The 144179-nt window shown below is 37.3% G+C and overlaps 4 protein-coding genes across 8 annotated transcripts; 1 reads left to right on the top strand and 3 right to left on the bottom strand.

Annotated features, from left to right (window-relative positions):
- Positions 1–19407: 19407 nt before the first annotated feature.
- On the top strand, positions 19408–28096 carry LOC121382324. Of its 2 annotated transcripts, none has more exons than XM_041511906.1 (6): positions 19408–19574; positions 21876–22016; positions 23656–23845; positions 24578–24669; positions 25668–25778; positions 27503–28096. In XM_041511906.1, exons 1-6 carry the CDS (start codon positions 19437–19439, stop codon positions 27707–27709), a joined length of 879 nt encoding a protein of 292 aa, XP_041367840.1. In that variant the 5' UTR covers positions 19408–19436; the 3' UTR covers positions 27710–28096. The 2 variants fall into 2 exon arrangements, with proteins under 2 accessions (XP_041367840.1, XP_041367839.1); XM_041511905.1 differs by lacking the exon at positions 27503–28096 and adding an exon at positions 26941–27321.
- An 11410-nt stretch (positions 28097–39506) lies between these two features.
- On the bottom strand, positions 39507–64910 carry LOC121381206. 4 transcript variants are annotated; one of them, XM_041510401.1, is made up of 9 exons: positions 64838–64860; positions 62507–62696; positions 59240–59346; positions 55702–55875; positions 50111–50290; positions 48562–48751; positions 46738–46829; positions 42262–42372; positions 39507–41443 (listed from the first exon to the last, which is right to left on the bottom strand). In XM_041510401.1, exons 1-9 carry the CDS (start codon positions 64838–64840, stop codon positions 41132–41134), a joined length of 1359 nt encoding a protein of 452 aa, XP_041366335.1. In that variant the 5' UTR covers positions 64841–64860; the 3' UTR covers positions 39507–41131. The 4 variants fall into 4 exon arrangements, with proteins under 4 accessions (XP_041366335.1, XP_041366336.1, XP_041366337.1 ...); XM_041510402.1 differs by lacking the exon at positions 64838–64860 and adding an exon at positions 64364–64492; XM_041510403.1 differs by lacking the exon at positions 64838–64860 and adding an exon at positions 64198–64352.
- A 2860-nt stretch (positions 64911–67770) lies between these two features.
- LOC121382016 (ADP-ribosylation factor 6-like) lies at positions 67771–78844 on the bottom strand. The gene is made up of 5 exons (XM_041511481.1): positions 78721–78844; positions 72063–72172; positions 71704–71807; positions 70364–70562; positions 67771–69751 (listed from the first exon to the last, which is right to left on the bottom strand). Exons 2-5 carry the CDS (start codon positions 72142–72144, stop codon positions 69609–69611), a joined length of 528 nt encoding a protein of 175 aa, XP_041367415.1. The 5' UTR covers positions 72145–72172; positions 78721–78844; the 3' UTR covers positions 67771–69608.
- An 8679-nt stretch (positions 78845–87523) lies between these two features.
- On the bottom strand, positions 87524–106966 carry LOC121381041 (ADP-ribosylation factor 6). Its single transcript, XM_041510121.1, has 5 exons — positions 106781–106966; positions 96024–96133; positions 95684–95787; positions 92592–92790; positions 87524–92032 (listed from the first exon to the last, which is right to left on the bottom strand). The coding sequence occupies exons 2-5, from the start codon at positions 96103–96105 to the stop codon at positions 91890–91892; spliced, it is 528 nt and encodes a 175-aa protein (XP_041366055.1). The 5' UTR covers positions 96106–96133; positions 106781–106966; the 3' UTR covers positions 87524–91889.
- Between the last annotated feature and the right edge of the window lie 37213 nt (positions 106967–144179).

Raw genomic sequence — 144179 nt, forward strand, 5'->3', positions numbered from 1 at the left:
TAGTTCTACAAACTTTTTCACCATCCCTTACAGGTGATGTTAGTATATCCAATCAAATTGCTTCATTTAAACCATGTGATCATGCACACAATAATTACCAGGCAACATATTTTCGAAGCTATCTTAGCGCTACGATACTGTAAAACTGTCATAAGCTATGACGTCACAACGACGCATTCAATACCCTACGACAGATTTGCGGTGTTGTAACGTTCAGATAGCTTTGAAAATCCGAGCCCAGTCATGTACACAAAAAGCCATATCAGCATTTAAAATAAACACTTATAAATTTGTCATCGTAAGTGAATATCTGGTCAATCAAGCAAAATGTACCTCAGTGATTGTCTAAATATTTATAATGCTGTTTCATTTAGAGCAATCAAAAACAATTGTCCTTGCACTTTCATAATAAAAGAAACCACTTACATGTATTTGAACAAGTGAAACATTGCTTATTTCTATGGATGTTGAAAACCATTATTGTATGCTAAAAATCAGTATTGGCGGCACATGTACTTTTAAAGGGACATTCCTGAGTTTGTTGCATTGTAAGATGTTTCCGACTAATACAATATTTCTACGATTAAACTTACATATTAAATACATTTTCTGGTTTAGAATATCAGTGTCTGTATATTCAATGTGTTTCTGATCATCTTAATATTTGTAAGAAGCCCAAACTGGATTTTGTCTTCAGATAATTCTGTACGTACGAAAAACATATATTTTTGGAAGTAAAATGAAATTTAACCTAGTACAAATATTAGAACAATCGGAAACACGTTTAATATACAGCCACTAATATTTTATACAGAAAAATATATTTGATATGTAATTACAATCATTAAAAAGTCTTTGTTAGTCGATAACATCTTAAAAAGTGTAGCAAACTCAGGAATGTCCCTTTAATATTAAAAAAAGTGACTATCTACATGTATGTTAAAGTGATGCCATTCCCATTTGTTTTCGTCTCTTGGCAGGGTAGATTAACAATTATTTAACACAGAATTTGGCATTTTTAATAACCCCTCCCCCATGTAATATTTTTGTAACACCAAGATCATATTTCCTCTCTTAAATTATATAATACTGGACTATACCCCACCCACGTTTCATGACATTATGATGGAATTTGACTAATGTTATTAGATTTTATGGTAACCATTGTATTTATGTTCCTTTCTTTGGTAATAAAAACTAGATCGAAAATAATTTGCTGAACAACATTATTTTTTTCATGACATCCTTTTATGTCATCTTGAAAGGAATTGTCCATAAACCAATTAATACATTAAATTAGTTTTTGCTAAAAACCAATTAATACCGGTACATTAAATTAGTTTCCACTAAAAAACAATTAATACATTAAATTAGTTTTTGCTAAAAACAATTAATACATTAAATTAGTTTTAGCTAAAAACCAATTATGGTAATACATTAAATTAGTTTTTGCTAAAAACCAATTAATACATTAAATTAGTTTTCGCTAAATCTCTTTTGAATAGTCTACATTGGTTTTGCAAGCACGTCAGTTAAAAACGCAAAGACAGTACCACAAAGACAAAAATCAACATTGATTTTTGTTGCAAGTTTTAAGTATTATTGATCTACATGTACTTGGGTTCATGTATTAAGTTAAGTATTTTTAGAAGACACAAACATGCATGTTGGTCTTGCTAAAGGGTAAATTTTATATAAAATACAGTGAAACCTCTCTAAACTGGACACACTGGTCAGAATGGACTGGGGAAAATAAATATTTTAAAAAAGGGGGGAAAAAAGAAGAGGTATTTGGTTTAGAGAGGTTCTGTTCTGTACAGATTATTAAAAAGGGATTGTTAAGAATGTCCGGTATTGAAGGAATTCCAGTTTACAGAGGGTCCCGTTTTGAGAGGTTTCACTGTACACATGTCATGGTGCCTGGAAATGTAGTCTTAGAGGAAACCTGTAACATTTCTCTAAGGGATTTTTCATGTGCACTTTTCCACATACAAGACAGCACATACCAAGTACTTTTTTACACCAGTTGTTGGGCACTGGTTGGGATGGGTCAAACAGTGAGTTTCAGTTCTGTGACCCGGCCATGCTCCGGAGTTGAGCACTCTACCCAGCCTTGCCTCTCAGAATGAAAAATCTGCGTAACACATTATATCCATGTCAATGATGCTTGAAATTTTGTGCGAACAAAAAACCCAAAAGGTTATGCAAACATGCGAATGAAACAACCGTTCTTACAGTTTTTAGATGCCTGTCTACCGACTGAGCTACATCCCATGCCTTGTACCGGCCTCGGTGGCATCGTGGTTAGGCCATCTACAGGCTGGTAGGTACTGGGTTCGGATCCCAGTTGAGGCATGGGATTTTTAATCCAGATACCGACTCCAAACCCTGAGTGAGTGCTCCGTAAGGCTCAATGGGTAGGTGTAAACCACTTGCACCGACCAGTGATCCCTAAATGGTTCAACAAAGGCCATGGTTTGTGCTATCCTAGCTGCCTGTGGGAAGCGCAAATAAAAGATCCCTTGCTGCTAATCAAAAAGAGTAGCCTATGTAGTGGCGACAGCGGGTTTCCTCTCAAAATCTGTGTGGTCCTTAACCATATGTCTGATGCCATATAACCGTAAATAAAATGTGTTGAGTGCGTCGTTAAATAAAACATTTCTTTCTTTCTCATGCCTTGTATACATATACAGTAGTACTGTATATTAGTACAGGTGTTGACATCAGTAAGTTTATTAAAGATGGGAGTGTTTGGGGAGGAGGAAATGTTGCTTAATATACAGTGAAACCCCTCTAAACCATTCAAAATGGTAATGTTTTATATGACAATTGTAGTCCACTTTAAACATGTTTTTCTCCCATCTTACACCCTGCTATTTTTTATTGGACAAAAACATTAATTTGATGGATCCTGCAGTGAACATATATTAATGAAAATATTTATTTTAGGTTGACATTTGCTGGGGTGCTCATTTATAAGCTACGGGCATTTTTTTTAAAGTTTGCATTATTACTTGCAGGGCCGTAGCTAGGATTTTTTGTTTGGGGGGGGGGGGGGGGGGGGGAGACTGTTAATAGTTAATAGTGTAAAACTCCTTAAACAGTTAAGAAGAGAACTTTCTTTAAGTTTCTATAATGCCTTCCGGATCAGTTGCCCCCCCCTCCCCCAGCTACGGCCCTGACCTGGTATTATTTAAATACATTTACATTGGGTCGCCCTTATGTTATTACGCATTATGCATTACGCTAATGTTGAATGGTTCTTCTTTTTTTTTATCTCTGTGACTGTTTAACAATACATAATGCAAAATCTTGCGTTTTTAATACCCCTGTCCCTCGTGTAACGTTTTGTGACCGTGAGACCATCCCCACTCCTACAAATATGTTACATAACATTTGTCAACATTCCCTGCCCTCATAAAGTCAATACTTTACTTTCTGTGTCCATTCGGACTAAGCAAATAGCATATTGGATGTGTTGTGCACAATAGATCCCAAATATATGTTAACCAAATGGATGAATTAAAACATAAAGTTGTATTCTTCTACCAAAAATGTATTATATCGGACAATGTAGGCATGTTATTAAAAACTACAGACTATCGAAACAGGATACATCTAATTTGCATATCCAGGTCAGACTTGTTTGTCACGTGAATCGTAATCAATCGGGAAATCGAAATGTCAGTTTTAAATATACAATTAACTAAATTTGTAAATGAAACACTTAGCGTACCCTCCTCCCAAGCAGAACTGTATTCTGCCAATATAGCACATCGACACACAGTACCCAGTCATGCATAACAACAAAAGGTTGACGCCATTGTTAGGCATTGTGGAATCGACACCAAATTAAAAGACAAAAGAATTGCTCACTGAGTGGGATATGAAGGGGATTATGAGTTCCTATAGTGACCACGATAGAGCAACTTTGGGAATCTTAAATGGGAAACTGGAAATTGGAAAAAAGTTTGGTATTGGATTGGGAAGTTATGTTAGGGGGGCCAAAATGTATGGCAGAATATACCCTGACAGTACATACATTTATACAGTCACTGGCCTTGATTAATGGTGTAGTGGTCACGGTTGGTAGGTTCTGGGTTCACATCCCAGTACCGGCTCCTACCTAGAGTAAGTTTTAACAACTCATAGAGTAGGTGTAAGACCACTACACTGACTTCTTTCTCACTAACCACTAACAACTAACCATTAACAACTAACAACTAACCATTAACAACTAACAACTAACCACTAACCAACCACTAACAACTAACCATTAACAACTAACAACTAACCATTAACAACTAACCACTAACTAACCACTAACAACTAACCATTAAACAACTAACCATTAACAACTAACCACTAACCACTAACAACTAACCACTAACAACTAACCATTAACCCACTGTTCTGGCCAGATCGACAGTCCAAATAGCCGAGGTATGTGAGTGTGCCCAGGAAAGCATGCTTAAACCTTAATTAGATATAAGCACAGAAACAAGCAAATTGGTGTGTTTGTGCTCAAAACTCATTTATTTTCATGATCAAAGTTTACTTCGTGTAATATGCCATTAGTATTCCTCTGCAAATTAATTTAATAACTGATTAACAAACAACAAACAAGCAAATTGTACTTCTTTTTCTTTTCTGTTTTTTTTAAACTCATTTTTCATGATCAGTCTAATTCTAGTCTAATTAATGCCATTAGTTAGTATTCGTGTGTAAATTAATGTAATAACCCATACGTCTTGGTTTAGAAAGCTAGTTAATTGAAAGAAATATCTTTGATCTATTTCTGTGGAATAGTATTGTATGCATGACCTTCACGTTGATGTACGGGTAATTATGTAATTGGTATTGGAAAAACTCGTAAATCAATCATTGACACTACCTCGGACTTACACGTGAAGTAATAAGTTTTGTTTCCATGGTTGCACACATCTGCTTTATTGTATCAAAATGTGTGGGTTCTTTCTATTATTATTTTTTATTAAATTTCTGGGTTTTTTATAAATATCAAAATATAATTATAGTAAATACTATTCAATGATTGTCACTACATCGGACTTACAAGTGAAGTAATAAGTTTTGTTTTCATGGTTGCACACATCTGCTTTATTGTATCAAAATGTGTGGGTTCTTTCCATTAATATTTTTTAATTAAATTTCTGTTTTTTTATAAATATCAAAATATGATTATAGTAAATACTATTCAATGATTGTCACTACATCAGACTTACACATGAAGTAATAAGTTTTGTTTCCATGGTTGCACACATCTACTTTATTGTATCAAAATGTGTGGGTTCTTTTCATTATTTTTTATAATTTATTTTTATTTTTTATAAATATCAAAATATATTTATAGAAAATACTGTTCAAAGATATTTGTGAAACAGTTACTATGATTAGACATATTTGAATTGTCTCTAACACCTTTCTGATCACAGTGGTGTACAGGTTAAGTCATAAGACATAAGGCTGGTATGTACTGGGTTCGCAGCCCAGTACCGGCTTCCACCTAGGTGTAAGGGTGGGATGTAGCCCAGTGGGAAAATGCTCGCTTGATGCACGGTCGGTCTGGGATCGATCCCCATCAGTGGACCTATTGGGCTATTTCTCGCTCTAGCCAGTGCACCACGACTGGTATATCAACGGCCATGGTATGTTCTACCCTGTCTGTGGGATGGTGGGACGTAGCCCAGTGGGAAAACGCTCACTTGATGCGCGGTCAGTCTGGGATTGATCCCCATCAGTGGACCTATTGGGCTATTTCTCGCTCTAGCCAGTGCACCACGACTGGTATATCAACGGCCATGGTATGTTCTACCCTGTCTGTGGGATGGTGGGACGTAGCCCAGTGGGAAAACGCTCACTTGATGCACGGTCGGTCTGGGATCGATCCCCATCAGTGGACCTATTGGGCTATTTCTCGCTCTAGCCAGTGCACCACGACTGGTATATCAACGGCCATGGTATGTTCTACCCTGTCTGTGGGATGGTGGGACGTAGCCCAGTGGGAAAACGCTCACTTGATGCGCGGTCAGTCTGGGATTGATCCCCATCAGTGGACCTATTGGGCTATTTCTCCCTCTAGCCAGTGCACCACGACTGGTATATCAAAGGCCATGGTATGTTCTACCCTGTCTGTGGGATGGTGCATATAAAAGATCCCTTACTACTAATGAAAAAATGTAGCGAGTTTCATCTCTATATGACTGTCGAAATGACGATATATTTGACATTCAATAGCCGATGGTTAACAAATCAATATGCTAGTGGTGTCGTTAAACAAAACAGACTTCATCTAGGTGTAAGGCCACTACACTGACATGTCTCTTTCTCACTAACCACTAACACCTAACCACTAACCCACTGTCCTCGGATAGCTGAGGTGTGTGCCCAGGACAACGTGCTAGAATCTTAATTGGATAGAGACTCGAAAATATTCATGTAAAAGAATGAATTATCAACTGATATATTTCCACTGTCCTGGACAGACAGCTCAGATAGCTAAGGTGTGTGTGCCCAGGACAGCATGCTTGAACCTTAATTGGATATAAGCAAGGAAATAAGTTGAAATGAAATGCCAGATATATTTTAAAGTGTGATTTTGCCCGAGAGCAGTATATATATATATATATATATATATATATATATATATATATATATCCATATAGCAATGGTGTTACATACTGTACATATAATTCAATGATAACTTAAGCTTCATGCAGTGCATATTGCAGATTAATTACTGGTATCACACTGATCGAATGGAGTGTGGGTGGAGTGGGCTGGGGCTGTGTGTTGTGGCTGACCAGTAATTTAATGTGTCACTGAACACTAGCTTTTATCTTCATCACATAAGCTTCAACTATAAACAGTAATGTCACAGTCAGTGCATTAGCATCGATCTAACAGACTCATATCCATTGTTGTTTTGATGTCTTGCACAAGTCCGGATAACAACTGTATACTGTATACTTACCTTATACCGGTGTCACAGGAAATCCCCCCCCCACCCCAAAAATCTTAACCTGGGGAGGGGGTATATATCCTAGGTATAGCTGTTACACATGTGAACGCTTGCCATTTTTAACCAAAAGTGTTTCAGCTAAACCAGTATAGTTAAACCAGTTTAATTTTGTTGGTGTGAACACAGCTTTTAACTAGATTTTAACATGCCATGACACATTTCCTGTTCTAAGTCTCTTCATGACATCTATACCTTCCTAACCGTTTGTGTCTACTGATATTAAATAAGTTTGGTAAAAAAAATAATCTCCAAATATGTATTAAATAAATATGTATTAAATAACTAGTATAAAAATATGTATTAAACAACTAGATAAATAAATACATATATTTATTATCCACGTGGTTCAACATAACCGAGTTAATAATATTAATACGAAGCACACATGTAATAACAAGTTTAATGACGTAATTTTGGGAAGCGACGTCATAGCTCAGATTGTGCATGTGAAATATGACGTCATTTCGTCGTCTTCTAGTTGTGGCTGAAACATTTTGAGTTGGGTCTTGTTACAGATAAAGAAAACAACAATAATAATATGAATAATAAAGAAATTATTACACTCGCATGTGAGTCATACTGATTTTACGAAAGTCGTGTCAGGATTCATGTGTTAACCTCGCTCTCACTCGGGCAATACAAAAATCCTGACTCTCGCTTCGTAAAATCAGTATGACACACAAGCTCGTTTAATAATCTCTATGTATTTAATATGTATTAAATAACTAGATTAATAAATACATGTATGTATTAAATATGTGTTAAATAACTAGATAAATAAATACATGTACATTGTATGTATTAAATATGTATTAAATAACTATGTATTAAATAACTAGTATAAAAATATGTATTAAATAACTGGATAAATTAATACATGTACATTGTATGTATTTAATAAGTATTAAATAAATATGTATTAAATAACTAGTATAAAAATATGTATTAAACAACTAGATAAATAAATACATGTATGTATTAAATATGTATTAAATAACTAGATTTTTAACATGCATCAATTGACGCATTTTCTCTTTCAGTCTCCTTACAGGTACTTTCCGAATTGTTTATGTCTATTAATATTAAATTGGAAAAGAACCCCACCAAAACTCCTTGGCATAGACTGAATGAGTCTGAATCCGGGCACATGGAATCCTAGCCCATTCTTCCTGCAGTGCATGTGACAGTTGCGGAAGCGTCTGAGGCTCCAGGTCACGCTGGCATACACGTCTGTCCAGTTCGTCCCATAGATGTTCAATGGATGTGAGATCTGGTGATCTTGATGGCCATGGCAGCACATTAATGTTCTCATTCTGTAGGAAATCCATTGTTACACGTGCCGTATGTGGCCTGGCATTGTCCTGTCGATCCAAAATGGGAAGCATGTGATGGCGAAGAATTTCATCCCGGTAGCATACAGCTGTCAGGTTGCCTTGTACGAACACAAGTTCACTTCTGCCTTTGTATGAGATGGCTCCCCACATCATGACACTCCCTCCACTGAATCTGTCAACTTGGGCAATGCAGTTGTTGGCAAAACGTTCATTGTGGCATCTGCGGCAGTTTGGCGATGCAAGTGTAGAACCCAGATGTAGCGATTTGTACTGCAGTTGTTATGTGAGGTCTTCCATTTCTGGGCCGGTCTTCAGCTGATTGAAACTGCTGGTACCTGTCCCAGAGACGTGAAATGGTGCTCTGATGGACATTCATGTGGCGTGCCACTGCTGACTGCGATTCACCCAAATGGAGGTGGCTTATTGCAATGTTTCGATTCGGCAGGCTTAGTCTTGGCATCTTGTAACTTGTCTATGTCAAAATAGAAATGAGGCATCATTGCGAGCATTGCAAGTTTAAATACCCATCACTACCCCAATCTTTTCCCTGAGTTTCACGTGCATTCGCCAAAATCTGACCATTTCACACTGATTTCCTGCAGTTGTCGCACAACGTGCTACAACATGCGTTAAATTTGTTTTAGGGGCATTTGGGCATGCTGTCCCATTCCAGGAACATTAACAAACATGGTCATTCAGCAACATTGTAAAAAAAACTAATACAATCAAACCTGTCCTAGCGGCCACCTGTATTCAGTGGTCACCTGCCTTAAGCGGCCACTTTTTCCCTCCCAAACGATTTATAACGTAAATGCACTTGTAATAAGCAGTCATCTGTCTTAACACGGCCAGCGGCCACCCGAGTCAGATCCCAAATCGCTAAAATACCTGTATTAAGTGGCCACAGTAAATGTTTACTATTATATAAAAGGGATATTTAACAACAGCGATATGGTGCAGCAACTAACCGATCTTCACACCTTCGGGAATACTAGTACTCATTCAGTCCCGACATCTCTCCTGTGTATCAATTAAGAAAGTCGGACTCAGGATTGCATCTAATTGGCTCTGGGCAGGCTACGCTTGACATTTGTAGGTTCACCTACTATGACAATACACCACATGAATTAGAAATTAAATAATTAAATGGAAAGAGAAAACAAACTTGTTGAGAACGGTTAATTTAATACATTCCAGTTGCAGTTTTTTCCTAAAGGAGGCGACATGTCAAAAGTTTATTTATAGTAAACTGTGAAGCACACATCTGTTAATTAGCAGTATAGACATTAAAAGAAGAAACAACAACAAATGTTTTAAAGACTATATGCCGCAACCTGTAATCAGCGGTCACTTGTCTTAAGCGGCCACTTTTATCTACTCCCTTGTGTGACTGCTTAAGACAGGTCTGACTGTATTTTGTAAAATCAAATACTTTTCTTCTTTCGCTGTCACCTATGCGTTTCTTTTTTGACAGAGTATATATGCAAATAGATACATCTTTAAATAGATTTTAACATTTCTTGTTCTATTCTGTTTTTGGCTTTTACCTTCCGGGCATCTACCTTCTGGGTATTAGGCCATAGGTCTACAGGCTGGTAGGTACTGGGTTCGGATCCCAGTCAAGGCATGGGATTTTTAGTGAGTGAGTGCTCCCACATGGCTCAATGGGTAGGTGTAAACCACTTGCACCGACCAGTGATCCATGACTGGTTCAACAAAGGCCATGGTTTGTGCTATCCTGACTGTGGGAAGTGCAAATAAAAGATCCCTTGCTGCTAATCGTAAAGAGTAGCCCATGTAGTGGCGACAGTGGGTTTCCTCTCAAACTCTGTGTGGTCCTTAACCATATATCTGATGCCATATAACCGTAAATAAAATGTGTTGAGTGCGTCATTAAATAAAACATTTCTTTCTTTCTACCTTCTGGGTAATGGTATATCTATACCTTTCTAAATATGGTATTATATTCTGCTAAATTTGTCTTTTATATAATATAACATGGAGGGGTAAAATTACTGTTGTATAATTTCTAGAATGTACCGTAGCTATCTTTCCCTGCTAATTAGAAACCACATTTCTCTACTCCATTTCATTTGACAGTATTAATATATTTCGGTATTATTTAAGGGCATTATACTCTGCGTGCGAGAGCATGTAATTGTGAGCACGTTACTGGTAAGTTGTCACGTACACATTTTTATTACATGCCCATTTAATGTTACTATAGTAATAAAGACTGTTCTGATCATGCAATAAAAGAAATCTTTTATTGAATATATGTGTGATACCAAATCTCACATGCGTAGTTAGGTCTTTACTCAAATGACGTCATGTCCCTAGCCAGGACACTCAGTGTTCTGTCATTTCCACACAATTCAACTAACTTTCCAGATGAAGTAGCTTAAGTTGTGTTGTTTACGGGCAAGACGTAGCCCAGTGGCAAAGCGCTCGCTTGATTTGCGGTCAGTTTGAGATCGATCCCCGTCAGTTGGTCCATTGGGCTATTTCTCACTCCAGCCAGTGCACCACGACTGGTACATCAAAGGCCATGGTATGTGCTATCCTGTCTATGAGATGGTGCATATCGAAAAGAGTGTCCATGAAGTGGAGACAGCTGGTTTCCTCCCACAATATCTGTGTGGTCCTTAACCATATATCCGACGCCATATAACCGTAAATAAAATGTGTTGAGTGCGTCGTTAAATAAAACATTTCCTTCCTTTTATTGTTAATCATAATATACGAACATGGTATATAATAAATACAGAACCACATACCAGTTATAGTATGCAAGATTTATACCACTCAACTGCTAGGCAGTCTCATGTAATAATATTCTTTGTTAATCATAATATACAAACATGGTATATAATAAATACAGAACCACATACCAGTTATAGTATGCAAGATTTATACCACTCAACTGCTAGGCAGTCTCATGTAATAATATTCTTTGTTAATCATAATATACAAACATGGTATATAATAAATACAGAACCACATACCAGTTATAGTATGCAAGATTTATACCACTCAACTGCTAGGCAGTCTCATGTAATAATATTCTTTGTTAATCATAATATACAAACATGGTATATAATAAATACAGAACCACATACCAGTTATAGTATGCAAGATTTATACCACTCAACTGCTAGGCAGTCTCATGTAATAATATTCTTTGTTAATCATAATATACAAACATGGTATATAATAAATACAGAACCACATACCAGTTATAGTATGCAAGATTTATACCACTCAACTGCTAGGCAGTCTCATGTAATAATATTCTTTGTTAATCATAATATACAAACATGGTATATAATAAATACAGAACCACATACCAGTTATAGTATGCAAGATTTATACCACTCAACTGCTAGGCAGTCTCATGTAATAATATTCTTTGTTAATCATAATATACGAACATGGTATATAATAAATACAGAACCACATACCAGTTATAGTATGCAAGATTTATACCACTCAACTGCTAGGCAGTCTCATGTAATAATATTCTTGCACACTATAAACTCGTGCAACAGATGACATGGTGAAACAATCAGTATGTAGTTCTGTCTATGGTATATATCTATAGCAAGTACTAAAACCAGTTTTGATTTAACCAGGCTAAATTAATGGCATATAGAACAGGCCTGTGTAAAGAGACGCGGTTTAGGTAAATAGATTGTTAATGTGCTGCGGACAGTTGTGCCTCCAGGCTCTTTGCGAGACTTTAATGGGATTAAATGAATTAAGAGACTCGGTATAGTAATCAGTTTAACTGGAACAGGAGATAAACGGAATAACATACTACACGGTGTGCACTTCGTTTGTTAATTGGGCAATTTCTTGTTCCAGTCGGTACCGGTAATAAAGGTAGCGGTATGTCAGGTGCAGATCCAGGGGGAGGCTGCTGGGGTAGGCACACACACCCTTGTATTTCAAAGTGCCACCAAAAATCAGTGTTTAGTACAGTGAAACCTCTCAAAACCAGACCTTCTGTAAACCGGAATTCCCCAAAACCTAAAATTTTTCAAGGTTCTTTTTGAAAAATTAGTACAGAAATTAACCTCTCTAAACTGGATACCTCTTAAAACCAGACATTTTAGTCAGTCCCGAGGGTATCACGTTTAGAGGGGTTTCACTGTAAATGAATATAGTGTATGTATATTCGGGGGACATGTAAAAGGTTTTCCACAAAGTATGTACACTCTGAGGGGGGGGGGGGGGGGGGAGGTTCAGGATTACATACATAAATAAATACGGTACATGTACTGGGAAGAGGGATTCGCTGATAGAGTGCATACACCAGGCTCTTAATTGTTTCCAATGTACTTTTCAGTGTCAAAGAACAATGTACGCCCATTCATTGATTCATGGGTTAGTGGGAGGGGGAACAATGATCAAATGTACAAAAGGTGTATATGAGTGGAGGGGTTAGAAAATTCAGGCTGGTAGGTAGTGGTATCACATCCAAGCTCTGGCTCCCACGCAGATTGAGTTTTAACAGCTCAATGCATGGGGATATATGCAGGTTGCAGCACACCAAATAGTATCTAAACAGGTCAAAGGTTCGAGATGCACATAACTTTTCATTCCACAGATTATGCTTCCTTGAAACTTGTTTTACATGCCTATGTCCACTAGGGTTCAGGCATGTCTCCCGTGGATCCTACCCCTGGTATGGCTAGCGATTTGATCCAAGGGAGAACAATGCTACCAGTTCTGCCACTGGTGATATACATGTACATGTACATCTACAATGTATGTGTTTATTGTCATGAAATGTTGTTCTGTCTTAACAGTATATATTACTATAATTTAATCTGAACTAGTATCAGTGTACCAGCTAATATTGTGCTTGAAACATGTGCAAGGTTTTACTGAAAATAGCATGACAATTTTTGTGCCAAACTAGGATAATCAGTTATTTTTTAACATGAGCAGCTTAACTGCCAGTTTTTTCTGATTTACTTTAAGGGTGATTTATATGTTGATTGAAATGCTGCATGTAGCTGTTTAGGCCACATACGATACTATAATTGTCATCCTGTGAATTTATTTGGTGGTATAAACATTTGGCTTTATTTTACTCACCTCTAAAGTGGGTGCTGAGCATATAACATGCTTCAATCTTATCGAGTAATTATAAGCAGGAGAATAAAATAAAGGTGAAGAAAGGTAAAGCACAATTATTACAACTGAGGCCTTCCTGCCCCGGAATTAGTCACTGTCGATGTCAGAGGCCAAGTCCAGGGTGGGCGTGCCAGAACCCTCGGGATACGGGCACGTAAATAAAGTTCCCTTCCCTTATAACTGAAAGAAAACTTTATTTAACATCACCCCAGCACTTTGTTTAATAAGGTCCATGGTTATGCGGGTATTCTTTCTGATTATTAATTATTACATATTCCCTCCCCCCCCCCCCCCCCCCCCCCCCACCGTTGATACCAAATACCATGGTATATACTGTTCTGTCTGTGGGATGGTGCATATAAAAGATTACTTGCTATTAATGGAAAAATGTAGCGGATTTCTTCTCAAAGACTTTGTCAGAATTAGCAAATGTTTGACATCAAATATTAACCAATGATTAATAAATCAATGTTCCCTAGTGGTATCATTAATGAAAAAAAGGTTCTTATTTGATAGTCCTATCCATTCAACTTCCCAGATTTTGTGGATTTGCCAATTTCATAAGCTTTGTTATAATGCGATAAGACAGGCTTGTAGTCGAACTGAACGCATCTCTTGTTTACATGGCGTATAAGCTCATTACAGTTTCGATATTTCTGAGTTATTTATGGAAAGATTATGTGTGGGATTGATTAGTTTGAAGTTATTTATTGCAAATAATGTTAAAATAAGCAAGACAACAAAATAGACAATGATGGATATGTCCGTGGTGCAGAAATCTCAAAAGAAAACTTTCCATATCATAAAAATGGGCATTTTAAAGGCTATAACAATTTACAAAACATTTCCATGATATTTTGGGGGCTATAAACTTAATATTATTACTAGTGAACCAAATCAATATGAGAGTGTTTTGTGAACTACAAAATATTGTATATGCTTGATATTTGATCCGACCTGAACATTGGAATATTCTTGGATTATTATAGTTTATGATTTGTTGCACTGGTGGAGTCAAGGGACGTTGCTTTATCTCTTTAGTGGTAAAATGCTTGCTTGATGCACAGTCGATTTGGGATCAATCCCTGTCGGTGGGCCCATTGGGATATTTCTCATTCCAGCCAGTGCACCACGACTGGTAAATCAAAGGTGGTGGTATGTGCTATCCTGTCTGTGGGAAAGTGCATATAAAATATCCATTGCTGCATTAGAAAAGTATGTAGCAGCTAGGTTTCCTCTGATGATTATATGTCAAAATTACCAAATGTTTGACATCCAATAGCCAATGATTAATGAATCAGTGTGCTCTAGTGGTGTCGTTAAACAAAACAAACTTTTTTTTATCTCTTTAGTTGGTGCTGCCATGTACAGTGAAACCTCTTAAGACCGGACCCTCTGTAAATTGGAATTCCCTCAAAACCGGACGTTTTACAGAGTCCCTTTTTAAAAACCAGCAAGGAATGTAACATCTGTAAACTGGATCCCTCTTAAAACTGGACATTTGTCTTGGTACCAAGAGTGTCTGGTTTAGAGGGGTTTCACTGTATAATATATACTCTTTATATTTGTCTGTATACAACGTACCATTTAATTGTAACAATGCATTTCTCAGGAAACATTTGGTTTTCATTGTTTCGATTAGCGACATTTCTAGTCAATTGAAAACTGATTAGTAACTACTGTTTGATGTTTTAAAATTGTGTGGCGACTTCTGAAAACATCTGCAGCCAATGGCAATGCGATATTGAACAAAATATTTCCTAACTTATATAGTGAATTTCTGATCTTGTTTCTAGTATCAAGTGTCACAAATACTGTAAGTAAGACACCCTGAATCTGATGTCATCAAATAAAGTTTGTTTTGTTTAATGACACCACTAGAGCACATTGATTTATTATTCATCAGCTATTGGATGTGAAACATTTGATATTTTTCACATAGTCTCAGAGAGGAAACCTGCTACATTTTCCCATTAGTAGCAAGAGATGTTTTATAAAGATTGTTTGTTTGTTTGTGTTTAACAACACCACTGGAGCACATTGATTAATTAATCAATGGCCATTGGATGTGAAACATTTGGTAATTTTTACATAGTCTCAGAGAGGAAATCTGCTACATTTTTCCATTAGTAGCAAGGGATGTTTTATAAAGTTTGTTTGTTTGTTTGTTTGTTTTTGTTTAACGACACCACTGGAGCACATTGATTAATTAATCATCGGCTACTGGATGTCAAACATTTGGTAATTCTGACTCATAGTCATCAGAGGAAACCTGCTACATACTTTTCTAATGCAGCATGGGATCTTTTATATGCACTTTCCCACAGACAGGAAAGCACCTACCATGGCCTTTGACCAGTTGTGGTGCATTGGTTGGAACGAGAGAAAACTGAATCAGCTGAATTGATCAACCGAGGTGGTTCAATCCTGTGACGCAAGCACCTCAAACAAACACTCAACCGATTCAGATAAATCCATTCCCTAGCCCAATGGATCGATCCTAAACTGACCACGCATCAGGCAAGCACATAACCGCTGGGCTACATCCCGTCGATTATCAAACCAATACTATAGAATATACGAGTATATATAATGTAATATCTGTCAACAACATACCACTTAATTCTAGCCTTGCATTTCTCATGGGATTATATTACATATATATGAAATCAAATATTGGATTTTTGATCTTGTTTTCTCGGTCAGGCATCGCAAATACTATATGATAGACACCCAATAGCCATTAACTAAAGAGCCATAATGAGATGTCATTAAAAAAACGTTCCTTTCCTTTCCACGGCAAATTGAAGAACTCTGTAAGGCGTCTATTGATTTTCAGGTAATTATTTAACATCCACTTGATGTTTCGTCGTAACGGCTCATCCATTTGATTATTTTCAGACTTGTTTTTGCTTTGAGTATCTCCACTGATGAATTAATTAAATCTGATATAGTACACACCCGTGTAGGATTAACAAATGCACTAGAATATAGAAAACCCCGGAGAATTAACAGCCTAGTAAATCCTTTTATTCTGAGCCAGAGGCTGAATCCGGGGCGGGCGTGCCTGAACCTTAGTGGATAGGGGCACGTAAAATGAGTTGCCCATTGCCATTATTCTGAGAATTATTGCGTAACAGCTTGTGTTGTCCAGTACTATAGCTTTTGTTATGATCCTATTAATCATTGTGTCATTAAGGCAACACAGAACTGAATTATGCTGAATTTGGAATTAATTTCTCGAAGAAGAGCAATAGCTTAAAGGGACATACCTGAGTTTGCGGCAATTTTTAAGATGTTATCGACTAACAGAGACTTTTAACGATTGTAATTACATATCAAATATATTTTTCTGCATAAAATATTAGTGGCTGCATATTAAATGTGTTTCTGATCGTTCTAATATTTGTAGTAGGTTAAATTTCATTTTAATTCCTAAAATATTTTTTTTCATACATACAAAATTATTTGAAGACAAAATTCAGTTTGGGCTTGTTACAAATATTAAGACCAAAAATATATTGAATATACAGACACTGGTATTTTAAACAAGAAAATATATTTAATATGTAAGTTTTATCGTACAAATATTTTATTAGTCGGAAACATCTTACAATGCAGCAAACTCAGGAATGTCCCTTTAAATAGAGACAGAAAAATGAGGTACAGATCCAGGGGGGAGTCGATGGGGTCTAGATCCCCTGCTAACAATGAAGACAAAAATTCTGACTTATTTTAAACTGCATTTACCACTAATATACTACTTTCTTTAAAAATAGTTGTTTGTAGGCCCCCACCCCCTGCAAAAATTCTGGATCCACACCTGAAAAGAATATTTGTTTGATGTCACCTTAGCACATTGCTCAATACATTTAGGTGTTCCAGCATACAGGAATTAAGTATTTCTTCTTTTATTTATTTGTTTTTTAAAATACATTTTCCCACATACAGGACAGCACATACCATGGTCTTTGATATACCAATTGTGGAGCACTGGTTGGGATGGGGGGGGGGGGAAAAACAATCAGAGAATGGGTACACTGAGATGGTTTGATCCCGTTACCATGATAGCACTTCAGGTGTGTGCTCTACAAGAATGGGTTCACTGAGATGGTTTGATCCCGTTACCATGATAGCACTTCAGGTGTGTGCTCTACAAGAACCCACTGAATTCACCAAATTGGGTGGGCGGGACGTAGCCCAGTGGTAAAGCATTCGCTTGATGTGCGGTCAGTCTAGGATCGATCCCCATTGATGGACCCATTTGGCTATTTTTCGTTCCAGCCAGTGCTCTACAACTGGTGTAACAAAGGCCGTGGTATGTACTATCCTGTCTGTGAGAAGGTGCATATAAAAGATCCTTTGCTGCTAATTGAAAAGAGTAGCCCATGAAGTGGTGACAGTGGGTTTCTTCTCTCAATATCTGTGTGGTCCTTAACCATATGTCCGACGCCATATAACCGTAAATAAAATGTGTTGAGTGCGTCGTTAAATAAAACATTTCATTCATTCACCGAATTGGCCTCATTCCAGCCAGTGTATATACCGCGACTGGTATATATCAAAGGCTGTGGTATGTACAATCCTGTTTGTGTAATGGTGCATATAAAAGATCCCTTGCTACTAATGGAAAAATGTAGCGGGTTTTAGAGCTGGGCGCTATTGAGATTTCAGGTTTGGTATCGATGTCGGTATTTTGGTAGTGATTTACCTCGGTATCGGTACAGTATTCGGTATTGATACAATACTGATACCAAGTGGAATTTTCGGTATACTCGGCTTTAAATGCATGTCTGAGTTAAGTCTCACCTGCTAATTTTATCTAAATAAAATTAAATTCCATACACAAAGTCTTCATCTTTCTCTTCTTTTCAGCTATTTTGTGTTTGTCAGATACATTGTTAGTGCTTTTCTAAATGGCGGATAACATTTTTCAATACTGAAATTTTCGTATTTTGAAATTTGCTCGGTACAGTAAATCGGTATTGACATAATACCAATACCAAACGGTATATACGGTATACCGCTCAGCTCAAGCAAGTTTCTTCTGTAAGACTATATGTAAAAATTACCAAATGTTTGACATCCAATATCTGATGATTAATAAATCATAGTGGTGTTGTTAAACAAAACAGACTTAACTGTTTTTTCACCGAATTGGGTTCACTGTGACTGTAAACTTCAGGTGCAGTGTAGGCACAAAAAGTCACTGTCGTAAATGTTCAAGGTGAATGGTCTCGAAGCATATCCCTTGGATGTCATTTCTAGGAAATTTCAAGATATTTTGTTTTGCTTCTTCTCAAGTGTGATAATTACCATAATTGTTTTTACTAATTTTGACATACATTGTATTTACTAATTTTGACATAAATTGTATTTACTAATTTTGACATAAATTGTATTTACTAATTTTGACATACATTGTATTTACTAATTTTGACATACATTGTATTAAACAAGGTGCTGGTGTGTTGCTAAATGAATGTTCCTTCCTTTTCCTCATCACCCTCTAGGGAACATTTTTATTTTTTTAAATTTGATTAGCAACATTTGCTATCAGTTCGAAAATTGATTTGTGACTAGTATTTAATGTTACAGAATTGTGTAGTGATGTCTGAAACTTGTTTAATGAATCAGGACGAGTTATATACTGAATAAAATATTCCTTGCACTCCAGGGAACATTTTGTTCAGTATCGCGTCGCAATTTGCTATGCAAGTTTCAGAGATCGCTACACAATTTTATAACGTTAAACAGTAATTACTAATCAATTTTCATTTAACAAGAAATATCGCTAATCGAAATTTTGAAAACAAAATATTCCCTGCCCTCTGACGTTAAACCCTACAAGTGTATAACTGAGTATTGTTGTGTTCTATTTTAGGAAAAACCCAAATGTCATATCTCTGGATGTAGCGTTGATGGAAATCAAGAAGCAAATGTCTGCTGATCCAAATGGTTGTTACGTTGTCGACATGATGCCCAATCTTCGTTTTCTTGTACAGAGCTCAGAACTCGTTAAAAACCCAAAGGAAGAGATGGAATCATTTGAAAATGAAGTAAATTTATTTTTTATTTTTTAAAAAGGAAATATTCCCTTATTTTCCCCAACAGTTGTGTGTCTGATAAAAGGAATAAATCTACAGTGAAACTCTTCTAAACCAGACCCTCTGTAAACCAGAATTTCCCCAAAACTGGATGTTTTTCATGGCCTCTAATCCTCTCTAAACCAGAAAGCTCTTATAACCAAACATTTGACTTGGTCCCAAGGGACTCACTTGATGTGTAGTCGGTTTGGAATCGATCCCCGTTGACTGGTATATCAAAGGTCGTGGTATGTGCTATCTTGTCTGTGGGATGGTGCATATAAAAGATCCATTGCTACTAATGGAAAAATGTAGACTATATATCAAAATTACCAAATGTTTGACATCCAACAGCCTATGATTAATATAAATCGGTGTGATCTAATGGTGTTGTTATACAAAACAAACTTTAACTTTATAAACTTTGGTCCCAAGGCTGTCAAGTTTAGAGGGTTTTACAGTATATGTCAACAAAATATTGTTATATGCTGTATACAAATATATGTTACAGCTACATGTAAGTTGTCTTTAACACAAAAATGTATTTGAAAAAAAAGCCATAATATTTATGTTTGGTTTCAAAATAAGGAAGTCTTTTTAAAAAAACATTTCAAAACAATTATGCATGCTAAAATAGAAGCAACATGATGAGCAAAGCACAAATATCAGAAGCTGAACGAATCCTGCAATGAGCATTACTTAATTTCAAATGCAATCATTATTTTCCCTTTAAAGTTTTATTTGTCACAAATATCCCTTTTACCATCTCTGCTTTATAGCATCGGTAAAAACTCAATTTGTGACAGTAAAACCAGCATTAATTTCTTACGGTCTGCAATTGGTCTGCAATTGGTCGGATACAACACGTACTGTATACAGTCAAACTGTATTATTTTGACTTCTGTAATTTCCAGAGACCAGGAAATACTGATATCAAGAAAATGGCAAAATTTTCACCAACTTCTATGTTTATCCAAAACCACTGATAAATTGAACTTGTTGGAAGGAAGGAAATGTTTCATTTAACGACACACTCAACACATTTTATTCACGGTTATATGGCGTCAGACATGTGGTTATGGATCACACAGATATTGAGAGAGGAAACCCACTGTCGCCACTTCATGAGCTACTCTTTTCGATTAACAGCAAGGGATCTTTTATATGCACCGTCCCACAGATAGGATAGTACATACCACAGCCTTTGTTACACCAGTTGTGGAGCACTGGCTGGAACGAGAAATAGCCCAATGGGTCCACCTATGGGGATCAATCCTAGACCAACTGCGCATCAAGCGAACGCTTAACCACTGGGCTACATCCTGCCCCTGATCTTGTTGGCTTAGCCCCTTCAGTATCAACAGCAGGGATGTTATTCAGGGCTCTGCGTGGGATTTTAGCTCAGTCGGTTGAGTGCTTACCTAAGGTGCTTGCATTGCAGGATCCCAACTCGGTGGATCCATTCAACTGATTGGGTTTTTTTCTCATTCCAGCCAGTGCACTACAACTGGTCAAAGGCTGTGGTATGTGCTTTCCTGTCTATGGGAAAGTGCACATAAAAGATCCCATGCTGCATTAGGAAAAATGCAGCAGGTTTCCTATGATGACATACACATGTATGTGTCAGAATTACCAAATGTTTTCACATCAAATAGCGATAATTAATTAATCAGTGTGCTCTAGTGGTGTTGTTAAACAAAACAAACTTTCTTCTCTTTTTTTCATTCAGGGCTGTGTATCTCACAAATTTTGGCACAACGGAGACTTTGGTCCTTTCTGAGCACAGGAAGGTCGTTTTAGTTCAGAAATGTTTTTCAAATTATTTTACTGTAATTAAACTTAATTATAGTAATACGTTAGTGGTTTTAAGGTGAAAGATTTTTAGGTAAGCAAGTTTGTACGTAATTGGGGTGTGATTATTTTGAGCATATGTACACATATTTTGGTCACAACGTTAATCGCCTTGACTTTGATGTAGTCTAAAGCCCTGTCATTATATTCAGCTTTTTATCTGCTTACAGCTTTTTTGTGTAACATGATTTTCACAAAGTACGTTGAATTTGTAAAGAAATGCTGAAACTTTATTTACGTATAGTATATGGATATTAGCTTTTATATGATCATTTCAGCTTTTATTTCTAAACGGGTATTACATCCCTGGATACAGATAACAAAATGAGACTGTATTGCATAGTTATCTCCTAATTACATAGATCTACATCTCATTTCTATTTGCATCCTGTAATTACCAGGTTTTATCATCTTTCTTTGTAGTACCCTGTGTCATTTGCCATCAACTTTGACAATCCCCCGGAAAGACTGACTAAAGAGCATGCTAATTCTAAAAACTCTCAGTCCGGAACCCAGGCGGTGCCAGGGACGAAGAGTGATGAAGCTGACTATGGGAGAACTAAGGTAGATTACATTACGTAACATAATATTGATTATCTGATACTGGCAGCATTGTATTGTATTGTATTGTATTCCATGTTAAATCACAGGTTCTCATGACATGTCTTTTGTGGTTGCATAAATCATTGATTTGAGGAGTAGAACCACTGCTTTTTTAACCGGCCTTGGTGGCGCAGTGGTTAAGCCATCAGACTACAGGCTGGTAGGTACAGGGTTTGCAGCCCGGTACCGGCTCCCACCCAGAGCGAGTTCTTAAGGGCTCAATGGGTAGGTGTATTTTCGTGTTTATATCCAATCAAGGTTCAAGCACACTGTCCTGGGCACACACCTCAGCTATCTGGGCTGTCTGTTCAGGACAGTGGGTTAGTTGTTAATTGTTAGTTGTTAGTGAGAAGAGAAGAGGGTGTAGTGGCCTTACACACCTACCCATTGAGTTGTTAAAACTCACTCTGGGTGGGAGCCGGTATCGTGCTGTGAACCCTGTACCTACCAGCCTTATGCCCGATGGCTTAACCATGACACCACCGAGGCCAGTGGTATAACATCATAATACCAATGTCTCTCTAACTAAGCATTAACCATTTCACCACTATAGTTACTTGGACATAATGCATGCATTCTACACTGTTGAGATTGTTTGATTAACGGATCATTGACCTGTGGACAACTCAGATAGTTGGGGTATTTGGATATAAGCATAGAGATCAACTTTAAAACAACCATTTTTTTACAAACCAGGTCAATATGACAGATAATTCCTGCACCATTGTTTTGGCTTCATACTGGTATTCAGTGGTAATTAATTTGTTATATTTGATTAATGGTCGTCCCCCGACCCATCTTTATAAACTTAATATTTTGTCTGAAAATAAAAACATACTAATAAGTAAACAGCATTGTCTTCTCAATATGGTACTTAGAACTATTTTGATATGGGTGAATGTAAGTAGACTTGTTTCTTTTTTAATGGAAGGAAGGAAGGAAATGTTTTATTTAACGACGCACTCAATACATTTTATTTACGGTTATATGGTTAAGGACATATGGTTAAGGACCACACAGATATTGATAGAGGAAACCCGCTGCTGCCACTTCATGGGCTACTCTTTTCAATTAGCAGCAAAGGATCTTTTATGTGCACCATCCCACAGACAGGATAGTGCATACCACGGCCTTTGTTAAGCCAGTTGTGGAGCACTGTCTCTTTTTCAATGAGGTTAATCATAGTAATTTTTCTGTTTTTGAATTTGAATGACGTCAATCTTTGAATGATGTTCCTTTACATCTCTGTTAATAAACAATAATCTAGGTGCATGATTTTTTCCATTTTTAGAGTTTATGCTATTAAAATGTTTTAGTTTATAGATTGCTATTAATAATGTATCAAACTGGTTTGAAAAAAAACTAGTGTATTTTTTAAATTGTACCATTTGCGAAATATGGATATAAGAAGTGAAATTAAACTGAAAAATTTCCAACATAAATTATGAAAATGAAAACATCATACACTGAGGTAAGTTATGTTATATTTATTTTGTATTAAGCCAAAATGATGGTATGAAAATACTCATTCACCCTTAATATTCACCTTATCATGTACGTAGTATTTATAAAGTTTGACTGTTTGTTTTGTTTGTTTCAGAGACGAGCTACGTTGTTTCAAAACAGTGTTCGTCCGTTTATAAACTATTTTCTGCAGTCGGACAGACTAGTCAATGTCGACGTGTCATCAGGAGCGCTCGATCTGGTGTGGGAAAAAATATGCAGCATCTTCCTAGAACTTAATTTTAGAAATCGTTTCAATGTCAATTCTGTGATAATATTTTCTTTTGGTAAGTATTTAATACATGTAATTCACCATTACAACAAATCTGTTACAATGTTATGTTCTAATAATAATTAAAGGAAAAATACCCCCCCCCCCCCCCCGATATATTTATAGAATAATCTACTTTGCTATAAATTTACAAATACACTGGTTTAGTTTAAACAAAATCCTTCGAACACTGGAGGAATAGTGTTCATTTAACATCTTGTCAATATAAGCACATTGATTTATTAATCATCGGTTACTGGATGTCAAACATATGGTCATTTTGACACAATCATAAAGAGGAAACCTGCTACATTTTTCCATTAGTAGCACGGGATCTTTTATATGCAGCATCACACAGACATACCATGGCCTTTGATATACTAGTCGTGGTGCACTGATTTGAATGAGAAATAGCTCATTGGGTCCACCGACGGGGATTGATCCTAGCCCGACTGTGCATCAGGCATGCACTTTACCATTGGGCTTCGTCCGCCCCATATAAAATTTACAAACATAAAGTGTATTGTATGTCATGCTCTCCTTCACACACTCGTCTGGAAAGTTTTAGGAGAGTAGCAAACTGATCACCTTGAAGTAACATTTTTAATGCATTTTGTCTGAAATGTTTTGTGATCACTTGCCTAGCACCAATTCAAGACAGTGATCAACAGCTCACTTTGATTTTTGCTTACGAAAAACACCTTTACAGTAATGTTGCTAAATGCATATTATGTGTTTATACTTGCAGATGGAGAACATATGGATAGTATAGAATTAGGAAAATACAGCTTGCGTCATATAAACCTGAAAGACCACCTCCAAGATCCTGTAGATTCACAGGTAATGCACATACCATTGCTTATCTACACCCATTACACCCATAATTGGGGGCGTGACATACATGGTCTATTTTCGACTGTATCGGGGATACAATATCGAAATAGGAAGTCAAATATGACCCGCTGTTATTGCTTTAAAATAGCAGGGCAAAAGAAATATGACCATTTAAGAAAAAATATGGCCTGCTTGAAATAAGACAGCTCGGGCTGGGTGGAGGGTTTGGAACAGTGTGTGGAAAATTAGGACATCTGTGATGTATTTTAAGAGTAATTATAGAATTAAATATAACAGAATTATGGGCTCAGCCTCAGCTAAATAGAAGATGAGATGATCGTACATATATTTGTCTCTTGAAGAATGACTTGCGAGTTTTCGGTAATTTTAGCAGGTGAATTTTTATTTTACCTCCTAGGTTTAAACAATGGACTGCTTTTTTGCTTTTTACAGGCTGCTATTTCGAGCTAAAAGAAAAAAAGTCATATCGAGTTAACTCCCTTGGATAGTGGCATAATTTTGCAATGATCTAGAATGATTTCATGGATGAATAACATTCATTCTAATTTTTAAATAAAGTTGCCCGAAACCTTAGTGGTATAGGAGCATGTTAAAAGTCTCTCTCTCTCTCTCTCTCTCTCTCTCTCTCTCTCTCTCTCTCTCTCTCTCTCTCTCTCTCTCTCTCTCTGTCTCTCTCTGTCTCTGTCTCTGTCTCAAATAAGGTTTGGAATGTTTAGCACAGATATTTTTTAACATGCTTTGCAGCGCTTACTTGAAAGTAAAAGTAGGAGTAATACTTTTTACTCATTATTGGGAATACAAATATATATACAAAAAAATACATTTCGACTGTATAACTCATAGATAACAATTTTGTTATAAAGTTAACCTTTATGTTCAATGCAATTTAAAAATGAAATTGTTCATTTATTTTAATTTTGCAAGATACAAACTTTGTAAAACGAATATAAAATGTCATGTGCTTGATATTATTCCTGTTTCAGGAAAACGTTTGCTCCACTCTGTGTGGTGTTATAGATGGCAGCGACCCAACGGTTGAAGTGTTTCTAGTCAATCTGGAGGGAACCTCAATCAACAAACAAATGAAATTTGAAGTAAGCAGTTGTGTCAGAATTTCTTCTTCTTTTTTCTGTGAATCCATGCCAATGCTAGGATATTTGGCACCCAGGATAAAGTGTTGGGAATAGAAACGATTTTGAGTTTTAACAGTTGATCAGTGATTTATTGCAGTGACAGACCCTAGGTTTTAAACATTACAATGTATTTTCCACTGCATGTAGAGCTATTTTTGATAATTAAAATTGGACATTACTTAAGATTTTATGGTTGAGAATATACAGACAAAATGTTTATGGTCATCCTGGTGTTTTATGGCTACGAAATGCATTTTATATAATTTAAAAATACACATACCTCTGAGAAGTAATGATTATGGAAATGAACTCTAATCTATGACTTGACCATTTACTGTATATTTCAGCCTGTTTAATATAAATATCTCACATGAGTTCTCTCCCTTTCTCTCTTTCCATGTCTGTCTATCTGTTTCGTTTCCTCTCTGTCTCAGTCTGTCTCACTTTCTCTGTCTGTGTTTCTGTCTGACTGTCTCTGTGTTTCTGTCTGTCTCTTCCTCCCACTAATTTTCTCTCCTTTTCTTCATTTTCTTTCTTTATGTTTATTGTCCATTAGCAATTTACCAGTAATAATATATATTTTTTATCTTGGCAATATACAAAACATCATATTCTGTATTTGTAAAATGAACCCATAACTATATATGTGATCAGTATACTAAACATATTCCGTATTTGTAAAATGAATCCATAACCATATACAATGTATGTGATCAAGATAAATAAATGTTATATAAGCCAACATACCACACAAATGGTTCTAGGGCATTTCTCTCCCCCCCCCCCCCCCGGGTATTTCCCCCCTGGTAAATTCCCCCCAGTCATTTCCCCCCTGGTACATATCCCCCTGGTACATATCCCCCCTGGTAAACTCTCCCCTTCAATACTTAAATTGACAGTTTTTTTCTTAGATCAACAGATTGTATTATCTACTAAAAGAACAATGTTTGAAGTAGTGATATGTTACTTGCTAATCCTCTTAATCCGATTAGCAAGTAAGGAACTACAGTAAAGAAACAATCAAGATGTTAGTTGTTAAATCAACCTAGGTAATTAGTGTGACTGTAGCTGTCCAGTACCCTGAATAACAAAGTACAAACATTAAAAATATCATTTATTGCAGACCATGGATAACTTGAAATCCACCAAGGGTAAAACTAAAATAGTCCATGAAGGATACATTTATGTAAAACAGAAGAATCTTGCAAATGGAGTCATTTCGTATGAATGCGAGTTACGCAAAAATGGAAAACACGCTAGTGGGCAGTGCAAGGCGAAAATTAAAGAAGGAGCAGTCCCAGACAGAAGTAGCCATGACACAGGCACTGGCCGGCGAAGATGGACCACCACAATGCCGCCAGTACAGGGATGTCACCAAACGACTAGAGAATCTCGTCAATGATTATGACAACAGATGTGTGTTGCTTTTCTTACGTGGAATTGCCCACAATCTGCAGATGTAATCCCACTGTTCAGTTAAATAAAATACAATTTTGATCACTAATAGTATTAGTAATTCTTTATAATAGGGGGAAATGACTGGGGGGGGAAATGACCTAGGGGGGGAAATACCAGGGGGGAAATGACTGGGGGGAATGTACCGGGGGGGGGGGGGGGGGGGTGAATGACCGCGGGGGAAATGCCCTGGTATGCACACAAATGACATACATTTCTTTTTGTTGCAGGTCAAGAAGCATTCTGTACTGTTCGTTCAAGAGGACAACAGCTTCTTGCATGCTCAGGTGGCTCTCAACACCAAGAACAAAGACTCAGTTCACTTCAAAGCAGTGTCGTCAACGAGTAGCGAAGTTTGTCTCTTTCCCATGGAAACGGACACAGAACTATGCAAACAAATTGCCCTAATGATGGCCGAGTGTCGGAAAAACTCATGAGGATGCATGTACAACAATTGCTCGATGGTTTTCAATTTCATTTGTTTTATTTTTAATATTTTTACCAGTTTTAAACTGCGACATAGTTGAAACTATAATTCTTCAATAATACAATTAATCATGTTTTAAGTAGCCACCAAAGGTTCATTAAAAGAAATGGACCTTGTTTGGCTGTAACTGCAGCTACAAAAGGTGGCCACTTTAAGATTAAAGCTCTGTACCGGCTCCCCGCCATGGAACCGTGGACTGGCGATGCCAGAACATGGATCCATGGTGGGCGTGCCTGAACCGTTCTGGATAGGGGCACGAGAAAATAGTTCCGATTCCGATTCCGGCTCCCACCCAGAGCAAGTTTTAAACTACTCAGTAGGTAGGTGTAGGACGACTATACCCTCTTCTCTCTCACTAACCACTAACAACTAACCCTCTGTCCTAGACAGACAGGTCAGATAGCTGAGGTATGTGCCCAGGACAGCGTGCTTGGACCTTAATTGGATATAAGCACAAAATTAAGTTGAAATGAAGAAAAACCTTGTATTAACCAGCAACGTACCAAAGGTAAAAAGTAACTTCCATAACAGCTATGGCTTGACCGACAGGGTTGAGTGAAGAGAAAATTTTGCCGCATAAAAAAATTGCAGTAACCCACTGTTATTTTTTAACGAAATCGATCATTTGTAATTTAACTGAAATTATATTGCCAAATTAAAAAAACAATTGGCTAATGGTTTTGTTAAATTTTCAACTGGCAACCAATGTGTGAATGGAATCTAAAATAAATTTTAAAAGTGCTAGGCTGAGAAATAACTTTCACTTTATAACAGTTGAACATTGTTTTATGTCAAAGTGGAAAATAATGTACTAATACATGTACATACATCCATGATGTATGTATAGCTGATGTCATTAGTGTTTACATACCTCCATGAAGTGTGTATATACTTGTAGTTAATGTTATGTTCATATTGTTGGTAGATGAATGAATGTTGAGGACATTCCAGCTTCAAACATACAATCATGTAGTTAGGTAAATGAATTGAAGGAAAAGAATATGTGTGTGTGTATGCACGTGCGTGCGTGCACATGTATGTGTATTTGCATGTGTATGCACAAGTGTAGACACCCCAGTACATTGTATATAATAATAGGCTGGAGACAAAGATCTATATTTCAACGGTATACAGCAAATTCACAAACTGCAGACTAACAATTTTTATTATTCTAAAACCATCTATATTTAATATTACTAACCCTCAAACCATCTGCAGATATCAGACAAAAAATCGAATATGCAACACCATGACCATAAATAGCTTGTGTCCTACTTCAGATATTGGTCCTATGTTAAGCAATATCAAAAGCAGACACCATCTAAAATAAGTAAGTTCATGTACTATTGAATAGTGTTAAAAGTGATGGTTGTCAATGGTGCATACAGAATAATAACCATTGACAGTGTTTCTGCCAGAAAGACATTTTTGGGTATGGACCGTATGGCACTACGGAATTGAATGTAACCAGTCTACAGGGGATATGGAAGGCTTCCCCCAGAAAGAAAAAGAGTTAAGTTTAGGGTTAGGATTAAGGAAAATCATACAGTAATGATGAGTAATTAATTTTGTCAAAGGGTTAACTTGAAAAAAAAAAATCTGCAGAAATATTTGGATATGGCGCCATACCCATTTTACCCTCTGGTAGAAATCCTGATTGACCACATCATAGGATTTTGACATCGGAAATGAAGTAAGTTAAATAGCAACGTTACCAGTATATTGTTTGTTGGCACTATATTGGATTAATAGATTTGGGGACCGGCGACGTCCATTCGACGGACAGCAGACTTCCCGGAACAGACTTCCTGGAACGTATGAGCTGACGGCATGTAATGGGTCTGTCTTGCATAGCTAGGGATGGGAGAAAAAGTAATTAATGTCCTTAAAATGCATCGGATAACTACAATACATGAGCAAGTGCAGCAGCTTTTTCAAGTTAAAATGGGCGGTTTTCAATAGGTTGATGGTAAGCATGAAAATAAGTGACGCGATCATCATCACATGATAAATTTAATGGTGCAGACTGATGGTCCAAGTAAAATAGCAGGTACAGCTAGTGCTGTATAATCTAAATCATCGTGTATTCATGTAATAATGTAAATATAACATATGGCAAAACCAAATGTTCACATCACCCATGATTATGATTATTCATTTGTAGACCAGGGCCCCGTTTCACGAAGCGATCTTAGCCCTAAGATTACCTTAGGCGCATAGCTACCCTATGCACTTAAGTTGATCTTAGGGCTAGGATCACTTCTTGGAACGGGGCCCAGGGGCCTAATTCACAAAGATCTCTTAGGCTCTGCTAGACAACAAAGCATCCTCTTTGCAAGTCTTTTAGCATTGCACTGCGAGATCGCAAAGTTGCGGGAGTTTAGTGAATTAGGCCACAGATTAGTATTGTGTTGTGTCTTATATATGTTAATTACTTGTTTTATTTATTAATATCATTATTACCTGTTGTTTTTTGTTTATTATCGTTATTACCCGTTATTGTTTTGTTTATTATTGTTACCCGTGTTTTATTTACTTGAAAAGTGCAATTTTTTTTTTAATTAACATAAATGTATATTTATTTTAATGTGCTTTAATGTTAGGTGCAAAAGCTGTGACCTCTGGTTATATATTCAGTTGTTTTAAGTTTGTTTACTGAGCAATATTTTACACATATTTTCTGTTATTGATTTTGTATAGCTTATGTTTGCTTTAAACTGTTTATTATTTATTAAACATTTTACTGTTTTTGAGAATGTTATATAAAAATAAACACATTAAATTTTTTAGAATTTTTTGCATATATTCACCCTTTTTATATCTCCAGTAATAAAACCTATCTTATTTACTTAAAGGGGACTGTCGTGAGTTGACTGCCATTTTTATGATGTTGCCGACTACCAGAGTTTTTAACGACTATAATTACATATTAAACATTTTTCTGCAAACAAAAAACTGAAGCACCTTGATTTATTAATCATCGACTATTGGATGTCAAACATTAATTTTTGCCATTTTGTCTTAAAAGAGAAAACCTGGTACGTTTTTCCATTAGTGGCAAGGGACCTATTATATTCTGCATACAATATCAGTGGCTGTATATTAAATGTGTTTCTGATAGTTCTAGAGGGGCAGGACGTAGCCCAGTGGTAAAGCGCCCGCTCGATGCATGGTCGGTCTGGGATCGATCCCTGTCGGTGGGCCCATTGGGATATTTCTCGTTCCAGCCAGTGCACCACGACTGGTATATCAAAGGCCGTGGTATGTGCTACCCTGTCTGTGGGATGGTGCATATAAAAGATCCCTTGCTGCTAATCGAAAAGAGTAACCCATGAAGTGGCAACAGCTGGTTTCCTCTTTCAATATCTGTGTGGTCCTGAACCGTAACCTATGTCTGACATCATATAACTATAAATAAAATGTGTTGAGTGCATCGTTAAATAAAACATTTCCTTCCTTCCTGATCGTCCTAGTGTTTGTACTACAATGTAGGTCAAACTTCATTTTATTTCTTAATATAGTGAAACCTCTCCAAACCGGACCCTCTGCCAACCAGAATTCCCTCAAAACCGGATGATTTTCGTTGTTCCTTTTTAAATATCTGTACAGAAGAGAACCTCTGTAAACTGGATACCTCTTAAAACCAGACTTTTTACTTGGTACAGAGTGTGTCCGATTTAGAGGAGTTACACTGTACATATTTAACCGGCCTCAGTGGGGTCGTGGTAGACCATCGGTCTACATGCTGGTAGGTACTGGGTTCGGATCCCAGTCGAGGCATGGAATTTTTAATCCAGATACCGACTCCAAACCCTGAGTGAGTGCTCCGCAAGGCTCAATGGGTAGGTGTAAACCACTTGCACCGACCAGTGATCCATAACTGGTTCAACAAAGGCCATGGTTTGTGCTATCCTGCCTGTGGGAAGCACAAATAAAAGATCCCTTGCTGCTAATCGGAAGAGTAGCCCATTTAGTGGCGACAGCGGGTTTCCTCTCAAAATCTGTGTGGTCCTTAACCATATGTCTGATGCCATATAACTTTAAATAAAATGTGTTGAGTGCGTCGTTAAATAAAACATTTCTTTCTGTACATATTTTTTCATATGTTCAGAATTATTGGGAGACTAAATCCAGTTTGGGCTAGTTACAAAAATTAATGATGATGATTAGAAAAACACTGATATTCTAAACAAGAATCTGAATTTTGTGTGTTATTGTAGTCGTTACAAAATGTTATTATTCGGAAACAACTTACATGGCAGCAAACTCAGGACAGTCCCTTTAAAAAAAGAAGAAAAAAAGAATCATTACACATAACTCTTAAAGGGACAGACCCTAGTTTTTAAACACTAAGGTGTATTTTTCACCTAGACCCTAGTTTCAACCTGTAAAAATGGACATTAAGTTTGGTTAATTTACAAACCTGTAACAAATTTGGATACAACAGAGTGAGAGTCTGTGATGTTGAAATACCCTTAAAAATAGACTAAAATGTGACTACATAACCATTACTTCTCGGACGCACGTGTGTTTTTAAAAATATCAAAAATGCATTTTGTGGTATTAGAAACACCAGTATGACCAGAAATACTTCCTTGGTACAGAAATGGATATTCTAAACAATAAAATATAAGTAATGTTTGATTTCAGTGATCACAAAACGGCTCTAATTGTGAAAAGTATGCCTTAGTGTTTAAAAACTAGGGTCTGCCCCTTTAAAAATATCCACATCTTTTCTATTAATTTATCCTGGTTCATCAGCTTATTTTACGTAGAAGTGACCAAGAGAAATAAGTTGTCAACCACAATACTTTTTTTAACCACTGTTCCAATACAATGTATAATGCTAAGTTGTGTGGACAGTACATTAGTTTGTGTACCATATATCTTTGTAAGGCTTTGTACGTCCTCAAAGTAACTCATTAAGATAATGGAGTACAAATTTTAAAAGACACATTCCAGTTTTACCAAAAGGGGCAGAGGCTACTTTTGATACATTGTACATGAAGCCATTATTTTTGTTTGTGGCAAACATTATTGAAATGTATTTTGTTATTTTTGTTTGTATTTTTACTATTTTCAGCTAATTAAAGTATGCAATGTCACCCCCCCCCCCCCCCCCCCCCCCCCCACCTGTTATTTTAGTTTTAAAACCGATTTCCTTTAAACATGCCTAACCAAAACTATAATCTGAATATTTAAAACGAGTGAACTTCTATTCCGTTAAAAGTTAACCACATTGCCACAAGGTTTGACGGACTACCAACTACAAAGTAAAAACTACAGAAAAAACATGATTTCCTTTGAATATAATATATATATGTATGTATGTATATATATATATATATACATACACAGTCAAACCTGGTCAAACCTGGCCACTATAAATCTCCCCAATGCATTATCTTCCTTATTTGACCTGTACATAACGGACACCTGTCCTTAACGGCCAGCAGTCACTATTTTTCACCCAAAATCAGAGGTTGAACCTGCTATAACGGTCACAAGATGATCGTTGTGAATACGTTTTTTTTGTTTATTTTGTGTCCCTGGTTGTCTTTACTTTTTCAATCATCTTAAAAATTATAAATTAAATGTGTTTATATGGTCATGTCTTGGTTTATTTTTCGTCAAAGTAAAGTTCCATTGTCATTCGCCAATCGAACCTGTATATAAGGGTCACCTGTCTATAACGGCCACTTTTGTCAGGTCCCTTGGGTGGCCATTATATACAGGTTTGACTGTATATATATAAAGAACATTGATTGCATAAAAACTGTCTTTGTCCAGTGTACATGCTTAATCTATTGTTGAACTATTTTGTGCTTGAAGTACCATGTACATGTATAATGTTAGCATTAAAGTATTGTTTTTTTGTATCATTCTGTTTTAAAGGGACATTCCTGAGTTTGCTGCATTGTAAGATATTTCCGACTGATAAAATATTTCTACGATTAAACTTACATATTAAATATATTTTCTTGTTTAGAATATTAGTGTTTGTATATTCAATGGGTTTCTTGTTGTCCTTCAATATTTGTACGTACGAAATTTTTTATTTTAGGAAATAAAATGAAATTTAACCTAGTACAAATATTAGAACGATCAGAAACACGTTTAATATACAGCCACTAATATTATTTGATAGGTCTCTGTTAGTCGATGACATCTTAAAAATTGCAGCAAACTCACGAATGTCCCTTTAAACCTCTGTAACGTGGTTTTACATATGTATGCATGGGAATTTGTATATACGACATGAAGTACACATGTAGATGATTCAATACCATCTCAATAATTTTAACTCCATATTTAGTGTTGTGTTGATTAGTATTTAATTTATTTCAGCAAGAAAGTTGCTACCAAAGAGAAGACTATATTTATTATGTTATTTCAGCCATATGTAAACCAAACCAGAAACATTTTTAATGTAATATAGCTCCTTTATTAATCATATACATGTATGCGCATTGTATCATCATGTTCATTGACAAAAGAGGTCATTTGTATAATATTATTATTACTTTTTATTTTATAATTATGAAAATACTAGCCAAAAACATATTTTTACTGTATTTATTAAAAGCTCTTGTATGTTAGGAGTAGACTTACTAGATGATTTTTTTTTTTTTTTTTTTTTTTTTTTTTTTGCATTTGTTAAAACCTCAAATATAAACCGTAATTGTACATGGATAAACCTACAACTTGGAATAAATAAAAACTGGAAGGATGATCAAATTAACTTTTTATTTGAATTTGTTCTTTTACCAATACATATATATATACATGTATCTAGACAAGACCGTTTATCTGGTTTTAATGGTAAAAAAAGAGAAGGTATTGCATATTATATAATGCTAGGTTTAGACTACCAACTGCCAGCAGAAAGTTGGTCAACTTTCTACTCTCATGACTTCTACAGCTGTCCAGTTGCTAGTCTGAGTGCTCTTACAACTTGATTCTCATCGTATAACCCATTAGTTGTTAATCTGAGCACACACAATGCAAATTGGGAGTTTGGGGATTTACAACGCAACTGTTGAGTTGGCCAACTTTCTGCTGGCAGTTGGCAATCTGAACCTAGCATAAGACCAAGACCAATTTTAATATTTTCTTCCTACTTGTAGGTTTTTTCATGCCATGATTGTTAAAGGGCAGTTCAGAATCATCAACATTTTCACAAATATACCAATCATATGCTTGGAGTGGAAATGGGATAACAAATGTCCATTAAAATATACCTATATATTTTTTTTACGTTTAATCACCAGAAAATATTGAGCAAGTTTAGGTCCTCCTCTTCCATATACAATCCTTCAAAGTGTATGTTGACTTATTTTAACACTATCAATAATATATCGTACACACATACCTGTGACAAAGTTAGTTTGTTTTGTTTAATGACACCACTAGAGCACATTGATTTATTAATCATCAGCTATTGGATGTGAAACATTTGGTAATTTTGACGTCTTAGAGAGGAAACCTACTAAATTTTTCTGTTAGTAGCAAGGGATCTTTTATATGTACTATCCCACAGACAGGATAGCACATACCACAACTTTTGATATACCAGTCGTGGTACACTAGAATAAGAAATGGCCCAATGGGCCCACTGATGTGGATCGATCTTGTACTGACCGTGCTTTACCACTGGACTACATGTGCGTCCCGCCCCAAACTCCCCAAAATGTCAGTGCTATAAAATGAACAATAGACATTTATCTCACTGCAATTGCAATTAAAAAATGACAATCATAAATTGCTTTATTTTATTTATTTTGACCCCAATATTTTTTTTTTTTTGGGGGGGGGTACTTTTAGAAGAGGGGATGAAGGTAGCAAAAGGAATATTCTTTGTAGACTTGTGAAAATGTTGGTAACTATGGAAGACCCTTTGTTTTTTTTATTACATGTTGTTTGAGAAACGATGAATAAAGCTATTGACTGGCTAAGGTTTCTGTGGTGTTTTTAATAAATGTATTTATGACATGCAGTTACTATGGGCTTAGGTTTGCCGAATCAAAACCTATAAAGAATGAGTCCCCAGCCATTCTCCCAAGCATCTCCCGTAAACAAAGTTACATTTTACCCATATCATAAATTAATGACATTAAAAAACTTGTGTTTAATTGAGTATATATTACAGTGTTAGAGATATACTTGTTTGCTTTATCAGGTGCAAGTGCAGGAATTTTAACAGGCGAGTATACTTTCGTGAGCAAAGTTTATAGGGGGTCGAGACAAGCTCTTTTGGAAAATGTATTTGGGGGGGGGGGGGGAATAAAATAAAAATTCTCGAGCACGGGTTTCGACACCTCACCCCCACGCCTGAAAATGTATTCATTGCATCAGAAGCAGTCTATTTAGGCAAGGGGGAGGGGGGGGGGAGGGGTGACTAGACTCTGTTGGCTGAAGTTTATAAGGAGTGGAGTTAAGGTCACTTGGGAAATATATTGAGAAAAAAGAAAATGTGCTAGAGTAGGGAGGGTTTTGAACCCTGAAAACTCACCCCTGAACATGAGCCTTTTTTTCATACTAGTATGAAATTAAACTCTAAGCATACAACTTGACTGACCTTTCAGTCTCGACTAGATTAATGGATCAGAGGTAAAACCTGCAGCCACGACTATACTACCATTTAGCAGCAAGGTATCTTTTATCTGCTTTTTTTCTAACATTGGTATTTCCTACTACCACTTAGCAGCAAGATATCTTTTATCTGCTTTTTTGTAACAGATTAGTATATCCTACCACTTAGCAGCAAGATATCTTTTATCTGCTTTTTTGTAACAGATTGGTATATCCTACCACTTAGCAGCAAGATATCTTTTATCTGCTTTTTTGTAACAGATTGGTATATCCTACCACTTAGCAGCAAGATATCTTTTATCTGCTTTTTTTCCAACATTGGTATATCCTACCACTTAGCAGCAAGATATCTTTTATCTGCTTTTTTGTAACAGATTGGTATATCCTACTACCACATAGCAGCAAGATATCTTTTATCTGCTTTTTTTCTAACAGATTGTTATATCCTACTACCACATAGCAGCAAGATATCTTTTATCTGCTTTTTTTCTAACAGATTGGTATATCCTACCACTTAGCAGCAAGATATTTTTTATCTGCTTTTTTTCTAACAGATTGGTATATCCTACTGCCACTTAGCAGCAAGATATCTTTTATCTGCTTTTTTTCTAACAGATTGGTATATCCTACTGCCACTTAGCAGCAAGATATCTTTCATCTGCTTTTTTTCTAAAAGATTGGTATATCCTACCACTTAGCAGCAAGATATCTTTCATCTGCTTTTTTTCAAACAGATTGGTATATCCTACTACCACTTAGCAGCAAGATATCTTTTATCTGCTTTTTTTCTAACAGATTGGTATATCCTATTATATATATTAGTTGTTGTGCAATAACTGACCAAAGCTCACAAATAACTAAGTATGATCGACACTTGATTATTCTTGCAGTTCAGTGTAACTGTGAATACACCGTTGTGCCCTATTTGTATTATCAGTTGAGACAACTCTGTAAGGAGGGTCGGATGTAAAAAATACACAATCCATATTTACCAAGAGTCATCATTCAAGATATTGGTAATTTGTATTAGGACCACCCCACTATTAAGACCAATTTTAATTGGCAAAGTCCAGCCGATGGACACAGCTAGTAGCAGAGTTTTACTGTAATGTCATTGTTACATTAAAATAAAATAATTAAAACACACAATCCATATTTACCAAGAGTCATCATTCTAGATATTGGTAATTTGTATTAGGACCACCCCACTATTAAGACCAATTTTAATTGGCAAAGTCCAGCCGATGGACACAGCTAGTAGCAGAGTTTTACTGTAATGTCATTGTTACATTAAAATTAAAATAATTAAAACACACAATCCATATTTACCAAGAGTCATCATTCTAGATATTGGTAATTTGTATTAGGACCACCCCACTATTAAGACCAATTTTAATAGGCAAAGATGGACACAGCTAGTAGCAGAGTTTTACTGTAATGTCATTGTTACATTAAAGGTAGACTAAACTCCAACAAGAGCCTTATGTGTTGGAAAGATGCATACCCGGATCACCAACACATTCTGACACTTTAACAAATGAAAAACGCATAATTTTAGAATTAATAAAAAAACATGATTATTCCTGCTAACTGGGGGCAGCCATTTTTTTTTTTTTTTGTGACGTCTGGTGGTATAGCTTGGGGTGAAGTGATGTCAGCTCAGGTCCAACTTCTCTATTATGCACAGTGTAAACAAATGCTCTAATTTACGACAAGGCGCTTCGCTTTCATCAACCGGACTTGTAAAACAACATAAATGACTTGATAGTATAATAAACTATTTAACTAAATATATTGCAATTTGCATCAATATAACGAAATGGAGTTTCAGTATTTTTTTCTTTTAAATAATCCAAAGAAAAAATGCATATTAGGCCTATTGGTAGGATACGTTCAAGCAAAAACGACCACTCATGATACCCAAGTGATAATTTTCTTTTCTCTGGGACTAAGTAATTGGTCAGTTTTGTGATTTTAGATGGGATCTTAATAAAAGAGGCACGTCTTTTTAGTGTCTAGACACAGTGTCTAGGGACTGTCTAAATATACTCCTACCAATCAAGAACCACAGGTACAGGCCACGGAAAGAAAAGACCAATTAAGCAAGAAAACACCCAGACTATTATTTCAGTTCGTGGGTTAATTTATATACAAAATATAATACAGTTATTTCAACACTTTGACAATAGTGGTTTATTTTGTATTGAAAAATAAACCACATATACATGTTGCTGTGTTACTGGGATGGATATTATTACAGAACATTGCGATGCATCCGCAAAAATCAGGTGTTTTGTTTCTTCAGTTTGAAGACCAATTCCTGACGTGACACGTTAAGTATTACGTAACCGCCAGCTCACTGGGATGGTACAAAATGGCTGCGCCCGTTATATATAATACTCGTCACATTTAACTGTTTTATTAATTAACTATACGATTATATTTGTTGATATTAAGCAATAATGTGCATTATGTATCGTTGAATATGCACACCAGTCCAAAAGCCTTGCTTTAGCATTCCTTTAAAATTAAAATAATAATGAGCATTTTTTGGCATTACTAAAAAGAATATGCTTGACTGGTAACTGCAAACAGTGCAACATGTGTTGAGAAAAGAAAGAAATGTGTTATTTAATGACGCACTTAATACATTTTATTTACGGTTACAGTATATGGCATCAGACATATGGTTAAGGACCACACAGATATTGAGAGGAAACTGGCTGTCGCCACTTCTTGGGCTACTGTTTTCGATTAGCAGCAAGGGATCTTTTATATGCACCATCTCACAAACAGGGTAGTACATACCACGGCCTTTGATATACCAGTCGTGTCGACTGGCTGGAACGAGAAATGGCCCAATGGGCCCACCGACGGGAACATGTGTTGATGTCTTTCGCCAAAGTAAAACAACAGATCAACAAGATGTTTATGTAAGCTGTGACACTACACAAGTTGGTGTCTTGATGTCCGTTTTGTGATTTTGTGTTTGATATCGGATTAATCCACAATACTACTGCGACTTTGACTTCTCACTACTGCTAATAAATAAGCAACTTGAGCAGACTTTCAGCGATAAAACCCTCCATTTTGCTGGCTAGAATAGGGTCTGGGTACACAAAAGGTTAAATAAAAACGTTGGATAAAAACAAAAATCATTATAAAACACTTTTATTTCCTGGTCATTTTCATACAATTGTGCAGATTTATTGGTGTTTATATATTCTTTTATATTTTAGTGGTGATTTAAAAAAACGCTAAAATCTTGCATTTTAAAGTCCTATACTCGCACCAAATATGTGACCGCATTTGCGAAAAAAACAAAGAGTACAGATGTGGCATGACGTCATTCACAGAAAACGTCTGAATTGACGTCATGTCAAGTGTCCGTGTGGAACATGTTTGGGCACCTCTTGGATGGAAATGTTGTCACCATAAAAGCATTTGAAATATTAAAAAAAGAAAGAAGGAAAAGCATGTTACTGTCATCAATTATATTTTAATGATGAAATGATGTTTCACTATACGTTAATTGCACAGAATACTATCACTGACGTCTTTTAACTCGCTTTTAAAAATGGAGACAACTTTCATCACTATTGCATGTTCAAGATTCCAGTCGTCATATATATATTTTCGAGCTGAAATATATGGACATCGTATTCTTATAACCATTGGCTATCAAAAAAATACCTCCAAAAATATTACACCATATTTCCTCATCTGTACTCTCTTTCACAAACATGGCCACATATACAACAGAAAAAGAAACTAATACTACCCAAAACGTAATTAGTGCCGTCCACACACCCAACATTGACCAAGTCCCCTACCCCAAACATCAACCAAGTTCCCCACCCCAACATCAACAAAGTTGCTCCATCCCGTTGCACCTCCCATTAATGCCTCCCTCACACTCTCCTGTTAATACCTCCCTCATACTCCCCCATTAATGCCTCCCTCATATTCCCCATTAATGCCTCCATTACTCCCCCTTAATGTCTCCCTGACACTCCCCCTGAATGCCTCCCTGACACTCTTAATATCTCCCTGATGCTCTCCCTTAATGCCTCCCTGACACTCCCCCTTAGTGCCTCCCTCACTCTCCCTTAATGCCTCCCTCACATTCCCCTTAATGCCTACCTCATAATCCCCCTTAATGCCTCCTTGACACTCCCTTAATATCTCCCTTATGCTTCCCTTAATGTCTCCCTAACACTCCCCCTTAATGCCTCCCCGACACTCCCATTAATGCTTCCCTAACACTCCCTCTTAATATCTCTCTGATGCTCTCTTAATGCCTCCCTGACACTCCCCCTTAATGCCTCCCTGACACTCCCCCTTAATGCCTCCCTGACACTCCCCCTTAATATCTCCATGACACTCACCCTTAATGCCTCCCTCACACTTCCCTTAATGCCTCCCTCACACTCCCCATTAATACCTCCCTCACACTCCCTCGTTATTGTCTCCCTCTCCCCAGTTAATGCCTCCCTCATATTCCCCATTAATGCCTCCCTCACATTCCTGTTATTGCCTCCTTCATACTCCCCCGTTAATACCTCCCTCAGATTCCCCATTAATGCCTCTCTCACTCCCCCATGCCTCCCTAACACTCCTTAATATCTCCCTGACACTTCACATTAATGCCTCCCTCACACTCCCCCTTAATATCTCCCTCACACTCCCCTTAATGCCCCCCTCACTTCCCCATAATGCCTCCCTCACACTCCTCCTTTAATGCCTCCCACATGATCATTTCTCAAGAAGAATTAAATCGTTAATTGTTGAAAAGCATGCAGCTGCCATGCTGTATGCAGTTGCTAAGCTGTATGCCGTTGCTCGGTGGTATGCCGTTGTTAGGCAGTATGTTGTTGCCGTTCTTGATGCATTCGCTCATCACGTAGGCGACGTGTTTGCACAGCTGTATGTCGGTGTCCTCGGGGAAGTAGCACGTGGCGTTCTCCGGCGTGCCTATGGTCTTCACTCGCAGAGAACAGCTGCACTGGCAACCGAAGACCGGCTCGATCGGCATCGCCTCCGACAGGGGTTCACTGACAGAGTCGACAAACGCAATTCGGTTGTTAATGGTCTGCAATGTGAACGTAATCGTTTGCAAATGAAGCAGTTTCAACAAAGCATTCTGAGAATACTTCTGAAGCAATACATGTTCCCAGCTACTGGATCCCACAAGTAGTATTTTTTTTGTTATCCCCTAAGTTCCAAGGGCCATAACTCCATCAAAAATGGTTAAATCGCCTTGAAAGTCACTTGATCTGTGACTGTACATGTTAAGGCTATATAATAAGGCTATATATTTTACCGCAATATCAAGTTCAAGGGCCATAACTCTGTCAAAAATGGTTAATCGCCATTAAAGTTAAACTTGACCTGTAACAGAACATAATAACGCTATACACAAAACTTCAGCTGGATATATCTTGAGGCATTGTGAAAATAAAGTCTGAAAAACAATAATAATATGTGGGACACCTCTGGGTGGACTGGTAGGGGACTAATATGGGTATGTAAGAGAAGCCTCTCATTAAGTGGATGTTCAAAGTTAGCAACACATGATGGTGACAAATGCTAATAAAAAGGATATTATTTAAATGCCAATAGCTGGGGTGGTTTTTTTTTGGGGGGAGGGGTTTAGTACTGGGGCATTGTTGAATATTTATTTATTAAAAAATGAAAAGGAATATTTCTTTGATACTACCTCAGCCCATTTTAAACTACAGCTAGTTGGTGTCTTAATTAATTCAATATTACATAAATATATATCTATATCTACTAACATAAACTGAATAATATGACCGAATCGACCGCAAGGCGTGTGTAAAATTATAAATGTCTATAAAATCTTATTACAGCAGTGATGTTTTACAGACTCGGTCGTATACGCTGTACCTTAAATTTGGCACCTTTGACAACCGACGTTCCGTGCAGATTGACATAAAACTTCAAGGATGAAGGGTCATGGTCTCCTATCAATTGGTTTACTGTCTGTAGAACAGCTTCCTTAAAAAAATTTTGTTATAATAATCAGGTCATGGTTAACAAATGTTTGGTTTGCTACAACCTGACCCATCATGCTAGTCACAGCGCAGGGATCAGTATGTTATTTTATATTTGTATTTGTCCCGCAATCACTGTATACATTGGCAAGATATGATGACTAGATCAGTCTCTATATTTTCGGTCACTGACCACAAATATAGGTCACGTGATATAAGCCCAACTCAACTCGAGTGTTTCAGACTAGATTTTCAATAAACAAACTCTTTAAATCATTTGTTTAAGTACAGTAAATACAAATAACTTTTAGTTTTGTGATAATACAAAACTCGTATATTTATTATGAATTAGAGTTTAGACATGCTTTTTGAATGTTACAGAATGTAGCTAGTGTCTTACAAAAAAATTACGTCATGTATCTTGTATGACGTCATATATATATACGGCAAAAGCCTTGCTTGGTAGACAATACTCTATTTGCTCACACAAAAATGGAATAAATAATGATTTTCCGACTATTCCCGTAGGATTGCAGGATAAAAGAAATGACTGATTACTGTCCATTCTAACCTTCCCATGATAAAGCCGATATCTTAAGACAGTATCCAGTTATTCTCTATATATTATATAAGATTTGTTTGTTGTTTTTTGTGAGTTTATTGATGAATAGCAGTCACAAATTTAGACCCAGTGGTTTTCCGTTTCAAAAAAAGATATTTTACATTTCAAAGTTTTTGTGACAAATTAAAGGAGAAAATGTTATTAATGCAGGATATTTCAGGTACATATTATGACTGTAATGATGTGAACAACCAACCAACCAACTTAATAGAAAGTGATACGGTAATAATGCCTCACTATTTGTCATTAAATCAATTTACACGTTAGTAAAGAAAAATCACATCAGGAGCAAAGGTCACAGTTATAACTACTATATAAAGCAAAACTGTCCCAACAAACAAGTACACTGTTTTATTCAAAGGGGCTCAGGGTTGACAAACCGTAAACATTTATTTTTATCACCACTTTGACAGTCTGTGATTTCCACATGCCACAGCGGAAATAAATAAAATTGTTACGTTCAGCCAGTCTTGTTTTTTGCTAAATGTTTGTAAACTATTTTGACTGGTTCCCGAAGTCATCATTCAGTTTAATGTGTAGTATAAAAATGAGTCTCCCAAAACAAGCATTAGCGACAAAAGAATGCCTGAACTTATTTCCTGGCAAAAAACTGTTCCGTCTACACAGGTGCAAAGTAATAAACTCGGTAAATAAGACATTACGCGTTTGCCAACAGTACTGTACAGTGATTAATCGTCAGTTTTACAGCTTGTGACAACAGTAAAACGGCAATGTTTTTTTAAACTTCGCTGAAAATTTTAATTCCATTTCCAAATGAAAAATTGGCGAATTCTGTCAGCTTTTCGCGATAGCGAAAAATCGCTGGGTCTACAAATTGTATAAAATCATGTGGGGTAGTAAAGCAATGTTATACTAAATTTGTGACCTATACATTGATAAACTCACCAAAAATGACAAACAATTTTTATAATTATAAACATCACTTCTTTTGAGTTAAAAATACACAAAACATCAAGTTTTAAGTCCTTTCCATGATCTGTTTTACATAATGACATCCCAACAGTATGACATCATGTTCTGAGGGGTGGGGGGACCGGACATAGCTCAGTGGTACAGAGCTCGCTTGATGTGTGGTCGGTCTGGGATCGATCCCCGCCGGTGGGCCCATTGGGATATTCCTTGCTGCAGCCAGTGCACCACGACTGGTGTAACAAAGACCGTGGTATGTGCTATCCCTTGCTGCTGATCGAAAAAGAGTAGCCCATGAAGTGGTGACAGCGAGTTTCCTATCTCAATATATGTGTGGTTCTTAACCATGTGTCCAAGGCAATATAACCATAAATAAAATGTGTTGAGTGCGTCGTTAAATAAAACATTTCTTTCCTTCATGTTCTGAGGCTTATCGAAGGATAACGTTCAGTTTTTTAGTAACTTGTCCAATCAGAATACAGCAAATTGTATAACGGCGAAAAGTTTGTAATTGTATCATATAATAAGTAAAAATAGTGGTGATATTATGTTCCAGTGACTGATAATAATCTAAAATTGATCAGTTGAGCTACATGAATGTGATTATTAATTGTCAAAATTCATAATCGATTGTCGCTGCAACGTTAATTGTAACTGTTCGACACCCAATAGACGATGTATTTTTCGTGCTGGGGTGGCGTTAAACATTCATTCATTCATTGTAACTGTTCATACAATATAGATGATGGAACTGATGTAAAATTTAATGTACTAAGGTTTGGGTTTGTTTCAAGAAAATAGGTAATGAATAGGTATTAAAGGTAGAATTAGCAAAATGTAGGGTTAACACACAGCTAGTGCATGTACATGTATGGTCATAATACATGCAATGACAACCCTTCTTTAGTTCACATATTTCTAACCAACAGTATCATCAAAAGTTGATTGTCGATTATAACAAATGATCCATGATGAAATTCTAACTGATTACACTAAAAAAAAATGTTACACTAAAAAATGTTTACATTAAAAAAAAAAATTTCACCACACAATTTTTATATGCTCTTTCCTAAACAAATTTGTTACACTAAAAAAATTTTTTTTTTCACCACACAATTTTTATATGCTCTTTCCTAGGTAGGACAGCACTTACCACGGCCTTTGATAGATCAATCGTCAGCTAATGGGTCCATTGAGGTAAGTTGATCTTACGATGCAAGCACCTCAGGTGAGTGCTTAATAACTGACTGAGCTAAATCCTGCACCAAGTTTGTTTTGTTTAATGACACCACTAGAACACACTGATTTAGCAGACATTTGGTCATTCTGACATCTATTCTTAGAGTAAACCTGCTACATTTTAACATTAGCAGCACGTTATCTTTTACATGTGCTTTACTACAAACAGGACAGCACATACCACAGCCGTTGATATACCAGTCATAGAGCACTGTTTTGGAGGTAAAAAAAAAACTCAACGAAAAGGATGAAGGAAGGAAAGGAAATGTTTTATTTAACGACACACTCTACACATTTTTTTTAAGGTTATATGGCAGGGTGTGCACTTTACGGTCGCCCGATTGCCCATGGCGATTTAGAATAGTGTCGGGCAAGTCAAAACATTATCATGTGTCGTTCGCTTGGCGACCGAAAAATTTCGCATATTGTATTATGTATCAAAATGCAAGTAACTAATGTTTGTAAGAGATCGGAAAGTTATTTTTTATTTATTGTTTCTTATTATGGTTTCTTATTAGTATCTGCGCAATCAAACCCATATAGGACATAATAGCGACCACTTCCCCAGTCTATCGTACAGTCTAATAAAATAGAAACCATGCTGAATCCCTTGGCCGGTTTTGATTATGTATTCGGAAAACCTCGGCCACCTAAATGTATTCGTAGATTCAACTCATCACATTCCGCTACACTATGTTTCGCAGAAAGATTTTGTTTACGAGCATGAGGTTTTCCGAAGTTACATTATGTTGGAACGTTTTCGTTTCTTACGGAATATACCGAGTGTACTTTTCCAAATACCCAACCATCACTGCAAATGATGCCAATGACAATAATTCCAAGACCGAACCTTGGTAAAATATTCCACATGTTTGATTGTGGTCCCATGACAACATAATAGGCCCTAATTATAATTTAATTACAACAGTTTGCAATATAACTAAAACAAGTTCTGTTTCCTTCTTTCGTGTTGTTATTATTATTTGTATGCTATGAGAACATGTTTTTAAAGTACAATTTAAGTAAGTTCTTTTTTCAACGAAATTCGGTCACGGGCCATTCAAAAAGTTGTACGGGCGAGTCAAAGTGTCGGACATATGGTTAAAGAACCATACAGATATTGAGAGAGGAAACCTGCTGTCGCCACATCATGGCCTACTCTTTTCGATTAGCATCAGGGATCTTTTATATGCACCATTACACAGACAGGATAGCACATACCACAGTTGTGGTGCACTGGCTGGAACGAGAAATAGCCCAATGGGCCCAGTAACAAGGATCGATCTCAAACCAACTGCACACTGAGCGAGCGCCTTACCAACTGGGCTACGTCCCACCCACAATGAAAAGGCTAGATCCCACCCTCCAGCCCTTAACATGCCCCCTCACATGTGCTTTAACCATGTACCGAGATACATCCTACTTCACAGATATGGAAAAATTAACACGACAACAGATTTTACCAAGAGGCTAACATACATGTATGGTTATATTGACACTAATTGGTTTTGCCCCACCAGTGACAAAAATTGCAAGAAGTAAAATATTTAACTTATTTAATATACCGATTCTACTTACAGGTGCTACTTTCGAGTTGTCCAGTTCAGAATGAACATCAATTTTAATAAGGCCATGTTTGCATAGCTCTTCATCAGGTATACCTTCTCCATCTGCAAATATATCACAAATACAGCATGACTAAATAAAAAACCCCAACAATATTAGAGTTAAAAGTTTGTTTTTGGTTAACGACACCACTAGAGCACATTGACTTATAAATCATCAGCTACTGGATGTCAAACATTTGGTTATCCTGACAAATATAGTCTTAGAGAGGAAACCCGCTATATTTTTCCATTAGTAACAAAGGATCTTTTATATGCATCATCCCATAGACAGGATAGCACATGCCATAGAATTTGATATACCAGTTGTGGTGCAGTGACTGGAACGAGAAATAGCCCAATGGGCCCAAATGACAGGGATTGATCCTAAACCCACCACACATCAGGTGAGCACTGGGCTGTGTTCCCACCTAAACAATATTAAAGACAGCACCTACTAAGATGTTACGAACACACTTTGTAGCGATCGTGTCATAAATTTCCTATTGCACCATCGCTTAGTGGCCAAACATCATCCAATATCATATGAAACACTAGATTCCAATTTGGAATTGCGAAATAACTACATGTTGCACATCATAAGGGCCATGCAATGGCCCATAATATTCTGTCATCCAAGCGATGCTGTCGCACGATCAATTCATTTTGTGGAGGACAGCCCATTGGGCTATTTCTTGTTCCGCCCAGCATTTTACAACTGTCTGTGGGATGGTAAATATAGAAGATCTCTTGCTGCCAATCAAAAAGGGTAGCCCATGAAGCAGTGGCAGAGGGTTTCCTCTCTCATTATCTGTGTCGTCTGTAACCATATACAGTGAAACCTCTCAAAACCGGACCCTCAGTAAACCGGAATTCTTTCAAAACCAGATGTTTTCATGGTCCCTTTTTAAATATCATTATAAAAAAGAACCTCTCTAAATCGAATACCCCTTAAAACTGGACATTTTACTTGGTCCCAAGGGTGTCCGATTTAGGGGTTTTTTTTTTTTACTGTAGATATACCGATATGTCCAATACCATATAACTGTAAATAAATATTTGTTGAGTATGTGTCATTAAAAAAAAAATTCTTCTTTCTTTATATTAAGTACTGAATGGGATATTTCTGCATATTAAGCAAGGGGTTGCTGCATTTACTGATCTTTATAATGTGTTTGTTGTTTTGCTTTTTAAATACCATATTTAAATATAAATAAAATAAAATATTATGCCATTAGTGGGAAATAGAGCTATAACCATATTTATAATGCAGATGAATCTGAGACATTTATATCAATGATATTACTTATTGCTGGCTCACAGAGAGGGGTGTAGATCTCAATCAAGGCTCGAAATTCACATTGTGGCGTGGGAAGCAATCTTTGCTTGTCAAATTTCAAGATAAATCAAATACAAGAAATTGAGAATCAGTTCTACAAATTGTCCTAAATTACTCTAGCAATGTTAACTTTTTAAGAGCCATATAACCGTAAAAAAAATAACATGTTGAGTGCATCGTTAAATAATACATTTCCTTCCTTCTAAGAGCAAACGCGGAAGACTTGACACAAATGTGGATAAAAGCATAAGGTTTGTATTATCGCTTGTAAAAATCTAGAATTCTCAATATATACCGGTATCTGGAATATATACTGTCAGAAATAAGATGGAAAGCAAAACTAGCTTTGGACACTGATTATCACAAAACAAATTGTGCAGTTTGAGCAGCATTTGCTGCCTGCTGACTGAGAATTTCGATCCTTGCTCAAAGAGGGGCCAAATAAATATAAATACTCACCAAATGTAAAGAGAATCTGTATGTTTTCACTGTTTGTGCTAATTATCTGGAAATCGGAGAATATCCGACACAGTGCCCCCCAGATGAATGGCATGGGTGCAAGGCCTGTGTTTACAGTGACGAGCCTTTTCGACTTACTGAAGTAAGCTAGGTAATGTTTGACTGCATTTTCATATAAAAGAGTCCGTACCTGGTAAAAAACATAAAACAAGAAAATAATAATAATAATTAAAAAAAAAAACTTGGTTAGTTTTATATAGGGGGGTCGGCTTATATACAAGGTCTATAATTTTAAAGCCGATTTGGAGGGTGAAACTAGGGGGTCGGCTAATGCATGGAGTCGGCTAATACACAGCGATATACGGTAAATCATTCCCCCTTTCAAATCAACTTGGAATTTTTTTTAAGAAATAAATTAATATTCGGTTCACATAATATACATGTATATGAGATTAATACATACTGATGTTTCACTGACTGATTATAATCGAAAACTGTCAGATTTTGGACAGATCATTTTAAAATGAAACAAGAGTACCGGTGAGGTACATGTACATGATAATGATATGCCCGTCAGGAGTTTGATGGAAAACCATGATGTTCAGAATATAGACAAAATATTTGATTTATTTATATCACAGAGACCTAGTAATTGTATGTGACAAACCACCATCCCAAGTTGTTCCTACACGTGATGTTTGATGGTCCTGTATGCATCTGTATGCAAGATATGGTCCGGACAAGGATTTACTGTTATGTGCAGTACAGTGAAAAGTAGGTCACAGTGACCTAGTTATAGTATGCTACATACCGCCATCCCAGGTTCCTACATGTGAGGTTTGATAATCCTGTATGCGTCTGTATGTAAGATATGGTCCGGACAAGAAAAAGCTAACAGACGGATGTACGGACGGACAACGCCATACCATAATACAACAATTCATAGATGGGCATATGAAAAAATATATATAAATTTGAAAACATTAAATACAGATGCTTATACAATTTTTTTTTTTTTTAAACAAGATTGTTACCGGTAAAGTTTGTTTTATTTAACGACACCACTAGCGCACACTGATTTATTAATGATTGGCTATTGGATGTCAAACATTTGGTAATTCTGACATATAGTCTTAGAGAGGAAGCCTGCTACATTTTTCCATTAGTAGCAAGGGATCCTTCATATGCACTATTCCACAGCCAGGATAGCACATGCCACGGCCTTTGATACACCAGTCATGATGCACTTGCTGGAACGAGAAATAGCCATATGGGCCCACGGATGGGAATCGATCCTAGACTGACCACCCATCAGGCGGACGCTTTAACACTGGGCTGTATCCCGCCCACTAAATGAAAAAAATCATAAAATGTGTGAGACGTACTGCATGCATCAAGTTATTGAGCAGACTTTAATAAAAAACAATAAAGGTTTTTAATAATGCACTAAAATGTTGTCCATCACACCAGTTTTAGGAGTCGGTGTGTCATTTTTTGCATGATTAATCACACCGTCTCCCGTCAATTGATGCCCGAGTTCCCATCTTACCTTTTGGTTTAGATGACTTATTTCTACGTTTTCGACTGGGTGATCTGCTGAGTCCATGTCTGGATCTGCTGGTACAAGGGACTCGTTCCTTTTATTGGCAAGTAATTTCTGTGCTGTGTTATGTATTGATCGGATCTCCATTTCCTCAGCACAGAAGTTAATCGCAAAAGAAATAGGAAACTGTAAGCAAACGAAAGAAAAAATAGGCATCAGATATTAATTTGTGCATTAAAATATACTCACGGAAAAAAGTTCCCGTGAATCATTAAAATTTCAGTGAGACGTATATTTATAAAAAAAAAAAATATTGTGTTTTACATAGATGTACTATTTATGTCAAAAGTACAGTGATCCCCTTCTGTCTTCTGAACCTAAAATACGGTCTACACAATGCTTGGTGCGTCGTCGGTGACGATATAACAGAACAACGTATTGACGTCATGTCATAGTCGTACTTTGTGATCACCTAATCGCTTGCGTAAAGTTCTTCCACTGATTGGCCTTAACACAGGGATGTATTGGGATGTTAAACTTGTCAATTCCAAATGATTCCACATGTGGACCCGCTTGATATTGACGATTGGTTAACGTGACGTCACGTGTCGACTCACTAAACATGGAAGATCCCTAGTATTCCTAAACTGTTGAGAACATCTCCGGAGACACTGCATAGTTTTCTGATGAACACCAATAAACACCAAAATTACTAGCAACAACATTTGTGCCATTCTAACTGCAATCACGCCCATCTTTCAAAGAAGTTAATTTTCTTGGAGGCGTGACATCACACTGACGACGATCAGATGCCATAAAAAGTATTTTTCTGAGTGATGAGAATCCATTTAGTTTTAGAGTCCAATGTTAAGAAAAATGACGTCAAAGAGGAGCATGTGACCAAGAATGCTAGTAATGCAACTTATGATCACAAAGTATGAATAGCTCGTGCAATTGACTGGGCACTGCTGGGATATGGAAGGAAGTGGTTACACGTTTATTTACTTAATTTTTTATGACTAGATTTCAAGTAAATTATACTCTATATGCAATTATTTGGTGCACAGGAATTTTTTTCCGCGAGTATATATTTTTGAAATACATTGGTAGCACAGCCAAATCATATGATACCAAAACTGTAATGCTATTATATCAGTTGCTAACCCCCTCCCTCATCACCCCCCCAAAAAAAAAACCCACCAATGTTAACTCTACTGAATATGGCAATATATACTCTTCAAAAAAAGTAGGGGAACTCTAGAACAAATTTACAACTGCCAAAATTGTCAGGTATATTAGCTGTGTGGAATGGATATATGATAACAGTGAAGTAATTGGGTAAACATTACAACCGGTAGTTCAGTAGTACAGTAGGTTTTATGACCACCAAAGATCTTGAAGGACGACTGGGGTGTCAAAAGTCAAATTTGAAAGTTGACATTTTTTTTATCAGTAAATCGCAAATTCAAATAATAAAAATGACTAAAAACAAAACAATAACAACTGTATGATCAACAGAATGAAAAAGATTGACAGAAATAATGTTCCATTTTGATTAATCTACCTTCCCGGAAATTGTCAAAATCGAGAATAACACCCCACGCACGTGTACGGGGCAACTGCGTGATGCACGTGCAAATTATGGAATGTGCTTCTGTGTGTTGATAAACAGACCTGAACGTTCTTTACTAGGATGTCTGTGGTCAAAAAGTATGTTGATATTAACATTAATATTTCAGGTTCCCCTACTTTTTTTGAAGAGTATATAAAAAGGATGGGGATTGTAACTTTTACATTTCACACCCATTACCATATGGATATTTGCCACTTTCAGTGAACATTTAGGCCCTAAGTATTTGTTTTAATTACAATTTTGAATCTGTAGCTATTTAACAATATTTTATCTATTAATAGACCAAATGTTGTTAAAATAGGCCAACTGAACTAACATTTTCACTAACAGTGGTAAATATCCATATACATGTAGTAATGGGTGTGAAATATCGAAGTTACAGTCACCATGTTTGTTTGTTGTTTTTTAAAATACAATTCCATATTCAGTAGGGTTATCATCTGGAAGTCATTGAATAAAGGAATCAAAGGAGAGTGGTTAATTGCTACCCTAACTTAGATTACCATACTGAGCTGGGTTTCTGCCTGAAAGACATTTTTGAGTATGGTGCTATAGAATTCAATGCAACCAGTCACCAGGGGGTATGGGGGGCCTCCCCCATAAAGAAAATGGATTAAGTTTACGGTTAGGGTTAAGAAAATCATACAGTAATGATAAGAGTAATTAATTTTGTCAAAAGGTTCATTTAAAAAAGAAATTTGCAAAAACATTTGGGTATAGCGCAATATCTGTTTTACCCTCTGGCAGAAACCCTGCTAAGCATTAATATTTCAGGGTTTAGGTGGAAGCCCATGAAATATTAGCAATATGGTGAATTTGCTTAGAAAATCTGTTACCAGATTCAAGTTCATTTATCCAAACAGCAAAAATAGAGGTACATCTGTAAACAACATAAGATTTTTTTTATCTTTTTGGCGAATTAGCAGCAGACAATATTTCAAAATCTTACATAACCGGAAGTCAGTTCACGTGAGTTTTACTTAGGTAACCGATTGTTCGGTTATGTGAATATTGTTCTTGTAACCGATGAGTTAGGCCTACATAATCCTAAAACACTTGAATTACGGTTCTGTGCTACATTGGAGGTTGAAATGTATTTAAAAACAATTGATTATCACTTTCATTACTGATATATGATATTTTTAATTTTAGAATGTAATTGTTCACCACGTAACCGATTGGCGGTTCTCCTGATTTTTAAGTTGCGTAACCGACATGCGAACAGAACGGTTCTCGTGAAATACTGTGCCCTGAATTAGTAATGAACTATATTTGCCAAATTCAACTTTTAATTCGCATTTGGCGAGTGACAGCTTAAAGCCTGATATCTAATCCTTTTGTAGAACTTTAAAAAATTCACATGCTAAGAGAGGTAAAAGTTACTCTCCTAGAACTAGTCTCAGAGGAGTGATGGGGAACAAGAGAATTATCTCCACTTAAATGGTGAGGTCTGGATAAATGGATGAATGAAGTAATGAAGAAATGAATAAACCAACAAATGAACGATCAAACGAATGAACAAATGATAGAACAAATGTTATATGACCTCAGCATGAAAAAATACATGAGCTATTGTAGGGCACAATATTTCTCATGAACAATTGTTGTGTTTGAGTGTTTATTACACACTACGCACATTTAAATTCACGAGAACCACTAATAGAAGGAGTTTTATAAATTGTTTTATTTAATGACGCACTCAACACATTTTATTTATGGTTGTATATGGCATCAGACATATGGTTAAGGACCACACAGATATTGAGAGAGGAAACCCGCTGTCACCACTTCATGGGCTACTCAATTTGATTAGCAGCAAGGGATCTTTTATATGCACCATCCCACAGACGGGATAGTACATACCATGGCCTTCGTTACACCAGTTGTCTACCGACGGGGATCGATTCTAGACCGACCGCACATCAAGCGAACACTTTACCACTGGGCTACATCCCACCCCTACCACTAATAGATAATGTAATAAACTTGTACATTTATAATTTTTAACAAGTCAGATTTTTCAAACATCTGACATCCTAACAGACGATGGCAATAAATCAATGTGCTCTAGTGGTGTCATTAAACAAATCAAACTTTCTTTATCCATACAAGGGTGGGACGTAGCCCAGTGGTAAAGCGGTCACCTGATGTGCGGGTGGTCCAAGATCGATCCCCGTCCATTGACTCATTGAGCTACTTATTGTTCCAGCCAGTAACCCACAACTAGTGTAACAAAGTTACAGTTTGTTTTGTTTAACAACACCACTAGAGCATACTGATTATTTATTATCGGCTACTGGATGCCAAGCATGCATGTGGTAAATTTGACAAATAGTCGTAAGAGAGGAAATCCACTGCAGTTTTTCATTAGTAGCAAGGGATCTTTTATACATGCACCATCCCAGACTGGATAGCGCATACCACAACCTTTGATATACCAGTCGTGGTGCACTGGTAGGAATGAGAAATAGCCCAATGGGCCCACCAACAGGGATCAAACCCAGACTGACCGCGCATCAGGTGAATGCTTTACCACTGGGCTACATCAAGTTCCTCTGGTGTAACAAACGTTGTGGTATGTGCTATCCTGTATGTAGGATGCTGTATATATAAAAGATTCCTTGCTGCTAAATTGATTAGAATAAGCAGCCCATATCTGTGTGGTCCTTAACCATACGTCTGACATATATATAACCATAACTGAAAATGTGCTGAGTGTGTCCTTAATTAAAGGCCTAAACAAAACATTAATTTCTTCCTTCTTTAACCAACCCAATGAGCTACAAAAACCTAACTGTAGGTTGGTTGACAGTCATGAAATACAGGGTGTGTACTACTACCAAATCAAATCCCATAGACGACAATAGTAACATATGTGGCTAGAACTCCTACCTGCAGCGTATCAATCGACATAAACGCCACGGATATAAATACTACCACCCCTCACCCTTAAAGTGAATCAGAAAAAATTGGGGGTCAAGGTGCTCATTTCTGAGATAACAGGTAGCGTCTATGACTACCCTAGTTCCGCACAAAATTTGAGTACCTTTTTTTACAAGTACCCCATACATGTTTCAAGCACAAGGCTACTTGACACAGTGGTACTAGATGAAATAAAATTGCATACATTTTTTGCCCAGATGAAACTTTTTTTTTTTTTACAACCAATACACTCACATTTATCACCAATCTGGTGCACCTCGAACTTTGACCCAGCCGGAAGTTATTTGGTTTAGTACTACCTATATAGAGAATACTAAACGAGTTCCCGTGTGAGACTGTTTATATTACAATGAGTTTGTGTTCAGTCGTACATTATGAGTGACAGTGCAATATAAACAGTCTCAAACGGGAATGAATATATATAGTATTTTATTTATTACACTGCACATTTATGAACAATAATCGCACAGAATGACTTCCAAAATAACTAAACAAGACACAAAAATGCACAGATTAAAAACCGGAACAATGACGTTGCTGACCAAATGACGTCATTTAGCAAAATGACGTCATGTTGTGGTCACTTCATTTAGCTATTTATCAATGAAACTTTGCATTCCTACGTCACACATCTATCTATGAAGTTTACACAAACAACAATATTATAAACATTTGAAAGCTAAACAAAATTATTTTAAAATATATTTTGTTAAATTATGCTACTAACTGACAGCAAGAATTTTAAAAATATGAATCGAAAGAACCATGCACACACTATTTGCATGAACATCTATGGAGAGTTGTACTGTGTGACGCAGTCGATCACCTGATCACAGGTCATGACCTCTGAAAATGCACATTCCACAAATTCCACAAATTGAAGAGATGATAAATATCACACAGGGAATCTCTTCCACCATGGTGTAATAAAAACCCAGGACCTAGAAGCAAATGCTTAAGCACTGTAACGTCAAGACGTATGTTTCTGCAGACATGGTTAAGCTTCACTTCTCAAACTTACCTTAATTTCAAACTCCTTCAGTTCCGATGTTGGGTCTCGTACGAATGACTCATTGTTGACAAAACCGTGGAGATTCGGTATCATGTCTATCAAATACATAGATTGGGGATCATTGGAAATCTCTTTTCGTAACAGTTCGAAGATCCAGTTCGTACGGAATGTATCAGAATTCTTCTGTTAAATCATGAAAGGAAAGGGAAGTAAGAGCTAGTGCCAAATTTACAAAGCCTGTTTTTGACTTACATGGCTGTATAACTACATATGAAGAGTACATTTCTAAAATATGATATACACCAATTTCCGGAGTCTGAGAGTTAACAGTGAAGGTATATCAGTACAACTCAACAATATGACAATAAAATTTCTATCCAAACAAGATATATAAAACTGAACTTCGAGAGATATGCAATACATGTACATGTATGTCATGTTACAGAAAAAACAATTCTTTCTCTTAAATGATGGCATAAATGGATATATACTAAAACGCAAAAGAAACGCAGGTCCTGAAAATGCGAAAGAATTGCACTTTGTAAAGCAGTATCTTTGGTGGAATTGAACCTCAACTGTGTTAAAGGACATGGCACACACCCACACCGCAGTCCCACCTGCGTGTCAATTTCATTACCTGTGTGACGTCACGAATTCTCAAAACACGTTGTTTGCACGTGCTGGATCATCCGTATCATGAATCCAGTGCAAACACACTCATTGAAATGCTTATAAAGCCTACACACCTGGATTTAATCGCATAAATTCAATTTGAGTAGTGACAGACAACAGAATCACATTTTAAAAATGCCGCGACTGACGCAACTCCAGCGAGGGATGGCCATCGGGACGTTGCAAGCCGGACAGACCCGTACTGCTGTAGCCAGACAATTGGGATGTCATGTTTCGACAATCGCACGCCTTTCTCAACGTCACCAAATCACTGGATCTGTGAACGATCGACCACGCACCGGCCGCCCGAGGGTGACAACCGCAGCCCTAGACCGGTACATCCGGGTGACCCACCTTAGGAATCGGATGCTGCCAGCAGCTAACACCGCTCACCAGGTGCGTGGTCCACGTGGTCCAGTGTCCGCCGATACCGTCCGACACCGTCTGAGGGCAGCAGGACTCCGTAACCGCCGTCCTTATGTGGGACCAATATTGACCCCTCGGCACCGCCAACAACGTCAACAGTGGGCGCAACAACATCAAAGATGGCAACGTGGCCAGTGGCAACAAGTTCTGTTTACTGATGAGAGCCGTTACAATCTTTCCAACGCTGATGGCCGAATCCGAGTATGGCGACGTCGACATGAACGTTACTCCGACTGCTGCGTTCTGCAGGCCGACCGATGGGGCGGGGGTAGTGTGATGGTGTGGGGTGGGTTCTCATTCAACCACAGAACACAACTTCATGTGTTCAGACAACGCGTTAATGCCGCCGTGTACCAAAATGACGTCATCAACAATCACGTCGTTCCCTTCTTTGCCGCTCACCCACGTGTGCGCTTGCTGCAGCAAGACAATGCCAGGCCGCACACTGCCAGGGCAACACAGGCGTTGCTGGCTCAGCACAACATCCCAACGTTGCCGTGGCCAGCCTTATCACCGGACATGGCGCCTATCGAACACGTCTGGGATGAAATCGGACGTCGCCTTCAGGCTCGCGGACAACCTCAGAATATGCAGGCGCTGGAGGCAGCATTGGTCCATGAATGGAACTCACTCCCTCAGGCATTCTTTCAACGGCTTGTCAACTCAATGAGGAGACGTTGCACTGCCTGTTTGAATGCCCAGGGTGGTCACACGCGATACTGACTTTGACAATGCTACAGGTCGTCTCTTTCACATTTTTAACATGGACCCCCACCCTACTTTATGACATGAAACAATAGCCAAAAAGGAATTCAATCAAAAATTTCCAACACCAATGTGTGCCGAATTGGTGTAGCTCCAAAATAAATGTTGAAATCTTCATTTCGTTTTGTTTTTTTAATATTTTATATCCAATTTAATGAGAACCTGCGTTTCTTTTGCGTTTTAGTATATATGTGTGTAGGGCCTACAGCATTTTAGAGACGACTCTTCACATGTTTACAATGCTTAAACACCTGCTTTAAAGACAAAGAGGCTGAGTAAATTTGTCCCTTTTTTTCACATACCCCATATGCTGATAACATACAGAGAATAACTGATTACTGTTTTAATTAACATATCGGCTGTATCCTGCGGATGTTAGAATTATGATGCCACGAGGCTTTGTCAAGCAGGTTAAATCCATTATCTTGTTTTATTTAATGATACCATTATAGCACATTGTTTTATTCATCATTGGCCACTGGATGTGAAACATTTGGTAATTTTGACGTATAGTCTTAGAGAAGAAACCTGCTACATTTATTAATTAGTAGCATAAGATCTTTTATATGCACCATCCCACAGACAAAATAGCACATACCATGACCTTTGATATACCAGTTGTGGAGTACTGGCTGCAGGACCAACAAATAGCCCAGTGAGCCCACTGACGGGGATCGATCCATCAGACTGACCATGCATCAATCAAGCACTTTATTACTGGGCTAGTACATTCCGCCCCATCAATATCTTAAGTCAGTAACCAGTTATTTTATTAATCCTACATACATGCAATATAGAAAATAAATGAACGTGACCATTTTATTTCACTATACTTGACCATAAAGCTAAATCAAGGCTGGAAACTGGCAGAGAGCAGGTGGCAAATGTTGTTAAAAAATAATACACAATTTGATTTCTAATAATCAGTTTTATACAAGCACTTTTTACTTTCTAGTTTATTTTTCACAGAATTACAGATATATCTAGAATTCCTACTTTTCAGAATTAATATCAATTATACTCTTAAAAAAATTCAAGAATTTACAATTGCCAAAATTTTAAGGTAAATTAGCTGTGGGAAATGGTTAAACGATGATAGTGGATTAATTGGGCAAACATTATAACCGGTAGTTCAGTATTACAGTAGGTTTCATGACCACCAAAAATCTTGAAGGACAATTGAGGTCAGAAGTGAAATTTTAAAGTTGACGATTTTTTATCAGTAAATCACAAATTCAAACAATAAAAATGACTAAAATCAAAACAATAACAACTGTATGCTCAACAGAATGAAAAAGATTGACAGAAATAATGTTCCACAGTGATTCATGGACCTTCCTGGAAATTGTCAAAATCGAGAATGACACCCCACGCACGTGTGTGGGGCAACTGCATGATGCATGTGCAAACTATGGAATGTGTTTCGGTGTGTTAATAAACAGACCTGAACGTTCTTTACTAGGATGTCTGTGGTCAAAACGTATGTTTGGTCTAATAGTTGATATTAACATTAATATTTCAGGTTCGCCTACTTTTTTTGAAGAGTATATAATATTTATTTGCATTTATCTCAAATTTTAAAACATCGCTGTAAAGTTACCCTTCAAGTCTAAATGGAAGTCTAATTCTCTGATCATTTTCTGGGATTTGCTTCAATATCAAAATCTGAGAAGCAAATATTTACTTTTTCAGCTAGTTCTGCAAGAAGAAGGTTTTCCATCTTGATCAGCTTGAAGTCGAACGTGTTAATAAGATCGTTAACAACTATACCCTTCTTTGATGATGGGCCACCTGCAAAATTAACATTTATAATCAACCAAATTTTATTCAGCTATAAATGACGTCAGCCATAAAAAAAAAAATTCACTTTTTTTTCCTCAAAATATATAATCTAAAAAATTAATTAACAAATGAAAATACCAAGTTGCCAATCCACTATAAGTCTTATCAAGTTCTTCAGGCAATTTGTATACTATATTTGTCAACAAATATTATATTGGTAGTTACTTTCCTCTAATGACACAACTAGAGATCTTTTAATCATTGGCTACTGGATGTCAAACATTTGAAAATTTTGTTTTTGAGGAAACCTGCTGCATTTTCCCCATGAGCAACAAGGGATCTTTTATATGCAGTTTCCCAAATACAGGATAGCACATACCATGGCCTTTCAGAGTTTCTGCCTGAGGGTAAAATGGGTATGGTGCCATACCCAAAATGTTTTGCAGAATGTTTGTTTTAAGTTGACCTTTTGACAAAATTAATTACTCTTATCATTACTGTATGATTTTCTTAAACCGTAACCCTAAATTTTACCCATTTTCTTTCGGGGGGGGGGGGGGGGGGGGGCACCCCATACCGTGGTTGCATTCAATTCCATAGCACCATGCAAAAAACAAAGATCCCACCCATAGTCACAAATGAATACATTGGACACTGGCCTCAGACTACAAGCTGGTAGGTACAGGGTACGCAGCCCAGTACCGGCTCCAACCCAGAGCGAAAGAAAGAAAGAAGTGTTTTATTTAACGACGCACTCAACACATTTTAGTTACGGTTATATGGCGTCAGACATATGGTTCAGGACCACACAGATTTTGAGAGGAAACCCGCTGTCGCCACTACATGGGCTACTCTTCCGATTGGCAGCAAGGGATCTTTTATTTGCGCTTCCCACAGGCAGGATAGCACAAACCATGGCCTTTGTTGAACCAGTTATGGATCACTGGTCGGTGCAAGTGGTTTACACCTACCCATTGAGCCTTGCGGAGCACTCACTCAGGGTTTGGAGTCGGTATCTGGATTAAAAATCCCATGCCTCGACTGGGATCCGAACCCAGTACCTACCAGCCTGTAGACCGATGGCCTGCCACGACGCCACCGAGGCCGGTCCAACCCAGAGCGAGTTCTTAAGAGTAAGGCCACTACACCCTCTTCTCTCACACTAACCACTAACCAACTAACAACTAACCCACTGTCCTGGACAGACAGCCCAGATAGCTGAGATGTGTGCCCAGGACAATGTGCTTGAACCTTAATTGGATATAAGCACAAAAATAAGTTGAAATGAAAAATACATTGGACTATAGAAAAACAATATTTAGTGTGTTCAGAAGGGAAACTACTCATGGGGATCTAGCTCAGTGGGAAGAAAGAAAGAAAGAAATGTTTTATTTAACGACGCACTCAACACATTTTATTTACGGTTATATGGCATCAGACATATAGTTAAGGACCACACAGATATTGAAGGAGGAAACCCACTGTTGCCACTTCATGGGCTACTCTTTTCGATTGGCAGCAAGGGATCTTTTATATGCACCATCCCAAAAGACAGGACAGCACATACCACGGCTTTTGATGTACCAGTCGTGGTGCATTGGCTGGAGCGAGAAATAGCCCAGTGGGCCCACTGACGGGGATCGATCTGGGGGAGGTGGGGGGCGGGAGGAGGGGTGTAATGGGTGCATATGCACACCCCAAATTACCATGGTCCACATTTTTTCTATCAAATTTTTTCCACTGTTGGTCCAGTGTTCGAGATTAACGGTATCCCGATATCCCGGGGATACCAGAATTTAATTTTGGATACCAGACTTCAAGAACCCAGTATCCCACCGGGATACATATAATACTAAATTCTCAGATGGGATACCAGATTTTGAAATGTTAGTATCCAACTGGGATACTGCCCAAAAATTTTAATCTCGAACACTGTGGTCCCATCACAAGGTATTCACACTCCCCGCCCGCCCCCCCCCCCCCCAAAAAAAATCCTGCGTATGGGCCTGGAGTATCATTATGAACAAATGTGTAACAAATCATAGCTGAATGAGCATTTCGATAGATTTCATAAATGCACAAAGAACCTACAGTGTTCAAAATGTTTGTGTTTATCATAGGTTAAATTTTACTTGAACAGAGTTTAAAGGTCATCTGTGATTAAAACTTGCTAACATAATACAAAATTAGCAAAAAGAATTACTAAAAGTCTGCTGGTCCTTAAAGGCATATTGTCACAGACCACTTACCTATTTAATGGTCTAACAAAGTATTACCTGAACAAAAATAATTTGATTTGTCCCTAAATGTATTTTATTGAATCATCTTCATAACCACCATACTCCACTTATAAATGATATTTTGTAAAAATAATTGAATTATGGCAATGGTCCATAATTCAAAAATTAAAATTGCCAAGAGGGTTGACATGGATTTCACTCCTTCATGGTTCAGTTAAGATGATGCAATAGCTAGATTTGGTTTCCAACAATTAATATAATTTTTATTTATTATCCATTTTTAGAAAAATAAGGTCCTTAAATCTGTGACAGTATGCCTTTAAATTAGCACAGGGATTTATCCAGGATTTTTTGCCATGGTCCGATGTCTAACGTGATTAGGAAAATTAGCGCGAGTAAATCATACTTGGAATTTTTTTCAGGCCACCAAATGATGCAGCATACTACTGTTAAATTAATTTATTAGAAAGGACACAATTAAATATATACATCGTGTATATATATATATATATTTTTTAATTGGGAATTTTCAGTGCCACTTTCTTTTGGGAAGGGGTGTATGTTCAGACCTACAGGACATCTTGATAAATCCTTGTAGCAATCGACACACAAGCACAACAAATATATCACCTACTGAGTGTCAGGCTGGCTCTGGGTCAGCAGAAAATTTCGCCAAATTATCTATTAAAGATCCCAATTTTATAGATACCCAGTTATTTTGAAACAAAATATCAATTAATACATAAAATTCTTTCAGCAAATAAAAATTAAAATTTGCCAGTTGTTTTTAAAATTCGCAATTGGCGAATTTGGCAAGTGCCAGAGCTAGCCCTGAGTGGCCAAGGTACATGTATGTATACTAGTATACGCAAATTGGAGTCAAGTCCATATTTGTGACAATTAAAATACATGTACAAACAGTAACTCACCAAAAACAAAAATAACAACAGTTTTTCCTTGCACAATTGTAACTCCAGGTTCTGCTTTAATAATATTTCTCAGATTTGGTAAGCTCTTCTTCAGTATAGCACGAAATGTTTTTCCTGAACTCACTGAACCTCTTCTCTCTCGGAAAACTTGTTTCTCTTTCTTACCACATTCACATCCCATGCTGAAATACTATTTAAAAAAATAGTATAATGAAATAATATTTAATTAATTAAAACTTATATTAATTAAAATAATGAAATTTAAAATTAACTAAAATTAACTAATAATAATAATATACATGTAATAAAATTAAAAATTAAATAAAATTAATAAAAATTAAAAATAAATTAATAATTTTTTTAGCTTGATAACATATTTTTTTAAAGCTGCAATCTTGCATTCCCAATGTATATCATCATTTATAAATGTAAAACAGGGGTGCACCTAGCAATCAATTAGTGGCGAAGACGTGAATATGCTAAGAAATAGAGGTTCAAGGGTGAGCCTCATACATTTTGCTTTTATACTGACAAATAATTTTTGTGGCTTTGCCATCATACGACCCAGCCCCTACCACTGTACCAAGTATTGCCAGATGATAAATTGGGTAAAATGCCATCCAAACAAAAATTGGGGGTATGGCGCCATACCTAAAATTGTTACAGCTTTTTTCTGGTTTAGTTGACCTTTTGACAAAATTAATGACAAGTATCATTAATGTATGATTAATGTTGTCTTTAAGTTAAAGCTTGTTTTGTTTAACGACACCACTAGATCACAGTGATTAATCAATCATCTGTTAGGCCTATTGTATGTCAAACATTTGGTGTTGGCTTTAAATGATTATGAAACTATTCTTTTCAATTTATATGAAAATATTATGTACAGCAGGATGACACATTATGGAAGTAATATATAAAGCATGGTGAATAGAGATAGGAAAACGCATCTGAGGAATCTTAAATTTTGGCACCCACATTCTATGGTCGATGACAGTCTCTTTTCGCACCCTTGTTTTGGCTTCAATACACAATACACAATAAATATAGCATATCTTACTATAATTTCACTTACATATTTCGTAAAAGGTACATTTTTTTAATCATAAGATTTTCTTCAAACACATTCAGGTGCATTAGTAATGTTCATACAAAAACATTTCAATAGCAATTTTGCATTGGAATTTTTCCTGCATTCTTAAAACAGGGGGTGGGGGGATGGGACGTAGCCCAGTGATAAAGCATCCGCCTGATGCACGGTCGGTCTAGGATCGATCCCCATCGGTGGACCCATTGGGCTATTTTTCGTTCCAGCCAGTGCTCCACAACTGGTGTAACAAAGGCTGTGGTATGTACTATCCTGTCTGTGGGATGGTGCATATAAAAGATCCCTTGCTGATAATCAAAGAGTAGCCCATGAAGTGGCGACAGTGGGTTTCCTTTTTCAATATATGTGCGGTCTTTAACCATAAGTCTGACTCCATATAACCGAAATAAAATGTGTTGAGTGCGTCATTAAATAAAATATTTCCTTCCTTCTTAAAACAGAAACATCATCTACCCAGTTTATGGTTATTGTAAGGAGATTCAAAGTGACATCATTGGAATACTGAATTCATTAAAATTCAAAATTAGCTACATATGTATATTATTACAATACTTCGCCACATTAAAATAAAAACTGGTCTAACCTTGACCCCTGTCAAATGTCTATAACCAGCAGACAATGATACGAATCGATGAAAACAATCTTCCCACCGAAACGGAACCGGACGGTTCAAAAATTAGGTTTATATTTAATTTCCTGTTTAGTTTGATCATTAATAAGAGATCATATAAATCGGTCAAATATCTTACTTGTTAGTGCATATTGTGTGGACAACACATTATATTTAAGCAAAATGTGTAGGCTACAGCGTTAGAAAGTTAGAAAGGCGGCGAAAAACAAACTTCCTTTCCAACGCGACTTCAAATTTGAAAACATAGTGTTACCCGGAAAATGATCGGCGAAAGAATATATAAAAGCTGAACATCTATTGGGAAGCAATGAAAAACCATTGCGAACCAAGAAAGAAAGAAAAACGAGAGAAAGAATATTAGGCTACCCATAACATTTGCATTCATTACAAAAACGAACCCTACAGCTACTAAGCTAGTGACGCACACCCGTTAACGATCCGTTTATCACATACGTTTGTCGTCCGTAAAAGCAGGCACGGCGGTAGCAAGTAGACATTGGGGGCTTAAGCGTACGAGACAAGCAAAACCTCAAATTCGGGCAAAAATGATACAAATATTCGGACAAAATATGCTAATCTAAAAGCTTTTTACCATGTATTTCTACCCTCAAACTTAGTATTAATCCGTGTAAAAATGCGTAGCCTAATGATTCGTTTGCAAACCAGTATAGCTGGCATTTTTGTTTAATTCGGGCAAAAGCCAACCTGCCCCCTTACAAAAATGGGAGCCTATGATTCCTTATGCTCCTAGGAAAATGTTGAAAACTAGATGTCCTGAGCCTCTCCACCCCCCCCCCCCCCCCAACCCCAGCCCCCTGCTCCGCCGTGCCCGAATACCATCCGATAACGGTTGATTAGGAACTAATGTTTGTTTTTTGTTTTTTAATGAAGACGGGCACACTTGTCCGTAACGTTTATATGTCGGATCCGATTGTGGCACGTTTCCGACAGTGTTCGAAAATGCTCCGTTTACGCACCGTTTTTGGAGCAAGGATTCCCATTTTATGACGTCATATTGGAAAAACGCTATATTGTTATCATTTAAATGTAAAATTAGCACCGTGTGAAGCTAAGAGATCAATGGGCCTAAACGGGCATCTGAGTTGGTAGTTGACGTCACCTACCAGACTATAATGGCATTCATTGTACCCATTTTCCAATGGGTGGGCGTCAGAATGACCAAATTCATGATTTTATTTATCTAAATATACTATAGGGCCTAAAGGCTACAACAAATTTATGGATTCTTTAGACTGAACCTTTTAAAAAGATACATATTAAATTCTTCAAACTTAATCTTCAAGTTGGAAGAAATACAGCAGCAAGGGCGAGTTAGGAAAATACCCCTTAATAATTGAAAAATGTCCGTCTGTCCTAATACTGGGCCCAGTTAGAAAACCTTCCTTTGGGTTATCCATTACTAGCTGAAGTTGTGCTATGTAGCAAAACATTAGATTCAGAAGGTACCAATAGCTGGCTGGTAAAGCGCTCGCTCGATGTACGATGTACGATCCCCGTCGGTCGGCCTATTGGATTATTTCTCGCTCCAGCCAGTGCACCACGACTGGTACATCAAAGGCCGTGGTATGTGCTATCCTGTCTATGGGATGGTGCATATAAAAGATCCCTCGCTGCTAACTGAAAAGAGTAGCCGATGAAGTGGCAATAGCGGGTTTCCTCCCGCAGTAGGCCTATGACTAACTGTTTGATCTTTAACCATATGTCCAACGCCATATAGTCATAAATAAAATGTGTTGAGTACATCGTTAAATAGGCCTAAACCATTTCCTTCCAATAGCTGGCATAGCTATGTACATTCTATGTTTAAGACAAATAAATTCATTAGATGTTACACGACAAAAACAAAAACAGTTTGGAAAAAATGTAAATAAAATATATTTCATCAAAAATATCTAACATATTATCAAAACAAACTCGTGGAATTGGAAAATGTATTGTTTTACAAACGTCTTATAAAGCCATATTATTTAGCTCCGTAAAAATAAGGACAATTTTAAAAGAGCTATAACAAAACTTCGCCTATGTGCACACAGATTAGAAATTGAGCGAGGCAGATACAGGAAAATTAAAAGAGAAGATAGATTGTGCAAAATATGTAATTATGGTGTAGAAAATTATCTACATTTTATAACTAAATGTCCTGCTTACAAAAAAAACAGATACTTACTATATATATATATATAAACCATCAACAATGTCCATTATTTAAAACTCTTAACTATATATTTTGCACGGAAATGTTTAATGAGTGGGATAAACTATTTAACATCAACCCATCCAAACCTGTTAATTAACATAATATATATAATGTATATGCTGATCTGAAACAGTTTGGGGAGCACTGAAATATTATTATATGTTCTATATTATAGAATTTGCTTTTCTGTTTATCACCGAGTAAAATTTAGATTTCTATCATTGTCATATTATGTAGCTTGTTCATGTATTAACAGACCACAACTACGTGGCACAACTCATTTATACTGTTCTTGTATTTATGAATAAACTGAACTGAATTGAATAAAGCTCAATGCCAATATTAATTGAACATGGTCTAACAGTAGTGAAAACGATTCTCTAGATACAAGTTCTCCAACAGCCTAAACTTCACCCATCATCATGCACAACAGCGACCCCAACGTCAATTAAATTTAAAACTTTTATACAAAATTTCTTCATATATTGAGACTATTCAAATGAGCATTTCTGGAAGTAGAGAAGTTGTTTTTGGTTTTCTTTTGTTATGTTTTGGTTGTTGTTTTTTTAAACGGCTTAATTTTTCCCGTTTGGGCCGCACCCTTAATTTTCCAGAGGTATCAAAATGACTAATTAAATTCACAAATTTATTTTTCCATTCTTAGTTTTTCCCCTTTTGGCCCCACCCCCCCAGGTCCCTAGGGGAACGGGAAGGTGTCAGAACGATCAAATTCATAATTTTGTTTCTCTATTGGTCTAGGAAACTTCCCACCAAATTTGTTAGAAATGGTCTAATAGGTCTGAAGAAATTAACAGTTTAAAATGCATTTCTTTATATATTTTTCTCATTCCAACCAGTGCACCACAACTGGTCAAAGGCAGTGGTATGTGCTTTCCTGTCTGTGGGAAAGTGCATATAAAAGATCCTTTGCTGCTAATGGAAAAATGTAGCGGGTTTCCTCTGATGACTATATGTACTGATTTATTATTCATCGGCTATTGGATGTCAAATGTTTGATAATGTCTGCACATAAACATAACGGCCACCACGACACAAGTATGGTAGTTATAAAGGTTATTCTGTTTAATGACACCACTAGAGCACATTAATTTATTAATCATGGGTCATGGCAATTATAAATGCACTCCCCAGAACTAGTGTTACTGGGCAGCAATAAAAGCCTGCTCTTTACTCAACCAATCATTTGTGATATTAATGATTGCAGTTCAAAAATGTATACTCAAACAAAGGTACTTACCAGAAACTGAAAAATAGCATAAAAAAAAGACAAATTTATAAAAAAATATCTTTATTTCATTGCTTACATTTCAGTATAATCAATAAAACAATTTGAAAATATTTGTTGGCAATATACAATGTACAAAAATTAAATTAAAAAACAAAGGCACTCTCCGAAAAAAAGCAAAAATAACAAAACACAAAACAAGAAGATTAAAAGTTTTGAACGGTCCACTACTCTTTTGCTTGCAGTTAACGTGTGCATCACAGAGCAACCTGTGTACGGTTAACTTATAGTCAAAGAGCAATCAATTTTGGTTGTGCTAATTTCATTGGTTGATATGACTTTAGTATCCAGATCATCACCATGGAGCAGCCAATTGAATTCCCTTAAATTGATACACAGATGGTGTTCTCTTCAATAGATGTGTAAGAAAACCTAACAAACAAGACAAGCAACCCTCAGTAGTTTCTCACTTTCTTATAGGATCTGTCCTGGTTTTCAAAAACACCATATAATCAGTCTCTGGCTACCACAGAGCGTTTATGATTGAAATTACAAGACAATTACTTTTCCCTGCTTGAAATATCAATGTTTATATATCCAACACATTTTTGTTGTCCTAATGCTTGTAGTGACTCAAAATGGATTTTACTTTGTAAAATATATTTATATTTTTAGTATGTACAAAATTATTGGGATGAAAATCCAGTTAGTGCTATTACAAACATTAGTAGAATATATACCAATATGTAATTTTTTAATGTTTGGAAAGGTAATTTGTTTGTTTTTTTCGTGGGTTTTTTCAGGCTTACGTAAAGTAATTATTTAGTGGCCTAAGTCTATAAAAAACACTGGCTTTTGGCATCAGGTTACCACATTCTAGAACACTTCTTATAAAGTGAGGTATATTCCTGTATGATTTGTAACCAACAAAGTTCTTGGAGGTAACTTTATACAGGCAGTTAAAACATTTCAATGAGTGATAAATCTACCATCGAATTTAATTTGAATTAAATCTGACAGAAGATAGTATCGGACTACTTTTCAATGAGCCCAATGCATCAATAGTGCTTGCATACCTGGTTTTACCACTAGGTGAAATAACCTTTAGCCCATGGCACCAAATTCGAGGGGTGGAGAAGACCATCAAACTTAGAATACACTGGGGGCTATATTATCTGACATCCCATTTTGTGTCTATCAAAAGAATATATGATAAAGACACAAGCACATTAGTTTTATTTAATAAATATAAACACCTAGCCATACCATACCAATACCTATAACACACCAGATGACTTTCATGTTCTAAAAATAACACTGTATATAATACAAATACGCAACAGTCTAGTTATGACTTGATTGCATATGGATCAATCTAACTAGCAGATATAATATATATATATATATATATATATATATATATATATATATATATATATATATATATATATATATATATATATATACGCCCTGAAAACCCCAACAACATGTCAGTTCATGAAAGACATCAGTTTTCATTTCTTCCACAACTGTTCTATATACATGTAACACAATATTAACAACCCATCTACACTGTGAAAACACTCAGGGGTACTTAACAAGTCTCATTAAATAGAAGCAAGCACCTGTGTTAATACTGCCACAGAAAGATGTGAAATAAATACGACTCCACAAAAGAAAAACAGCTTAGAAAGAAAAAAACCCAGTTTGTTTGTGTCTTATTTCACCATGACACACAATAAGTTGTGTGAACATTAAGCTAATTTTGTCCTTACCCATTTTTTTTTTATACTGCTTATACACAATGTTTGCTTCCTGCTGTACCATGTGTTTGGCAACAGACATGTCCTGTCTCAAATATAGAAATGTTATAAAATGCCATCTAGAGAATGAATAAGATCAAGACTTGGAATTTGAACTCAGCCAAGTGAGGCCTTCGAAAAGTCCATCACCAGTCACGGCACACACGGGTTGCACATACCAGTTCCGGTCTCGCAGTTGAGAAAGACCCAGCTTCTCTTGAATTTCATTTGGCTTCATTACTATACAACAAAGAGAAAGAAAAAAAGAAAAAAGAAAAATGTAGATGATAGCAGACTGCACGTTCATAAAATAAAAGTAAAATGTTTTGCCGACTATTATTTGATTTTTGAATGGTTTTCTTAATAATAAAATATATTGACCAAATTCAACTTTAATTCGCATTAGCTGAACAATAGCTTAATGTTAACCCTAGCTACTTTAATCCCTGCTTTTGGCAATATATAAAGATTTTTTTGTTTAACGACACCACTAGAGCACATTGAATAATTAATCATCGGCTATTGGATGTCAAACATCGGTAATTCTGACTCGTAGTCATCAGAGGAAACCCGCTATATTTTCCCTAATGCTATGCACTTTTCCACAGACAGGAAAGCACATACCACAGCCTTTGACCAGTGGTGCACTGGTTGGAATGAGAAAAAACCCAATCAGCTGAATGGATCCACCGAGGTGGTTCGATCCTGCGACACAAGCACCTCCGGCAAGTGCTCAACTGACTGAGCTAAATCCAACCCTTTGGCAATATATATGCACATTTCAGTGATTATTTTATGTTATGTGTTGAGTACATATACATTTAGGCTAAAAACTTGATACGGAATAAATACCATCTCGAAGATCCTGCTTGTTTGCGAATATTAAAATTACAACATTCCTCATCTCTTGGTCATTAATAATTTTATGCAGTTCCTCTTTGGCTTCGTCAATTCTATCCCGATCAGAACAGTCGACTACAAATATGAGAGCCAGTGAACCAATATAGTAGTGACGCCATAGAGGTCGTAATTTCTCTTGACCACCTACATCCTGAAAAAACAACAACAAAAACCCCACATAAATAAATGTACTTCCCCAACAGCATTACCACTATTACAAGAATATACACAGGTTCATATATATGTAGAAATAATACCCCCCTAAAAAAGGGAGTATTTTAATGTTTGACAAACAAAAAACACACCAGTAATATACTGCTTCGTGTGCATTTAATATGTTAGTTTTTTTTCAATTGCATTACCACTAGCTGATACATGTAAGTAAAAGTATCATTACTCCACTGTTGTTTTTATTATTTTGGGGCCACAAAAATATACATGTATGTAATTTGTCTTGCTTAATTCCACCACTGGTGTACATTAATTAATCATCAGCTATTTGGTGTGAAACATTTGTAATTTTTTACTTGTATTCTTAGAGAAAACCTGCTACATTTTAATTTCCATTAGCAGCAAGGGACCTTTTATATAATATGCACTTTCCCAAAGACAAGACAGCACATACCATGCCAGTCATTGATATACCAGTTGTGGTACACTGGATGGGATGGGAATCGATGATGAGAGTAGTTCAATATACAGTGAAACCCCTCTAAACTGGACACCCTCGGGACCAAGTAAAATATCTGGTTTAAAGAGGTATCTGGTTTAGAGAGGTTAATTTCTGCACTGATTTTTAAATAAGGACAGTGAAAAATGTTCAGTTTTGGAGGAATTGCGGTTTACAGAGGGTCCAGTTTTGAGAGGTTTCACTGTAGATTTAATATAAATTTTCTTCTTTTAAAAAAAAATTAAGCTGGTACTTATTCATGTTTTACAGCAATGTTAGCCTTTGATCATAAGGTTGTTACTTCCAAGCACTGAATTTTGGGATTTATTAAAAAAGTTCAGGATTCTGCTAAAATCGTAAAATGATTCCATCTTACAAACATGTTTCTGACCCACAAATTGGCATGGATCCTGTTAAATTCACAGCCTGACTTCAGACTGGATACGGCATACCATGTTTGATATATCAGTCATGGGTAACTGGATGTGATGGGAAAAACCAAATGAGTGAATGAATGAATGAATGAATTAATTAATTAAAAAATAGCGAGATTAACAATGTACATGCATGTATATATAAAACATGGTTTCTGATTAAAGCGAATACAAATGAATTTACTTACCCAAACATTAAATTTGACATTTTTGTATTTGATGGTTTCTACATTATATCCTACTGTTGGTATCTCATTCATGTGATGACGAAACTTCATTTTGTTTAGAACAGCTGAACACAGGTCAAAGAAAATTCAAAACATACACACCAAAACTGAACGGTAACACACACAATGAAATTTTTTTTAGAAAAAGATAAACCCCTCTCCATGAAATTTTTTCTTTCTTTCTTTTTTTTTGTTTCTTTCATTTTGCTTGTTTTCTTCTGTTTGTTTTTAAAGGATACTAGTTTTTCCTGCAGCATTTCTTTTTTTTTTCTTTCATTCTTTTTATTTGGTTTTTTTTTCTGTTTGTTTTTAAAGGATACTGGTTTTTCCTGCAGCATCAAGCCCCAGCATCACTATTCTCATTTCCTTGTTGCCAAACATCTTTGACAACAGTTTCCCCATCTTGAAGGATTGCCAAAAGGCATCAACTCTGAAGAAAAAAAAAAAAAAAATTTAATTAAATTAATTCAATAAATTATAATAAATAAATTAACTACCTGTTAGGTAGGGATAAGAAAGAAAAATTATGTTGAACATACAAATACAGTTCTGTTAGTTCAACAGGCATCATCTACATGTTCATTCAAACATTGAATTCTCTCTTTTTAAAATTCTTCTTCGGGATTCTGCTAGAATCGTAAAATATTAAAAATAATATTTGGGATTCCATCTCATAATCTTACACTTCAGACCCAAACTCTGGGATGTAAGGGACCTTGACTGATATCGAAACACAGAGTCCTGATCAATTTGCAGCCCGACATGTATATATAGCCTAGTAATTTGAATGTCAAACATTTGATCATTTTGACATATAGTCTTAGAAAGGAAGGGGCAGGACATAGCCCACTTGGTGCGCGATCGATCTGGGATCAATCCTCATTGGTGGGCCCATATTGGACTATTTCTTGTTCCAGCCAGTGCACCACGACTGGTATATCAAAGGCTGTTGCATGTGCTATCCTGTCTGTGGGATATGGTGCATATATATAAAAGATCCCTTGCAACTAATGGAAATTTTTTTTCAGGTTTCCTCTCTATAAGACTGTAAAAATTACCAAAACAAACTTTAAGAGAGGAAATCCACATTTTTTAAATTAGTAGCATGGGATCTTTTATATGGACAGGATAGCACATACCACAGTCTTTTATACACCAGTCATGCATGATGCACTGGCTGGAATGAGAAATGGCTACAGTAATTATCATAATTGCAACCACTTAAATGTAATATCTAGTGTAACTTGTAACCAAAAGACAAGTCATGCTAGTTAAAGTTAAAATTAGTGTTGTTTAACGACACTACTAGAACTTAGTGATTAATTAATCATCGGCTATTGGATGGCAAACATTTGGTAATTCTGACACGTAGTCAGAAGAAACCCTCTACATTTTTCCATTAGCAGCAAGGGATCTTTTATATGCACTTTTCCAAAGACAGGAAAGCACATACCACGGCCTTTGGTCAGTTGTGGTGCACTGGTTGGAGTTTCAATACAAAGATGAAATGTAAACCTACATGCACATGTAAATAGTCAATGAATTGAACAGCTGTCCAAATGAATAATAATTTTTAAATACTAGTAGTTAAAGTTTTTATTTTATTTAATGACATCAATAAATCAAACTGATTAATTACCCAGTAAGTTAAAGTACATGCATATACTAACATATCGATCATTTTTGGTTACAGCACTGAATTTTCGCAGCAGCCTTCGCCAGGAAAAGTGAGAAGGCAGAAGTAAATGTTTTATTTAATGACGCACTCAACACATTTTATTTACAGTTATATAGCCTCGGACATGTATATGGTAAGGACCACACAGATATTGAGGGAGGAAACCCTCTGTCGCCACTTTATGGGCTACTCTTTTCGATTAGCAACAGGGGATCTTTTATATGCACTATCCCACTGACAGAATAGCACATACCACGGCCTTTGATGTACCATTCGTGGTGCACTGGCTGGAATGAGAAATAGCCCAATGGTCCCACTAACGGAATCGATCCCAAACTGACCGCGCATCAAGCGAACACTTTACCACTGGGCTACGTCTCGTCCCTGAAAAAGCGAGTGATCAATCCCATTCCCATCCACACTTGCCTTGAAATCTATACTAGGCTTGTACGCAGTGGGTGGGGGTGAGTGAGGGGTGACAGGTGCATAAGCACCCCCACAAATTACCAAAGGTCCACATTTTTTTCTATCAAATGTAGCTAACGTTATGTAAAAAAAAAAAAAAAAATGTATTTTAGTTGAAGCATTGTGACCTCAGCATGTTTTTGCCGAGGCCAGTTTCTCAATTGCAAGGCTGATTTTTTTTTTAAACGTGGAGGCGTTGCCCATTTATACCAAACACAAGAATAATCTCCTCTTTTCAGTCATATTGAGAATTCACTTGTCTTGCTCATAACAAATATTTCACACAGTACTGCTAATTACTAATACACTACAGAAGAAGAAAAAAAAAGTTCAGTTAAATATGTGGGTGCTGTTGGGTTTCTTCCTATAGTGTGTATTAGTGATTTATCAATTTATAAATCATCAGCTATTGGATGTCAAACATTTGATAATTCTGACAGTCTTAGAGAGCAAACCTGCTTCATTTTTCTATTACTAGCAAGGGATCTTTTATATGCACATCCCACAGACAGGATATAGCACATATCATGGCCTTTGATATACCAGTCGTGGTACACTCGCTAAAACAAGATATAGCCCAATGGGCTCACCGACGGGGATCGATCCTAGATCGACCATGCATCAAGTGAGTGCCTTACCACTGGGCTCACACTAGTGATTTATCAAGGTAGACGTAAATATGTCAAGAATATTTGCGTACTCAGTGGAAGGTAAAAATCATGCCTGTTTCAGTGTTTGTTATAGTCAGTTGTTTCTGATGGCAAAGAGCAATTAATGACTGTCCACATGTCCACATGTCTGTTTATAGCCCTTACCAGCCTCCATGAATTTCAGTTTCAGAAAAGTAAGAGTTTTGGAACTAACAAAAAACAAAACAACAAAAAAAACCCATACCATTTTTATGTACAGTTTTAAAAACAATCGGTTCAGAAATAAATAAAATTGTTGTACATAACACATATTTAAAAAATGACATTTACTGCTGGGAAGGACTATACAACTCTCGAATGTACAGTTAAAGTTTGTTTTTGTTTAACACCACCACTAAAGCACATTGATTTATTAATCATCGGCTATTGGATATGTCAAACATCTGATCATTGTGACAGTCATTTCCCACTAGTAGCAAGGGATCTTTTATAGGCACCACCCCACAGACAGGATAGCACATACCACAGCCTTTGATATACATACTGGCTGGAATGAGAAACAGTCCAAAGGGCCCACCGACAAGCATTGATCCTAGTGAACGTAGAGAGCTACTGTGAAGAGAGTTTACACCATGACAATCATGTGACTTCAATAGCCACATATAGTAGGCCTAGTATAGCTGATAACATGAAATATTGCTTCAAAGTACAGGCTTTCAAAATCAGACAAATGGTTAAGAAATGTGCCATGTTTACAAATGGGTCAAGTTCACTTGTGATTTAACATTTCTATGAATGTGACATTTCATTTAAACTTATTTTTATGCTTATATGTAATTAAGGTTCAAGCACGCTGTCTAGGGCACACATCTCAGCTATCTGTCCAGTACAGTGGGTTAGACTAGTCAATGAGACATCAAAACTTGCTCTGGGCTGCGAACCCTGTACCTACCAGCCTTATGTCCGATGACTTAACAACAACACCGAGGCCGGTTAAGAATGTGACAGGCATTTGTTACTTTCCATGTCACTGGCGTAGGAAGAGGGGGGGAGGGGGCATGTGCCCCCCCCCCCCCCCTTCAGATATATTGCTTTATATTTGCTTGATAAGTGTAAGTGTAAATATAAAACCTTCCTACGCCACTGCATGTTAGAAATCTTAAAATGTTCGTACTGTTGCACGCAATCGACGCATCCACTGAGACAGGTCCCTCACAGAAACAGGTAATTGGACAATACAAAACCACAACCTAAAGGTTATGGTAAATTCTCCTTATTTATTTACTTTCAATATTATTAAGGGGGCATACATTAAACTGGTCAAACAACTGACATAATTGTTAGTGTGAATTGTGTGAACAACGCACTATGTTTAAGCAAAATGTGTAAGCCATATCGTTTACAAAAAAAAAAAGAAGAAAAAAAAAAAAAGTTTGTTTTATTTAACGACGCCGCTAGAGCACATTGATTTTTTATCTTATCATCGGCTATTGGACGTCAAACATATGGTCATTCTGACACTGTTTTAGAGGAAACCCGCTGTCGCCACATAGGCTACTCTTTTTACGACAGGCAGCAAGGGATCTTTTATTTGCGCTTCCCACAGGCAGGATAGCACAAACCATGGCCTTTGTTGAACCAGTTATGGATCACTGGTCGGTGCAAGTGGTTTACACCTACCCATTGAGCCTTGCGGAGCACTCACTCAGGGTTTGGAGTCGGTATCTGGATTAAAAATCCGATGCCTCGACTGGGATCCGAACCCAGTACCTACCAGCCTGTAGACCGATGGCCTCCCACGACGCCACCGAGTTTTTACAAATAAAGTTACAATGGCGGCGAAAAACAAACTTCCTTAACAACGCGAGTATAAATTTGAAAACGTAGCATCACCCGAAAATTTTTCGGCGAAAGAATATACACGTAGGCCTACTATAATATGCCGATTTATTTAAATACGGTAAGGCTCTTTCTTTCATAATTTTTTTACTACTTTTATACTCTTTCCACCTACATTTTAGACAAAAATCAATTTTGAGATACTACAAAACATTACGATATCTAGAAATGCATTGGTTATTGATAAAAGATTTCGGCAAATAGCCTAAATGATTTTAGAATTATTAAAATTACATTTTCTTGCTTATATTCAGAAAATTAATATATCATAATTTTCTTGCTTACAAAATTAATATGCTATATTAATTTTGTAAGCAAGAAAATATAAGTAAATTGTAATTTTAATAAAAAAAAATTGGTTTAACGACACCACTAGAGCACACTGATATTATTAATCATCGGCTATTGGATGTCGAACATTTGGTAATTTTGACATATATAGTCATAGAAAGGAAACCTGCTATATTTTTCCATTAATAGCAAGGGATCTTTTATATACACCATCCCATAGGTAGGATACCACATACCACAACCTTTGATATAGCCCAATGGACCAATCTAATTAAAATTAGCTCCACTATTACATGTGGATCTAACAGCAGCCCGTTGGAGCTCATGTCCACCAATCAAAACCTTACTTGCAGAATCATGCCTTAAAACATGTTTTATTTTATAAAATAAATAATTTGTAATGTAAAACTGAAGACTGATTTAGTTTTTAGTTTTTTTAAATAAATAAATAATTTGTAATGTAAAATTGCAATCTAATTAAAATTAGCTCCACTATTAAGTGTACTGCGGCCATTAAAATAGACTCGCCCGATATTTTTGAATTTGTATGCTCTCAAATAACGTTATAAACGGCGAAGTGTGATTGGTCAATATTTAAATTATTATTAACAGACGAAATGTTACTTGGACATTGGAGACTACGCAGTGTTGTTAGCAATCTGATTAAAATTAGTTCTGCTGGTCTAAATAAGGCATTCGTAATTCACATGAAGCATGTATACCCTCAGGATAATTCGGAATGTTTTCAAATTATTTTCAAATCACTGGCATGATTCTGCAAGTAAGGTTTTGATTGGTGGACATAAGCTCCAACGGGCTGCTGTTAGATCCACATAATAGTGGAGCTAATTTTAATTAGATTGCCCAATGGGCCCACCGACGGCAGGGCCGTAGTTAGCGAGGGAAAATCCGGAAAAATTATAGAAAGTTAGAGAAAATTTTCTTGTTAACCGTTTAAGGAGTTTAAGTTGCCCCCCCCCCCCCCCCCCCCCAAACAAAAAAATCCTAGCTACGGCCCTGGACGGGGATCGATTCTAGACCGACTGCGCATCAAGCGAGTGCTTTACCACTGGGCTATGTCCCGCCCCCTTTATCAGTTACATCCCGCCCCTAATTTAAATGTTAAATCAATTATTTGCCAAACAAAATTTAAAGGGCCAATTATATATTACGTAACGTCCGAGGGGGTGGGTGCATTTAACAGTGTTACCTAACGCATTTTAAAAAATTACTCATATATATATTTTTTTTTTTTTCATAAACCGTCTGTAACTGCAACAATGTTTTAAATTATTGTTTAAGGTAGGTAGTTATAGCATGACGTATACACAAAAATCGATTTAAATCGAGTTGAAATGCGTATAGATCTGCCCTTTCCCAAATCGCAAAACAGTATAGTAGGCCTACGTTAGAATTATAAACCAGTGTACCACAACTTGTCAAATGCCGTGGTATGTGCTTTCCTGTCTGTGGGAAAGTACATATAAAAGATCCCTTGCTACATTAGAAAAATGTGGCGCGTTTCCTCTGATGACTACGAGTCAGAATTGCAAAATGTTTGACATCCAATAATTTTGACAAAAATAGTGTTATATCTCAATATTTTTCTGCGGTGTTTTGTAAGGACGTCGTGGATACAATTTCTTTAGCGGAAGTTTGAAATGTTTATTCTTCCAAAAAATTTTACGAGTTGCTTCCCTCTATTTAGCAAATTTAAAATAGCGGAAACATTTTTTTTTATGTTGTCGTTGGAAGATTTATTTTGTTAATAATAATGCAAGTACATCAATCGGGACTTAGTGAGTACGGTAGGTTATACATTTTTGGTTTGTGTTTCCATTTATTGCACTATTTCGGTTGAGAAACGATTGAAACTTGGTGCCACAAGTTTTGAATATAAGGTATGTAAAAATATTCGGACGTAGAAAGTGTGGTAATCGGAAGTAGAAAGATTCACACTTTCTACGTCCGTCCCTTCGGATTAGGTACACAAACCTCTTAACTGCAACACGTCATGCAGCACACACGGACGAACTTCAGAGCTTGTTAAAGGATGAGACTGTCATAGTGAAATAAAGACCGAATACCTGAACGTAGGTTACCACGTTACAGACTTCATTACATTGTGACGTCATTGAAACAGTGTTGACTGTTATTAGTGTTGGGACATTGTGGGTTCGTTTTAACAAATTATTTGATTCATTATCGTTGTTTACATTGTTCATTACATACGGTACCTATTTAATCTTCCTTTAGAATTAATGACCATTCTGACCTTGCAATGCAGTGGCGCGCGCCCCCACACACATACACATACATACATACATACATACATATAAACCATCGCTGCTGTACTGCTACTGTAGCCCCGAGTAGGCCTACTACGATTGTAAGAGAGCTAGACGGACATTTGCAATTGGACATTTGGACCAAATGTCCATTTACCGCTCTTATAGTCAGAGTGCTCGAGCGTCTGTTACTGAATCGAGGAATGTAGCCTCCCCGCTTCCTACGCAAGTGCAATAAAAACATAAACATGACTAACTAATACACACCAGTTGTTTCCCCCCATTTTATTTATTGCACTTGTTTATAGTATAATATTCGTGTGTACCATAAACGCATACAATAAACAACATGGGAAAACAAGTTCTGCATATTTAATATTGAGAATAACTGCACTGTCGTAGGAAGCGGGGGGGGGGGGGGGGGGGAGGAGGCCGTGTGACTCACTTTGTAGCAGCAGCGATTGTTTTTATCTATTTATACAAAGAAAGAAAGAAATGTTTTATTTAACGACGCACTCAACACATTTTATTTACGGTTATATGGCGTCAGACATATGGTTAAGGACCACACAGATTTTGAGAGGAAACCCGCTGTCGCCACTTCATGAGCTACTCTTTCCGATTAGCAGCAAGGGATCTTTTATTTGCGCTTCCCACAGGCAGGATAGCACAAACCATGGCCTTTGTTGAACCAGTTACGGATCACTGGTCGGTGCAAGTGGTTTACACCTACCCATTGAGCAGTGCGGAGCACTCACTCAGGGTTTGGAGTTGGTATCTGGATTAAAAATCCCATGCCTCGACTGGGATCCGAACCCAGTACCTACCAGCCTGTTGACGGATGGCCTAACCACTATGCCACCGTGGCCGGTCTTATCTATTTATACATGTATTTATATATTATGTGTTTATGTGCGTGTACCGCGCCCCCCCCCCCCCCCATTTTGGCACCTTCCTATGCCCTTGAATTGGCATCTTCGCAAGCCATGATACCATTCCATGTCATTAAAAAACAAACCCCAAAACACCAAGAAGATTATCAGTGGATCTTTTATATGCCCAAAGACATGACACACATACCAGTGTCTTTTGTCGGGACAGGAAAACAACATGCAATCGGAGCATTGATCAAACAAGATTTCTCGCTCCAACCAATGCGCCAAGACTGGTACATCAAAGGCCATGGTATGTGCTATCCTGTCTAAGGGATGGTACATATAAAAGATCACTTGCTGCTAATCGAAAAGAATAGCTGATAAAGTGGTGACAGCAGGTTTCCTCTCTCAATATCTGTGTGGTCCTTAACCATATGTCCGACGCCACATAACCGTAAATAAAATGTGTTGAGTGCGTCGTTAAATAAAACATTTCCTTTGATCAAACAGAGTTTAATCCTATGATCAAAGCACCTCTGGTGAGTGTTGTACCGACCAAGCTAGACCATGCCTTTTTTCTTCAGAAATGAGATACTTGTAACAGATACCAAGATACATCTTATATGGATATGAACATAGTGAAAGTTAAAATTGGTTTTGATCAACAACACCACTAGAACACATTGATTTATTAATCAAAGGCTATTGGATGCCAAAACATTTGGTAATTTTGACTTATAGTCGCTATATTTTTTCATTAGCAGCAAGGGTTCTTTTATATGCATCATCCCACAGACAGGATATCATATACTACAGCCGTTGATATACCAGTCGTGATGCACTGGCTGCAACAAGAAGTAGTCCAATGGGCCCACCGCTGGGGATCGATCCTAAACCGATCACACATCAGGCGAGCACTTTACCACTGGGCTACATTCCACCCCAAACATAATGATCATGATTAAAGTTAGTTTTGCTTAACTACACCACATTAGTACATATTAAGCATTGGCTACTGGATATCAAACATTCGGTTATTTTGACATATAGTGTTGGAGGAAACCTGCTACATTTTTCCATTAGTAGCAAGGGATCTTTTATATGCAATTTAGCAGACAGAACAGCACATACCACAGACTGATATACTAGTCATGGTGCACTTGTTGGAACATGAAACAACCCAATCAGAGAAATGCTCCTCTAAAGAATAGGAAATGTTTTATTTAACGACGCACTCAACACATTTTATTTACAGTTATATGGCATAAGACATATGGTCAAGGACCACACATATATTGACGGAGGAAACCCACTGTTGCCACTTCATGGGCTACTCTTTTCGATTAGCAGCAAGGGATCTTTTATATGCACCATTCCATAGACAGGATAGCATATACCATGGCCTTTGATATACCAGTCGTGGTGCACTGACTAGAGCGAGAAATAGCCCAATGGGCTCACTGACGGGGATCAATCTTAGACCGACCCGCATTGAGCAAGCGTTGTACCACTGAGAGCTAGGTCCACTAAGGTGATTCGATCCTATGACGTAAGCACCTCAGGCGAGTGCTCTACCGACTGAGCTAAGTCCCATCTCGGTATTACTCTACAGTTTTAATGGCCAGAATAACTGAACCAGTCATTTATGAAATCAATGACTGTAAAATATTTCAGTTAAAAAGTTATACTCTAGCAAAGGTATCTACCATAAACTAAAAACCAGCATAACAAAAACCAACAGTTAGCATATTTAATTTATACAAAATATCTTTATTTCATTGGCTACATTTCAATATAATAATCATTAAAACAGTCTGAAAATGTTAGTTGGCAATATACAAAAATTAAGTTACCCACCCTCCCCTAAAAAAAAAAAAAGAGAGAGAAAAAAAATAGTCTTAAACAAAAATAGAAAAGTAAGTACATATAATGTACATAATTATAGCAATAATTATTTAACATGATATACGTTACATTTCTATATCCTCCAGTACATGTTTTAGCAAACAGATATAGGCAGGTGGTTTAATCATATCAATGGAGTGTGCAGTCTTTGTTTTGAGTCTGCCAAAGAAAGACAACTCCATGAAGTCAAACAAGGGAAAGGAATCTCGGTGACACCCCAGCACATTGTTTAATCAGCAGCTACTGGATGTCTAACATGATTACATTGTAACATGTGACCTTAGTTCTTGAAAACGGCAGTTCAAAAACCCAATACACTTACACTGGGTATTCTTTGAGATTACCAACATTGGGGATTGAGGTCTTTTATATTCACTTTCCTACAGATGTAACTAAAACAGTTCCACATAATATATACTCTTCAAAAAAAATGTAGGGGAACCTGAAATATTAATGTTAATATCAACTATTAGACCGAACATATGTTTTGACCACAGACATCCTAGTAAAGAACGTTCAGGTCTGTTTATCGACACACTGAAACACATTCCTTATTTTGCAAGTGTATCACGCAGTTGCCCCGTACACATGCGTGGGATGTCATTCTCGATTTTGATAATTTCCAAGAAGGTTGATTAAGAAAGGTCCATTAATCACTGTGGAACATTATTTCTGTCAATCTTTTTCATTTTGTTGATCATACAGTTGTTATTGTTTTGTTTTCAGTCATTTTTATTGTTTGAATCTGCCATTTACTGATAAAAAACCTGTTAACTTTCAAATTTCACTTCTGACCCCAATCGTCCTTCAAGATCTTTGGTGGTCATAAAATCTACTGTAATACTGAATTACCAGTTGTAATGTTTGCCTAATTAATTCACAATTATCTTATAACCATTCCCCACAGCTAATATACTTTACAATTTTGGCAATTGTAAATTCTTATTAGAGTTCCCCTACTTTTTTTGAAGAGTATATATTGTGGACTTTGAGGCTGAACTCAACAGATAAAATTAAAAACACGAGAATTATGTCCAGGTCAGCAGCAAGTTCAAGCCTAACATACAGAACAAGTTACCAAAAAACCTAAACAAAACCCCCAAGTTAATGTTTGTTTAACAACACCACTAGAGCACACTGATTAGGCAATTATGACAGGTAGTCTTCAGAGAAAACCTGCTACATTTTTCCCCATTAGTAACAAGGGATCTTTTTTATGCACTTTTCCCACTGATAAGACAGCACATACTACGGCCTTCGATAGAGCAGTTGTGGGGTCACCAAAATGTTGATTTTCAATTATCACACATTGTGCCCGTTTTAAGTAATAAACAGTTTCATGTATGTAGGATGGTGAAGTGAGATTTTACATTTAATACAACCATTTACCGAGGGCTCTTATTATATATAAAAAAAATTAAAACCCTTTTAACCTATTCATTGGTGTCAGTCACTTTTAATGACAACAGGGTATCTTAACTACAGGGCAAGTTCTCAGTGTAGTCTAATGGCATAATTCATGTACAATTTGGAAAAAACAACTTTGTTAATTGGTAGTTGTACTCAAGATTGTTTGCATGTAATTTCTTACCCTAATCAGGCCTGCAGGAACCAGGGGGAAGAGGAAAAACATACTTTTCTGTTCTACTAAATATATAAACTGAATCCCTCTTCCACATCACATATTTGTTCCAATAGCCAATTACCGTCTACAGGCATCTCCAAGCAAAAGTAAAAAAAGGTTTTTGTTTAACAACACCACTAGAGCACATTGATTAATTAATCATCGACTATGGTAAAACATATAGTAATTTTGACATGTAGTCATCAGAGGAAGACCACATTTTTTGTAATGCAGCAAAGGATCTTTTATGTGCACTTTCCCAGACAGGAAAGCACATACCACAGCCTTTGACCAGTTGTGATGCACTGGTTAGAATGAGAAAAAACCCAACGTGGTTAGATCCTGCGACGCAAGCACCTCAACCGAGTTAAATTTTGCACCGAATCTCCAAGCAAGCCCAACATATTTATTAGATCAATATGAATAGAAATCATATGCAGGACCAGAATCTTGACAATAGAGTCAACAGAAAACAAATTACCAGCTACACTCCATTGTTAGACACTTGCAGTATCAAGTATAAGAACTGAAATTAAGTATGCACCAAATGCCTAAATATTTCTTCACCTTGTCAAACCTACCACAGAGAACACCCCGAATAACAACCACTTGACTATAAAGGGCATTTATGATATAAATTATAATCCTTTTGCCCACAGGAATGACATTTTACCTGATCATAAAGACCATATTTTGTAGGTCCCCTGGATGGCCATTATAGACCGTTTTGACTGCATCAAAAATCCCTAACAAAATCAAATTTAAAAAAAAGAGAAAAAAAAGTGCCAACATAAAGAATTCTTTGCCTACACACCTCGACAGCAGTAGCAAGTGCCATAATATCAACTAATCTGGTTAAATAACAAAATGCAATATTCTCTCAAAACAACGTACAAAATAGTGACGACGCTACACACTAATCCTACTGTCATTGGCTCAACAGCACAGGCTGCTCCATTTCAATGGAACCACAGGGAATAACAAAGAACAGACAGATTATTGGAAACTTTTATTCACTGTATTTGTTCAGTGTTTCTACCATTACTATTCTTGCATATCTGTAATCTGTCAAAAATAGAAAAGAAAAAAGAGAAGAAGAAAAAAAAACGGAGAAAAAGGAAAAAAAAAAAAAGAGAGAAAAAACAAAGAAAAAAGAAGTGCAATATACCAGTGGCGGATCAAGGGGGTGCCCTTGCTGGGCAATTTTTTTTTTATGTTCATTCCAAACATATTTAATGAAATTTACGAATTAATTGCAGTCGCTGTACTGATCGATGTTTGCCATTTTTAGCAAAATACATTAAACATGACGTCACAGACAAAAATACTACGTTTGTATCTGCGACGTTTTATGTTAACCTTTACTGTAAGCACACTAGCCGGTTCACTCCATTCAAATTCAGCCCCCCCCCCCTCCCCCATTATTATTTTCTAGATCTGCCACTGTATACGTTCTCTAGTTCCATTTAAATGGAAAATCCTGCTGTTTATAACACTATTCCCCTACTTTTACTACTCTTTCTTCTTCTAAATTCACTACACGTGCCTGTGACCAAACAACACAATTCTTTTGGAAAAGGCTGTTTTAATTTTGCTTAGTATACATTATTTTTTCATTACACTGGGTTATGAAATAAAGACAATATATCATAATACGGTTATGATAACACAATAACAGATCATTATTTTCTCTTTTTTTTAGTGCTTCACAATCGTGTAATGCAAGCAGGCACAGACTACGGTATAAAAAGTTTAAAGAAAAAAAAAAACACAACAATTTATATATATATAATTATATACATCTGTGTTATGTACAATGGACATATCTGGTATTTTGTTCCTAACAAGCGAACAGGTTAATTAATATATACATACAGAGGCATGAAAAAGAACAAAGTAATGTTGTTTTCCCCATGCACAAAAATAAACAAGTCTACGAGTTGGGCCAGTTCTACTATACACATAAATATTTGGCTAATGTACATACGTGGTACATTACGCGAGATGAGACACGGTCTATAGAGATAAAATACTGGAAGATAATCTGTGAATACATGTGTTAATCATGCAGCTGACATTATGATATGTCCCAAACTGCATCTTGGTTTTGAATTTTTCTCTCTGCTTACAAACACACAACTTTGTTGTCAAGCAACAATTTTTCAAAACAAAAACGTAAAAATAAATACAAAAACAAATTAACCTATAAATTCTATATGTGAAAATACCTATATCGATGGGATTTGTAATTAAAGGGAAAATGATGCCCTTTTTTTTTTGGTGCCAACTTAATCCTCTGCCATGCATCTACCCAGTTGAAATGTTTGAGCACAGAAAGCAGAAATACTTTCCAATCTTTCTGACAAAATTAAAGCATATAAAACATATCATGTGAATTTCTTCAGAAACATAATTTGATAAAAAAATGGCAACATTTTTAATATCCTAGGAAGAGTGGATTTGTAAACAATGTCACCCAATGAAGTAATTCCAAGGAATTAGCATTTGCACTGATGTCAGAATGATGAGGTATTTCATAATAATTAAATTTCCACTACATTCATTACATTGGTCCAGCCACAGAAATGGGAGTTTATTCATTTCTCGATGAATGTAAAAATTACGTCGTCGTGGAACGTCATACCTGATGACTTCCATTTTGTGTTGGTACTTTGTCTTATTGAGCGTTATTGTTTACAGGACCAAAAATAATTAAAAATAAAATATGAACTAAATGTTATCATTAGTAAGTATGTTTTAAATTTAATTATAAGGATTGTTTGCCATTTCTTTTATGTTCATCTGGGTATGAAAAAAAAAAAAATCATGTGAGAATGGCTTCGCCGATTCAGTTTGCGGATGATTTTTTTGGGTTTTGTTCATACCCCAATGAAAGTAAAAGAAATAACAGATAATCCTTACAAAATGTGCCATGCTCCAATGGGAGGCATTGCTTTGTTATGCACAGGGCTCAAATTTAACAGCAGCCATGCGGCAAACTGACATAATGCCCTAATGCTCCAGTGCCCCAAAACTTAAATCTCCATCTTCTCCATCTCTCAAGGCCAAGTCTATAATTTACCGTATATACCTACCACTATATTTGGAACCATATGGGTAGCAAAAAATTCCAAACTTAACATTATCATTTAAAAAAGAAAAGACTTGCATTTATTTTACTAAAAAAAAAAATGGCAGATGCGTGAGAAAATATACTTGGCATAAAAAACCAAGTCCAATTCCCTTCAGGAATATCAGTTTAATAAACTGACTGAGTTACTACACATCTGTTTGACATATTGCTTGAAATTTGACAGGTATGTGTTGGTACATGCAAATGAAAACGTTCAACAGTTTGTCCAGTTTGGCAGTAATGAAATTCACATAAATGATCCCACTGTACCACCATGGCTGGTACCCTAAATTAATAGTACTACCTACTAAAATATTAAATGCATTGCAAAGTTAAACGTTTGCTTTTGTTTAACGACATCACTTGAGCACATTGATTAATTAACCAACAGCTATTTGATGTGAAACATCAAGATAACCGACGTCTCACAATTACATTTGCACAAGCCAGGCCAATTGACTTATTATTGTGTGTGCCGCATCCAGGGCTTCTAGATTATGGTAGCCCCACTCCCATGGCTAGTGAATTTCAGTGTTGGGCTAGTAAATAACTACTATTGCCATGCCCGACAGTCAAATGCTGCAGTTAAGTCTATTTTGTAAATATGAATATCCTACCCCCACCACCACCACCCAGTGTTAGTGTTTTTAAGCTCTATCTCTCTCTTTAGGTTACATATTATCTGATTATTACTATTAATTAGTCAAATTGTAGTAAGTTAAAAGTAAAGTAGGGCTAGTGAATTTTTAATTGTGGGTAGTAATTTTTTTTAATTCCTGATCCCATGGCTAGTGGATTTTATAAGAATTCTAGAAGCCCTGTACAACACACTGACGGTAACCTGTACATGCAAATGACTAGTGATGTCATATTATCGCTGATGAATGTCTCAAAGCAGACGTACGCACAAAATGTTGATGGCATGACCGTAGAAAAAAAATTAACACATTTTAAATTTGTGCCTTTGGTGACACAGATCACAAGCTGAATTAAAATGAGGTGTACAGCTATGTACAGGCAATTCATAGGGCCTAGGCATTGTACTATTTAACGAAACACGTGAGCTCACTTAACAAGGTTTCAGTTTAACTCTTTCGTTTAAAACAAAGCACTGCAAACTATTGATAACTCAGGAAACTAAATACCCTTACCCATTGTTACGACTCAGTAAAGTATGTGTCTAGCACTAAATTAACTAAAGGAGTTAGCTTTATACTATGTTAAATAAGGGGTATGAAGAAAATAAATCACAAATGAAAACATTGTTAATGGCAAAGAAATAAACATTTTGAAATGGAAAAAACAAGGGTTAAAAATTATTATTTTCAAGACATTTTTACATGTACATGACCTAGTTAAATAACAGCAAACAGTCTCTATACTGCAATAAAACAAATTTATTATCCACATGGTTCAAAATAACAGTTAATAGAAACCATTCAAAGCACACGTTACGTGTAATAACATGACTAACCAATGACATAATTTTGGGAAGCGACATCATAACATGATGTAGCTTCCCTAGTCTTAGCTCTGTGCTTGTGAAATATTGTAATTACATTTCATATTTCATTAATAAAGTTCATTGTAACTTTATTATGTTTTGCCATTGGTTGGTCATTATCATATAACTGTCTATGAAGGGAAGATGATGACGCTTACAAAATGATTTCATCATTTCCTTCTAGTTTATATATATATATATATTTTTTTTTTTACATGGTTCTTGTTATCCATAAAAAAAATAAAAAAATACAGATAATAAAGAAATTACTACATTCTTTTGTGAGCCATACTGAATTTACAAACCTAGTGTCAGGATTCTTGCATTGCCCTCACTCTCACAACACAAGAATCCTGAATACCGTTCCATATAATCAGCATGACACACAAGGTCGTGTAATAATCTCTATTTAATTATGCAATTCATGATTTCAATGTGACCGATAGCAGATCAATACACAGAGCTAGGTAAAAACAAAACCGGTTTTAAGCATACAATTTCAACATTAAGGGGAATAACTCTTTCAAAAACAATATGATGAAAGTGGTATCGGGTTGAAGAATGCTAATTATTCTTAAATTATTAAAGATACTTTTTCCCCCCTAGGACTGTTCTAGAATCGATTTCACAGGGTGTTATTATTTTCTGTCGTAGATATGCTGCAAAGTTTTTTTCAGTATGCATACATGGTTAAATAAAAATTTATTGTGCAGGTGTAGAGTATACAACACTTGCCTACCATCTTCCCTCATTGAGTCACTATCTTGTGCGTCTAACTTTAATGTTTGATTTTGTTTATCGACACCACTTGAGCACATTAATTAATTAATCATCGGCTACTGGATGTAAAAACATTTTGTTATTTTAATAGTCTTCAGTGGAAACCACTAAATATTTTCCATTGGCAGCAAGGGATCTTTAATATGCACCACAGACAAGGCAGCACATACCTTTGATGTACCTGTCATAGGGCACTAGCTGGGACCAAAATAATCCAGGTCTGACCCTACAACCCCAGCACCGCAGGCAAGCTCTCTATGGACTGAGCTAGATCTCTCTCTCAACTAATGCCTGCTACTTTATTCTGTTTTGCAAAAAATTTAAACAGTTAATGGTACCTAAAAATTGAGCTCTTTTTTAATATTTTGTTATCATTATTTTGATTTATAGCTACATAGCCATAATAATTTAAAAATAAACCAAAATAATGGAACTACTGGAACCCGATGGCCGTGTAAATAATAAAAAATGTGTTTTAGAACAAATTAAATACAGTAGAATCTCGTTGGTTTAACTTGGAAAGGTTAAATACACAGCTACGCTCGAACCAAAAATGAACTCCCGAGTTACACTTACACGTTGTTGACCGAGTGGTTAGGTCGAACTACCTGATGGGTTGAACACTTTCTCGAGCACCGATGGGGTTTGAGCCAACGGGATTCAACTGTATATAGATTTTCAGGCAACATTTTGTAGGACCTGTCCAGACCATAAAGTTTAAATTAGTGACAAAAAGTATGGTTTTGAATTATGGCCACACATAACAAAACAAAACAAAACAATTTTTTTTGCAAAATTAAATGTCTCGCCTGCCATAAACTTATTCGACGACAGCTGCATCCATATTCATCTCAAGCATTTAAAAAAAATGATATAAAAATTACTTTCAAAAATAAATAAAAATTAACTAAAAATGTTTTTAATATGTCTTTTCACATGCATTATGATGTATATCGATAGGTGCACCTATATACCAAGTTTCATTGATCTAGGGCTTATAGTTTGTGAGAAATGGTGCAAAATGTAAAACTAAACGTTAAGCTAAATGTCAAAGTTGACCACTGTCGCTGGAAAAGTAATACCAATATCTCCATTTTGGCTTCATAAAGGCAAGACAAGCCCCCACCCACCCCCCAAAAAACCCCTGAAACAAACAAAAACAATTAATAACTTCGCTAACAGCATCAGGTTTAAGTCATTTTATAATGATGGCGCATGTCACCTGCAAATAGTGCCAACAAACATCTAAAGAAACCAAAGTCATTTGTCTCATGGCACCATTTGGTACCTGTTGAAACATTATGTAAACATAGGACAATTCACGGATGCAAAGTTCAGCAAATGAATACTAAATTCTTTAAGACACAATAAATGGTCTTTTGATCAATGGCATTAAATTAGTTAAAGCTAATAATTTTGTGACAGGGACCAAGACACAATTTTTTGGACTGAAACATTGTTATTTAATATAACTGTTTTGTTTTTTTAACTGCAAAGTTATTTAGTGATAAAAACACAAATGCCAGACCAGCAATCGTAAACTGTTTCTTACTGGGTTTATTCCGATATTGAAGACATTGTAACATGACACCGGCTCACAGAGCTTTCACAATGATTAGATTTACACAATAATTACTTTTCCCCTGCTTAAAATATTAATGTTTATACAGCCAATGCAGTTCTGTCATCCTAATGCTTGTAGTAATTCAAACTGGATTTTTTATCTCCTAATATACACATTTTTGTGGTAAAATTCAGTTAGCGTTATTACAAACATTAGTATGACCACAAGGCATATACTGACATCGATATCCAAAGCAAGAATACATAACCAATATGTAAACACTGTAAGCCAGCAATACGTTACTATGGCTACAAAGTCAGGAATGCCCTTTATGACTTGTAATACTGAAGTTAGTGGAGGTAATTGTATACAGACAGCTGATAAATATACCCATGACTTCAGTTATAATTATAGACCAGGGCGCATATTTTCGAAGCCATCTTAGCACTACGAAATCGTAAAACCACCATAAGCTATGACATCACGACGACGAAGTCACAGCCTACGATGGTTTTACGATTCCTTAGCACTAAGATCGGTTCGAAAATCCCTAGGCTGGATTTACCACCAGGCAAATTAATCTTCTGTCTAGGGCACCAAATTCAGGAAGGAGGTGGGAAGAGACAATCAAATCTGGTAATATCCAGTGGCGTACCTAGGTTATGGCAGGTACTTGAAGCGGGCGCCACTGAGCAGTTTCTATTGAAGTCGGACATTATCTAAAAGATGGGTGTCAGATGTTTGGACAGGGGCGCAATTTCAGTGCTTGCTGTAGGCACTATTTTCCGTCGATCCGCCACTGGTAATACACCAGGAGTTGCAGTACCTGATGTCCCACCTTGTGTCTAGTCTGAAGAGTATTTGACATGAGCACATTATTCTTATATAATAAATATTCCAACACCTAGCCACATCATATGAAAAACAAACACACCCGATGAGTTTGATGTTATCAAAAATAACGCTCCGTATATGACACAAATACTCAACACTCTGGCTATGATTTGATTTATAAAGGAATCAATCTAGTTAGTAGATACATGACCCGAAAACCCCAACAATATGCCAGTTCACGAAAGACATCAGTTTATCCTTTCTTCCACATCGGTTCTCTAGCACAATATTAAAAAAAAACTACACTTGAGAAAAATATACACTCGGGGAGGCCCTTAACAAGTCTCATTAAATAGAAGCAAGCACCTGTGTTAATAATGCAACAAAAAAAAAGTGAAATAAATATGGCTACACGGAAGAAAAACTGCTTGTAAAGGAAAACCACTGTAGGTCTGTAAAACAGTTCATTTGTGCCTTATTTCACCATGACACACAATAAATCGTGTGAAAGATTAACGTCTAGGGTGCTAACCTAGTTGTTACGATGCTTCATATACAATATCTGGTGCGCAGCGTACCAAACGTACAGGTGCGACACGTGTGTCCTTTCTCATGAAGAGAAATTTATAAAAACAATGTCACCTAGAATGAATAAAATCAAGACTTGGAATTGGAAGTCAGCCAAGTGAGGCCTTCGTAAAGTCCGTCTCCTGTTGTAGCACACGCGGGCTGCACATACCAGTTCCGGTCACGTATCCGGGTAAGGCCTAGCTTCTCTTGAATTTCATGCGGCTTCATGGCTACACAACAAAAACGAAAAAGAAACTTTATTTAAATACATGAAAACAGATTGGGAATTAATAAAATATATATAGAATAATAATAATACAGTGGACCCTCTCCAAACCGGCATCTTTGTTAACTGGATTTCGGTGTAAACTTGTATGATTTTAAGGTCCTGCCTTGTGACAACAACTTGAGTGATAGCGGTAAAATAACCAGATTTCTGTGTAAATTGGTATGATTTTAAAGTCCTGCCTTTTGTGACAATAGCTTGGGTGATAGCTGTCTAATCCAGCACTCTGTGTACACCACCACATCTTGTTAGCTAAATATATATATATATATATATATATATATATATATTATATTGTTATTTAATTCAGGCTTTAATCTAGACCCCAAAATTTATTAGCACTTTAATGATTTGTTCAGAAAATCTGGAGCCAAATTCATGTTTTGATTAGTCAAAAATTTGCATTTGATGAACAGCAGCGTAATCCTTTCTACGGATTTCCCGCATTTCAGTGATTATTTTATGTCATGTGTTAATAACTTTAAAAAAAAATGGAATAATACCATCTGGAAGATCCTGCTTGTTGGCAAATATTAAAATTATAGCATCCCGCATCTCTCGGTCATTAATAATTCGATGTAGCTCTGTTCTGGCTTCATCGATTCTATCCCGATCTGCGCAGTCGACCACAAATATCAGACCCTGTGAACCAGTGTAGTAGTGACGCCATAGAGGTCGTATCTTATCCTGGCCACCAACATCCTGGAATCACAACAAAACACAAATACATTTTATATTGTGGGAAGGTGGGGCACACACACCATGTGTGTTAATTCATGGCTTTATATATGCGCTATGGGGCAATATGCAAAAAAGAAAGAAAAAAGTTTGTTTTGTTTAACGACACCACTAGAGTGCATTGATTAATTATTCATTGGCTACTGGATGTCAGAAATTATCAGAGTAATCTTCAGAGGAAACCTTCGACATTTTCCCATTAGCAGCAAGTAATCTTTTATATGCATTATCTATCCAACAAACAGAACAGTAGGGTCAGAGACTTAAATATATTCTGGGAAAAATCATGATTGAAACTTTCTCCAAAAAAAAGTAGTTTGTTTTATTTAACGACGCCACTAGAGCACATTGATTTATTTTATCTTATCATCAGCTATTGGACATCAAACATATGGTCATTCTGACACTGATTTTGAGAGGAAACCCGCTGTTGCCACATAGGCTACTCTTTTACGACAGGCAAGGGATCTTTTATTTGCGCTTCCCACAGGCAGGATAGCACAAACCATGGCCTTTGTTGAACCAGTTATGGATCACTGGTCGGTGCAAGTGATTTACACCTACCCATTGAGCCTTGTGGAGCACTCAGGGTTTGGAGTCGGTATCTGGATTAAAAAATCCCATGCCTTGACTGGGATCTGAACCCAGTACCTACCAGCCTGTAGACCAATGGCCTAACCACGATGCTACCGAGGCCTGTAATTAAATTATAAACTGAGATTTTCTCAATTAATATGAAGTGGTAAAAACTGTAATTTATTATTGCCATGTACCCTTGAAGTACATGTACGCATTACTTAAAACCTGGTCATGGGATTAACTGGTTCCATGCCGTACAAAGACATGATAATAATAAAACAATGAATTAAAGGGACATTCCCGAGTTTGCTGCATTGTAAGATGTTTCCGACTAATAAAATATTTCTACGATTAAACTTACATAATAATTATATTTTCTTGTTTAGAATATCAGTGTCTGTATATTCAATGTCTTTTTGGTCGTCTTAATATTTGTAAGAAGCCCAAACTGGATTTTGTCTTCAAATAATTCCGTACGTACGAAAAAATCCTTTTTAGGAAATAAAATGAAATTTAACCCTAGTACAAATATTAGAATGATCAAAAACATGTTTAATATACAGTCACTAATGTTTTATGCAGACAGATATATTTGATATGTAATTAGTCGTCAAAAAGTCTCTGTTAGTCAATAACATCTTAAAAATTCCAGCAAACTCAGGAATGTCCCTTTAAAAAAAGAATTCAAGAATTAAAAAAAAATATATATATATATATATATATCAAGAAATGTATTTTTAGATGTGACAATATATGCAATGACAAGTATTATAATTACATGTACACATGCATAAACATGTACCGGTAGGTCCATACATACCTTTAACAAAAAAACCCAACAACAACCCAACCTAACACCCAACACAATACATACATTGTTAAAATGATACTACATATACATACATGTATTTCATTAGTGTCCACTACCAACACATACCACAAATGAGTAAATTGACTTGTTTTCTTTGATAAAATTACGGAAGATTATTACTGGGATTTTTAAAAAACATTTGACAGCATTTGAGAGGGAGAGAGGGAGAGAGGGGGAGAGAGAGAGAGATAGATAGAGAGAGAGAGAGGAGAGAGAGAGAGAGAGAGAGAGAGATAGAGAGAGAGAGAGAGAGAGAGAGAGAGAGAGAGAGAGATAGAGAAAACACAAAAAACAAAAACAACTGTTTTTCTATTGCATATCAGGGGCGGGAGTAGCCCAGTGGTAAAGTGCTCCCTTGATGCATAGTCAATTTGGGATTGATCCTGGTCAGTGGGCCCAATGGGCAATTTCTCGGTCCAGCCAGTGCACCACAACTGGTATATCAAAGGCTGTACTATCCTGTCTGTGGGATCGTGCATATAAAAGATTCTTTGCTACTAATGGAACAAAATTGCTGGTTTCCTCTCTAAGACTGTAGGTTAAAATAACCAAATGTTTGATATCCAATAGCCAATGATTAATAATCAATGTGCTCTAGTGGTGTCGTTAAACTTTTTTTTTTAATCTGTGTATTATTATTTTATCCAAGTACAGGCAACAGAGTTACAGTGCACATGGGTGTAGTCGCAATTTGTACAATGACATCTGTCATACTACATGTTTATTACATATATGTGTGTATGTACATATATGTGTGTATGTACATATATGTGTGTATGACCATAATGGATGTGACTGCCTAACAGGAAGTACACAGAGCCATTTGAGGAAATAATATTCCGTTACAGGATGGTAATCCTGATAGGAAAATAGTTGAATCACTACAGTGTTACAGATGCAGTGTGTTTTACACATACAGTACATAGCAGAGAAAGAATTTGACAAACAGAAAACATGTTAAAACACACATGAATTAAACAGTTGTCTAAATGAATGAATGAATGAATGAATGGTTTTATTTAACGATGCACTCAACACATTTTATTTTATGGTTATATGGCATCAGACATGGTTAAGGACCACACAGATATATTGAGGAAACCCAGTCGCCACTTCACAGGCTACTATTTTTCGATTAGCAGCATGGGATCTTTTATATGCACCATCCCAGACAGAATAGTACATACCACAGCCTTTTGTTACACTAGTTGTGGAGCACTGGATGGAACGAGAAATGGCTCAATGGGGCCACCGATGGAGATCGATTCTAAACCGACCGTGCATCAAGCAAGAGCTTTACCACTGAGCTACGTCCCATCCCCAAATGAATGAAAATTGAGTAACAATGTACATGTATGCAAACACGGTTAAATATTCATTAAAAAGTGTACAAGTGAATTTACTTACCCAAACATTAAATTTGACATTTTTGTATGTGACAGTTTCTACATTAAAGCCCACTGTTGGTATCGTAGTTACAGACTGGCCAAGCTTCAGTTTGTATAGAACGGCTAAAGGTTGGTCAAGGAAAATTAATAACAAACACATCAAAAACAAAAACATACAAGAGAGAGAGAGAGAGAGAGAGAGAGAGAGAGAGAGAGAGAGAGAGAGAGAGAGAGAGAGAGAGAGAGAGAGAGAGAGAGAGAGAGAGAGAGAGAGAGAGAAGATGATTTATCAACCCCCTATCCTCTTTGCAAAAGCTACATTTTTTTAATTATGACTATTTTGTTTTTAAAAAGGATACTGGTTTTCCCTGCAGCATCAAGCCCCAGCATCAATATTCTCATTTCCTTGTTGCCAAATATCTTTGACAACAGTTTCCCCATCCTGAAGGACTGCCAACAGGCATCAAATCTGAAAAACCAAAACATTAAATGAATAAATAAATAATAATAATAAAAATGAAAAATAATAATACTGGATTGTTTACATAATGCACGTATACTATAAAGTATACAATATAGTTCTATTAATCATATGCATACATGTACATACATACATACATAAGGGGCCTTAGAACCACGTGGTTGTTAGACCGGTACGAATATGGTCGACTAACAATCGTTCTATTTTTGTGGAACGTAGTTGGTCTGATTGGTAGCGTTCCGGCCCAACAATTGCGGGCGATTGGGTGCCACAGGTTCGGGTCTTGGTATCGGCATGAGGAAATTTGTGAAGGCAATAAAGGATTTTAATATCCCCTGTGCCAGTGTGTCATTGAATATATGTATGTTTAAGTCAAAACCTGACATACATGTATACAATAGAGATATTCAAAATATAAAATTACATACATACATACATGTGATTTCCCTAGAAATTAGGCAAACACTTCTGGGGCATTTTCACCATTTTCGGGGCACTTATTTTTTATTAAAAAAAACCCCCATTAATGTAATTTATGTGCTTGCTTTAATAAATGAATGGCAAAAAGATAAAAAAGGTATATTTTATTAATTAATAATACCTTTTTGGGTGTTTTATAAAGGCAATTTTAGAATTAATTTCTGAAAAAGGCTCGTTTAATCTCAGGGCAGCCTGGCGCTGATTAAGGCAAGATGGTGCCAGACTATTGAGGCATGGTGCTGCACCATACTAAAACAAGCTAGGGAAAACACTATATATATAACTTGGAGAAAAAAGAAAGAAAAAGACATCGAAAATACATCTGGCTTGTAGAAATATAAATAAGTACACACAATGCATGTATGAAGAAATAGACATTTGCATAACCACATCTCAGGATATTTAAACTACGGCTTTTGCCAGAGGGTACGGTTGGTCAAACCATAGAAATTAATTGAGACATTCTTCTTCTTTTTTTAAGACAGATTATATACATGTAGTAATAAGAGCTGAACATTGTTTAAAACTGGTCAAAGTACATGAAATACAGTGTCCAATTTCAACAGAGTTCAAACCCATATTCACCTCGTAAGGGCACTATCATGCACTAATGACCTGCTTTCTTTTTATTATAAACTCTAAAATTATTTTCTGGCAGAAATGCACATGCATAAGTATGTAGTTTCCCCTACCAATCAGAAAGTGTTCATTTGTATTTATTTTCAATACAGGTCAGTACATACACCTGGGTGGGTGGGGGTGTGTGATGCTTTAAGAGAGATCTATTCTATTCTACATGTATGACCTAGTGTATCTATGGTGAGTGGCAGTGACTGCTCTTCTACTGTGCTGTATCCTGCCCCTCCACCACCCAATTATGCTGAAAGCAAAATACAATATATTATACTATACACTCCCAAGTCTTCAAATTATTTACACACACACACACACACACACACACTTGACTGAAATTTCAGTACATGTTTGAACATGTACATATAATAAAAATGGTGTTCAAACATTTTCAAAGTTGTCTAAAGAACTTTTTTAATCACCCCCGTCCCCCCAACACACACACACATACAGTCCTTGGAACACAATATCTGACATCTGACAATGTGAAGAGTATCTTTGTTCTTTCGACCCACACTTATACATGCATGTACATTGAACACGACAATCTGATCTGGTATATACTGAGAATTCACTCACCTGTTTCAGTTTAAAAATACATGTACAATGGACTCAAGATAAATGTACATACATGTACATAAACATTATAAATATTAATAGCCTTATTAAACAGCTTCTTTTGTTAAATGGCTGATATTGTTGAAGTTCTCTGCTTAGATCTCTGTTGGTCATATAAGTTAGTAATGGTACTGCATCCAGTCAATGCGCGGTCGATTTAGGATCAATCCCCGTCAGTGGCCCCACTGGGCTATTTCTCGTTCCAGCCAGTGCTCCACAACTGTGAGATGGTGCATATAAAAGATCCCTTGCTGCTAATCGAAAAGAGTAGCCCATGAAAGTGGTGACAGCGGATTTCCTCTCTATATCTGTGTGGTCCTTAACCACATGTCTGATGCCATATAGCAGTCAAATAAATGTTTTAATAAAACATTTCCTTCCTTCCTGAATCCAGTCGTGTCTTTAGAAGCAGTTTTACAAATTCAGTTATCTAGTCTTTCAACAGGTGAAACTACCATCTTGAAGAGATTCAGTATTAAGTAACCATAACCTAGCCACATAGGAAATAGCTCTGTGGTTATCATTAAACAGCATTTTTTATGTTGCTCCTGCTGATAAACTCAAGTGATAACTTCCACATGCAGTCTTGCAAGTTACAGGTTGAGGTATACATAAACATATTTGTTTTTCAAGTTAAAGAAATCAATATTTTGTGGAAACAATACACCATACTTCAGCTAAACTTAAAGAGATCCCTACAATATGGAATATCATGCCCGTTCACATTATCTTAATTAAATAGCTCCCAACATGTTGAACAATAGTCGTTAACACTATTAACACAGTAACAGCCAGCATGATGCAAATATTACCTGCTGTTAAATGCTATTAACTTAAAGATAAATTACATTGTATATACATTTATTCCAATATTGCAACCCGATAAGTAAAACGTTACTTTAAATATGAATGACACATACATGTATGTATGTATGTATGTATTAGTGCTGCAACGATAAACCGGTATACCGCGATAATTGATCAGCTCGATACGAACCGCGGTACAGTTTTGCGTATCGCGATTTTTATACGCTATTTTTTTTCCTTGTATTTTATTTGACTTGAAATAGGCAAATAAACAAACAAAATCCACATCATTTTATTAATTGGTGGTGACAGGAAGTGTAACTATCATGTTAAGCGTAGTCGGCTTACTTGTTGGCATACGAAGTGATAGGTCGGTTATACTTGGTTCTGACTTCTAAACAAAACATGTTTAATGTCCATTGAAAATAACCAGTTAACGATAATTACAAATAAATGTTTTGTTACTTACACATTATCATTCATTGTTCATTTACGTTGGAATACGGCTACGGCTATCATCTTCAAAGAAATAAACCAACAAGTGAGAATCACACTTCGCTGTTTTTCACTGAACTCGGAATACTTCAGCTGATCGTTCAAAATACCTCGGCTCTGGTTTGGTCGATCTGCCGAAACATAGCGACTCAATACGTACATTTCCGTGTTAAGCGAGCGGCAACGGAAAAGCCCGATAGTAAGGATTTCCGAATATGACAATTTATAAATAGTTTGACACCGTCACACCGGTGTTCTAGTAGACAAGTATTGTGTTAAAAAATAAAAATATGGCCTAAAACATTTAGCCTGACAGCTGAAACTAATAAAAATCATTAAAAAGTTATGCCTTGTTTACATTAAAAAAAAGACCCAACCCATAAATATTAAATTTAAATAATATCAACTATATTGCAATACGGTTTCTTATATTGCAATACGGTTTTGACTGTATCGTTGCACCCCTAGTGTATATATGTATATATATATATTATATATATATATATATATATATATATATATATATATATATACACACACACACATACACATACACATATAGATATATATCATGTTGCGATTAACTATGCACGATTCAGGGATTGCTACACATGCAATTCTAAATGTTCAAATAGTAGTTAGTAATCAATTTTCAATCAATTACCAAAATAAAAAATTTGAAAACAATCCTCTGAACAATGTTGCATCATATAAATACATGTATACACTGCAGGTTTCTGAATAATAAATAATCATTAAAATACAGCGAATAAAATGCACTATCCAATTTGAAAACATTTAAAACCCATAACCACCTGGTAGGGGCAGTTATGGTCCATTTTATTTCTAATAGTATACGAACCCTCAAATTATTTCCTGGATAAAAAAGCCTACATGAATCATGAACTGCAGTGGAGCATAACAGATGACGTCAAGCAGTAGTACATAAAAATAAAAAAATGTTTTATTTGATGACACCACTTGAGCCTAATGATTTATTAATCATTGGCTATTGGATGTCAAACACTTGGTAATTCTGACAGTCTTAGAGAGGAAACCTGTTATATTGTTCCATAAGTAGCTAGGGACTTTTTTATATGCACCGTCTGACAGACAGGATAGCACCTACCACAGCCTTTGATATGCCAGTTGTGGTGCACTGGCTGGAACGAGAAATAACCCAATGGGCCCACAGACAGGGATCGAGTCTAGACTGACTGCACATCAAGTGCTTTACCACTGGGCTAGATTATGCTATGAAAAGTAAGCAACACCAAGTGACAAACAATTATGCAGGCAAATGATCATGACTGCTCAAAATAATATTATTCTATTTCTAATTGTACTTGAATTGTGATGCCCTCCCCCACCTCCGAAACAACACATTTTTGTTACTTTAAATACATGTTGAAAACATACTTCAGACAATCAGCCAACTTGTTGTGTGATAAAGATTATGAATGTATCTGTCGACGGTGATCTAGTCACAATTTTGACAGGGCAAGGTGCTAATTTATGTGTAAAATATTTACAACGCTAACATTATCAGGGCTCAAGTAAGTGGGTGTTCAAGTGAGCCAAAACATCAATTTAACTTCGCTGTGTCAGTGATGCAGACGCGGAATTGATGTTGCATTTTAAAAATAGTGACCACTTGGAACAGTCGAGGAAATAAATAATAATTAAGTATATAAGAGTTTGAAGCGACAATAGTGAGAGGCTCACAGACAAACCGTCTAGCTCAGACAACACCTGTGTCCGACACTAAAAGTAAATGTGCTGCATTTTAATTTTAGTAATTCTATTGTCAGGTGTGTGTGACAGAAATTGTGCATGGGTAAGGGTCTTGATAGAGGCACTGATTTTCCACGATCGCAGAATCACCTATCTGAAATGGAATTCCTGAATTTGCCTCAAAACATTATTTGCTTGCAAATAGTAACTTAATTAATTAAAATGGATCCCCCAACCCCCCAAGTAATTTGGAAACACAAATTGTTGACACCAACATTGATCAGTACTAGCCACAACATTGATACCTATCTTTGTATGTTCTGCCACATAGTCTTTTACGTTTTACCAGTCATGTTTTGTTCATGTTTTTATTAATTTAACAATGAAAATGAAATATTTTGAGCTCAAATTCTAGAATTATGCCAGTAAATGATTTAGTGATTCTCTTTGCTGTTTCACATCCCCAACAGTGCTGAACATGCACTCGCTTGGCACATGTGGCTTAGATGTAAAAAAAAAAAAAAAAAAAAAACCACATTGCAAGAGGGCAGTCATTTAACCCAGTTGGGTCCTCTGCCTAAAATCTAGTTAGTTCATTAATCAGCTATTTACACGCTTGTATATTGAAGTTACAATCGAATTGGTATTGCGTTTTGGTTCTAGTGTGAATTAGAAACATAAATTGTACAGTTAGCATTACATATGTATTCGTATATATATTTGGTTCAATTAGTGACAGATACGAATGCAACTAAGATACAGATCGATGTTCAGTGCACTGAATATTCGAGTTTATCGTTGCACCCCTAGTATACATGTACATGTGCACAAGTTTATAGATCTAAGGAAGCACAAGTTATTATTTTCAAATTTTATTCATATTTTGTTTTAATTCACCTACTCACTGACCTTTTTTTCTTCAGGGAGGGGTGAGGGATACGAAGTATTGCCGACTTACATAATAGCAGGACCTCAGATTTCAAAGAAACAATCATTTCCGGTAGCGTGTCGGTAAAATCATGGAACCAAAATTTTGTTGCTCATGATTATATTGAGTACGACTATTCAACGAAAGTAATATATATATATATATATATATATATATACACACATATATCTATGTATCTATCTGTATCTATCTATATGTATATAATTATTTTTTAAAACAAGTTTCTGAATTGGGTTCCTATGATCACAAGGCATAGAACAAAAAAAGTGTTTCACATGAAATTTGAAATCCTATGGCCTGTAATAGTAATCTCAACAAACATCCAGATAAATGCGTACAATACAACGTCACTAATTCAATACTCCACATACCATACAATTTGATTTTTGTGGTTACTGGAAGTCAGGGTCAAGGTTTTTGATGAAAGCCACTGTTGTGGATAGCTAATTAACAGCACCTTCAACTGGTTGAGCTTTAGTTTGTGAAGAAAACAATACAACCTATTACCAGTCCAAAACAGTTTGATGTCAGCCATATGCAATGTTTTAGTTTTAATGATGACTACATCAGTACATGTTATTAGTATGGGTGCAACGCAGGGGTGGGGGAAAATAAAATTGTCAATCGGTCCCACTTGATGTCGTCACTACCGGGAGAGGGGAGAGAAAAGGAGAGAAGAAAAAAAAAGAACATTTAGAAAACGATATTTGCCAAATAGTTTTTAAAAAAAATCATAGTAATATTTGTATAGTTTTATCTTGAATCATGAACGCAAAACTATAAACATGCAGAATTTTTTTTTTAATCACACAATAATGATCAGTGAAAACCCCCACAAATTGTATATATTTTACATAATAGAATAAATAATATAAAAAAGGAATAAAAGTTATGAATTTTAATTCCCATGTATGTATAAAAAGTATGAGTATTCAGTACTGTCTTGAAAATTAATAAAAGATGGCACCGTTTGACGTACTTGACAGCCTAAGCTAGCACATGTTTAGACAAAGAGAGTAATAACGTCATCACTGATTGGATTGAGATAACAGTACATGTAGCTGTTCTGCTTACTCCCACTTGTTAAAAAAAAAGTGGAAACCTTTTGTTAATTTTAAAATCCTTTATAATTATTGGATACACTACATTGAACAGTCAACAATAAATACATTTATAGATTATTTCATTATATTTTATGCAGTTTGTATTGCACAAAAGCCTCTTGCTTCAGACTAGGACACTCGACACGCCAGAGCTCCGTACACAGGTGTTGATTGTAACCAGTTGCAAATTCTGGGTCCTTTGTTTTAATTGGAGTGTAATACCTTGATGGCTTTCTAAACCAAGAATGGTGCTATCATTAACGTCTGTTTAATCTCTTGACCGGCTCAGCGACTTTGACAAATGTCTAGCCTAGTGGCAGTCGATTGACACTACTGTAGGTCCAACTTCAGTGACTGGCGATATACTTAAACAGACTTTAAAATCACAAACGTCTGAAACACCAGCCATATTGACCACTATTTATTAATTATTTTAAATCATGCACGAGATACCGATATCTGGGCTGGCCGGTCCACTTGACCGATAGGAATTTGTTCAATAATAGAAATGGACAGGTGCTTCGGACCGACAAGAATGACAAAAGTGGGACCGGCAAATGCGTTTTTCAAAAATAATTTCGGTCTCAGAGATCGAGAATCGGTCCCAGACTGGGAAAAAAGGGCTTTTCCCCACCCCTGGTGCAACGACACAGTCAAAATTGTATTGTGATATATTACGGTATAAAAAACCGTACTGCAATATGTATTGCAATATATTTGATGTTTTTTAAATTTAATATTTATGGGTTGTTGTTTTTTAATGAAAGCAGAAGGCATAAGGTTTTTAATAATCTTTATTAGTTTCAGCTGTTAGGCTAAATGTTTTAGGCCATATTTTTATTTTTTAACAAAATACTAGTCTATTAGAACACTGGTGTGATGTTATCAAACTATTTATAAATTGTCACATTCGTAAATCCTTACCATCAGGCTTTTTCGTTGCTGCATGCCTGACCCGGAAATGTACGTATTGAGTCGCAATGTTTCGGCAGATTGACCGAACCAGAGGTTATTGGTCAAGGGGTTTTGAACGATCGGACGAAGTATTCCACGAAGTGTGATTATCACTTATTGGTTCATTTCTTTGAAGATAATAGCCGTAGCAGTATTCCAACGTAAATGAACAATGAATAATGTCTAAGTAACAAAACATTTATTTGTAATTATTGTTAACTGGTTATTTTTATTGGACTTTTAACACATTTTGTTTACAAGTTAGACCCAAGTATAACCGACCTATCACTTCATATGCCAACAAATAAGCCGACTACGGTTGACGTGACTGTTACATTTCCTGTCATCACCAATTAATAAAATGATGGGGGTTTTGTTTGTTTGCCTATTTCAAGTGAAATAAAATACAAGGAAAAAAAATAGCGTGTAAAAATCACGATACACAAATCTGTACTGCAGTTCGTATCGAGCTGATCAATTATTGTGGTATACCGGTTTATCGTTGCAGCACTAGTTATCAGATTGTTTATGTTGTTAGTTAGGACCCATAGAGTGTATTTCAAAGTGTGTGTGTGTATATATGTATGTGGGAACTGTGGGGATGGAAACTGTGAGGGCCTGAAACTGTTAGGGCTTTCGGAGCATGCTACCCCCCCCCCCAAAGAAACAAGAATTTTAAGTGTTCAAATACTGCATTTCCAGGCTTCTGAGCATAATATGAGACTGAAATGTTTGCTTTTTTGAGGGGTTCGGGTGGAAGTGGCATATTCTGCAGCTCTGCAGTCCTCTGAAAATTGAGGAGAGCTCCGTTTGCGCATAGCTTTTATAAGTATAGTTTGCATAACCCATTTTTCGTTCACCAATTAATTTATGACCCATATAAATGGATTACGCAAATTTTCAATTCTCAAAGGCCTGCTTCTAAGTAGCATGAGTTCTGAATATTCATATCATATTCACAATTTTTTCTCTTTTTTGTTATTTATTTTGATAAATGTTTGTAACGTCAGTGTGTGTGTGAGAACTGATCTTAATGTCTAGAGTAAAAAATCGGGAAGGAAAGGTTTTATTTAATGACGCACTCAACACATTTTATTTACGGTTATATGGCATCAGACATATGGTTAAGGACCACACAGACATTGAGAGATGAAACCTGCTGTCGCCACTTCATGGGCTACTCTTTTTCTATTAGCAGCAAGGGATCTTTTATATGCACCATCCCACAGACAGGATAGTACATACCACAGTCTTTGTAACACCAGTTATGGAGCACTGGTTGGAACAAGAAATAGCCCAATGGGTCCACCGACAGGGATTGATCCCAGACTGACCGCGCATCAAGCAGGCACTTTACCACTGGGCTACGTCCTGCCCCTAAAAAATAAGGAAAGACTTCCTTCATCTGAACATGCTAATACTGTCAGTACTTGATTAGCAAGTTGGAGATCAGTTGAAAATTGAACAGCAACTATACAACCATGTTCGGTGTATCGGCGCACTTGGCATTTTGCTCAAGTATGTTTAGGAAGTTATGTTGTCAGTGTTTTTAACAAATTAAAGTTCAATTCCATTTTCAATGTTTAATCAAGTATCAACATATTTATTGTTACGGGTACAATTAATTTTTTTTATAGAATTATCAATAATGATATATAATTTCAAAATAAATCATTCACCTGCTTTCGTGTCTATAAACATGACGTAGGTCAGCCTTATTAATATTAAGAATGTTAAAACCAATCTAAAAACACCTTTGCCGCATTTTAAAAATTATATTAACTATTTTTTTCGGTTATTTTTATTTAAACTGAAAAGGAAAACACAGACAAATGCAAAGAAAACAAACGTTTTACACCTTAATTGACAGTCATTCCAGTTCACAATTGTCACAATGTTACCAAAAAACAAATAATAATAATGAAAGCGAAATAAGATCCATATGTGTGCACAATCTTCCCAAGAAAAAAATCCATGTAGACATCTTAGCCATGCATGGCAATGAACATGTATGCATCTGCAGTACTGTGCCACTCAAGAAAATGATTCCAAAACTGATAACGAGATGGGTCATGTGTGATTGTTCATTTTCACAGTAATATCTTTCAACAAGACAAAACAAAAAAGTAGCCGACTAAAATAATTGGACAATAGTGTAGCGTTTATGGGCTTCAAAGTGTGGTCATAGGTGGTTTATAAATAGCGAGGTCACCGACCCACATCTACTGCGACGAATCACCGGACATTCAAATCGTTTTGGATACAAGGGGGGTCTACATTTATGGAAAAAATTTAAATGTTTATTTACTAGACATAAAATAATTTGTGGTGTATCTCACATTATGCACAGCTTCATCGACATTGGTGAGAGACATATTTTATTAAGTATTTCACAGTTTTTCACATAGAAAATGGTCTTTGAATGCTTAGGTGCGCGATACACCGGACAGCACTGTATTTAACATTTTCGAATTGTGTAGCAATCTCTGAAGTTTCTGTAGTCAATTGTGGCACGATACGAAAAGATAATACTATCACCATGAATGCTCGGAAGTCTTGCCATATTATTTATTTGATTAACCATTAGCACAATAATTAACTTGAGGTGCACAAATGGTAAATACTTTACTTTTGTTTGGGTTAATGTTGGTAATTCGCCAGACCGAAGTTGACGTCAGTGTCACGAGGGTGGTTTAAGCAAACCCATGCCTCTTGTGTTTTTATCTACTCATACTGAGGTCAAAACGGTAACATTGTATTGTGTTAGAATGATATCACACATAAAGATGCCGATATTAGTAACATTTAAACCGGTTCTGGGTGGGGACTTGCAAATCACATATCACATCCGCACACACCTACCCGACTCCTTGCTTGTTATAACCACTCTGAACAGCAAATACTGTAAATTTCCCAATTATTTAAAGGCATATATCATATAGCGATTGTTCTGGATCAGGTGACATAAACACAAAAGACATTTATATGACGTTTACTACATTATTATTGATAAAATAAAAATACCGCAATCACATCCTCCATAACGGAGCCAAATGGCGGTTATGATCGCTTCCGCAAATAGAGACAAAGTAGTACAGTATACAATTCAAAAATAGTCCAACACTGGAATTAATATTCACTATATCAAATTTGCGTTAATAATATTAGTAATATCTCTGTCTAATAAATTAACATTGTATATGTTTATTAAAAACAAAATTCAAATTGTCATCGCGGATGAATATAACTATTTTCGCCATCTGTAGGCTGGTTTGGGCTTCAATTAAAGGTGAATAACTCTGTTTGGGAACAACTATTTTGTGCCTTGTCATTTCTGTATCCAATATTATTCCACCCATACGAAATCTTTTTACTCATAGGTGCTTTATCAGAGTTCAAAGTATCACATTTCACCATTTTAACATATACAAGTTTGTGAAAAATAACAACAAATTAATGTGGACCTCTAATAATCCCTGCATAATTAACTGGAAATATTGTGCTGAGTCACTTACTGTGACTTAGCATAGTGACTTCCTCAAGAATTCGGGATAGAAATAGTATAAGGAAGGAAATGTTTTATTTAACGACGCACATTTATTTATGGTTATATGGCGTCAGACATATGGTTAAGGACCACACATATATTGAGAGAGGAAACCCGCTGTCGCCACTTCATGGGCTACTCTTTTCGATTAGCAGCAAGGGATCTTTTATATGCACCATCCCATATACAGGATAGCACATACCACGGCCTTTGATGTACCAGTCGTGGTGCACTGGCTGGAGCGAGAAATAGCGTAATGGGCCCACTGACGGGGATCGATCCCAAAACGACCGCGCATCAAACTGTACCACTGGACTACGCCTCGCCCCGCTAGAAATAGTATACGTCCCATATTCGTCAAAACAGCAACCAGTTTTTCACTTTAAAAAACAAAACAAAAAAACAAAAACAAAACCAATAGCCTTTTTTCATTGCCCGAGAAGCACGGTACTAAATCGCTCGCCCATCATTGGGCTATTTCTCGTTTTAGGCCTATCCAGTGCACCATGACTGTATATCAAAGGCCGTGGTTTCTGCTATCCTGTCTGTGAGATGGTGCATAAAAAATATTCTTTAATTTTTGCTACTAACGGGAAAAAATGTTGCGGGTTCACTCTAAGAATATATGTCAAAATTACCAACATCTTTGACATAGTTTGACATTTAAAAAACAAAATAAAAACAATCACGCCAAATTTTGGTGAAGCCGAACGAAGCCTAAGTGGCCTTACCGTTTCCTAAGTCAGCTCAAGTCAATAGCTTTAGATTCTGACCATTGTCTGCTCTTTACCGGCCTCGGTGGCGTCGTGGATAGGCCATCGGTCTACAGGCTGGTAGGTACTGGGTTTGGATCCCAGGCGAGGCATGGGATTTTTAATCCAGATACCGACTCCAAACCCTGAGTGAGTGCTCCGCAAGGCTCAATGGGTAGGTGTAAACCACTTGCACCGACCAGTGATCCATAACTGGAACAACAAAGGCCATGGTTTGTGCTATCCTGCCTGTGGGAAGCGCAAATAAAAGATCCCTTGCTGCTAATCGGAAAGAGTAGCCCATGTAGTGGCGACTGCGGGTTTTCTCTCAAAATCTGTGTGGTCCTTAACCATATGTCTGACGCCATATAACACTAAATAAAATGTGTTGAGTGCGTCGTTAAATAAAACATTTCTTTCTTTGTCCGCTCTTTTGTCTGAGACAGAACCGCTTGCACATATTTAAAAATACACGTTTGCATAATAAGTTTGTTTTTGTTTAGCGACACATTGATTTATTAATCATCGGCTATTGGATGTCAAACATTTGGTAATTTTGACATTTAGTCTTAGAGAGGAAACCCGCTACATTTTTCCATTGGTAGCACGAAATATTTTTATATGCACCATCCCACAGACAGAATAGCACATACCACCGTATTTGATATACCAGTCGTGGTGCACTGGCCGGGACAAGGAATAGCTCAATGGGCCCACCGACAAGGATCGATCCCAAACCGACCGCGCATCAAGTGAACGCTTTACCACTGGGTTACGTCCCGCCCCATATTTGTGTAACATTAAAACGAGAGAATATAATCAATGAATTAATTATTTTTAAACCCAGAGTATCATTGTCTTATGACTGTGCGATACCCGAGTTAAAGATAATAACATATTCGATTTTATTTTTATATAAACATATTTCGGTGACACTGTTTGGCGATACAATAGATTATTTCGAGCAGGATTAATGGCACAATTCAGAACGTTTATTATTATTATTTTGTATAAACTCGTAATTAAATATCAGGCCACATATTTGTTCAGACCGAAGCCTGACAGTCCTTACCGCTTCATACGGCCTTGTATACATATTCCTGCCACAGTCTTGACCATTACTCCAAATTATTACACAAGCCTGAGTCACTTCATATTTGTTCAATGGCATTATTTCGCTAGCTCATTGCATATTCACATTCTATATTGCTTATTTGTAGTCGTAGTAATTGTAATACCAGTATGTCTGGTTCTAGCATCTTAACGGCGCAGACCCTAATTTCAACCTGTGAAAATGTGCACCAAGTTTAGTTAATCTACAAACATGGAGCATATCAGGATAAGCTAAAGTCTGTGATGTTTAAATGGGAAAATACCATCTAACAATAACTAGAGCTCGTCTCGTTGACCGTTATTTCTCAGACGAACATGTAACTTTAAAGGGACATACCCTAGTTTTTAAACACTAAGGCATATTTTTGACTATTATAGCCCTTTTTGATAACTGAAATCATACTTTACTTAGATTTTATTGTTTAGAATATCCATTTCCGTACATTCGAAGTGTTTTTGGTCATCCTGGTGATTTTAATATCACAAAATGCATCTCTCGTGCGTCTGAGAAATAATAGTCATGGAGTCGAGTTTTAGTCTATTTTTTAGAGGTTATTTCGCCATTTCAAAGTCACAGACTCATGGTTTTACTCGAGTGTAACTTTATTCAAATGTGTTACAGGTTTGTAGATTAATTAAACTTGGTGTTAATTTTCACGGGTTAAAACTAGGGTCTGTCCCTTTAAGAATTATGAATAATGCTTTTCGGAGTATTACAAAAACCTGGATGACCAATATCACTTCAGGTGTACGAAAATGATTATTCTAAATACTAAGATGTAAGTACATGTACTTCTAATTTATATTATGAAAAACGGTTTCAAAGTGACCAATACGCCGTAGTGTTTAAAACTATAGCGTCTGTCGCTTTCAACGTAACCAATGCATCAATGCCAGGATTGAAAATTAACATGAAAACCATGGTCGCCAGCAGGGTCAGTTGAAGAAAAATCTTACTGGCCCTTCTCAAATTCAACTAGCCCTTTAATTTTCACATTCAAATTTAATTGCACAGCTAAAATAAAAAAACTAGAATGTTCTTTGTTGAATAATAACCATGTATATAGTCCGTTTGCCTCAAAAGAAACCAAATGAATTGGTATGTAACTTCATAATAAATAAAGTTAAAATTCATATACAAAATATGTTTTAACCCCATACCAACTTGAATAAAAAATGTTGAAAAAAGAAATCCAGTATAAATAAAAATGTTTCTTTACAAATTACCATTACATTATACAGATTAAATGTCTTTTTTAATACAGGGGTAAAGACAAAATGCTAGAACAGTCAAGTAATGCAGCTTGACTTGCATTGCCTCTTAAGTAAAAATAATAATACAGTACAACGAGAATAACGGTAGAACTGCGCGTGCTGTAGGATATAAACTAGTATGGATGGCAGTCCTCTTTATGGCGATGCAAGAGGGATGAAATAAAATTTGTGGCGATGAAAGAGGGTAAAATCTCCAGTAAAGGATTTCCTCGGGAGTGGCTGTCCTCCTATAGACGAAGCATCGACACGTGTACGTTTAATATGAATATTGTAAATGCTACAGCAGGGCCGTAGCTAGCATGAGGGGGGGGGGGGGGGCATTATAGAAACTTAAAGAAAAGAAGTTTTAGACTATTAACTACTCAACTGACCCCCCCCCCCCCCCGAACAAAAAATCCTAGCTACAGCCCTGTATAGTAGAAGGTTACTAATAAAATAAATATCGAAAGAAAAATAAATCTGTGAAAACCCCCCACAAAAAAACCCCAACATTTTACCAAAATATACGATGTACTTCGTTATCATATTACAAAACATAAAAAATGTACTTATTGTTTATTACAGTAATATTTGGACCGCTATGTCGTCATGTAAGTGTTTGTGTCACATTAAACTTAAAACAATACCGACAACGACAATCAGTTAACTGACCTTTGGAATAAGCCTTGTAGAAATGAAAACAAATTCATTGTTATTTGTATATGCGCGTATGCGCTCACGTTAGTGTGTTAAAACTAGAAGATTTTGATTTTGTACCAGAATAATGTAAGCTAATTAAATTTGATTCCTTTTTACCATAACATTGAATAACGAATGTCAAATAGTAGCTCTACCAGATAATTATGGTGTATCCAGTCCATTCCAATAAGCCGACAACTTCCAGATTTTAGAAATACATGCAGTGTCTTCAATACGTTTTGAACTCTATTTATAGAAAGACCAGGGCCGTACCTCCGGGAGCAATGTGGAGTAGTTGCCCCCCTGAGAATCTTTTTTACTCCAGAAAATAGCATAAACATGTGAAGCTTTAATTTGTATAGTGTTTCATTTGTTTATAAAAAGTAGTGCGCCGAGTCTGGCGCTGTCAAAATATAAAGCATGTACCACGTATTCTGCTACCAGATCTGTAGTTCGCGCCAACACAGACGCGGTGTGTTTTGTCACATTCAATTCAGTTTCAGTGTCTTTCTTTTTTCACTGGTACCATTCTTGCCAGACCCTAAAGTCGATGGTCGCCCAACGGACTACCTTTGTAAAATTCTTAGTCGCCCTTAGCCAATAAAGGTCGCAACGACTGCTAATTTTCAACCATGCAATACATATTTTTTTAAGGGTAAAATGAAATCACAGAGACAACAATAAGAATCTGATTGAAATCAGCTCTACTAGTTATAGACCAATGGAGCTGACGACAATAGTAACACATATGTGGCTAAATCTGCTATAACATGCTTGTAATCGGATATAAATACTACAGCATCTCACCCTTAAAATACATCAGAGAAAATGTGGGTAACATTTCTCGTGTCGGATGTAGCATGAAGCGTATTCGACTACCCTAGTTCCCCACAAGAAAGTTATTTTGTTTTTATTTAACAAGTCCACTGGGGCACATTGATTCACTAATCATCGGTTATTGGTTGTCAGACATTTGGTAATTCTGGCATACTAGTATATTAACTGTATGCAAAGTATTGTTACAAATAAATATTAGAACTAATACATTTTTGTGCCATGGTTTATTGACACAAATCTCAACTGCCAGAAACTTGATAATTTTAGGAAGAAGTTATTGTATCCCAGTTCTCGATATTAAAGGGACATCCCTGAGTATGCTGCATTGTAAGATGTTTCCGACTAATTAAATATTTCTACGATTAAACTTACATATTAAATATATTTTCTTGCTTAGAATATCAGTGTCTTTATATTCAATGTGTTTCTGGTCGTCTTAATATTTGTAAGAAGCCCAAACTGGATTTTGTCTTCATATAATTTCGTACGTACAAAAAAACAATATTTTAGGAAATAAAATAAATTTAGCCTAGTATAAATATTTAAACGATCAAAAACACGTTTAATATACAGCCACTAATATTTTATGCAGAAAAATATACGTGTTATATCATTACAATCGTTAAAAAGTCTCTGTTAGTCGATAACATCTTAAAAATTGCAGCAAACTCAGGAATGTCCCTTTAACTTTCAACATTAGTTTGTTCTGCAGGACCATTAAGCATCTCTTTGTTTTCACTCATTCTATCTGAATTGTATCCGTTAAAGGGACAGACCCTAGTTTTTAAACACTAAGGCATACCTTTCACTTAGATCCCAGTTTTAACCCGTACAAATGGATTTAATTTAATTTACAAACCTGTAAAAAATTTGGATACAACAGAGTGAAAGAAGAGTCTGTGACGTTGAAATACCATTAAATATATCTAAAACGCGACTCCATAACGGTTACTTCTTAGACGCACGTGCGTTTTTAACAAGATGAAAAATGCATTTTGTGGTATAGAAACACCAGGATGACCAGAAACGCTTCGGTTGTACGGAAATGAATAATCTAAACAATAAAATATTAGTAATGTTTGATGTCAGTGATAATAAACGGCTCTAAGAGTGAAAATTATGCCTTAGTGTTTAATATCTAGGGTCTGTCTCTTTAAAATATATTTATGTTTTCTCTTACTAGGCAGGAGAACATCTACCGGTACTCCATTAAATAAAAACAAAACAAAAATAAACACTGATCATTTAGGGGCTTTAATTTGTAAATATAAAAATTTCCAGTAATAATAATAATAAAACCCCCACAAAAAAACCCTTGGATGTGGGTTGGTAGAATGTAATGCTGAAAAAGAGCATGCGAGTATTTTGTTAAAGGTAAAGTTCAATGGCCTTACACCTATTAATAAAGCATTCGGGATGGATGACTGGACACCCCAGCATAAAAATACATGAGTTGTTGTGTGTGAAACAATGGTAAAAATATGAATGCATTGATTATTAACATCAATAAAAACAAATAATAATTCCAGTGTTAAATCGAAACACAGTGTAAAAAGAAAGGACTTGCCAAACTAAAATTTCCGATGGAATCAAATTTCGAATCGAATATTCTAATTGTTTTTTAATCGAATATCTTGGGAAAACTGTGAATAATCAAGTGTCATATTGGATGCAATACGCGAAGGCATAGGTTGGAAAATTAGAAACAAGATAAAAATATTTACTGCATCGGGTGCACCTGTATCTTCGCAAGCCAGTTGCGGGATGTAGCTCCGCGGCAAAGCGCTCGTTTGATGAGCGGTCGGTCTAGGATCGATCCCCGTCGGTGGGCCCATTGGGCTATTTCTCGTTCCAGCCAGTGCACCACGACTGGTATATCAAAGACAGTGGTATGTGCTATCCTGTCTGTGGGATGGTGCATATAAAAGATCCCTTGCTGCTAATCGAAATGGAAACAGCGGGTTTCCTCTCTCAATATCAGTGTGGTCCTTAGCCATATGTCTGACGCCATATAACCATAAATAAAAATGTGTTGAGTGCGTCGTTAAATAAAACAGATATTGAAAGAGGAAACCCGCTGTCGCCACTTCATTGGCTACTCTTTTCGATACCACGGCCTTTGATATACCAGTCGTGGTGCACTGGCTGGAATGAGAAATAGCTCGATGGGCCCACCGACGGAGATCGATCCCAGACAGACCGCGCATCGAGCGAGCGCTTTACCACTGGGCTACGTCCCCCTCTCCACAAGTTATCAATGCGCGAAATGTCTCGTTTTAGTTAGATGCAATTTAATTGCATTCAGCAAGCATTTGCCCCTGCGCGTGCTGTAACCTCACCGTGGTGCAGGGGTGTAACATTTTCTTTGAGAATGGCCAATACAGCACAAAATTGAAGTTTTGAGTAAAATTCAGTATCCGTAAAATTCTGTGATATTTGTGTTTTTGCACAGTTCTTTACACTGTTTTTGTTTAAGTCTTGAATTTTTATATTGATGTTGATCATCACTTTATTTATTTGCATTACCATAGTTTGACACCCAATAGCCGATGTATTTTTCGTGCTGGGGTGTCGTTAAACATTCATTCATTCATTCATTCATTCAGCAAGCAAGCATTTGAGTAATACAGTGCCCTAGATAAAAAAAAAAACCCGTTTTAGTATATACATAAGCTGAACAGTCGAACTATAACATAAGAGAATTCTTTAAAAATTACCATTTATTGAGTTTCAGTTAGATCAACTCCAGGAAATGTTTAAAAATTAATATTGATCATCACTCGCAGATCACAACACTTAACACCAGTGTATGTTCTTCACACTGTAGCTAATTAAAATATAGGAAGGAAATGTTTTATTTAACGACGCACTCAACACATTTTATATACAGTTTATATGGCGTCAGACATATGGTTGAGGACCACACAGATATTGAGAGAGGAAACCCACTGTCGCCACTTCATGGGCTACTCTTTTCGATTAGCAGCAAGGGGTCTTTTATATGCACCATCCCACAGACATGGTAGTATATACCACGGCGTTTGATATGCCAGTCGTGGTGCACTGGCTGAAACGAGAAATAACCCAATGGCTCAACCAACGAGGATCGATCCCAGACCGACCGCGCATTGAGCGAACGCTTTACCACTGGGCTACGTCCCGCTCCAATAAAAATATAGAGTCGAATTTACGAAGCCTTTTTTTTTTTTTTAAACGCAGGAATTTAAGACTTAAAATATATGTAGATTTACGCTTGTAAGACATAAACAGGCTTTACAAATTCGGCCCACAATTGTTAAAACGTCAAAAAAATATAATCGTTATGCCAAGCACTGTCCAATGTTCGCTAAAATTATTGATTCACTCTTCAAGTACGCGGCATGCTTCAAATTGTTTTAATAACATATCGTCAGTCACACACTTAAAGTCACCATTTTGACTGCTTGAAGTCGGACACGGAGAGGATGAGATCGCCGTTGGTCTGTCCCCAGAAGATGAGTGTCTCTGCATTTTGGCGGGAGAAAGAGAGAGTGCCACCTGTCAGTTATCATCAAATCCGCGAACCGAGAGAGAATGCGCGTCTAGGCACCACACCACCATTTGTCATGTCGTTGCGGTCAAGGTCAAGGTCAAAAGGTTTTACGTGCACTGTCAGGCTAGGGATTTTAGAAGCTATCTTTTCGCTACGAAATCGAAAAAGCATTGTAGATTGTAACGTCACTACAGCACATGCCATAGTGATGTCATAACTTACGATGGTTTTACGATTTCGTAGCGCTAAGATTGCGTCGAAAATATGGGCCCAGAACTAGCTGTTGTAGCGCACGCCTGTCATGGGAGCAAGTGTCGATTTACGCCGGCTCATTCGTCCAGATCAGGAAAAGAGTTGGGATTTTGGAGGGGATCGCCCACGCTGGCATGTGCAAGGGAGCACAATCACTCGACCAGGGTCGGTAGCGGGCGGGGGTGGTGTTGTTACTTGTTGTAACTGCTTAATATAGTTCGGTTTAGGAAATAGTTCATCATAAAAAATAATAAAAAATTCTGATTGAAATGCTTTTGAAATCTTTGTTTGATGATTACAGGTATGTAATAGGTTGAACAGCAACATGAGGCGGTGTTCTGGCATGAGGATCGCTAACTGAAAATGTTCGTGGTCAACAAGAGTTGATATTTCGCATGGTAGTTGTTAAGGGACAGTACTTCCTAAAACTAGTAGTCACATGATCCATTTCGATGTTGTTGTATTTTTTAAATTTATTATTCTGATATAGAAATTGTATGGAATTGCATGGAGTAATTAATAATGATGTACAACCGTTACAATTTGTGTAGGCTATTGTCTCCTGATTGTTTATTCATTGTCTAATCACGCTGACCATCTTCCAAGTAGTCTGTACTATTGCCAATATACCACAATATTCGAATTTTCGAATCCACAAAAATCAAAGCGAAGCTTCGCACGATATCGAATCGAATCGAATCGAATATATTGAAGCTTCGCAGGGCCCTAGTAAAAACCTTTGCAAAGTATGAATATCACAGGTATATTAAAATTTTGAATAAAGGTTAAGATATAAACATTTCAAAATAAGTTGAAGGTGGAACCGAAACGATTCCATAATATACCTTGCCTCGTCTATCAAATCAGGTCAGGTAGTCAGGTCAGGTCAGGTCAGGTCAGGTCATAGACTTTAACGTGCACATTCAGAACACGATGTTATAGTACACGCCTCTCATAGGCGCAGGTGTCGACTCCGTCCAGGACAGAGATCCTCGTCGATAAAGCATTCAGTAATAGACAGTAGATCGATGTATCAGTCGTAAAGGTACATCAACCGCCTTTCATTTAATCGGTTAACCAGGACGAACGTTGTGTGGTATCTAGATGTAAATCATTTATTGTTAACACTTATATAAGTCAACATGAGAAAGAAAAATAAATAAAATATTGAGACGAAGGTTTTATGGTATCTATTTTTCGTATATTTTACAAGGCCGTAGAAAATTTAGCTCGATTTTTCAAAGGAAAGAAAATAGGAGGCTTACGTACTTACATGGTGGTGTTAATCCGAGTTAGCCCCACTAGCCCTGATTCCACTAGCCCTGGTTCCACTAGCCCCAGATTGTCAGTCATATTGGCTGTTACTGCCACCGGTTGTCATCCCCATTATAAACAAACTAAATCAAACAAGTAATTACAAAAATGAATATAGTTAAATAAATGTTTTATTCGATAGTGTTTATGGTAATAGCACTGTAATAGCACTTTAATAATACATTTAAAACATGACATTTCAAAACCATACAAACAATGCAACATACATGCGACTTCAGCTGCAGCGGTTTCTGGTTGTAGCAACTTCACCTTCTCCTGCTCCTAAATAACCTGAATAGGACCTGACTCTTCACGAGCCCTCTTACGCATGTTAGCTTTTAACCTACGAGCTTCAATGTCACCAACATTGGGAGCGTGATTGTGTTCGTACTGTTGTTTGACAACTAACCCCTCAGATACTACAATAAACACATTGCATTTCAAATTCTTAGTCTCGCTACATCTCCATTTCATGCCCGCCTTTACTTGTGCGTTCTTATGGAAGACATAGTCATCCAAAATTGCTACTTTATTGCCTCTGGCACCCTCTACAAAGGTTACCTCCGCCATAACGCACAGCGAGCATTTATCTGTATAATCACATTTGCAACATTCATATATAGAGGTCCCTACTAATTATGTATTGACAGTAATAGTGATATTAAAACAACACATGTTTATAGATAAAGGAATTGTATGAAGAGGATCAACGCACAGCGAGCATATTTAGTTTATATGTACAGGGAAGTAGTCTAAAGAAATGGAACATCCATGGCAGCCATTAATTGGTCATTTTTCAGGGCTAGTGGTACCAGGGCTAGTGAAATCAAGGATAGTGGGATGCTTCCGTTAATCCTGCTCGAAATATAATATTACCTAACACTGTAATCGAAACATAAATTTCTGTTTGAAAATGTCAAAGAATGTTACAAAAAACATATATTTGAAACAAAATATGGGTGCGGGACATCAAAATAGGCCTTACAAATAATTTTGGGCTTCCTACGGGCCTATTTTTAGCTTCATTTGTTTTTTCCCACTTCAGTATTTTTCTTCATCATTTTTACGTTACAAAATTTAATGATACAGTATCAGTTACATTATATATTATATTATATTATATTACATTATATATTTATTAACTCCTAGAGATTATGCATCTAGACAGGACCGAACAAAGACTTGAAATAACCAGTAAAAAAAAAGAAGAAGAAAGAAAACGACACCACTAGAGCACATTGATTAATTAATCATCGGCTATTGGATAATTCTGACTAGTAGTCAACAGAGGAAACCCGCTACATTTTTCCTAATGCAGCAAGGGATCTTTCATATGTACCATCCCACAGACAGGTTAGTACATACCACGGCCTTTGACATACCAGTCGTGGTGCACTGGCTGGAACGAGAAATAGCCTAATGGGCCGTGAAGACATAGAGGCAGCCTTTAAACAAGGAGGACACTTTTACTTTATTTGTATTTCCAGGGGTACCCAGGGTTACGTCCCTTTTGCACCCCGTTAGTTACGGCACTACTAAACACAACAGTTGAATATAAAACACTAACTTACTGAGATTTAGATATTTATTCCCCTTCCCCTTTTTAACTTAATCTAGTGTGTAATTCAATATAATTTAAATTAGTGTTCATTATTGTGTATAAGCAGCGATTAATTTCTGATTTACCGCAATGCCTTTTTGGCTGTATGTACTAGTATAGTATTCAACAGATGACAAGATCTTGTCTGCAATACTAGTATCTATATGTATAGTGTATATATTTAATTGCAATTGTTATTAATGAAAAATGGTATTTAAAAAAAATTAATATTTGTACTACTACTACTACTACTACTACTACTACTGCTGCTGCTGCTGCTGCTGCTGCTGCTACTACTGATACTGCTACTACTACTACTACTACTACTACTACTACTACTACTACTACTACTACTACTACTACTACTTCTACTACTACTTCTACTTCTATTACTATTACTACTACTACTACTGCTGCTGTTGATAATGATGATGATATCTGTCTGTCTGTCTGTCTCTCTCTCTCTTTCTCTCTCTCTCTCTCTCTCTCTCTCTCTCTCTCTCTCTCTCTCTCTCTCTCTCTCTCTCTCTCTCTCTCTCTCTCTCTCTATCTATAAACATGATTTTAATTACTAATTAACTCTGTCTGTTATTGACCAATAGTAATAGGAATGAATATAGGGGACCTATACTCTGAGGCAGTTTATCGTTTAGAACCAGTATTGGTACTGCTGCTGCTGCTGATTATGATATCTATGTCTGCGTGTCTGTCTGTCTGTCTGTCTGTCTGTCTGTCTGTCTCTCTCTCTCTCTCTCTCTCTCTCTCTCTCTCTCTCTCTCTCTCTCTCTCTCTCTCTCTCTCTCTCTATCTATCTATCTATAAACATGATTTTAATTACTAATTAACTCTGTCTGTTATTGACCAATAGTAATAGGAATGAATATAGGGGACCTATACTCTAAGGCAGTTTATCGTTTAGAACCTTAATTGGTACTGCTGCTGCTGCTGCTGATTATGATATCTATGTCTGCGTGTCTGTCTGTCTGTCTGTCTGTCTGTCTGTCTGTCTCTCTCTCTCTCTCTCTCTCTCTCTCTCTCTCTCTCTCTCTCTCTCTCTCTCTCTCTCTCTCTCTCTCTCTCTCCCTATATATATATATATATATATATATATATCTATCTATAAACATGATTTTAATTACTAATTAACTCTGTCTGTTATTGACCAATAGTAATAGGAATGAATATAGGGGACCTATACTCTGAGGCAGTTTATCGTTTAGAACCAGTATTGGTAATGTACTCTTTCATTTGCACGGCATTAGTAACAGGACTTAATTATAAGAAGGCCCTGGGGCGTTCTTGAACTTAGACCCAAAGTGCTCCGACCTCAGGCTAGTATTTGACCATGTCAATCATTTCCATAACTAACATAGCGCACGGTATTATTGATAAATTTAATTGATTTTTCTAGTCAAGAGGAAACCAGTTTAATATGATGAACTGTTCCGCCATAGAAAGACCGTAATACCGATCCATCTACTAAATTTTATAACACGGATTCGAGTTTGACTCGGAGACATAGCTGTGCTGAACCATTGTGAGTAATGTTCAAAAATCTGTGAAAGGATTCTGGACACAAATTCTACTAAGCCTTTTCTGTTTTCCGAATTTGATTTACTATAGCGTCGTAACGTCTCTTTACAATACAAATACGTCATGTGGTATTGATTGTGAAACTGAATGTTGGTAAAGTGGGATTGAATGCCAGTAATGTGAAACTGAATGTCGGTAAAGTGGGATTGAATGTCAGTAATGTGAAACTGAATGTCGGTAAAGTGGGATTGAATGTCAGTAATATGAAACTGAATGTCAGTAATGTGAAACTGAATGTCGGTAAAGTGGGATTGAATGTCCGTAAAGTGGGATTGAATGTCAGTAATGTGAAACTGAATGTCGGTAAAGTGGGATTGAATGTCAGTAATGTGAAACTGAATGTCAGTAATGTGAAACTGAATGTCGGTAAAGTGGGATTGAATGTCCGTAAAGTGGGATTGAATGTCAGTAATGTGAAACTGAATGTCGGTAAAGTGGGATTGAATGTCAGTAATGCGGTTGACTTTCTGACACTCTTTGTTGTTAGTGTTGATGTGCTACCTTATTTTTCTCTGTATTTATATATTAAAATTGTAGTTGTGTGTTTTATTTTTATACATTATATTAAATAAAATATATTATATTATATAATGAAGCTTTAATGAAAAGTTTAAAATCCACTCTGTCACATAATTAAAACAACTACACTTTTGTCTAAGCGGCAAAGGCGACATTAACACTCTTGAAAATTATTTTAGGACTAAGTATCAGGACTAAGTATCAAATCAGTAAATAAAGTATTGCATAGCATTCATGCTCTGGTATATAAAACGCCATGATCTGGATGGGATACGAACCCACTACCTGCCAGTTGTAAGTCCGAAGACATATGCACCGTTAAGGGGTGTGACGGTACATGCTCTTAAATTTGTTTCGCCTGTGGCGATTTTAATTGTGTTAGAGGGCCGTGTGCAGTTTCATTGCACTTAAGCCCAGATGGGCAACTTGTTACGTAATACTTCGCGCGATCGGGCATTCCAATATGCACTTAGTCCAGCTGTGGAGGCCATGTGGCGAGTAGTTACGTAATACCTCTGCGAGTGCGGTTTTTACAACCGTGATTTGGCGACGATGGCGCCAGTAAGTCTGACGATCAGAGAGAAATATATCGACTCTAGTAGAGTTGGAATATGAGATGATACGTGAGGTACCGCCTTGTACCCCCAGGCAAAATCCTGATTTATAATAAATAGCTAGAGTTTTAGAGATATCGAGGAGAACGAAAAAGGACGGCTCCGAGGGAACGTAGTCCGTTGGACTTTGGTAAATATTTTTATTTCTGCTCTGTGTATAACCTTGATGTGATTGATGTGACTTTAAATATTTTAATACTGTATTATACCAATATTCTTTAAACAGTGTCTTCGGTCATCTGACGAAGTAAATCGTAGACTTTTTGTTCTGACATTATATGAGTATTTGGTAATATAAAGCTTAGCTTTATAAATTAATTTTACAAATTAACCAGAAGTAGCACGTTGTTCACTAGAAAATTAATTAATAATAAGTGCGTCATATCTAAACATGGATAAGAATTTGCTGGATAGGCCTACGCTCAGTGTAGTGGAGATTAAGCGAGCACGTAAGGCCGAGTTAGTTGAAATCGCGGGTGAGCGAGAAATTGATTTAACATCAGCTAAAACCTTAGGTGATATAAAGACAATTATTATCCAGGAAGTTTTTGGTGATAGGCCTGCTATGGAAGACAGTGAGATTGTTCCAGAGATAGAGATAAATGAGTTAAGTGTGGAACAACAATTAGCTTTTAAAAAGCTTGAGTACGAAAGAGAGGAACGTGCATTAGATAGAGAGAGAAAAGAGAGAGATAGAGAGAGGGATAGAGAGAGAGAGAGAAAAAGAAGGTAGAGATAGAGAAGATAGAGAAAGGGATAGAGAAGATAGAGAGAGGGACAGAGAAGAGAGAGAGAGAGAGAGAGAGAGAGAGAGAGAGAGAGAGAGAGATAGAGAGAGAGAGAGAGAGAAGAGAGAGATAGGGATAGAGAATTCCAATTAGCAAAATTAAAAGTGGAACATGAGTTAAAGTTGAATACTGAAGAAGTTAGACGTGAGGCAGGAAATGGTTTTAACATGTCGGAGGCTTATAGATCAGTGCCTGTATTTGACGATCAGGAGGTAGACATGTTCTTCCAACTTTTTGAACGGGCCGCTAAGCAGCTAAATTGGCCGCAGTCTAAGTGGACATTGTTAGCCGTGTCTAAGTTTAAGGGGAAGGCTAGTATAGCTTATAATTCAATGAGTGATGAGCGAGCAAGTCAGTACGACCTAGTTAAGGCTGCAGTGTTGAGGGCGTATGAATTACGACCTGAGGATTATCGTTTACGGTATAGCGAGTTGAGAAAAACGCAGGGTCAGTCTTATAGTGAGTTTGTGGCTAAGAAGGCAGGGATGTTTGATAAATGGGTGGTGTGTCTCATCAGGTAGAGTCATATACCGAGTTACGGGAGTTGTTGATCTTACAGGACATTAAAAATGGATTACCAGTTAGCTTACGTATTCACTTAGAGGATCGTGAAGTCAAAAAGATAGAGGAGGCAGGCATAGTGGCAGATGATTACGTGTTAATACACAAAGCTCAGGCAGTACCGGGTAGCTCTTTACAACAGGGTGATAAGAAGAAATTTCAGCCAGGTTTTCCCCGGGAAAGTAACTATCGGGGAGAGTCATCTAGTTGGTCAGCTAGTCAGGCAAGGAATGCACCTGGTGGGCAAAGTAAGGATAGACCTGCATTATCAGCCAATGCACGAACTTTTCGTCCACATTGCAGTTACTGTAAAAAGGATAACCATCTTATCGGGGACTGTTTTAAAAGGAAACGCGATAATGCGCAAGTGGTCGGTTTAGTGAGGTCAGCTCCGTTAGTGAGAGAGTTAATGGTTAGTCCCATGGCAGAGAAAGTAAACCCGTATGTGTCCACTGGTATGGTTTGTGATGTGAAACAAGAATTGAGTCCTAAGGCTATATCAATCTATAGAGATACCGGGTGTAGTCAGAGTTTGATCACGCAAGAGTGTTTAGCTGGTATTGAAAATTCAGACATAGGACATAGTTTGGCCTTAACCTCGGTTACTGGAGAAAAAATGGTTGTCCGGTTACATAAGGTTTTCTTGTGTTCGAAGTTTGTGACGGGACCAGTCATTATGGGTGTTGTGAAGGACTTGCCTGTTGAAAACATAGGAGTTTTGTTGGGTAATGATTTGACTAGTCAGTGTTGTCATCCGAAATGTGACCAATTGTTAATGAAAGACAGCCCTTTACCCATAAAAGAGTGTGAGGTTGATGAGATTAAATATCCTGCGTGTGTAAAGACTAGGGCTATGGCCAGTAGGTTAGCACGGGACCTAGAGGATATTTGTGATTTGTCTGATACGTGTGTGAGCCATGAAATTGGAGTGGATGAGGTTATCAGTAAAATGGTAGATAAGTCACCTGAGGAATTAAATGTGGTGGAACCTGTTGATCTCCCGCAGAGGGAAATTGAACCAGTTGTGTTTGATAGAGGGGATTTACCTTGTAATAGACAAGAGTTAGTACTAGAGCAGGGGGCTGATCCAAATTTGTTGGCAGTTCGCACTACCTTGTTAACTGTGGACAAGGGAGTATTAATAAATAAGAGCGTCAGAGATAAGAGGTTGCCGGCGACCGAACTAGCTAGGACGCAACTGAGCCATGCTCAGAACAAAATAAAATCAGAGTTTGATAGGAAGGCTAGGAAGCAACTGAGCCATGCTCAGAGCAAAATAAAATCAGTGTTTGATAGGAAGACTAAGAGTCGGGAATTTAAACCAGGGGATAAAGTGCTGCTGTACCTTCCCATTAAACGGGGTTCTGTGCAGAACAGGTATTTCGGGCCCTATGTTGTGCTCACACGGGTTAATGAGACAGGGTATGTGATAAACACTCCTGATAGGGTTAGGAAAAATTTGCTAAAAGGTTATTTTGACAGACTGCCGATAGTTCCAGAGAGACCGGTCCAAACTGAGAGACACTCAATTTCCTGTGATGACGTCAAGACTGCAGAGGTCAAGTTGGCCAACAGCCAGGTTCTAGCAGACTTGAACCCCCAGCGAGCAAAGTTGACTACGTTGAAACAAGACAATGTTTCCATTTGTCAGAACCTTCCAACGGGTACCAACACCTTAAGCCAAGATGTGCGCTTGGAACCCAACGCTACACCGATTCGACAGCATGCCTATCGGAGAAAACCTGGAAAACGTGCGCCACTGAAAAAGAAGGAAACGAAGTTCCATTGGTCAGGTGAATGCGAGAAGTCATTCAACCGTCTCAAGCAGAGGCGCTACTCGTCTCCCGTGATGGCAGAACCAGACTACCGAATGCCGTTCAAGCTAGCTGTGGGTGCCAGTGACGTGGGTGCTGGAGCTGTGCTGTTCCAAGAAGACGAAGACGGACTGGACCATCCTAATGAAAGCCTCCAACCAGAGAGTTGTGAGATGGCGTCTTCTTCTGCAAGAATACCCAATTACCATTGGACATATCAAGGGCACATACATTGTAATCGCTGATGCCCTGTCCCGAAGTTGAACGTTATGATAATGTGTTGACCTTCTTTATTCCTGTTTTGTTTATATATATTTTATTTGTATACCAGGGACTCAGAGACTCAGTGTGATTACTGGTAGTCACCTTATTATTACATGTGTTATAAATGCCCGTATGCGTCGGTTAACGCACCTTTTTGTTTTAATGTAGTATATTTCCCTATTCCTAGAGTAGAGGAAATATCCTTTTTGAGGTGGGTGTGTGTGACGGTACATGCTCTTAAATTTGTTTCGCCTGTGGCGATTTTAATTGTGTTAGAGGGCCGTGTGCAGTTTCATTGCACTTAAGCCCAGATGGGCAACTTGTTACGTAATACTTCGCGCGATCGGGCATTCCAATATGCACTTAGTCCAGCTGTGGAGGCCATGTGGCGAGTAGTTACGTAATACCTCTGCGAGTGCGGTTTTTACAACCGTGATTTGGCGACGATGGCGCCAGTAAGTCTGACGATCAGAGAGAAATATACCGACTCTAGTAGAGTTGGAATATGAAATGATACGTGAGGTACCGCCTTGTACCCCCAGGCAAAATCCTGATTTATAATAAATAGCTAGAGTTTTAGAGATATCGAGGAGAACGAAAAAGGACGGCTCCGAGGGAACGTAGTCCGTTGGACTTTGGTAAATATTTTTATTTCTGCTCTGTGTATAACCTTGATGTGATTGATGTGACTTTAAATATTTTAATACTGTATTATACCAATATTCTTTAGACAGTGTCTTCGGTCATCTGACGAAGTAAATCGTAGACTTTTTGTTCTAACATTATATGAGTATTTGGTAATATAAAGCTTAGCCAGTCATCCTAGACGACCTAGGTAAACTGTAGGTTATTGTCTTTATTGTGATAGGTACCAGTATTAATTCTGTGTCACAAGGTTACTGAATGAGTAGTTAGGGTTAATTAAAAATTAACCCGTTAGGAATAGAGCTGTAATTCCTTTATTAATTAAGTTCCCCTGGAAGCGTTCCTAAATTATCACACGTTACTGAACGAGTAGTAAGGGTTAATTAAAAATTAACCAGTTAGGAATGGTGTTGTAATTCCTTTATTAATTAACTTCTCCTGGAAGCGTTTCTCAATTATCACACGTGTGGGTGTTGTGTAACGGTGAAGTGATTCGCATATTGTGTAACTAGACACCTAGAGATTAACTAATTAAGTGATCAGTTCTGGGTTGTTATTATTGCTGTTATTAATTAACTACTACGGCTGTACATTTGTCAGCGTAGATTAATACAGATTCCAAAGTGTATTGTGTTTTTGTTGTGTTTCTAGAGAACTAACGTGCTATAATAATATATACTTTATATAAGATCGTATCTCTGATCATACCTAGACGAGCCATACTAGGGTTTAACCGCCTGTTACAGAGAGATCTAATAGATATACAGTTAGGAGAGATATTTTGATAATCGTGTTTTATTCAGTTACGGGTATTATAGAATCCCCGTGACAAGTGGAGTTATCAGATTCCTTTGTTCATACCAATCTTGTGCCGGTGTGGATTTGCCCCATAGTCATTGGCGATCAGTAGAATCGGCAAGTTCACGAGTTGAGCACGTAACAGTTACGTTGTCGAGGACGACCACACTGTCCATAGTCAACGCAGGGCTAAATGATTTCAATTTTTCCACACAAAAAATATAACATCCTAATTTTATGTAGAACCCCGCACATATTATTTTATGCACAGTTAGCTCGAGTGCCCTCTAGCCCTCCCCATACATCATATAAACAGGGGAGGGCTAGAGGGCACTCGAGTTAGTAGTACCGTATACTGAAACTATTTGAAATTAAATTATAGGAGTTTACTGGTAAGATGAAACAACATTTTATGACACGTCCTGTCACATATCTCATCAATGACAGCCATGGTCTTATGTAATGTGACAGTCAACGTTAGGTGCACTTCGAACTTTGATCTGGTGAGATGCTATTTGATATACCGTTTTAGCTTACTTAGAGACCTTACACTTTCCAACTATATGGTTAAAACTCAACCTGGGCACACCCAATGGCTTAACCACTAAGCAGGCATGTGTGTGTATGTGCGTGTATGCGTGTGTGCGTGTGCGTGCGTGTGTGTGTGTTTATAGACTGTGGAGACCGAAGTTTATAGGGGAGGGTGGTGATGATGGTGGTGGTGGTGGTGGTAGTGGTGGTGGTGTGTGTGTGTGTGTATGTATATATGTGTGTGTGTGTGTGTGTGTGTAGACTGTGCAGACCGACGTGTATAGGGGTGGATGGTAGTGGTAGTGGTGGTGGTGTGTATGTGGGGGGGGGGGGGGGGCTGTCGAGCCATGCTCCTTCAAGAAATATACTGAGAAAAAAAGGAGAAAATTTGCTTGAGCAGGGAGGGATTTAAATCACCCAAACCCTCCCCCTGCACACGCACCAGTTACGCCGTCAATATCAGTAAACCAACCATTCCTTTTATACGAATAAAAACTAGGAACAAGATGAAATGCTCATCCGCTTTCTTGTTGCTTCTTTATGATGAAAACAGCGTTTATTTACGACTTCGGGTCAGGTGATCATCAAAACCAATATACCGCTTTAGTGTTAATCTTGGATTTCATTATGACATGAAACCGGGCTTGATGGTACTGTAGTGGGTATAGCTATCAGATTTAAGTACCGGTGTAAACGGAATACAAGTCCGTAAGAATAATGCCCCACCCCGGACTCTTATCTCCTAGGGATAGGAGTCCGAGATCTAGCAGATCTAGGCTCCGTTTTACGAACCGATCTTAGTGCTAGGATCGTTTTAAGTGCACAGTGTAACTATACACTTACGACGATTTTAGCGCTAATATCGCTTCGTAAAACAGAAAGAAAGAAAGAAATGTTTTAGCGCACTCAACACATTTTATTTACGGTTATATGGCGTCAGACATATGGTTAAGGACCACACAGATATTGAGAGAGGAAACCCGCTGTCGCCACTTCTTCATTGGCTACTTTTTTTGATTAGCAGCAAGGCACCATCCCACAGTACATACCACGGCCTTTGATATACCAGTCATGGTGCACTGGCTGGAACGAGAATTAGCACAATGGGTCCACCGACGGGGATCGATCCCAGACCGATCGCGCATCGAGCGAGCACTTTACCACTGGGCTACGTCCCGCCCCTCGTAGAACTGAGCCCTGTAACGACAAATCTCAGGATTTTACATTTCTTGGCAATGCTGGACAATTTACATTTATGTCAAGCCCTTCCTTTCCCCCCGCACCTTTGAACAGTTAAAAAAAGAAAAAAAAAGACAGTTGAATCTAAGAGATCGGGTTTTCAGTCGACAACGAACTTATAATACGAAAATTACCGAGTGTGTCGGTAGAGGTAAGGTGTTTCGAAGGCCTAATATTATTAATAATAATATTATTTACCTTTGGAATAATAATAATAATGTATAAAGGTAAGGCGTTTTGTAGGTCTAATAGTATTAATAATACTATTATTTACCCTCGAATAATAATAATAATAATAATAATAATAATAATAATAATAATAATAATATTATGCAGTACGGTGTTTGGTAGGCCTAATATTATTAATAAAATTATTATTTACCCTTTGAATAACAATAATATACCAGTATACCGATAATCCCGTGGATCACTGGAGCCTATAGCCCATTCATACTGTCAAGGATCGTCTGGCCGAATCCTCGACGGATGAAAACAGCGGATGACCCCGGATAGTGGTCTATCCGCGGTACCCTACGGATGCACCACGGTTTAACTACGGTTTTCGACGGATAAACCAAGGATTATTAAGGACAGGTAGATAGATAACTAGTTTAACGTGCCCATATACCACTAGGGTTTCGAACATGCCCATCCAGAGTCCGATCTCCGATAAGATCGGTGGCCTTTAAGGTTGCACTATACCAATTAATTTCCGGCTGGGTCGAAGTTCGAGGTGTACCGAACTTTTGATAGAGAAGTTAACACCACAAGTCCTGTGATTGGTTATAAATGTGAGTGTGTTGGTTGTAAAAAAAATTAGTTTCATCTGGGCTAAAAATGTATGCAATTTTATTTGATGTAGTACCACCGTGTCAAGTAGCCTTGTGCTTGGAACATGTATGGGGTACCTGTAAAAAAAAGGTACTAAAATTTTGTGCGAAACTAGGGGTGTTTCAGAAACATCTGGTTATACCGAAAATGAGCCATAAAAGGTACCATTTTCTGCAGTTAATACTTTGAGGTAGGGGTTGTAGTACTGATATTTATGGGTCACAGTTTGGTTGATATATTGCATATAGTGTTTTTAAACACAAACGTTAACATGGTCGCCTATGGGATTTGAATTGATATAGTCCAACCTTAAGGATAGGGTTAGTTGACAACGGGGATCGCTACAGGTCGCTACGGATCTCTAAGGATCGGTACAGTTTAGTACGGACCACAACGGATTGTCACGAATGATGCCAGATCGTATCCGTGGCTAACCCGGCGTCCTGATCATTGACAGTGTGACCGGGGCTATAGAAGATTAAACAAAAGACAAAGAGAGGAACCAGTTGTATTTTAAACAGAACAGAAATAGATATATATACTACTCAAAAGAATTTAAGGGTCAAAAATTTATAACCAAATAAGTTTCAGAGTGTATTAGATTGATGATGTAAACTACACCAAAAATTTAATTTATTGTTCCATATTTACAAAAAAACACAAATAAACGTCACTGTATACAAGAAAGTCACATGACATGCTGTCAAAGTTGAAGGTTGTCAAACATGGATTTTACACATTAGAACATTCGTTTAATAGTGTGTGAATCCACCCCTGGCGCGAATACACTCGACACATCGTTGCCTCATGCTGTTGATCAGACGTCTGAAGAACTCTTGGGGAATGGCCTGCCACTCTGCCATAAGAAGTTGACCCAGATCATGAAGGTTGGCCGGAAGGGCATGGTTATCCCGAACTCTCCTGCCTAATTCGTCCCAGGCGTTCTCTATTGGGGCCAAGTCAGGCGAATATGCTGGCCAATCCATCCTGGCAATACCTTGTTGTCTGAGAAAGTCCTTTACCACCCTGTGGCGGTGGGGTCTGGCATTGTCATCCTGCAGAACTGCCCCGCCGCCAATCTGCTGAAGGCCTGGGAGAACCAACGGCCGGATAATCTCATTCAGATAGCGGATTCCATTCAGATTACCATCCACCACATAGAGGGGGGTCCTGTGGTGGATAGAGATGCCGCCCCACACCATGACGCTGCCACCACCGAACCGGTGACGTTGTCTAACGTTAACGTCAGCGAAGCGCTCCCCAGGACATCTGTAGACACGAACCCGACCGTCGTTGAACTGGAGACTAAACCTGGACTCATCAGTGAACATCACTCGACCCCACTGAACACGTTGCCACCGCAGATGAAGCGTGCACCAGTGACGTCTGGCCGTTCTGTGACGTGGTAGGAGTGGTGGTCGAACATCCTGGCGACGGCAGCGTAGATTATTGGCGCTCAGACGATTGCGTATGGTTTGATCAGACACTCGAGTTCCAGTCGCAGTCCGCAGATTGTCACGTAATCGGCGTGCAGTGGTTGTGCGTTGACGTAGAGCCATATTGGTGATGTAGCGGTCCTCTCTATTTGTAGTGCTTCGGGGTCTTCCTGAACGTGGACGATTTCGAACAGAATTCGTTGCTTGGTACCGTTGCCACAGGTCGGCCAACGACACTCTGACTGACACCAAGTCTCAGAGCAAACTTTTCTTTGCGTATTGCCACCCTGAAGCCAAGCAATAGCCCTTCCTCGATCTTCGATAGTCAGTTGAAGTCGTACCATTGTCGAATTTGGAGTGTGCACCGTACACGAACGCAAGCTCCAATTATACGGAAATTCAGCATTGGGAACATGGAATACACGTGCAAAACGTGCAAATGAAGCGCTTTGTGAAAAAGCAAGTTATGGGCACTTAGCAGACCTTTCGCTTTCGCCCTAATTTACGTGCAAATGTAAGCATATTTTCGCCATTAGAACTAGTCGACAGTGTCAATGACAGTGGATTTTAATTCATTTATGGGTTGCTTAGACCCACTTTCGTCAAAATGGAACAATGCCATGCGTGACATTATGGTCTAGCTAATATAATTGACATTCAGAAAATAATGTCGAAAATATCGTCTGACCCTTAAATTCTTTTGAGTAGTATATATATAATCATAGTTGGATTAATTCCCAAATCACCCATAGACACTAAATTTGTACAAGAATAGCTGATTGCATAGCAAACGATGAAATCGTAATTCTACATGTTGTTTTATCACAATCGGTTATCCTCGTGGTTATTCTCGTACGAGGCACTCGTATTGTGTAGCGTCGTCTTTATTCCACATATCTTCACAGTTTGATGCAATAGCCTAATAATGTGTATGTTGCAAAACATATATTACATTTTCGTATAAGATATCTTCAAAATCCATGGCCATTGCCTAATGGAACACTTTTCTCTCGTCTACAGGGATTTCCAACTTCAATGTTATCAGAACAAATTCATGGTTCAGTGACTGCAGCGATAATAGCATACTCTCTTCAAATTAATCAAACTAGAGATAAACATTGTATAGAAGTGTGTGTGTGTGTGTGTGTGAGAGAGAGAGAGAGAGAGAGAGAGAGAGAGAGAGAGAGAGAGAGAGAGAGAGAGAGAGAGAGAGAGAGAAAGATGAAGATGAAGAGAGATACAGAGAGAGAGAGAGAGAGAGAGAGAGAGAGAGAGAGAGAGAGAGAGAGAGAGAAAGGGAAAGATGAAGAGAGAGAAAGAGAAAGATGAAGAGAGAGACAGAGATAGAGAGAGCGAGAGATAGAGAGAGAGAGAGAGAAGAGAGAGAGAGAGAGAGAGAGAGAGGGAGGGAGGGAGGGAGAGAGGGAGGGATGGAGGGAGAGAGAGAGAGAGAGAACTATGAAGAGAGATCAGAGAAAGAGAGAGAGTAGAGGGAGAGTGGAGGGAGTCTCTCCTAGAGAGAGAAAGAGAAATATGAAGAGCGATCCCTCTAGGAGATCTCACGAGAGGAGAGAGCTCTCTTCTTTCTGAGGGAGAGAGAGATGGAGAGAAAAAGATGATAGAGATATCTCTCTCTAGAGAGAGTCGAGAGAGAGCTGAGAGATCTATTTTTCTTTCTTTCTTGGGAGGCTTTTTATCTGGAGAGAGCGAGCCGATTTCAGCTCTCTTTCTTTCTTCTTGAGTTTCGGTTCTTTCTTTCTTTATCTCTCTCTCTCTCTCTTTCCTATCCTTTTGCTTTCTGTTTTTTTCCTTTCTAGCTCTCTCTCTCTCTCTCTCTCTCTCTCTCTAGTATCTTTCTTGAGATAGATCCTCTCCCTCTTCCTCTCTCTCTCTCTTCTTCTCTCTCTCTCTCTCTTTTTTCTTACTTTCGTTTTCTTTTCTTATTTCTTTCTCTTCTCTCTCTCCCTCTTTCCTCTCTCTCCCCTCTCATCTCTCTCTCTCTCTATCTCTCTCTCCTTCTCTCGTCTCCTCTCTCTCTCTCCTTCTCTTTCTCCCTCCCTCTGTCTCTCTCTCCCTCTCTCGAGAAAGATGACTCTCTCTCTCACTCTCCTCTTTCTCTCTCTCCCTCCCTCTTCCTCTCTCTCCCTCTCCTCTCTCTCTCTACCTCTCTCTCCTTTCTTTCTTTCTCTCTCTCTCTCTCTCTCTCTCTCTCTTCTCTTCTCCCTCTTCCCTCTGAGAGAGAAAGATGAAGAGAGATCTCTCTCTCTCTCTCTCTCTCTCTCTGCTCTCTCTCTCTCTCTCTCTTCGTTCTCTCTCTCTCTCTCTTTCTTCTTTCTCTCTCTCTCTAGTCTTCTTTCGTTTCTTTACGGCTTTCTTCTCTCTCTCTCTTGAGGGAGAATCCTAGCTCTCCTCTCGCTAAAGAGAACGATGACCTCTCTCTCTCTCTCTCTCTCTCTCTCTTCTCTCTCTGCGCTCTCTCTCTCTCTGCTTCTCGAGAGGATATTATATCTGGGATATATGAAAGTTATAAAGATATTAGCTTTCTACACACTATGATTTTATCTTTTAGGTAAAATAATTTGGACTAGCCGTTTGCTGCACGTGTTTGCCATAGGTCTAAGACAATCTTATGATCGTCACGTCTCGATATAAAGAAGACGAGTAAAGCTGTAAAGCAATTAGCCAAATCATATTTTATTAACCCATTAATCTTCGAGAAGCCGGCTACTGGAAACTGGGACGTGGTGTCAACATCAGATTTGCTAAAGTCGCCGTTTATTCTGATCACATAATGCGATAGGTAATCGAGACAACGAGGTATTGCCCCTGGTGTTCTCTTCTCGGAACGTCCAGACGATTACTCTTCCAACTTGAGATACACACAGCGCCAGTCGCTGTTACTGCGCATGCGTCATTTGTGACACGCATTTCCCCCATATATTTGGCAGTGGACCACAATGATTTATGCTATAATATGTTTCTATATAGCATTAGTTGATATATCACCAATATCAATGGCCCTGTGAATTCCTTTTATTCACATTTGCCTACTTGACGGCAACACTCTAAAAGACAACACCTACTGCTCAGCGTTCTCCTAGGATATCGGTTTTAACCAAAAAAAAAAAAAAAAAATCCCACACAAAAAACCCCAACCTACTACTAGCCAAACCCATTATACACTAAAAGGTTTTCATTTGCATGGGCTGGAATGAACACAAATATGTTTTCAGTGTTAACAATTCAAGTTGCACATATTTGTATACTCCATGCCATTCCCTATCAACTTCCATTTAATAAATGCCACTACAAAGCTGTCTGTAATAAAACAAAAACAATCGAAGTCGAAGAACAAGCTATTTCTGCGGATATATTTTCAGTCAACCAAATGGAAAGATAATTATGATCAGATACATGATCTGTGGCATTATTTTTGTGTATATGATTGATTATAGTTCAAACACACTGTCCTGGGCAAACATACATAACCCGTATTCCGTTTAAGGTGCAAGTAGTCTTTGGTTGAACCATCCCAATCCAAACCCCTCAGTCAGTCACTTGACTCCGCGAATAATAATAATATAAAAAAACCCGTCCTAATCAAAATAATGCCCATCCGTTTTTTATTTATTACACAATCATGAACATCTCTGGATTGAAAACGTAAACCTTAAATTAGCATTGTATTTCATTTTAATTTATTTTCGTGCTTATATCCAATTACGGTTCAAGAACGCTGTCCTGGGTACACACTTCAGCTATCTAGGCTGTCTGTCCAGGACAGCGGGTTAGTTGTTAGTTGGTTAGTGGTTAGCGAGAGAGAAGAGGGTGTAGTGGCCTTACACCTACCCATTGAGTCGTAAAAACTCGCTCTGGGTGGGAGCCGGTACCGGGTCGCGAACCCTGTACCTACCAGCCTTATGTCCTATGGCTTAACCACGACGCCACCGAGGCCGGTTAATTTTTTTTAGCATTGTGACGACCTATTCCTAAATACAAATAACAGGCGTAATAAACATAGGCGTACGGGTTCCCATTTTTGTAGAGGAGGGTGGGGGGTGGGGTGGGGGGGGGGGTAATGGGGGCACACTGGTTTTTACTCAGATTAGCACATTTTGTCCGAATATTTCTATCGTTTTTGCCCGAATTTGAGGATTTACTCCAGCTTTAAGGGACCAGTTGCTCCCCCCCCCCTCCCCTCTGAATCGTACGTAATGTGGTAATAAATATCAAGAAATTGCCTTTTAAAATTTCGTTAAAATAAGACAGTATTTCAAACTTACAAACTTTGAAAAAAACTCTCGCCAAAATGACACAACCACATCGTCTGACAGGTATAATTAATCATACAATCTTATAGTCTATTTCAAGTTTTGTTTATGTGGTAGTTTCGTAAGAGAATTAATTATTTTTCATCTATAAAAGATACGTTTATTATGGTTATAACATTGTCTATATGGAGTAATCAAAATACTAATCAAGTTTTCAGTCAGGGGATTATAATAAATCTAGGGATAAATAAGTCTAGGGATTATAATAAATCATAAGTAATGAGAAAAACATATACTGTTAATTTTTAAGACCGTTGATATACATGGCGTCCTGCTTCTGTCGGTTAGATAATAAAACTCATTAATAATTTTTTTTTTCTCATAAATATTTTTCACAAAGTAGATCGAATTTGAACTGAAATGCTGGGAAAAGGACATTTATTGAACTATTAAGCTGTGTTCGAATATATACGGATACGGATCCAGATACGGATACGGCAAAAATAGCTAAAAATTGTTTTTAATGGAAGTGTTCACATATGTCCGGATACGGCATCCGGATACGACACGATATTTTCGATCGCTCCATGTAGCGATTGAAATCGTATCCGCACGCCAAACAGCACGCCGGAAGTTTGTTTTCTTTAACGACACCAATAGAGCACATTAATTTATTAATCATCATCTAAACATTTGGTAATTTTGACATATATTTTATATGCACCATCCCATAGACAGGATAGCACATACAACGGCCTTTGATATATATCAGTCGTGGTACACTAGCTGGAACGAGAAATAACCCAATGGGCCCACCGACGGGGATCGATCCTAGAATGATCGCACATCAAGCAAGCGCTTTTTCCCCGACCTCGTTTAGAAAGACCTGTTTAGGCTATTACTTCAATTATATTTTATTGCTCTTGAAAAAAACAAATGTTTTAGGCACAAGTTTTACAACTTAATAGGCCTTTTCCATAATACATACACATGGCAGTAATATATTGAAATGAATATTATTGAAAGAGAGAAAGAAAGAAAGAAAGAAGGGAAAAAAAGAAGAAAAACAATAACAGTTTTCTACGTGTTATACATGTATAATCAGACAGGTTGTTTGATACGATCAAGACAAACATAATGCATCGCAGAATGCTTACATAGAGGCTATACGAAAATGACCATACATTCTTTATTAAGGGAATCATTTTGTTTCATATATATATTTATGGGGGCGGGAATTAGCTCAGTCGGTTGAGTGCTCGCTTGAGGTGCTTGCGTCGCAGGATCGAATCACCTCGGTGGATCCATTCAGGTGACTGTTTTTTTCTCGTTCCAACCAGTGCACCACAACTGGTCAAATATGGTGTGTGTTTTCCTGTCTATGGGAAAGTGCATATAAAAGATCACTTGCTGCATTGAGAAAAATGTTGCGGGTTTCCTCTGATGACTACGAGCCAGAATTACCAAATGTTTGACATCCAATAGCCAATGATTAATTAATCGATGTGCTCTAGTGGTGTCGTTAAATAAAAAAACAAACTTTTTTCTTTTTTTAAATATATATTTATGTTCATGAAAAAACAACAACATATCTCTGTTGTCTTCTTCACTTACAGTCCGACACCATATAACCTTAAATAAAATGTGTTGAGCGCGTCGTTAAATAAAACATTTCCTTCCTTCTTCACTTACAGATGGAGGTGGGATCTAGCTCAGTCGGTAGAGCGCTCGCCTGAGGTGCATGCGTCGTAGAATCGAACCACCTCAGTGGACCTATTCTCTAATTGGGGTTTTCGCCGTCCCATCCAGTGTACATTAAACGCCGCGGTTTGTGCTGACCTGTCTGTGGTAAAATGCTAATGACAAAAGGTAGCGGGTTTCCTCTAAGACTAGCAGTCAGTGTGCTCTAGTGCTCTAGTGGTGTCGATAAACAAAACAAACTTTAACGCTTAACTTAGAACACCTATTACCGTAGGCCACGTGTATTGCATTTATAATCATACATTATGTGAACACTACGTCCTATTGTCACATACCATTTCCGTACGCATATGTCGCATGATAGGCTCCGTATTCGTGTATATGAAAAATAAATTTATTTATTTTTTAACGACAATTCTAGAGCACATTGATTTATTATCATCGGCTATTAGATGTCAAACATTAGGTAATTTTGACATATAATCTTAGAGAGAAAACCCTCTACATTTTTCCATTAGTAACAAGGTATCTTTTATATGCAACATCCCTCAGACAGGATAGTACATACCATGGCCTTTGTTACACCAGTTGTTGAGCACTGGCTGGAACGAGAAACAGCCCAATGGGCCACCGACGGGGATCGATCCTAATACAGTATAAAATCACATTAACTAATCCTCGCAGGAATTATAAGAGACTATTAATACTTGCGACCCCGTCGGCTATTTCTCGTTCCAGCCAGTGTACCACGACTGGTATATCAAAGGCCGTGGTATGTGCTATTCTGTCTATGGGATGGTGCATATAAAAAATCCCTTGCTTCTAATGAAAAATGTAGCGGGGTTTCTCAAAATTACTAAATGTTTGACATCCAAAAGCGGATGATAAATAAATCAATGTGCTCTAGTGGTGTCGTTAAACAAAACAAACTTTGACAGTACTTACGATATAAACAAAACTGACCGTATATATATTTATCTGGGTTTATTTTAATACGGCCAAAACGCTATGTTTAATGTCAACCTATTGGCGGGCACGCACTGTTATAGTGTAAGCATTGAAACGTATATTTTAATTTGTATTTATCTTTTAAAAAAGCCTAACATTTTGAACATTATTTAAGACCTCATATTCGTTGTTATAAAAAAAAAAAGATGCTAAACATGCTAAATTAAAACTTAGTATACATTGCACACTCGATTACAATATGGATTTCACCTTCAACATAGTTATTACTACATATAGACAGGACGGTACATACCACGACTTTTGATGTTCCAGCTTTAGAGCACTGTTTGAGACAGAAAACCCACAAAGCCTATCGAGATCGATCGATCTTCCGACCAATCGCAGCTCAGGCGACCGCTTTACCATTGAACTAGACGACACCCAGCCCACAAGGAATCCGTAGCTGATTGAAACTGTTTGATAGTCTTATTTCTTGTGTGATTTTTACACCTACGCATTTAAAAACGGATCTCCAACTAGTAGAGACACACTGTCACGGGGATCCTATAATACCCGTAACTGAATAAAACACGATTATCCAAATACCTCTCCTAACTGTATATCTATTAGATCTCTCTGTATCGGGCAGTCCAATACCCGAGTGGCTCATCTCTAGGAATATCAGAGATACGATCTTATATAATATGTATATATATATATATAGCACGTTTAGTTCACTAGAAAACACAACAAAACACAATACACTTTGGAATCTGTATTAACACTACGCTGACAAATGTACTTGCCGCAGTAGTTAATTAACAACAACAATAATAAATAACAACCCAGAACTAATCACTTAATTAGTTAATCACTAGGTGTCTAGTTTACACAACAGTCTAATCACTTCACCGTGATACAACACACACACACGTGTGATAATTGAGAAACGCTGCCAGGGGAACTTAATTAATAAAGGAATTACAACTCTATTCCTAACTGGTTAATTTTTAATTAACCCATAACTACTGATTCAGTAACCTTGTAATACAGAAATAATACTGGTACATATCACCATAAAGACAATAACCTACAGTTTACCTAGGTCCTCTAGGATGACTGGTTAAGCTTTAATAATTTTAGAACAGTGAAGCCTACAGTTTACTTCGTCAGATTACCGGAAACACTGTCTAAATAATATTGGTATAATACAGTATTAAAATAATTAAAGTCACATCAATCACATCAAGGTTATACAACAGAGCAGAAATATATATTTACCAGTCCAAACGGACACGTTCCCCGGAAGCCTTCCAATATGTTTCTCCCCGATTTCTCTAAAACCTATCTATTTATTCAAAAAATCTCAGAGACAGCGAATATCGCCTGGGGGCACAACGCGGTCCCTCACCTATCATGTGAATTTCCACCACTCCCAGAGTCGATATATTTTCTTAGATGACCAGACATATTGTCGCCTGTTCGCCAGAAATAATCCGGTCATAAACCGTTCTACCGGTCTAAGTGCATATTGGGAACAGCTCGACCACCATCGCGCGGGGGTATTACGTAACCACGCCGCACACGGCCCTCTGAAACAATTAACATCGCCACCTGCGAAAAAAAATAAGAGCATGTTCCGTCACACACCCCCACCTCAAAAAGGATATTTCCTCTACTCTAGGATTAGGGAAATATACTACATTTAAACAAAACAAAAGGTGCGTTAACCGACGCATCCGGGCATTTATAACACATAGTAATAAGGTGACTACCAGTAATCACACTGAGTCTCTGAGTCCCTGGTATACAATAAAATATATAAAAACAAAACAGAAATCAAGAATGTCAACACATTATCATAACGTTCAACTTCGGGACAGGGCATCAGCGATTACATTGGATGTGCCCTTGATATGTTGAATGGTAATTGGGAATTCCTGCAGAAGAAGACTCCATCTCAAAACTCTCTGGTTGGTGGCTTTCATTCTGTGAATGAAGGTAAGCGGATTATGATCAGTAAAGACCACCACTTGATGCAATGCCGATTTCACGTAGATCTGAAAATGCTTCAGAGCTTGTACCATGGCCAAAGCTTCCTTCTCTATAGTGGAATAGTTCACCTAGTGTTTGTCAAACTTTTTGGAGAAGAAACTTACAGGATGGTCCAGTCCATTTTCGTCTTCTGGGAAAAGCACAGCTCCAGCTCCCACGTCACTGGCATCCACAGCCAGCTTCAAAGGCATTCGGTAGTCTGGTGCTGCCATCACGGGAGACGAGGAGAGCATCTGCTTGAGACGGTTGAATGACTTCTCGCATTCATCTGACCACTGGAACTTCGTTTCCTTCTTTAGCAGCGATGTGATGGGGGCAGCTACCGTCGCAAATTTAGCACAGAAACGACGATAATAACGGGCCATACCAAGGAACCGGCGAACTTCACGACGGTTGGTCGGTGCAGGATACTGGCTGATGCTTAATGTCTTGGCCTGCAGTGGGGCGACGCAACCATGTCCGACAGTATGACCTAAGTAGGTCTCTTAAGCTTTCACGAATTCACATTTGCCCAGGTTCACAGTCAAGTTAGCTTTCTGTAGGCGACTGAATATTTGTTGTAACCCGGTTAAATGTTCATCCCAAGTGTCGATGGCTAACACCACATCGTCCAGATACACACGGACGTTTTCTAAGTCTGATAACACCTGGTTCATCATCCTTAGAAAGGCAGCAGGGGCAATCTTCAAACCAAACGGCATCACTCGGAATTGGAAGAGGCCGTCAGGTGTGATGATCGCCAGAATGTCCTTAGCTTCCTCCGTTAACGGAGTGGCATAAAAACCCTTCAGTAGGTCCAATTTGGTGATGTATTGAGCGTGTCCAACTCGGTCGATGCAATCGTCAAGGCGGGGTAGAGGGTAGGCATCTGCCTTGATGAGCTGATTCACGCAACGTAGGTCAGCACACACCCGAAAACTGTTATCTCCCTTTTGAATCAGTATAACAGGTGATGCCCACTGACTGTTTGATGGTTCCAGAATGTCGTGTTCCAACATGTAATCTATCTCCTTTTTCAGTGCCGCACGTTTTACAGGATTTATCCGATAGGCATGCTGTCGAATCGGTGTAGCGTTGGGTTCCAAGCGCACATCCTGGATTAAGGTATTGGTAACCGTTGGAAGGTCCTGACAAATGGAAACATTGTCTTGTATCAACGTAGTCAACGTTGCTCGCTGGGGGCTGTAAAGGTGCTGTAGATAAGAACTCAAGTCTGCTAGAATCTGGCTGTTGGTTAATTTGATCTCTGCAGTCTTGACGTAATCACAGGAAATTGAGTGACTCTCAATTTGGACAGGTAACACTGGAACTATCGGCAGTCTGTCAAAATAACCTTTTAGCAAATTGATGTGACAATACCTACTTTTCCTAACCCTATCAGGAGTGTTTATCACATACCCTGTCTCATTAACCCGTTTGTGCACAACATAAGGACCGAAATACCGGTTCTGTAATGAACCCCGTTTAATGGGAAGATACAGCAGCACTTTATCGCCTGGTTTAAATTCCCGATTCCTAGCCTTCCTATCAAACACTGATTTTATTTTGCTCTGAGCATAGCTCAGATGCTTCCTAGCTAGTTCGGTCGCCTGCCACAACCTATCTCTAACTCTCCCTACATAAATCAGCAGGTTTTCGGCATTATCCTTGTCTAACCAACTATCTTTTACTAATTTGAGAGGGCCTCGGGCTGAATGTCCATAGACCAACTCAAATGGGGTGAATCCTAGGGATTCTTGCTTAGCATCCCGTGCTGCGAACAACACGAAAGGAATTGACTGGTCCCAGTCAGTACCATTGTCGAAACAATGGCAGCGGAGCATACTTTTCATGCTCTGGTGGAAACGTTCTATTGCGCCCTGGCTCTCAGGGTGGAATGCAGCAGAACGAATCTGTCGTATATCTAACATAGACAGTACTTGCTGGATTAACTTGCTCATAAAGTTCGTACCCCGGTCGCTTTGAATTTCACCTGGTAAACCCGTATACGTGAAGTACTTAAGCAGCGCACTAGCTACAACAGACGCAGTAACCTTCCTTAAGGGAATCGCCTCTGGAAAACTCGTAGTTAAGCACACAATTGTTAACAAGAATTGGTTGCCTGAACGCGTTTTCGGTAATGGCCCCACGACATCTATCAACACTTTTGAAAAGGCTTCCCCAACTATGGGAACCTTCTGCAGGGGATAGGGAGGAATTAGCTGATTTGGTTTGCCCACAACCTGACACACATGGCATGACATACAATGCTTACTGACATCTGCAAACATTCCCTTCCAATAAAACTCTGAGGCAAGTTTACTATGAGTTTTATTCCGCCCTAAGTGGCCAGCAAACACGTCCTCATGTGCTAACAGTAACAATGACGGACGGTACTTAGAGGGCACCACAATTCTACATCTTGTCACACATTCCTCACTATCAGGCACAACCTTCTCGACACTCTTATTCATTAATACTCCCTTGTCCATATAATAACCTGACATCTGATCCTCCATCTCACCCTAGTTAACAACGTAGTGCGAACTTCCAACAAACTTGGATCAGCCCCCTGCTCTAGGATTAACTCTTGTCTATTACAAGGTAAGTCCCCTCTATCAAACACAGCTGGTTCATTTCCCCTCTGCGGGAGATCAACAGGTTCCACCACATTTAGTTCCTCAGTTGACTTATCTACCATTTTACTGATAACCTTATCCACTCCAATTTCATGGCTCACACACATATCAGACAAATCACAAATATCCTCTGGGTCTCGTGTTACCCTTCTGGCCATAGCCCTAGTCATTACACACGCAGGATATCTAGTCTCATCAACCTCACACTCTTCTATGGGTAAAGGGCTGTCTTCAATTAACAATTGGTCACATTGCGGCTGACAACACTGACTAGTCAAATCATTACCCAACAAAACTCCTATGTTTTCAAAGGCAAGTCCTTCACAGCACCCATAATGACTGGTCCCGTCACAAACTTCGAACACAAGAAAACCTTATGTAACCGGACAACCATATTTTCTCCAGTAACCGAGGTTAAGGCCAAACTACGTCCTGTATCTGAATTCTCTATACCGGCTACACCACTCTGACGTTATCAGTGACTGGCTACACCCTGTATCTCGATAGACTGATATTGCCTTAGGACACAACTCTTGTTTCACATCACAAACCATACCAGTGGACACATACGGGTTTACTCTCTCTGCCATAGGACTAACCATTAACTCTCTCGCTAGCGGAGCTGACCTCACTAAACCGACCACTTGCGCATTATCGCGTTTCCTTTTAAAACAGTCCCCGACAAGATGGTTATCCTTTTTACAGTAACTGCAATGTGGACGAAAACTTCGTGCATTGGCTGATAATGCAGGCTTATCCTTACTTTGCCCACCAGGTGCATTCCTTGCCTGACTAGCTGACCAACTAGATGACTCTCCCCGATAGTTACTTTCCCGGGAAAAACCTGGTTGAAATTTCTTCTTATCACCCTGTTGTATAGAGCTACCCTGTACTGCCTGAGCTTTGTGTATTAACACGTAGTCATCTGCCACTATGCCTGCCTCCTCTATTTTTTTGATATCACGATCCTCTAAATGAATACGTAAGCTAACTGGTAATCCATTTTTAATGTCCTGTAAGATCAACAACTCCCGTAACTCGGTATATGACTCTACCTGATGAGAAACCACCCATTTATCAAACACCCCTGCCTTCTTAGCCACAAACTCACTATAAGACTGAACCTGCGTTTTTCTCAACTCGCTATACCGTAAACGATAATCTTTAGGTCGTGATTCATAAGCCCTCAACACCGCAGACTTAACTAGATCGTACTGACTTGCTCGCTCATCACTCATTGAATTATAAGCTACGCTAGCCTTCCCCTTAAACTTAGACACGGCTAACAATGTCCACTTAGACTGCGGCCAATTTAGCTGCTTGGCGGCCCGTTCAAAAAGTTGGAAGAACATATCTACCTCCTGGTCGTCAAATACAGGCACTGATCTATAAGCCTCCGACATGTTAAACCCATTTCCTGCTTCTCGTTTAACTTCTTCAGTATTCAATTTTAACTCATGTTCCACTTTTAATTTTGCTAACTGGAATTCTCTATCCCTCTCTTGTCTCTCTCTCTCTCTCTCTCTCTCTCTCTCTCTCTCTCTCTCTCTCTCTCTCTCTCACTCCCCATCTCTCTATCTTCTCTATCTCTATCTCTCTCTTCTCTATCCCTATCCTCTCTCTCTCTCTCTCTCTCTCTCTCTCTCTCTCTCTCTCTCTCTCTCTCCCTTTCCCTCTCTTCTCTCTCTCTCTCTCTCTCTCTCTCTCTCTCTCTCTCTCTCTCTCTCTCTCTCTCTCTCTCTCTCTCTCTCTCTCTCTATCTATCTAATGCACGTTCTTCTCTTTCGTACTCAAGTTTTTTAAAAGCTAATTGTTGTTCCACACTTAACTCATTTATCTCTATCTCTGGAACAATCTCACTGTCTTCCATAACAGGCCTATCACCAAAAACTTCCTGGATAATAATTGTCTTTATATCACCTAAGGTTTTAGCTGATGTTAAATCAAGTTCTCGCTCACCCGCGATTTCAACTAATTCGGCCTTACGTGCTCGCTTAATCTCCACTACACTGAGCGTAGGCCTATCCAGCAAATTCTTATCCATGTTTAGATATGACGCACTTATTATTAATTAATTTTCTAGTGAATAACGTTGCTACTTCTAGTTAATTTTTAAAAATAATTTATAAAGCCCC

The sequence above is a fragment of the Gigantopelta aegis genome, chromosome 9 (assembly GCF_016097555.1).
Source record: "Gigantopelta aegis isolate Gae_Host chromosome 9, Gae_host_genome, whole genome shotgun sequence".
In the NCBI taxonomy this organism is placed as follows: Eukaryota; Metazoa; Mollusca; class Gastropoda; order Neomphalida; family Peltospiridae; genus Gigantopelta; species Gigantopelta aegis.

Coding starts and splice junctions, on each gene's coding strand:
- LOC121381206 (XM_041510401.1), bottom strand. Junction 46,830..48,561: donor ACAGATTCTCTTTACATTTG/GTGAGTATTTAT, acceptor ATATATTTGCAG/ATGGAGAAGGTATACCTGAT. Junction 41,444..42,261: donor TCAAAGGTGCCAAATTTAAG/GTACAGCGTATA, acceptor TTCACATTGCAG/ACCATTAACAACCGAATTGC.
- LOC121381041 (XM_041510121.1), bottom strand. CDS start 96,105: ATGGGGAAACTGTTGTCAAAGATATTTGGCAACAAGGAAATGAGAATA. Junction 95,788..96,023: donor TGATGCTGCAGGGAAAACCA/GTATCCTTTTTA, acceptor ACCAACCTTTAG/CCGTTCTATACAAACTGAAG. Junction 92,033..92,591: donor CAAGCAGGATCTTCCAGATG/GTATTATTCCAT, acceptor TTTGTTGTGTAG/CCATGAAGCCGCATGAAATT.
- LOC121382324 (XM_041511905.1), top strand. CDS start 19,437: ATGGAAATCAAGAAGCAAATGTCTGCTGATCCAAATGGTTGTTACGTT. Junction 23,846..24,577: donor TGTGATAATATTTTCTTTTG/GTAAGTATTTAA, acceptor TTATACTTGCAG/ATGGAGAACATATGGATAGT. Junction 25,779..26,940: donor ACAAACAAATGAAATTTGAA/GTAAGCAGTTGT, acceptor CATTTATTGCAG/ACCATGGATAACTTGAAATC.
- LOC121382016 (XM_041511481.1), bottom strand. CDS start 72,144: ATGGGGAAACTGTTGTCAAAGATGTTTGGCAACAAGGAAATGAGAATA. Junction 71,808..72,062: donor TGATGCTGCAGGAAAAACCA/GTATCCTTTAAA, acceptor ACCTGTGTTCAG/CTGTTCTAAACAAAATGAAG. Junction 69,752..70,363: donor CAAGCAGGATCTTCGAGATG/GTATTTATTCCG, acceptor TTTGTTGTATAG/TAATGAAGCCAAATGAAATT.